Genomic DNA, 144,179 nt, shown 5'->3' on the forward strand with positions numbered 1-144,179 from the left:
TACCTGATCAGTTCTTTTCCGGTATAGAGCCCCTGTGACGGAACTCTATGCCGGAAAAGAACAACGCAAGTGTGAAAGTAGCCTAACGCAGATTCGCGTTCCGGAGGTGGCAGCGCTGCGCAGAGTCACGCATATACGCGTCATCTCGCGAGATGCGAGATTTCGCTCAAAGCCGGCCCGCGCATGCGCATCGCGGGCCGGCAAAAGTTAAAGGACAAGTTCGTCACCAGCCTGCCAGCAACGATCATTGGCTGGCAGGCTGGCGATTTTCAAAAAATCCAATCACAAGTCATATAACAGATCATATTAGTAAATATGATCTGTTATATGGCTTCTCTGCTCCTCTGCTGATCCTTTTCGTCGGTTGGATCCAGCAGAGGAGCAGACTTTCACAGTGAGTAGCACCAACACTACACCTTAGCCCCAGATCACCCCCCTGCACCCCAATTAACCCTTTGATCACCCCTTTGATCGCCCCTGTCAATCACCTAGTGAAAGGAAAAAAGTGATCAGTGTAAACTGTCACTTTTTTTTTCCACTGGTATTGACTGATAGGTTTTAGGATAGTTTAGGCCCCTTGGTTAGGTAGTTTAGGGATCAGTTAGCGCCCAGCCCACCGCACCGCAGTCACTTATTCGCTGTTTAGCGTATCGCTAATCAGCATTTGTACTTTTATAGTATCTGTAAGTGATCAAAACTGATCATGGTCAGATCTATAATAGTATTAGTGTCACCTTAGCTCGCCCTCCACCCAAAACGCAGTGTTTGCCCGATCAGGCCTGATCGGTCGCCCACACGTGCGTTCACCCACGCCCGCCCCACCGCAGTGACAAAAAATATATATTTTTTGATCACTGCACATTCACTTTACAAGCACTGCAGCGATAAAAAAATCTGTTTTGATATTTTTTATCAACCGCAGCAGCCTCCGGTACTTCGCTAGCCTCCCCTTTGTAAGACAGGCTTGCTTTTTTTCTTGGGTAGTCTCAGGGAATACCCCTAAATTTAGTAGTCCAAAATGTCAAACAGGGGGTATTCTTCTGAAGAGGCCTACAGGATTCTGACCCAGTCGGATGAGGAATGGGAACCCTCATCTGACGAATCTAGCGGGTCAGAATATGAACCTGTAGAAAGCAGTGGCTCTCTGACCCAAAGTTCGGACGAGGAGGTGGAGGTCCCTGATAGCACCAGGCGTACCAGGCCCCGTGTCGCTAGACCACAGGTTGTGCAGGATCCGCTTCAAAAGCAGCAGAGTGGGGCTGGCGCTGCCGGATCACGTGGTAAGGCATACACCAGCAGCGCAGCCCTCCCTAGTACCAGCACTGCCGTACAACATGGTGACGTGGCGAGCACCAGAAGGGTACGGTGGCATGTGCAGTAGTTACCCCGTCGCAGCCACCGCACAGACAGGCCCGTAGACCCCCTAGAGTCCCTGAGGTGCTGGCAAACCCTGATTGGCAGTCACCAACTTCAGCCGCACCATTAGTTCCCCCTTTCACCGCCCAGTCTGGAGTTCGGGTTGAGACGGCTCAGATCGGTTCGGCCCTGGGATTTTTTGAGCTGTTCTTGACTGCGGAGCTCTTGGACTTAGTCGTGGCAGAGACAAACCGGTATGCCACACAATTTATATCCGCCAACCCGGGAAGCTATTATGCCCAGCCTTTCCGGTGGAAACCAGTCCAAGTTTCCGAAATTAAAATTTTTCTGGGCCTTCTCCTCAACATGGGTCTAACTAAAAAGCATGAATTGCGGTCATATTGGTCCACGAACCCAATTCATCACATGCCCATGTTCTCTGCTGCTATGTCCAGGGCACGTTTTGAGACCATCCTGCGTTTCCTGCACTTTAGCGACAACACCACCTCCCGTCCCAGAGGCCACCCAGCTTTTGACCGGCTCCACAAAATTCGGCCCCTCATAGACCATTTCAACCAGAAATTTGCAGATTTGTATACCCCCGAGCAAAACATCTGCGTAGAAGAGTCCCTAATACATTTTACCGGGCGCCTTGGCTTCAAACAATACATCCCAAGCAAGCGTGCCCGGTATGGGGTCAAATTGTATAAGCTCTGTGAAAGGGCCACAGGCTATACCCACAAATTTCGGATCTATGAGGGAAAAGATCAGACCCTGGAGCCGGTCGGTTGCCCTGACTACCTGGGGAGCAGTGGGAAGACAGTCTGGGACTTGGTGTCACCCTTATTCGGCAAGGGGTACCATCTTTATGTGGACAATTTCTACACAAGTGTGGCCCTCTTTAGGCATTTGTTTCTAGAACGGATTTGCGCCTGTGGCACTGCGCGAACTAGTCGCGTGGGCTTCCCCCAACGGCTTGCAACCACCTGTCTTGCAAGGGGGGAGAGGGCTGCCTTGTGTAACGAAGAACTGCTCGCGGTGAAATGGAGAGACAAGCGTGACGTTTACATGCTCTCCTCCATTCACGCAGACACGACAATCCAAATTGAGCGAGCAACCGTGTCATTGAAAAGCCCCTCTCAGTCCACGACTATGATTTGCTCATGGAAGGGGTGGACTTCAATGACCAGATGTTGTCTCCGTATTTAGTTTCCTGACGCACCAGACGCTGGTATAAGAAGGTGTCTGTATATTTAATTCAATTGGCGCTGTACAATAGTTTTGTTCTCTACAGTAAGGCTGGGAGAACAGGATCCTTCCTCAAATTCCAGGAAGAGATCATTGAGAAACTCCTTTATACAGGAGGTTCCGTGGCCCCATCCACCAGTGTAGTTAGTCGTCTACACGAGCGACATTTCCCCAGTGTCGTTCCTGGTACCTCAACCCAACCGTCACCCCGAAAAAGATGTCGTGTCTGTAGCAGGAGTGGAATAAGGCGTGACACCCGCTATTTCTGTCCTGACTGTCCTGACCACCCTGCCCTATGCTTTGGAGAGTGTTTCCGGAAGTACCACACACAGGTACACCTAGCATAGGGATCACATCTCACAGGACAGGCACACAGGGCTATTAGGGACCTTTTACTCACAGCTGCTGCAAACCTCTCCTTTCACCTGGGATAAAGTGCATAACGTACTTCGCCACATCTTTGGGCGCTTTGCGCTTTGTCCCATGGGGAAGGAGAGGTTTGTTCTATAAATGTAAAAAAAACTAAACAAAAAATAAAATACCGGTAAGTATAAAAGTTAACGTTCAGTAAAAAAAGTTAAAAAAAGTTTATATGTTCTGTTCAAAAGTTAATAAAATTATTGTGTTGCGGCCTGGTTTTTTCTTTTTTGTTTTGTTTTTTTTACCTTCCAGGTGGACCAACCGATCGACTAGCTGCAGCACTGATGTGCATTCGGACAGAAGCATTGCGCTGCTGTCAGATTACACGCAAGTCGGTGTATGCGGCGCTGCAAGACGAGATTTCTCCTCTGCAGTAAAAGATACGTTTGCCGAGGCATATGAGCTGAGGAGGTGGCGGTGTTCATATACTTTGGCAAACACTTTGTATATATAAAAAAAATAATCCCGGCAATGATTTATTCATCCACATCGATTGATGTGAATGGAGAAATCTGGTTTGCCAGGGCATACGAGCTAAGTGGGTATGGATGTTGGGCGGAGCTCCTATGTCCTGGCAGACGCCTTTCCCCTCCTTTTTCTTTTTTTGGCAGAGATTTTTTCATCCACATTGATCGATGCGAATGAATAAATCTTTGCCGTTCATTTTTTTCTTTCAGCCCAGAGGCTGAACGGAAAAAGAAAAAATCTCATTACCCGTATGCTCAATATAAGGAGAATAGCAGAAACTCCTAATGCTGGGCATACATGTAATGATTGCGGAGACCCTCAAATGCCAGGGCAGTACAAACACCCCACAAATAACACCATTTTGGAAAGAAGACACCCCAAGGTATTCGCTGAGGGGCATATTGAGTCCATAAAAGATTGAAATTTTTGTCCCAAGTTAGCGGAAAGGGAGACTTTGTGAGAAAAAAATCAAAAAAATCAATTTCTGCTAACTTGTGCCAAAATCTTTTTTTTTATATGAACTCGCCATGCCCCTCATTGAATACCTTGGGGTGTCTTCTTTCCAAAATGGGGTCACATGTGGGGTATTTATACTGCCCTGGCATTTTAGGGGCCCCAAAGCGTGAGAAGAAGTCTGGTATCCAAATGTCTAAAAATGCCCTCCTATAAGGAATTTGGGCCCCTTTGCCCACCTAGGCTGCAAAAAAGTGTCACACATGTGGTATCTCCGTATTCAGGAGAAGTTGGGGAATGTGTTTTGGGGTGTCATTTTGCATATACCCATGCTGGGTGAGATAAATATCTTGGTCAAATGCCAACTTTGTATAAAAAAATGGGAAAAGTTGTCTTTTGCCAAGATATTTCTCTCACCCAGCATGGGTATATGTAAAATGACACCCCAAAGCACATTCCCCAACTTCTCCTGAATACGGAGATACCACATGTGTGACACTTTTTTGCAGCCTAGGTGGGCAAAGGGGCCCACATTCCAAAGAGCACCTTTCGGATTTCACAGGTCATTTACCTACTTACCACACATTTGGGCCCCTGGAAAATGCCAGGGCAGTATAACTACCCCACAAGTGACCCCATTTTGGAAAGAAGACACCCCAAGGTATTCGCTGATGGGCATAGCGAGTTCATAGAATTTTTTATTTTTTGTCACAAGTTAGTGGAAAATGATGATTTTTTTTTTTCTTACAAAGTCTCATATTCCACTAACTTGTGACAAAAAATAAAAACTTCCATGAACTCACTATGCCCATCAGCGAATACCTTGGGGTGTTTTCTTTCCAAAATGGGGTCACTTGTGGGGTAGTTATACTGCCCTGGCATTCTAGGGGCCCAAATGTGTGGTAAGGAGTTTGAAATCAAATTCTGTAAAAAATGGCCTGTGAAATCCGAAAGGTGCTCTTTGGAATGTGGGCCCCTTTGCCCACCTAGGCTGCAAAAAAGTGTCACACATGTGGTATCTCCGTATTCAGGAGAAGTTGGGGAATGTGTTTTGGGGTGTCATTTTACATATACCCATGCTGGGTGAGAGATATATCTTGGCAAAAGACAACTTTTCCCATTTTTTTTATACAAAGTTGGCATTTGACCAAGATATTTATCTCACCCAGCATGGGTATATGTAAAATGACACCCCAAAACACATTCCCCAACTTCTCCTGAATACGGAGATACCAGATGTGTGACACTTTTTTGCAGCCTAGGTGGGCAAAGGGGCCCACATTCCAAAGAGCACCTTTCGGATTTCACCGGCCATTTTTTACATAATTTGATTTCAAACTCCTTACCACACATTTGGGCCCCTAGAATGCCAGGGCAGTATAACTACCCCACAAGTGACCCCATTTTGGAAAGAAGACACCCCAAGGTATTCGCTGATGGGCATAGTGAGTTCATGGAAGTTTTTATTTTTTGTCACAAGTTAGTGGAATATGAGACTTTGTAAGAAAAAAAAAAAATCATCATTTTCCACTAACTTGTGACAAAAAATAAAAAGTTCTATGAACTCACTATGCCCATCAGCGAATACCTTAGGGTGTCTACTTTCCGAAATTGGGTCATTTGTGGGGTGTTTGTACTGTCTGGGCATTGTAGAACCTCAAGAAACAAGACAGGTGCTCAGAAAGTCAGAGCTGCTTCAAAAAGCGGAAATTCACATTTTTGTACCATAGTTTGTAAACGCTATAACTTTTACCCAAACCATTTTTTTTTTTACCCATTTTTTTTTTATCAAAGACATGTAGAACAATAAATTTAGAGCAAAATTTATATATGGATCTAGTTTTTTTTGCAAAATTTTACAACTGAAAGTGAAAAATTTCATTTTTTTGCAAAAAATCGTTAAATTTCGATTAATAACAAAAAAAGTAAAAATGTCAGCAGCAATGAAATACCACCAAATGAAAGCTCTATTAGTGAGAAGAAAAGGAGGTAAAATTTATTTGGGTGGTAAGTTGCATGACCGAGCAATAAACGGTGAAAGTAGTGTAGGTCAGAAGTGTAAAAAGTGGCCTGGTCTTTCAGGGTGTTTAAGCACTGGGGTCTGAGGTGGTTAACATTTTTTTCACATTTTTCGGGTTTAACATGCAAAAGCCGGATCCGGCGTTAATGCAAGTCAATGGGAAAAAGGCTGGATCTGGCGTTCAGTCAAAGTGCTCGGGATTTTTGGCCGGAGGTAAAAATACAACATGCTACGTTTTTCTGAAAAGCCTGATCAGTCAAAAAGACTGAACTGAAGACATCCTGATGCATCCTGAACGGATTACTCTCCATTCAGAATGCATGGGGATATGACGGATCAGTTCTTTTCCGGATTTGAGCCCCTGGGACGGAACTCAGCACCGGAAAAGAAAAAAACGCTAGTGTGAAAGTACCCTAAGGGCCCTTTCACACTTGCGGCAGGACGGATCCGACATGCTGTTCACCATGTCGGATCCGTCCTTCCGCTATTTCGCCGTGCCGCCGCTCCGTCCCCATTGACTATAATGGGGACGGAGGCGGAGCTCCGGCGCAGCACGGCGAAAGCCGCCGGACTAAAAAGTCGGACATGCAGGACTTTTTAGTCCGGCAGCTTTCGCCGTGCACGGCCGTGCTGCGCCGGAGCTCCGCCCCCGTCCCCATTATAGTCAATGGGGACGGAGCGGAGGTTCGGCGGCACGCGAAATAGCGGAAGGACGGATCCGACATGGTGAACAGCATGTCGGATCCGTCCTGCCGCAAGTGTGAAAGAGCCCTTAGGCTGTAGTTCTATGTAACCGCAGTATAAGCAAAACTAAATAAATAATAAAAAATCTGACTAGTAAATATTGTTGCCTCCTAGAGGGGCTACAAAATGGGTAAAAAGTTAAAAAATATATGATATATATATAAATTTAAATCACCCCCCTTTCCCTAGAATAAAAAATAAATACATATACAATAAAAAAAATATACTGGTGAACATCATGGGTATCGCCATGTCTAAAAATGCCCATACTATTAAAATATAAAAATATCTATCCCATATAGTGAACAGCTTAACAGTAAAAAAAAAAAAAAATAATCTAAATTGCCGATTCGCCATTTCTTTCATTGCTTCTCACACACTCCAAAATGGTTTCAATAAAAACGACATATCGTTATGCAAAACATGAGCCCCCACACAGGTCAGCAGACAAAACTATAAAAAAAAAAGTTATCAAAGTCACCTCAGCCGTGTTAGCCCCCCCATATCAAAAATTTTTAACAAAACATATGCAGTTGGTTAGATCAGGTTAGATCAATTGTTGTTTGCGTTAGATCTCACACAGAAGTAGAGATATTAACAGTTATTGGCAGGGGGGCTAACCCGTCATTAGCCCCCCCTTATCAAAAAATTGACCAAACAATTAGCTATTTTGGAAGATATTTGTTAGATCCGGTATGATCAACTAGTTGTTTTGTTAGATCTCACATAATTATTAAAGGACTTCTGTCACCCCATTAAACCGTTTTTTTTTTTTTTTTCTTCTTTACTAATAATCCCTATAGTGCGATCTCATGATACATAAGCAAATTAATCATTTTGATTCAGTAGAATTTGCTAAAAATCGATTTTTAAAATATGCTAATTACCTTGCTACCAGCAAGTAGGGCGGCTACTTGCTGGTAGCAGCCGCATCCTCAGATGGTAATGACGCCCCCTCGGCATGCTGATTGACAGGGCCAGGGAAGGGAATCGTTCTCTGCTGGCGCTGTTAGAATTTGAAATCTCGCGCCTGCGCCGTACCTGGCTTCAATCGGCGCAGGCGCACTGAGAGGCGGCCGCTCGCTCGACCGCTCCATCCTCAATGCGCCTGCGTCGATGACGTCATCGCATACACCCGGAAGAGAAGATGCCGGCATCGCTGGAAGGAGGCGGAGAGTCTGGATGACGGCGCTGGATGCTCGAATCAGGTAAGTATGTACGTAATAAGCATGCTGCCACAAAAACCACCAACGAAATGGTCATAAAAAACAATAAATAATTGTTATCAAAAGTACAATTATTAACACTATACCACCAACGAATATGAATAATAAGCCCTACTCAATATCTGTATATATCTGTCAAATAGTGTATATACACACATATATTTTAGTGTAAGGCCTCTTTCACACTAGCGTTGTTGGGATCCGGCATGCACTTCCGTTGCCGGAGGTGCCCGCCGGATCCGGAAAAACGCAAGTGTACTGAAAGCATTTGAAGACGGAACCGTCTTCCAAATGCTTTCAGTGTTACTATGGCACCCAGGACGCTATTAAAGTCCTGGTTGCCATAGTAGGAGCGGGGGAGCGGTATACTTACAGTCCGTGCGGCTCCCGGGGCGCTCCAGAATGACGTCAGAGCGCCCCATGCGCATGGATCACGTGATCACATGGATCACGTGATCCATGCGCTTGGGGCGCCCTGACGTCACTCTGGAGCGCCCGGGGAGCCGCACAGACGGTAAGTACACTGCTCCCCCGCTCCCCGCTACACTTACCATGGCTGTCAGGACTTTAGCGTCCCGGCAGCCATGGTAACCACTCTGAAAAAGCTAAATGTCGGCTCCGGCAATGCGCCGAAACGACGTTTAGCTTAAGGCCAGATCCGGATCAATGCCTTCCAATGGGCATTAATTCCGGATCCGGCCTTGCGGCAAGTGTTCCGGATTTTTGGCCGGAGCAAAAAGCGCAGCAAAATGGGTCAAAAGAAGGACTTGACAGGCTCAGAAAAGTAAAAAATAGTGAGATATCTTGCAGAGGGATGCAGCACTCTTAAAATTGAAAAGCTTCTGAAGCGTGATCATCGAACAATCAAGCGTTTCATTCAAAATAGTCAACAGGGTCGCAAGAAGCGTGTGGAAAAACCAAGGCGCAAAATAACTGCCCATGAACTGAGAAAAGTCAAGCGTGCAGCTGCCAAGATACCACTTGCCATCAGTTTGGCCATATTTCAGAGCTGCAACATCACTGGAGTGCCCAAAAGCACAAGGTGTGCAATACTCAGAGACATGGCCAAGGTAAGAAAGGCTGAAAGACGACCACCACTGAACAAGACACACAAGCTGAAACGTCAAGACTGGGCCAAGAAATATCTCAAGACTGATTTTTCTAAGGTTTTATGGACTGATGAAATGAGAGTGAGTCTTGATGGGCCAGATGGATGGGCCCGTGGCTGGATTGGTAAAGGGCAGAGAGCTCCAGTCCGACTCAGACGCCAGCAAGGTGGAGGTGGAGTACTGGTTTGGGCTGGTATCATCAAAGATGAGCTTGTGGGGCCTTTTCGGGTTGAGTATGGAGTCAAGCTCAACTCCCAGTCCTACTGCCAGTTTCTGGAAGACACCTTCTTCAAGCAGTGGTACAGGAAGAAGTCTGCATCCTTCAAGAAAAACATGATTTTCATGCAGGACAATGCTCCATCACACGCATCCAAGTACTCCACAGCGTGGCTGGCAAGAAAGGGTATAAAAGAAGAAAATCTAATGACATGGCCTCCTTGTTCACCTGATCTGAACCCCATTGAGAACCTGTGGTCCATCATCAAATGTGAGATTTACAAGGAGGGAAAACAGTACACCTCTCTGAACAGTGTCTGGGAGGCTGTGGTTGCTGCTGCACGCAATGTTGATGGTGAACAGATCAAAACACTGACCGAATCCATGGATGGCAGGCTTTTGAGTGTCCTTGCAAAGAAAGGTGGCTATATTGGTCACTGATTTGTTTTTATTTTGTTTTTGAATGTCAGAAATGTATATTTGTGAATGTTGAGATGTTATATTGGTTTCACTGGTAAAAATAAATAATTGAAATGGGTATATATTTGTTTTTTGTTAAGTTGCCTAATAATTATGCACAGTAATAGTCACCTGCACACACAGATATCCCCATAAAATAGCTAAAACTAAAAACAAACTAAAAACTACTTCCAAAAATATTCAGCTTTGATATTAATGAGTTTTTTGGGTTCATTGAGAACATGGTTGTTGTTCAATAATAAAATTAATCCTCAAAAATACAGCTTGCCTAATAATTCTGCACTCCCTGTATATATATAAATATATTTATGTGTATCTCGATTATCTGTTTCTATGTGTATATATATGCCAGTCCGTGAACATATATTTATATATATATATAGTAATATATACACAAAGAAACATATGATATATATCACTTACACTAAAATATATGTGTATATATACACTATTTGACAGATATATACAGATATTTATATATGTGTCATATATAAGCATCTGTATATTTGAGTAGGGCTTATTATTCATATTCGTTGGTGGTATAGTGTTAATAATTGTACTTTTGATAACAATTATTTATTGTTTTTTATGACCATTTCGTTGGTGGTTTTTGTGGCAGCATGCTTATTACATACATACTTACCTGATTCGAGCATCCAGCGCCGTCATCCAGACTCTCCGCCTCCTTCCAGCGATGCCGGAGTCTTCTCTTCCGGGTGTACTTGATGACGTCATCGGCGCAGACGCATTGAGGATGGAGCGGCCGAGCGAGCATCCTCCTCTCAGTGCGCCTGCGCCGACTGAATACCGTTACGGCGCAGGGGTGAGATCTTGATAGCAGACAGGACCAGCCAGAGGATGATCCCGTCCGTTGGCCCTGTCAATCAACATGCGGAGGCGGCGTCTTTAGGATAGGAGGATGCGGCTGCTACCAGCAAGTAGCCGCCCTACTTGCTGGTAGCAAGGTAATTAGCATATTTTAAAAATCGATTTTTAGCAAATTCTACTGAACAAAAATGATTATTTAACTTATGTATGCAGAGCTCGCAGTGTGGGGATTATTAGTAAAGAAAAAAAAAAAAAAACGGTTTAATGGGGTGACAGAAACCCTTTAAGTGATTAACCACCTCAGCCCCCAGTGCTTAAACACCCTGAAAGACCAGGCCACTTTTTACACTTCTGACCTACACTACTTTCACCGTTTATTGCTCGGTCATGCAACTTACCACCCAAATGAATTTTACCTCCTTTTCTTCTCACTAATAGAGCTTTCATTTGGTGGTATTTCATTGCTGCTGACATTTTTACTTTTTTTGTTATTAATCGAAATTTAACGATTTTTTTGCAAAAAAATGACATTTTTCACTTTCAGTTGTAAAATTTTGCAAAAAAAAACGACATCCATATAGAAATTTTGCTCTAAATTTATAGTTCTACATGTCTTTGATAAAAAAAAAATGTTGGGGTAAAAAAAAAATGGTTTGGGTAAAAGTTATAGCGTTTACAAACTATGGTACAAAAATGTGAATTTACGCTTTTTGAAGCAGCTCTGACTTTCTGAGCACCTGTCATGTTTCCTGAGGTTCTACAATGCCCAGACAGTACAAACACCCCACAAATGACCCCATTTCTGAAAGTACACACCCTAAGGTATTCGCTGATGGGCATAGTGAGTTCATAGAACTTTTTATTTTTTGTCACAAGTTAGCGGAAAATGATGATTTTTTTTTTTTTTTTTTTTTCTTACAAAGTCTCATATTCCACTAACTTGTGACAAAAAATAAAAAGTTCTATGAACTCACTATGCCCATCAGCGAATACCTTGGGGTCTCTTCTTTCCAAAATGGGGTCACTTGTGGGGTAGTTATACTGCCCTGGCATTCTAGGGGCCCAAATGTGTGGTAAGTAGGTAAATGACCTGTGAAATCCGAAAGGTGCTCTTTGGAATGTGGGCCCCTTTGCCCACCTAGGCTGCAAAAAAGTGTCACACATCTGGTATCTCTGTATTCAGGAGAAGTTGAGGAATGTGTTTTGGGGTGTCTTTTTACATATACCCATGCTGGGTGAGATAAATATCTTGGTCAAATGCCAACTTTGTATAAAAAAAATGGGAAAAGTTGTCTTTTGCCAAGATATTTCTCTCACCCAGCATGGGTATATGTAAAATGACACCCCAAAACACATTCCCCAACTTCTCCCGATTACGGAGATACCAGATGTGTGACACTTTTTTGCAGCCTAGGTGGGCAAAGGGGCCCATATTCAAAAGAGCACCTTTCGGATTTCACAGGTCATTTTTTACAGAATTTGATTTCAAACTCCTTACCACACATTTGGGCCCCTAGAATGCCAGGGCAGTATAACTACCCCACAAGTGACCCCATTTTGGAAAGAAGAGACCCCAAGGTATTCGCTGATGGGCATAGTGAGTTCATGGAACTTTTTATTTTTTGTCACAAGTTAGTGGAATATGAGACTTTGTATGAAAAAAAAAAAAAAAAAAAAAATAAGCATTTTCCACTAACTTGTGACAAAAAATAAAAAATTCTAGGAACTCGCCATGCCCCTCACGGAATACCTTGGGGTGTCTTCTTTCCAAAATGGGGTCACTTGTGGGGTAGTTATACTGCCCTGGCATTTTCCAGGGGCCCTAATGTGTGGTAAGTAGGTAAATGACCTATGAAATCCTAAAGGTGCTCTTTGGAATATGGGCCCCTTTGCCCACCTAGGCTGCAAAAAAGTGTCACACATGTGGTATCGCCGTATTCAGGAGAAGTTGGGGAATGTGTTTTGGGGTGTCATTTTACATATACCCATGCTGGGTGAGAGAAATATCTTGGCAAAAGACAACTTTTCCCATTTTTTTATACAAAGTTGGCATTTGACCAAGATATTTCTCTCACCCAGCATGGGTATATGTAAAATGACACCCCAAAACACATTCCCCAACTTCTCCTGAGTACGGCGATACCAGATGTGTGACACTTTTTTGCAGCCTAGATGCGCAAAGGTGCCCAAATTCCTTTTAGGAGGGCATTTTTAGACATTTGGATACCAGACTTCTTCTCACGCTTTGGGGCCCCTAGAATGCCAGGGCAGTATAAATACCCCACATGTGACCCCATTTTGGAAAGAAGACACCCCAAGGTATTCAATGAGGGGCATGGCGAGTTCATAGAAATTTTTTTTTTTTGGCACAAGTTAGCGGAAATTGATATTTTTAATTTTTTTCTCACAAAGTCTCCCGTTCCGCTAACTTGGGACAAAAATTTCAATCTTTCATGGACTCAATATGCCCCTCACGGAATACCTGGGGGTGTCTTCTTTCCGAAATGGGGTCACATGTGGGGTATTTATACTGCCCTGGCATTCTAGGGGCCCTAAAGCGTGAGAAGAAGTCTGGAATATAAATGTCTAAAAAATTTTACGCATTTGGATTCCGTGAGGGGTATGGTGAGTTCATGTGAGATTTTATTTTTTGACACAAGATAGTGGAATATGAGACTTTGTAAGAAAAAAAAAAAAAAATTCCGCTAACTTGGGCCAAAAAAATATCTGAATGGAGCCTTACAGAGGGGTGATCAATGACAGGGGGGTGATCAATGACAGGGGGGTGATCAATGACAGGGGGGTTGATCAATGACAGGGGGGTTGATCAATGACAGGGGGGTTGATCAATGACAGGGGGGGTGATCAATGACAGGGGGGTGATCAATGACAGGGGGGTGATCAATGACAGGGGGGTGATCAGGGAGTCTATATGGGGTGATAACCACAGTCATTGATCACGCCCGTGTAAGGCTTCATTCAGACGTCCGGATGCGTTTTGCGGATCCGATCCATCTATCAGTGCATCCGTAAAAATCATGCGGACATCTGAATGGAGCTTTACAGGGGGGTAATCAATGACAGGGGGGTAATCAATGACAGGGGGGTGATCAGGGAGTCTATATGGGGTGATCACCACAGTCATTGATCATGCCCCTGTAAGGCTTCATTCAGACGTCCGGATGCGTTTTGCGGATCCGATCCATCTATCAGTGCATCCGTAAAAATCATGCGGACGTCTGAATGGAGCTTTACAGGGGGGTAATCAATGACAGGGGGGTGATCAAGGAGTCTATATGGGGTGATCACCACAGTCATTGATCACGCCCCTGTAAGGCTTCATTCAGACGTCCGGATGCGTTTTGCGGATCCGATCCATCTATCAGTGCATCCGTAAAAATCATGCGGACGTCTGAATGGAGCTTTACAGGGGGGTAATCAATGACAGGGGGGTAATCAATGACAGGGGGGTGATCAGGGAGTCTATATGGGGTGATCACCACAGTCATTGATCATGCCCCTGTAAGGCTTCATTCAGACGTCCGGATGCGTTTTGCGGATCCGATCCATCTATCAGTGCATCCGTAAAAATCATGCGGACATCTGAATGGAGCTTTACAGGGGGGTAATCAATGACAGGGGGGTGATCACCACAGTCATTGATCATGCCCCTGTAAGGCTTCATTCAGACGTCCGGATGCGTTTTGCGGATCCGATCCATCTATCAGTGCATCCGTAAAAATCATGCGGACGTCTGAATGGAGCTTTACAGGGGGGTAATCAATGACAGGGGGGTGATCAGGGAGTCTATATGGGGTGATCACCACAGTCATTGATCACGCCCCTGTAAGGCTTCATTCAGACGTCCGGATGCGTTTTGCGGATCCGATCCATCTATCAGTGCATCCGTAAAAATCATGCGGACGTCTGAATGGAGCTTTACAGGGGGGTAATCAATGACAGGGGGGTGATCACCACAGTCATTGATCATGCCCCTGTAAGCCTTCATTCAGACGACCGGATGCGTTTTGCGGATCCGATCCATGTATCAGTGCATCCGTAAAAATCATGCGGACATCTGAATGGAGCTTTACAGGGGGGTGATCAGGGAGTCTATATGGGGTGATCACCACAGTCATTGATCACGCCCCTGTAAGGCTTCATTCAGACGTCCGGATGCGTTTTGTGGATCCGATCCATCTATCAGTGGATCCGTAAAAATCATGCGGACGTCTGAATGGAGCTTTACAGGGGGGTAATCAATGACAGGGGGGTAATCAATGACAGGGGGGTGATCAGGGAGTCTATATGGGGTGATCACCACAGTCATTGATCACGCCCCTGTAAGGCTTCATTCAGACGTCCGGATGCGTTTTGCGGATCCGATCCATCTATCAGTGGATCCGTAAAAATCATGCGGACGTCTGAATGGAGCTTTACAGGGGGTTGATCAATGACAGGGGGGTAATCAATGACAGGGGGGTGATCAGGGAGTCTATATGGGGTGATCAGGGGTGATTAGGGGTGATCAGGGGCTAATAAGGGGTTAATAAGTGACGGGTAGGGGGGGGTGTAGTGTAGTGTAGTGGTGCTTGGTGCTACTTTACTGAGCTACCTGTGTCCTCTGGTGGTCGATCCAAACAATGGGGACCACCAGAGGACCAGGTAGCAGGTATATTAGACGCTGTTATCAAAACAGCGTCTAATATACCTGTTAGGGGTTAAAAAAAACACATCTCCAGCCTGCCAGCGAACGATCGCCGCTGGCAGGCTGGAGATCAACTCTCTTACCTTCCGTTCCTGTGAGCGCGCGCGCCTGTGTGCGCGCGTTCACAGGAAGTCTCGCGAGATGACGCGTATATGCGTGACTGTGCGCAGGGCTGCCACCTCCGGAACGCGATCCTGCGTTAGGCGGTCCGGAGGTGGTTAATGAGGGAGGGCTAGCCCCCCCCCCCCCATGCAATTTTCGGCTAAAATTAGATTCACTCTAATAGGCCTTCGTTAGATCCGGTAAGATCAAGTAGTTTTAACATTAGATCTCATATAATTACAGAGATATTATGGATATTTGGTATTATATAAGGGTTGGGCTAGCCCCCCCACATGCCATTTTGTGGTAAAATTTCATTCAGACTAATAGATCTGCATTAGATCCGGTAAGATCAAGTGGTTTCAATGTTAGATCGCATATAATTACAGAGATATTATGAATATTTGGTATTACATAAAGGGGGCTAGCCCACCGACATATAATTCTCGGGAAAAAATCCATTCAGGCTAATAGTCCTTCTTTAGTTCCGGTAAGATCAAGTGGTTTCAACGTTAGATCGCATATAATTACAGAGATATTTCACATGAAAACACAGATATTAGGTAGTATTAAATAGGGGGGCTAGCCCCCCCTTATATAATACCAAATATCCATAATATCTCTGTAATTATATGAGATCTAAAACCACTTGATCTTACCGGATCTAACGAAGGCCTATTAGAGTGAATCTAATTTTACCAGAAAATTGCATGTGGGGGGCTAGCCCCCCCTCATTAATCACTTAATAAGTCTGTAATTGTGTGAGATCTAACAAAACAACTAGTTGATCATACCGGATCTAACAAATATCTTCCAAAATAGCTAATTGTTTGGTCAATTTTTTGATAAGGGGGGCTGATGACGGGTTAGCCCCCCTGCCAATAACTGTTAATATCTCTACTTCTGTGTGAGATCTAACGCAAACAACAATTGATCTAACCTGATCTAACAAAGATCTAACCAACTGCATATGTTTTGTTCAAAAATTTTGATATGGGGGGGCTAACATGGCTGAGGTATCAAAGTCAGAATACAGGGTTGTAAAAAAATTTTTTTTTCAGAGAATGAAAGGTACACATAGGGACAAAATACATAAAACTGCGGCAGGACTGCGGTTTTTTCGCAGCTTCCCACTACTTTGTATGCCACATTAAATGGTGGCATCAGAAAGTACAACTTGCCCCGCAAAGAACAAGCCCTCATACGGCTATGTGAATGGAAACATAAAAAGTTAAGGAAGGGAAAAAAAACTCCAGTATCCAAGGGGTTAAATCTTATGCACGTTGCTGGTTCTGTAAAAGGCTGTGGATTTGGTGCCCAAAATTCTGCAAAGGCAAATCCCCTCCGTGTTCACCAGGTGTGAAGCTACTGCTAATGACTGGAGTAGTCTCTTAGTATTGTCGCAGCGTCCTGGCTGCTGTGTGTGAACGCTGCCCTGCAGCCCCAGTGCCGGCTTCTTCTTCCTCCTTCTCAGGATCGGCCTGGCAGCCATTCAGCGGCTCTCCCCTCCCTCCCCCGGTGTCTGACGCGTTGCATGCCGGTGCTCGGGGCTCTGGCCGCCCGGGAGATGCTGCTGGACGAGCGGCGGCGCCGAGACCCACACACCCGCTGCAGGTACCCGGAGACTGGGGAGAGGGAGGCGGGAAGTGCGGGAGACGGTACCGGAGGCCGGACTCTGAGAGCAACTCGGGCCTGGCGGGGAGAGGGGCAGGGCGGACACTTTGCTGGGAGAGCTCCCGGCTCCGGGTGAGGCCTACACCAGGATTCAGGTGCGAGTGGCAAAGGGTTACGTTACCTGTAGTGGAGCAATGGCTGCTAGTGACTGCAGTGTGTGTATATATATATCTATCTATCTGTCACTATATACACTGTGCTGTATGCTTCTACTAAACATAGATAATATATACTAGACTTCTACTGTACTATATACGTATAATCTATATATATACTTACATTATACTATATACACACACCTCGTATGCTTACACTGTAATATATATATATTATACTTATACTATATATACACCTTGTATGCTTACACTGTACTATATACTCATACTATATATAATAAGTATAAGGTCCTAGCCACCTGCACGTCCCCGGATATTTCTATCGCCCCCCCATGTACCTCAGACCATAAACCTTCCTGTTGCCACAAGATTCCTGCCAAGTTGTAATAAAAGGCTAGTTTTTTAACGATATCAGTTCCTAGGAGAGCTGGGTGCACACAATATGGCGGCATAGTCCAGACAGAGCGGTCACCGAGCTTTACCAGACCCAATGGTAAATCCCCAACTTGTCATTCAGGGCTCTAGAAAAGCTGGGTGACACCGGTCACGGGGGCCATACTGGTCCGATCAGGATGTGGCAATGTAGATATATTTATCATCTCGAGGACGACGTGGGGGCTGCCGATTACTGGGGATTTTTAGGAGGAAATACTCGGTAACTTGCAAAAATGTTTGAATCAGCCGAGGTTTTCTGCATTGTGTTCAGCGGTGGATCTCGTCTCCCGTGGCCTGTGTGATGGTTGTCAGGTCTGAGGTGTCGTCGACAGACCCTGTGCCTATTTGCTGCATATGGGACCGCACACACATGTCGGCCGTGTGCTTTATAAATCTGGTGCACGGGCTGGCGCCATTTTCTACTCTGTGTTTGGGTATTGCTGTGTTTGCGGCATGTCTAGGGGCCATGTTGGATGTATATACCAGTGTTTTACTCCTGGGATTACAACCACCACTGCTGCGCATGTGTGCCTATGTGCACTCCCACAGTCCTGGCCAGCAGAGGGGTCTGTGCCTTTTTCTATAGTGTGCAAGCACGACCACCAATGATGGACTGCAGGGTGGTCCTAACCCCTGGATATGAACAGTGTATAATGTGATGGAAAAATGAATCCAGCCAGCAAAGGAGGCAATATGGACAATCACAATACATTAGCTTTCTCTGCGTGATAAATGCCATTTCCTGAGGGGAGACAACCCCTTTAAGGAAAACTTCTTGTGGGCACTGGCTTCACCCCAGAAAGCTGGAACTCACCGGCCACGCCTCCAAACCAATAAACCACGCCCGCCTCTGTGAAACCACGCCCCACCTCAGTGAAGCCACATCCCACCGCCGGCCAGGAAAAAAACGGGGGGAGGAGAGGGAAGAAGTTTGTGAAAGGAAGGTGAGCTGGGGGCAGCCTGGGGCTTCTCTTCCCCTCAGTCATCCACAGGGAGCCAATTCTGCGGCTCTAGTGACTGACTGGGGGTGAGAGAAGCCTCAGTCCGTTGCTGCAGCTCACGCTCAGACAGCACAGTGCTGACGTTTATTATTTATTATTATATTATTATTATAATTATTTTATTTTTTTACACTTTCTGCATACGAAAACTTTAGGGGGCATTTAACATTACATTTTGTGTTGTTGTTTTTTCCTGTAGTAGGAGCCTGACATATCGGCCCCAGTTGCATGGGGGGCACAGCCTCCTGGGCCACACTACAGAGTGGATTTGGGTCTGCAAAGACCCAGCAACTCATGCACACATCTGGCCCACCGGCGATTACAAGGACCGCAGCAGGAAACAACATTGTCCCTGCCTGATCTGTATAGACCAGGGATGCCCAACCTGGGCCCTTCAGTTGTTGCAAAACTAAAACTCCCAGCATGCCTGGACAGCCTACAGCAGGGCATGCTGAGAGTTGTAGTTTAACAACAGCTGGAGGACCACAGGTTGAGCATCCCTGGTATAGACCATGCTCATTGAGTGCTGTGTATACAGTGATGGGGAAGGGTAAAATACCGGCCCTGCCTTCTCTATGGGGGGCTAGTGAGCCTAGAAACCTGTTGCCATTTTTTCTGTTGATGCTTATGGAAAGTCTAATACATGGTAACTGGATCCTGGAGCGGGCTGCCAGGTCCTAGGGTCCAAAGTGACTTTTGCTGTAAGGTTATCAAAGTTGTATCGTCACTAGAATATTTCTCTTTTAGGCACCTTTTGATATGATGACAAAGGGAAGAGGAACCCAACGTGGTTTACCACAGGTCTCTGTAGACCACATATTCTGGAGGTGGATCGATAGATGACATAATATTTTTAAAACCTGAAATACCATAGTTTTTGCATTTGAAATCTTACGTTCAAGGCTCCTTTTGATCATCCATTTAGACTAGTTCTCACTGCAAAAATCAGTAGGACCTGCTGAGTAAGCATCAAGAAGTTAACTTTCTTATACACAGTCTAAAGCCCCTTTCACACGAGCGAGTTTTCCGCGTGGGTGCGATGCGTGACGTGAACCCATAGCACTTTTTTTTTTTCCATGCATCATTTCTGCGTTGCGTGAGACCCCGACAGTGCTAGAACGGGGGCGGTGTTATACTGACGCTCCGAGTCCGGAGTCTACAACTCACTCGTGTGAGAGCAGCTTAAGGCCTCTTTCACACGAACGATACGGATTGTGTCAGGATCTGTTTAGGAAAAAACGGATGGTTTTGTATGCTAGTTCAGTCAATTTTGTCTGCAATTGTGTTCGATTTATTTTTATTATTATTTTTTTTCCGAACAAGTGCAATCAGTTTTGATGTGTTTTTCACGCACGTGAAAAAAAAAAACAAGAATAAAAATCTACTGGCAAACATCAGTGAAAGACACACTGCGTCCCGATGTAATGCGTTTTTCACACAGAGAAACTCAGAATATAGAACATGCTGCAGTTTTTCCTGAACGCAGAACTGATGCATTTGCTTCACGCATCACACCTAGACGGAAAACTCGCTTGTGTGAAAGAGGCCTTGGGGCTCATGCACACGACTGTATTTTGCATCCTTGTCCGCTCCGCATTCTTTTTTTGTTGCAGATTGCTCATGCAGCAAATTTCTGAGCCTGCAAAAAAAAAAAGACGTCAGCACACCACACGGATTGCATCCTCATCTGTATGTCCGCTCTGCAAATGATAGAACATGTCCTATTCTTGTCCATATTGCAAACGAGAATAGTTTTCTAGAGATGGGAGGGAGAAAACTGCGGTTTCTACACTTTTCCGACATGCTTGACAAAGGGGCAGGGCCTAACGGGAAATGGCCTTACAGGCACCATCTTTCCATTATACCTCTGAATCAGCTTCACTACTGGTTTAGGCCTCATGCACACGACCATTGGGCGCAAATGGCAAGTCAGCAATCCACGGCCGCCGGCTGTGTGCACCCCGCATCACGGATGCGGACCCATGCACTTGAATGGGTCCACAATTCCGGAGATGTGGAACGGAGTGCTTCTGTGGTGTTTCTTTCCGTGGTTCCACACCGCAAAAAATATGACCTGTCATATTTTTCGCGGTGCGGACATACCACGGACCCATTCAAGTTGAATGGGTCCGGCCCGCTAAACGGATGTTGCTCATGCATTGGGAACTGCAATTGCGGTCCCCAATGTACGGAACGGCCGCACAACGGCCGTGTGCATGAGGCCTTAGGCTCATAATGACTGGTGGAAATAACTGATCAAATAACTGAAGTGTGAACTCAGCCTAAGGCCTCATGATCGTGTGCTGGCCGGCCCCGTGCTGCGGACCGCAAATTGGGCCCCGCATGCGGATCGCGGACCCATTCACTTGAATGGGGTACACAATCTGCATCCAACTGTCCACACTTTTTTTTGCGGTGTGGAGGCATGGATAGAAAATCCACGGAAGCACTCCGTAGTGCTTTTGTGGCCTTCCGATCTGTGCCTCTGTCCACACCACACCGCATCTTCCGAATTGTAGACTATTCAAATGAATGGGTCTGCATTCGTGATGCGGGGTGCACACGGCCAGTGCACGTGTATTGCGGACCCGCTTTATGCAATGTGCCGTGTGCATGAGCCCTTAGGCCCCTTTCACACGAGTGAATTTTCCGCGCAGGTGCGATGCATGACGTGAACGCATAGAACCCGCACTGAATCCTGACCCATTCATTTCAATGGGTCTGTGTACATGAGCTTTTTTTTTCATGCATCAGTTCTGCGTTGCGTTAAAAACGCAGCATGTTGTATATTATGCGTTTTTCATGTAGCCCTGGCCCCATAGAAGTGAATGGGGCCTCAGTGAAAAACGCATTGCATCCGGAAGCAAGTCTGGATGCAATGCGTTTTTCACTGATGGTTGCTAAGAGATGTTGTTTGTAAACCTTTAGTTTTTTATTGTGAAAAACGCATCAAAACGCATTGCACCCGCGCGCAGCTGGACCTAATCCGCCACACTCATGTGAAAGAGGCCTTAGGGTTCATGCACAGTACCGTGGTTTTTGTCTGAATCTGGTCTGCATATTTTGCAGCTCAGATGCGGACCATTCACTTCAATGGGGCCACAAAAGATGCGGACAGCACATCATGTGAGTAAGGCTACAAGCACACGACTATATGTGTTTTGCGGTCCGCAAAAAAAGCGGATGACATCCGTATGCCATCTGTTGTTTTTTTTTTTTTGCGGATCCATTGTAACAATGCCTAAAACGTACAAGAATAGGACATGTTCTATTTTTTTTTTTTTTGCAGGGCTACAAAACGGACATACTGATGCAGACGGCACACTCTGTGCTGTCTGCATTTTTTGCGGACCCATTGAAAATAACGGAACAGACACGGAAACAACAACGTTCGTGTGCATGTAGCCTAAGTCTGTTCCACAGCCCCGCAAAAAAAGATCTCCTCTTCTTGTCCGTTTTGAGGACAAGGGCAGGACATTCCGTTCCGCAAAAGGCATGATCCCTAAATCTGGGCCATTGTATTTTTTATTTATTTATAAAAATTAAAAAAAGTATAACTTTTTTAAATTCCTCTAAATAGAATTCATATGGCCTCCACCTTTGTGGGACTGTTGGACCATCACATCCTGTGGCCAGACTTTGCATTGTGGAACAGCTCAAAGTGGCACCACAACAGCACTGTGAAAATTAGGGCACCTTCACGCCGCGGATATTGTTGCAGAATTTTCCACAACTGAAAATCAGTTCCGTTTGTTTGAATAGAGTGGCGAACACATGGATTTCTGTAAGCCCCATTCAGGTGAATGGATCAGATTTTCAGCTGCTGGAAAATTCTGCAACAAAATCCACAGCATGTGAAGGCAGCTTTAGGGTACTTTCACACTAGCAGCAAGGAACTCCGGCAGGCTGTTCCGGCGGGTGAACAGCCTGTCGGATCCGTTCTGCCACCAGTGCACACGTACCCCTGGACTATCGCTCCGTCCCCATTGACTATAATGGGGGCGGCCCAGAGTTCCGGCGGCAGCACGGCAAACATGCCGAGAGGCAGCCGGAATAAAACTACAACATGTCGTACTTCTAGATTACCACTATACTGCGTTTTAGTTCATGCACACGGATACCGTAATTTTGCGGCATGGAACGTCCTGCCCTCTAGAACTGTTCTATTCTTGTCCGTAGTACAGACAATAATAGGACATGTTTTTTGCATGGCCACGGAACTGAGTGCTGTCTGCATCTTTCGCGGCCCCATTGAAGTGAATGTGTCCGCGTCTGACCCTCAAAAAATCTGGATCAGATGCGGACAAAAAAACGCTGATTGTGTGCAAGAGCTCTGAGTCTCTATGTTTTCCATGATTGATTGGAAAAACAACATAGTACGGCCTCTTGCACACGGCCGTTGTTTGTTTCCATGTCCATTCCATATTTTTTGCGGATAGGATGCGGACCCATTAATTTAAATGGGTCCGCAAAAAATGCGGACAGCACACGGTGTACTGTCCGCATCAGTATGTCCGTTCCGTAGCCCCGCAAAAAAAAATAGAACATGTCCTATTCTTGTCCGTTTTAGGCATTGTTACAATGGATCCGCAAAAAAAAAAGGATGGCATACGGATGTCATCTGTTTTTTTTTTTGCGGATCCACCATTTGCGGACCGCAAAACACATACGTGTGCATGTGAGTAACAGGCAGTAAAAACACAGCGAAGTCACAGGCGGGTCGCATGTTACAAGTGACTACATTAAAGTCATTGGAGTAAAAGTCACGTGCAACCTGCGACACCAAATCCACAGGTCAGAGTTCATTTCTCTGCGGTGTGTGGAGCAGATTTCTAGAATCTCCTACATCCAACTCCCGTAAATGCTGCAGATTTTTTCCACCAAATTCTCATTAATGCCACATGTAGCCATCGCCTTTTGTTTTGTGTGAACAAGCCGAACCCCTTACGACTCACGCTGGCTCCATAATATGTTTTTTCTTTATTCATTTATTATTTTTTGTTTGGTTTTGTTTTTTTGTGTGCTGAATACAGATGCAGCTGGGGGGGAAACTGCCCTGTGTTTTGCTGCAAATTCATGACAAACTGAGTAGATTTTTCCCCAGATCTCACCCTATTCAGAATCTGCAGAATGCCCTAAAATCCAAAGAAAAAAAAATCAGCTACATGTGAATGGAGGTTTGACAGCCCATACCTCTCTCTTGTACTGTATTTGGTTTGGGTAACGTCAATGCAGAATCCACACCAAAAATCTGCAACAAATCTGCCCCATCTGAACATGGCCCGGACGATCTCTTTGTCGGAGCTCTTCGATCAGCATTGCGTTACGGATTTCCTCGTGCCCCTCCTACAGAATTGCTATTTAGATGTTTTTGTAAACCGTGGGAAGTTTTTTGCAGTCCGTCTCCAGCTCTCGTCTGAACCTGTGTCTATTAGGTTGTGTTTGGCCGGAGTGACGATGCTGTATAGAAATAAACATATTTAGAAGCTTTTTTTGTTTATTTTTTTTAGGTCAACGAGGCGTCATTTACCCTCATTCAATAGTGGTGTGAGCAGTAGAGATATAATCTGCATGCGCAGGGCCCCGGGACACGTCTGCCTGGAGATCACACACCTCCGGCAGGCCGCTTGTTTGCTCAGCCTGTGAGCAGGTTACACGTCTTTCTGCTTTTACTTCCTTTATGTTTCTCTTTGACCGAGATATAAGTAAATTGCAGAGTTATTTGCTTGCTAATCCTGCTAAAGCCCATAGATCTTGATTAGGCTGGGTGACCAATGGACGTGACGTCACTGGCCTAGGATGAGGCCTAAGCACTCTCTGAGCGCCCTGATCTCTTTGTACAGCTGAGTTGGACCCCCACCGATCTGATACTGATGGCCAATCCGGAGGACAGGCCGTCAAAATCCCAGAGGGCAGTCATCGCTGAGATGACGCACTTGCCTCCAAAAAATGCCTAGAATGGACCTGTCCTCTCTCCTGACATGTAATCTTATTCTCCATAATATAAAAATTCTGTAGCATCTTTTCCTAGAACTCTGCATTGTACCATTCCTCCACTATTCCTCTTAGAAATTCACCAGTAAGTTGACCACTGGGTGTTACCATTCCCTTTGTCCAAGGGTGTGTTCCTGCACGGTCAGCACTGATTGGACAGAGTTATGTAGGAACCCATCCCCCACCTGGTAACGCCCATTTTTGAATTTATCCATCCATTTCTTGTAGGAATAACAGAAGAACAGCACAATGCAGACTTCTCTTCTATTATGGGGAATACAGTAATTTAGTAAGACAGACATGTCAGGAGAGGTGACGGGTCCTGTAAGCAGCCTCTGGTGTATTCTTCTACGTCTCAGTGACCTCCCCACTAATTCATTAAACATGAAATCACTTAACTTGTTACTTTGCAGATTCTTAAGTGGTATCTTTAATAATTATCCCCGGCTTTTTAACGCTTCTGATAAATCTTTGCATGAACAGCCTAAGCTGCTAATAAGATTATGATAATAATCATTAGTTTATACAGGATCTTGTGGGGCATAATAAAGTGACAGTTAATTAGCAAATTATTGAAAATTGCCTGATTTGCTGTGGCTGTTGTCAAGGGTGAAACCTGTGGCACATCCCATGTGTTAGCGATTCAGCAAAAGCAGTTATTCTTTGTATGCAGAGAAGTTATATATTTTCTATATTATTTGGGGCTGTTTTTCACCAGCGAGTCTCTTGCGGGAATCACGCTCCGTGTGTGAGCGTGAACCTCCGTTCGTTCTGGACTTGCAGGAGCGCACGGCATTATACTGATTTATAATACTGTGTGTCTCTGCATGACCTTTTTGCTACAGAATCATACCGACAGCGTTATGTCAGTATCATCCTGTAGAAGTCGCTGGTTTAAAACAGCCTTAGGGCTTGTTCACATGACCGTGTGAAGCCCGTGCTGTGGACCGCAAATTGCAGTCCGCAATGCACGGGCACTGTCCGTGGGGCATGCGCATGGGGATCCCAGACCCATTGACTTGAATGGATCCGCGATCCTTCCGTTCCACTAAAAAATAGAGCAAGTTCTATCCTTTTGTGGTGCGGAAAGCACTCCGTAGTGTTCCGTTTCGCATCTCCAGATTTGCGGACCCATTGAAATGAATGGGTCTGCATCCGTGATGCGGAATGGCCACGGAACGGTGCCTGTGTATTGCGGTTCCGCAAATGCGGTCCGCAATACGGCAACGGGCAGCACACGTTTGTGTGAACGAGCCCTTACTTGCAGTTTTCAAGATCTCTGTTTGCAGTCATTGAGTAAGAGCCTTCATTGTTCATAGCAGACACTAGAAGTCTTTCCTGGTTATGTGATTGACACAAAGGTGCACAGCTTGTTGCGGTACAGGCGCCTTGGCTGACTTCACATCTGAAAGTAAACAATAGGAGCTCCTATTGAATGACTGCAAGCAGAGATCTTAAGATGCATTTACATGCACAGGTGAACAGCAGAGTTCCTTCCTGACAGTCAGCTGCTGGCTCAACGGAGGTGAAGCGATCGCTCGTCCTCATACCGCAGATCACCGTTTAGAGAGTATGATTTCCTACCCAGAAATTATGGGGCACATTTGTTAAGACCAGCGTTTTAGATGCCGGTCTTAATAAGGCCCTGCACTGGCAGCGGATCTGCTGGAGTCATAACTTCGGCTGATCCACCGCGGCCCAAAGACTTGTATGGAGCCTGTCTCGTGCAGCGAGAAGAGGGAGCGCAATATGCGTGCGCTTCTCTCCCCTCGTTTTAGAGATCGTGATGGTCTCGGCGCTCAGACTCCCACCAATGTAAATGTTTGATATGTCTCTATGACATATCAAAATTTTTTCAAAGTTTTTGTGACGCTTTAAATATTGATGGCCTATCCTCAAGATGGCTGAGCAATATCGATTGGAGGGGGCCCGACTCCTGGCACTCCTGCCAATCAGGGGGCGCAGATTACAGCGCTCCAGCTTCTTAGTCGTCCAAGCGCAGCACTGTACGTTATATGCAGGCTTTTCTTGGTATTGCAGCCCGGCCCCATTCACTTGAATGGGACTGAGCTACGCAGAGGCCATGTGACCGATGGCTGTGATGTCACAGGTCGAGGACATGGCTGCAGTGCTTGCCTGAGCACCAGGACCGCCTCCAGCAGCTGATTGACAGGGGTGCCGGCAGTCGGATCCCAGCAATCAGATATTGAGGACCTGTCCTGAGCTTATATCGGTCAATAGAACAAAGCGGCTAAGCACGCCTCGTACTAATTTTGGCACATCTGGGAATGTCCGTGTGCCAGAGTCTGAAATTCACCCCAGCTATACCAGTTATAATGCCTGGGGTGAAATCCATGACAAAGTCTCATGAAACGGCATCCCTAGTATCTATTCTTATGAATCTGTATCATGCTGTTCCAGTTTATGAATAAATTGACAACTGGTGTATCCTTACAAAATCTGGCACTGGCAGTATTGATTGGACAGTGCCAGGCTGTGTAGGGACGCCCCCCCCAGGTGGCAATATCTAGTTTAGGAGGAATAACAGAGGAACGGCAATTATAAGAAAAAAAATACTCCAGAATTATCTCATGGGGAATGCAATTCTTTATTGAGGGGATGGCTCCTCTTTAGGGCTCATGTACACAATCCTTTTGTGGTCCGCAAAACACGGCCGTGTGCGTTCCGCATTTTGCGGAACATAACGTCCAGGCCTTAATAGAACAGTCCTATCCTTGTCCGGACAACAATAGGAAATGTTCTATATTTTTGCTGATGCCACGGAATAGACATACGGATGCGGACAGCACACATTGTTCTGTCTGCGTGTTTTGCGTCCCTATTGAAGGGAAGTCCGCACCCGGTCCGTTCATGTGGATGAGCCCTTGAGGTGTTTTAATCAGATCGGTTGGTTACTATTTTACTGATGCCTATTAAATGTGTTAGTAAATGGCAGTGACACGTCTGCCAAGTCACCCTGTGGGCCACGTGCTTACGTTTTGTTCTACATTCCCATTTTCAATACACTCATCACTTTAATTAGTTGAGCACATTGCAACATTTCTCCCACTGATTATAACCAATTACAAGGACCGGAATCTTCTCTCCCTGTGTGACAGCTTCCTTGTTAGGCCAAGTTCACACATGACCATACACTTTAGGGAGCAGCCAGCCAAGCATTCCTCCCAACAACCCCATACACATGCATGCCCAGCTCAGCCTGCATATGTTCTCAGTAGGGAGGCTAAGAATAAGCCACTACCAGACCCCTCTGGGGCAAGATTATCTCCCTTGATAACCATAAGATTGGACATGTTGATATCCAGTAGGCCTGACCCTGCTTTTGGGGTTGGGACTTCACCATACACTTTAGATGGGTAGCTGGCTATGTAATGTGCTGGCCACCCGTAGTGTTTATCGTTAAAAGCCATAGAAAGTAAGTGGAGATCCACTTTACATGTCTTCCTGCTCGTCGCTCTCTTGCTGACGTTCTTTAATAGAATCTCATGCTTCCTTGCTTTTGGCCATGTAGCATGGAGACAAGGTTATTGCAGATAGGCTTTTCTGTAGTTACATGTACTCAAATGGTGGTCACCCAGGCAGGAAGTTAGAGGGGTTGTCCCATAAAAGCATTCTACATTTTTCAAACCAGCACCTGGGACCTAAACATTTTTGTAATTTCAGGTAATTGAAGATTTAGTATAGCCGCAGAGTTATTCAATAAAATGTATCTGTGTAGCGCCATCTGCAGCTTGTTTTTTTCCTTCTCTCTCCATCCACCTCACTGAGGTGGTCGCACACGCTCGGTTTAAATCCTCAACTGTCACCAGCCATATCTTCTGATAAAAGCTATCGCAGTTAGGCCTCATGCACACGACCATTTGCGGAACGGAACGGGCAGCCCATTGTAGAAATGCCTATTCTTGTCCGCAAAACGTACAAGAATAGGACATGTTTTGCGGGGCCACGGAACGGAGCAACGGAGGCGGACAGCACACTGAGTGCTGTCCGCATCTTTTGCGGCCCAATTGAAGTGAATGGGTCTTCACCCGAGCCGCAAAAACTGCGGCTCGGATGCGGACCAGAACTACGAGAGAGCTACAGCAGAAAGGACACTCCCCACTGAGCTGTGATAGGGAGAGAGCTACAGCAGAAAGGACACTCCCCACTGAGCTGTGATAGGGAGAGAGCTACAGCAGAAAGGGCACTCCCCACTGAGCTGTGATAGGGAGAGAGCTACAGTAGAAAGGACACTCCCCACTGAGCTGTGATAGGGAGAGAGCTACAGTAGAAAGGACACTCCCCACTGAGCTGTGATAGGGAGAGAGCTACAGCAGAAAGGACACTCCCCACTGAGCTGTGATAGGGAGAGAGCTACAGCAGAAAGGACACTCCCCACTGAGCTGTGATAGGGAGAGAGCTACAGCAGAAAGGACACTCCCCACTGAGCTGTGATAGGGAGAGAGCTACAGCAGAAAGGACACGCCCCTGAGTCTGAACTAAATCTAGCGGGCTCTCGAGTGGTTGGCGCAATTAATGGAGCAATCGCTGGCTCCATGGGAGGTACAGGGCTGGTTCTAGCTTTGTTGGAGATTGTCATGTACTATATGATGTTAGATTTTCATTTTTTTTACATCAATCATGGGATAACCCCTTTAACAGAGTATTGGCATCTTCAGTAATAACATATCCTCAAGATATACCATTAATACCTGATTCACCCAGACCCTAGTTAGGCCTCCTGAGCACGATCGTATTTTGTATCCGTGTCCGATCTGCATTTTTTTGTGGATTGCACACAAATGTGTTCATTTCAATGGGTCAGCGAAAAAACTAAACGGGACTACAATTGTATGTCATCCGCATGATGTCTGCATCCGTGTGTCCGTTATGCCAAAAGATAAAACCTGTCCTCTTCTTGGCCACCAAATGCGGACCATGAACCCATTGAAGTCAATGGGTCTACAAAAAAAATGGATGCAACATGGACGTCATCTGTGTTTTGTGCACTGCAAAACGGATACAGTGAGAGGCCTTGGGGAGAGCAGCGTGATCTGATTTACATCTTGCTGTTACTAAGAAGTGACCTGTATGACTGATTTGTGAGGACACCAGCTCCTACTGGTGTTGTCTGGGATCGGAGAATAAATAGGGCTGAGCTGTAATACCAGACCCAGCCCTTGTGCAAGAGTGGCGCTGAGAGTGGCCCCTGCTCTCCAGTGTCTGACAGCCCCCTAGAGGACATGAGATGTATTCACAGGGTACGCTATAAATGTCTGCTATGTTTGGGTCCCAGAAGTAAGACCCTCACCAATGTAAAAATCTGAGTTCCCCTGACCCCTGAGCAGGGGTTATATATTGATGACCTATCCTCAGGGGGGCTCCTGGCACCTCTGCTGATCAGCTGATCAGCGCTCATGTGAGTGCTGCTTCCTGTTCAGACCTACACTGTGCATAGTCACTCTAGTCTCGGTGCACATACAGGGCTCGTCCCATTCAAATCAATAGGATGAGTACTTGTGATCACACCGCGCTGTCAGCGAGACACTGCGCAGTGTAATCTTGAAGAGGAAGCAGCACTCACATGAGCGCATCTCCTCTTAAACAGCTGATCGGTCATCAATATAAAACCCCTGCACAACTCCTTTAACATTTTCGATATTCCAGCTGTCCCCACAGTCATACAGGCCACGTCTGCGTTATTATCATATGTATATTGGATCATTTTCTGCTCCAGAGTAATTTTCTGTACACAGAAGGACCTTTGTATTCATCTCTGCGATTTCTGACCTTTCTGCTGTCATTGGCTCTGACATTTCAGACTTTTGCAGATATTCACTTTAAAGGGAACCTGTCACCGGTTTTTAACCATAAGAATCATCGGCATCCTGAGATAGTTCTCCCCCACCCTAAACAGCCTAGGGGTTAATTTTATAATTTTTTTTTAAACACCTCCAAGTTCTTCTTTTAAAGTCCATTTTCGCTTTTTTCAAGTTATGTAAATGAAATGCTTACCTCATCACTTCCCATTCCTAACCCCACCACCCATTATAAGAGTGACAGAATCTAAAGATCATACCCTCCTCCCTCCGAACTCACGTCCCAAATCCCACGCATGTGCAGAACCAGTCATCTCACTCACTGATGGAAAAAAAAATCTAGAATATTCGCGATTACAAAGATATAGCACTATATTCTAGATCTTTGCGAATTCTCGAAGTGCTGATATTCACGATAAAAATTTGCGGTTAGAATATTCGCGATCAACACCACTACTGATCATATAATGTATACTGCGCAGCTGCGAGACTTGGCAGAGAAGGGGTGGAGACGAGCAATCGTAGAGGGTGTGTCTTATCCGTTTGTGGGCGTGGCTGCACTCATCTCTGAAGCATGGAGGAGACAGGACTCATCTAAGGCGCATTTACATATATGGCGGGAACATTTATTTTAGGTTTTTCTCTGAACTGATTGTTCAGAATTGATTTTAACCACCTCCGGACCGCCTAACGCAGGATCGCGTTCCGGAGGTGGCAGCCCTGCGCAGAGTCACGCATATATGCGTCATCTCGCGATGGCCGAGACTTCCTGTGAACGCGCGCACACAGGCGCGCGCGCGCTCACAGGAACGGAGGGTAAGAGAGTTGATCTCCAGCCTGCCAGCGGCGATCGTTCGCTGGCAGGCTGGAGATGTGTTTTTTTTAACCCCTAACAGGTATATTAGACGCTGTTTTGATAACAGCGTCTAATATACCTGCTACCTGGTCCTCTGGTGGTGGTCCCCTTTGTTTGGATCGACCACCAGAGGACACAGGTAGCTCAGTAAAGTAGCACCAAGCACCACTACACTACACTACACCCCCCCCCCCCGTCACTTATTAACCCCTTATTAGCCCCTGATCACCCCATATAGACTCCCTGATCACCCCCCTGTCATTGATTACCCCCCTGTCATTGATCACCCCCCTGTAAAGCTCCATTCAGATGTCCGCATGATTTTTACGGATCCACTGATAGATGGATCGGATCCGCAAAACGCATCCGGACGTCTGAATGAAGCCTTACAGGGGCATGATCAATGACTGTGGTGATCACCCCATATAGACTCCCTGATCACCCCCCTGTAAAGCTCCATTCAGATGTCTGCATGATTTTTACGGATGCACTGATAGATGGATCGGATCCGCAAAACGCATCCGGACGTCTGAATGAAGCCTTACAGGGGCATGATCAATGACTGTGGTGATCACCCCCCTGTCATTGATCAACCCCCTGTAAAGCTCCATTCAGATGTCCGCATGATTTTTACGGATGCACTGATAGATGGATCGCATCCGCAAAACGCATCCGGACGTCTGAATGAAGCCTTACAGGGGCGTGATCAATGACTGTGGTGATCACCCCATATAGACTCCCTGATCACCCCCCTGTCATTAATTACCCCCCTGTAAAGCTCCATTCAGATGTCCGCATGATTTTTACGGATGCACTGATAGATGGATCGGATCCGCAAAACGCATACGGACGTCTGAATGAAGCCTTACACGGGCGTGATCAATGACTGTGGTTATCACCCCATATAGACTCCCTGATCACCCCCCTGTCATTGATCACCCCCCCTGTCATTGATCACCCCCCCCCTGTCATTGATCACCCCCCCCCCTGTCATTGATCACCCCCCCCCCTGTCATTGATCACCCCCCCCCCCTGTCATTGATCACCCCCCCCCCTGTCATTGATCACCCCCCCCCCCCTGTCATTGATCACCCCTCTGTAAGGCTCCATTCAGACATTTTTTTGGCCCAAGTTAGCGGAATTTTTTTTTTTTTTTCTTACAAAGTCTCATATTCCACTAACTTGTGTCAAAAAATAAAATCTCACATGAACTCACCATACCCCTCACGGAATCCAAATGCGTAAAATTTTTTAGACATTTATATTCCAGACTTCTTCTCACGCTTTAGGGCCCCTAGAATGCCAGGGCAGTATAAATACCCCACATGTGACCCCATTTCGGAAAGAAGACACCCCCAGGTATTCCCAGAGGGGCATATTGAGTCCATGAAAGATTGAAATTTTTGTCCCAAGTTAGCGGAACGGGAGACTTTGTGAGAAAAAAATTAAAAATATCAATTTCCGCTAACTTGTGCAAAAAAAAAAAAATTTCGATGAACTCGCCATGCCCCTCATTGAATACCTTGGGGTGTCTTCTTTCCAAAATGGGGTCACATGTGGGGTATTTATACTGCCCTGGCATTCTAGGGGCCCCAAAGCGTGAGAAGAAGTCTGGTATCCAAATGTCTAAAAATGCCCTCCTAAAAGGAATTTGGGCACCTTTGCGCATCTAGGCTGCAAAAAAGTGTCACAGATCTGGTATCTCCGTACTCAGGAGAAGTTGGGGAATGTGTTTTGGGGTGTCTTTTTACATATACCCATGCTGGGTGAGAGAAATATCTTGGCAAAAGACAACTTTTCCCATTTTTTTTATACAAAGTTGGCATTTGACCAAGATATTTATCTCACCCAGCATGGGTATATGTAAAATGACACCCCAAAACACATTCCCCACCTTCTCCTGAGTACGGAGATACCAGATGTGTGACACTTTTTTGCAGCCTAGGTGGGCAAAGGGGCCCATATTCCAAAGAGCACCTTTCGGATTTCACAGGTCATTTTTTACAGAATTTGATTTCAAACTCCTTAATACACATTTGGGCCCCTAGAATGCCAGGGCAGTATAACTACCCCACAAGTGACCCCATTTTGGAAAGAAGAGACCCCAAGGTATTCGCTGATGGGCATAGTGAGTTCATGGAAGTTTTTATTTTTTGTCACAAGTTAGTGGAATATGAGACTTTGTATGGAAAAAAAAAAAAAAAAAAATCATCATTTTCCACTAACTTGTGACAAAAAAAAAAAAATTCTAGGAACTTGCCATGCCCCTCACGGAATACCTTGGGGTGTCTTCTTTCCAAAATGGGGTCACTTGTGGGGTAGTTATACTGCCCTGGCATTCTAGGGGCCCAAATGTGTGGTAAGGAGTTTGAAATCAAATTCTGTAAAAAATGACCTGTGAAATCCGAAAGGTGCTCTTTGGAATATGGGCCCCTTTGCCCACCTAGGCTGCAAAAAAAGTGTCACACATCTGGTATTGCCGTACTCAGGAGAAGGTGGGGAATGTGTTTTGGGGTGTCATTTTACATATACCCATGCTGGGTGAGAGAAATATCTTGGCAAAAGACAACTTTTCCCATTTTTTTATACAAAGTTGGCATTTGACCAAGATATTTATCTCACCCAGCATGGGTATATGTAAAAAGACACCCCAAAACACATTCCTCAACTTCTCCTGAATACAGAGATACCAGATGTGTGACACTTTTTTGCAGCCTAGGTGGGCAAAGGGGCCCATATTCCAAAGAGAACCTTTCGGATTTCACTCGTCATTTTTTACAGAATTTGATTACAAACTCCTTACCACACATTTGGGCCCCTAGAATGCCAGGGCAGTATAACTACCCCACAAGTGACCCCATTTTGGAAAGAAGAGACCCCAAGGTATTTCGTGATGGGCATAGTGAGTTCATAGAAGTTTTTATTTTTTGTCACAAGTTAGTGGAATATGAGACTTTGTAAGAAAAAAAAAAAAAAAAAATCATCATTTTCCGCTAACTTGTGACAAAAAATAAAAAGTTCTATGAACTCACTATGCCCATCAGCGAATACCTTAGGGTGTGTACTTTCCGAAATGGGGTCATTTGTGGGGTGTTTGTACTGTCTGGCCATTGTAAAACCTCAGGAAACATGACAGGTGCTCAGAAAGTCAGAGCTGCTTCAAAAAGCGGAAATTCACATTTTTGTACCATAGTTTGCAAACGCTATAACTTTTACCCAAAGCATTTTTTTTTTACCCAAACATTTTTTTTTTATCAAAGACATGTAGAACAATAAATTTAGAGCAAAATTTCTATATGGATCTCGTTTTTTTTGCAAAATTTTACAACTGAAAGTGAAAAATGTCATTTTTTTTGCAAAAAAATCGTTAAATTTCGATTAATAACAAAAAAAGTAAAAATGTCAGCAGCAATGAAATACCACCAAATGAAAGCTCTATTAGTGAGAAGAAAAGAAGGTAAAATTCATTTGGGTGGTAAGTTGCATGACCGATCAATAAATGGTGAAAGTAGTGTAGGTCAGAAGTGTAAAAAGTGGCCTGGTCTTTCAGGGTGTTTAAGCACTGGGGGCTGAAGTGGTTAATATCATTATTATTATTATTATTATAGAAAAGTGAGTGGATAAATAGGCTTAGAAAGTGATGACAGGTTTCCTTTTAAAGACTTTTTTTTTGCTTTAACGTTTTAAGGAAATCATACAGACATTGGTATTGAAGGGGTTCTCTGGGGTTAGCCATTGATGTCCTGTCCTGTATCGGAGCAGAGAGGGTCCAACACGTGTCACTCCACCAGTCAGCTGTTTCTGGAGCTAGAACTGCACAGGTTGACTCAGTTGGTTGCTGCCACATTACTCCCATGGTCCCATCCCAGACGTTAATGGCATATCGCTAGGATGTTCTATTAATGTCAGATAGGTGCGGATTCCCAAAGTGAAGGAGAGCGTACCACATAAGTGTGGCCACCCTCTATTCATCACTATGACAGATCTGGAAATAGTTGGGTGTGCTCGCTCAGCTATTTTTTGCCTCTCCTACAGCAGGCATGCTTAACCTGCGGCCCTCCAGCTGTTGCAAAACTACAACTCCCAGCATGTCCGAACAGCCTACAGCAGGGCATTGTGGGAGTTGTAGTTTTACAACAGCTGGAGGGCCGCAGGTTGAGCATCCCTGTCCTACAGCAGTGAATGGAGAGCACACTACACATGTGCAGTGCCCTCTCCTTCACTTCAGAAGCCCCGTTCTGGAGATAGATGCTGGTTACCTCTCTGGGACCTGCTCCTATCTGATATTTTTAGAGTATTCTAGCAACATGCCAAGATTGGTAGCCGCGCTGCATTTCCCAGCTCCATCCACTATACAGCACGGTAGGTGGAGCTGTGTAGTTCTGGTGCCGTAACTACTGCAAAACAGATCTGGTTGTGTGTGTGTGGGCATCTGTCATTATATTTTCTACCTAGGACACTGGCTGACCTGTTACATGTGCGCTTGGCAGCTGAACGACATCTGTGTTGGTCCCATGTTCATATGTGCCTCCATTGCTGAGAAAAATGATGTTTTAATATATGCAAATGAGCCTCTAGGAGCAACGGGGGCGTTGCTGTTACACCTAAAGGTTAGCTCTCTTTGCAACTGCCGTGTCCTCTGCACTTTGACAGGGCCAGGCACCTGGCCTTGTCAATCAAAGTGCAGAGAGAGCAGAGCCTTTGTGTGTAAAGGTAACGCCCCCATTGCTCCCAGAGGTTCATTTGCATATATTAAAGCATAATTTTTCTCAGCAATGTGGACACATATGTACATTGAACCAACACAGATGTCGTTCAGCTGCCAAGTGCACATGTAACTGGTCAGCCAGTGCCATAGGTACAAATCTGCTGACAGATGCCCTTTTTAAAGAGGTTGTTTGGGCTTTTAATATTGATGACCTATCCTCAGGATAGGTCATCAATATCAGATCGGCGGTGGTCTGACACCTAGCATCCCTGGCGATCAACTGCATCAGGATACGGCGCACGCAGTGCGCACGTACGGTCTCCTTTCTCTCTTCCTGTCCACTGCTGCTGTCTTTGATCTTTGCCATATACAGCAGCGGTAAACAGGAAGAGAGAAGGGAGACGGCAGTGATCCTAAACACACCTCAAAATCCACAATAGACTACCTCAAAAGGCACAAGCTAAAGGTTTTACCAAGGCCCTGCCAGTCCCCTGATCTGAACATGTATGAAAATCTGTGGATAGACCTCATAAGAGCAGTGCGTGCAAGACGGCCCAGGAATCTCACAGAACTGGAAGACTTTTGCAAGGAAAAATGGATGAAAATCGCTCAAACGAGAATTGAAAGGCTGGCTACAAAAAGCGTTTACAAACTGTGATACTTGCCAAAGGTGGTGCTACTAGGTACTTACCATGCAGGGTGCCCAAAGTTTTGCTTCAGGCCCTTTCCCTTTTTTTTTTTTTTTTAATGTAAAAGATGAAAATAAAAAAATATTTAAAGGGATGGTGTCATCTTTATGGCTTTTGGAGATAAATTCATCTTCAACTTGCTAACCAGTTCACAGTAGCAGTAATTTTGACATGGGGTGCCCAAACTTTTGCATGCCACTGTGTGTGTGTGTGTGTGTGTGTGTGTGTGTGTGTGTGTATGTATGTATATATATATATATATATTACACACACTGTTCAAAGCCCGTGCCTGCTTTCTGTGAGTGGAAAATAAAGCTTCCTTGGTGTGTTCTGTGGCCCTGGCACATGAATTATTCAGCTCCTGGTGTACAGTTACATGCTGCCTTAGTGATGACTTCATTGTCCATTGCATTAGGCTACATATAATATAAATGCATTCTCTCCAGGAGCCATGCCTATGTACAGTCCTTTATAGAACACTTAGCATTTACAATTTGAAGGCTCAGATGATATGCGTAACACTGATGTTGCAAATGTATATAGCTTTTGCCTGATGGAATCACAGATGCACAGAGGTCTCTCTGAACCAATTTAGCTCTAAATAGTCATATGTTGAACCCAGTCCAAATCTATTTTTTTTTGTTTGCACAGCTCCTCTAGATGTATACAATGGCATCCAGCCACAGCTCTTCGATAGTGCCTCAGTCAAACAGCAGCAAACCTTTGTATAGAAAAGGACTGGATCCTTCACAGCAGTTAGGACTGGTACGCTCACTTCCTGATGTTTGCCCCAAAGAGCCTACAGGTAAGTGTCCTAAGTGACAAATCGTTTTCATTTTTTTCACTGCTTTATATTGTAAGGATAAATACTGTGTTTAGTGTTGAGCGAATCGACGTATCCGAAACTGAATTTGATCCGAAGTTCAGGAAAAATTTAATTAGCTGGGAAGCTGAATTTCGTTGTGCTTCGGGGTAACGAATCAATTTTTCCTAAAATAGTGGCTGAAAATAAAAAATAAAAAATATACTTGCCTCATCCACTTGATCGTGGAGAGGCCATCCGCTTCTACTGGTCCTTTTAGCGGGTTTTCTTCAATCAAGACGGGAGCGGACGGCCTCTCCGTGATCAAGTGGATGAGGAGAATGTAATTTTTTTTTTAACCCCGGATTAATCCCCTGAGCACCTGAATGAGTATCAGATGCCGCGATCAGTGTTGAACGCGGAATCTGAGGGGTTAAATGGGGGGGGGGGGCGGGGGCGACGCGATTGCCGTTACCCGTTATTGCACCCGCTCCACACAGTAAAAAACTATTTGTGACAAATTAATTCAGAATGAATTGAATTCCTTGACGAAGGTCAGCGAAACTGCCAAATCGAGTTTTTGAAAACTTCTCTTATCTCTAACTGTGTTGTACAAAACGTCTCTTCCAAGCCTGTCGCTCAGTGTACAGGAAGCCTATAAATTCCTAGTGGTAACTAACAGTGTAGCTGTGAATCCAGTGCTGGGGTGAGATAGAAAATTTAGTAGAAGCAGCAACTTGGGGCCTCTTCCTCTCTCTAAGGCCTCTTTCACACGAAAGTATTTTCATTCCGTGACCGTCCCGTTTTTTTGGGGGTTTTTTTTGCGCACCGTATACGGAACCATTTATTTCAATGGGTCCGCAAAAATAACGGAAGGTACTCCGTATGCATTCAGTTTCCGTATTTCCGTTCCGCAAAAAAATACTGTCCTATTATTTTCTGCATTACGGACAAGGATAGGACAGTTCTATTAGGGGCCAGCTGTTCTGGACCGCAAAACACATATGGTCATGTGCAAGAGGCCTTACTCAGTAACTCGCACCTCCTACACACGTACTACTGTGGATAGCAAGGAAAGAGAAGTGGCTCATAAGTGGAGAAAGAGACATTTTTTTCCTTAGGTTCCTTATAATTCCCTGGCACTTTTATGCAGAGTTGGTTGAGAGTGCACTGTCTATTTAAAGGGCTTCTGTCACCCCCAAAACCCCCTTTTTTTTTTTTTGGGCTTGTTAACCCCTTAAGGACCTAGGACGTACCGGTACGCCCTATTTCCCGAGTCCTTAAGGACCTAGGACGTACCGGTACGCCCTATTTCCCGAGTCCTTAAGGACCGAGGACGTACCGGTACGTCCTGACTTAAAATCGGAACTCCGGCGCCGCAGGGGTTAATCGGAACGGGATTTCGGCTGAAATCATTCAGCCGGCATCCCGTAACAATGCAGGGGGGGGTCATTTGACCCCCCCGTATCGGCGATCGCAGAAAACCGCAGGTCAATTCAGACCTGCGGTTTTCTGCGTTTCCGGTCCATTCGGGTGTCCTGTGACCCGATGAACCGGAAAAAGACTGCGATCGGTGGCGTAATTATACACCACCTATCGCAGTCCGAGGATTTGGAGAGGCGGTGCTGGCCCTGGTGCTGAATGCCGCTGTCCAGGGTGCTGATTGGTGCAGGGGAGAGAGGCGCGAGATTCAAACTTCCTGCGCTCCTCTCTCCCCTCCTCTTCCTGTCCAGCACCCTGACCGTGCAGCACCGTCCAGAACGAGCTCCTGTGTCCCCCTAATCGGCATCCATCACCCTCCTGCACCCATCGCCACCCAGGTAGGTTAGGGTCAGTGAGGGAGAGGCACCGTTAGGCAGGGAAAGAAGGGAAAAGTAAGTTAGAAAAAAAAAAAAAAAAAGTACTTTTATTCCAAACTTCCAAACTTCCAAACTTCCATCTAACCCTAACCCAGACCCCTCCTGCCACTTGCCCCCCCACCCACCCCCCACCAGCCACTTCCCCCCCCCCCCCCACCCGCCCCCCCCCCCCCACCCACCCCCCACCAGCACCCCCCACCCCCCACTCACCACCACTTTTTTTTTTCTGCGTGCGCTGACTGGCCGGCACTTTTTAGCGTCCGTCCACTGTTAGCGCATCGCCCGCCCCACCACCCCACCGACCGCTGATCAGCGTTGTACCGCTGATCAGCAAGTTTTAACTTTTTTTTTTTCTAACACTTGCCCATTTTTTTGCCTGGACTTTTTAGTACGCGAACACCCGTTGCCCCCACACACACGCACATATAATAAAGTTTGCCACACACGCACACCTACACGCACACACACCCATGGCCCACCGGATGTTCTCGGCCGAGGAGGCATACGCCCAGATTGCCTCCGACTCTGAGAGCCCCAGTGAGGATGAGGATGACCCCACATTCCTTTTGTCATCCGCATCCTCCTCATCATCATCTGATGACGATGAGCCACCAAGGCGGCGGAGACGCCGCCAGGCGGAGCCAGGGGCCCCACATGCTAGGGATCCTGTGGCCCACCCTAGTACGAGCCGCCCTGGGGTTCGTACTGGTTTCCCGGCCCACCGGAGCCCCCTGCCGATGAACTTAGCTGGTGTCCCCCAGTGGACTTTGAGCCTGAGATTCCGGATTTTGCTGGCAATCCTGGAATCCAGATTCCCACAGTGGGGTTTACTGAAATAGACTATTTTAGTTTTTTTTTCAGTAACTCACTGGTGAATCTGATGGTGGAGCAGACGAATCTGTACGCCCAACAGTTCGTCGCTCAAAACCCAGGCTCAGTTTTGGCTAGACCCGGTGGCTGGACGCCGGTCAGTGCAGCCGAAATGAGGACATTTTGGGGCCTCGTGCTGCATATGGGTCTAGTCCAAAAACCCAGTGTCAGGCAATACTGGAGTGGGGACATACTCTACCAGACCCCACTGTACAGTATGGTCATGACACGTCACCGGTTTGAGGCCATCCGGAAATGTCTGCATTATTCCGATAATGCAGCATGTCCCCCCCGAAGTGATCCTGCCTATGACCGGCTGTATAAGATACGGCCGGTCATCGATCACTTTGGGGCCACATTTCAGCAGGCCTACGTACCTGGAAGGGAGGTCGCGGTTGATGAGTCTCTCGTTGCGTTCAAGGGGAGACTCAGTTTCCGCCAATACATTCCCACAAAGCGGGCGAGGTATGGCGTGAAGCTATACAAAATTTGTGAGAGTGCCTCAGGGTACACTTACAAATTTCGTGTGTACGAGGGGCGAGATTCCCGTATTGAACCCCCAGAATGTCCCCCCACTCTGGGTGTTAGCGGGAAACTCGTGTGGGACCTTATGTACCCACTGCTGGATAATGGTTACCACTTGTACGTGGATAACTTTTATACCAGCATTCCCTTGTTCAGGTCCCTTGCCGCCAGATCCACGTTCGCTTGTGGGACCGTGCGGAAAAATCAACGCGGCCTCCCTGCCTACCCCCTCCAGGTACCTATCCCCAGGGGTGAGACCCGTGCCCTTACCAGTGGAAACCTGTTGCTGGTCAGGTATAAGGACAAGAGGGATGTCCTTATGCTGTCCACAATCCACGGTAACGGCACCACCCCTGTCCCTGTGCGAGGTACCGCGGCAACGGTCCTCAAGCCCGATTGTATCGTCGACTACAATCGGTATATGGGAGGAGTTGATCTCTCTGATCAAGTCCTCACGCCATATAACGCCATGCGCAAAACCCGGGCATGGTACAAAAAAGTTGCGGTCTACTTGGTACAGGTTGCCATGTACAACTCTTTTGTACTATCCCGAAGCGCTGGCAGCACAGGGACATTCCTCCAGTTCTATGAGGCAGTCCTCAAAGACCTGATCTTTTCGGACCGGGAAAGAGCAGGCCGGAGTACCTCGGGAATTGGAGGCGCCCGGATCGTCCCTGGCCAACACTTTCCAGGTGTGGTCCCCCATACTGGAAAGAAGGGACGAACCCAAAAAAAGTGCAGAGTGTGTCACAAGAGGGGGATACGGAAGGACACCACTACTCAATGTGACACTTGCCCCGATCATCCGGGCCTCTGCATTATCAATTGCTTCAGGGAGTATCACACTTCCATGGAGTACTAAATTTTTATAATCCTCAACAGTCCACTAGAGAACATAAAACACTATGGCTCTCAGACTTTGGAGACACGGAAACAATTTTTCTTTCCCCAAAAAATATTAGTTTTAGAGCAGGCATCCTCAAACTGCGGCCCTCCAGATGTTGTAAAACTATAACTCCCAGCATGCCCAGACAACCTACAGCCATCAGCAGGGCATGGTGGGAATTGTAGTTTTACAATATCTGGAGGGCCGCAGTTTTAGGATGCCTGCTTAGTGTCTCCAAAGTCTGAGAGCCATACATATTGGGCATCGTCGCGTGCGTAAAAGTCGTCGCTATAAAAATAACTTTTGACCAAACGCCTCGGATGAACGGTGTTAAAAATATAAAATAAAAACTGTGCCAAAACACCAATTTTTGGGCAAAATTTCAATTTGAATCCATTTTGCCGGTAATAAAGCAAGGGTTAACAGCCAAACAAAACTAAATATTTATTGCCCCGATTCTGTAGTTTGCAGAAACACCCCATATGTGGTCGTAAATGGCTATATAGCCGCACGGCAGGGCATAGAACGAAGGGAACTCCATATGGTTTCTGGAAGGCAGATTTTGATGGACAGTTTTTTTTTTGACACCATGTCCCATTAGAAGCCCCCCCTGATGTAGCCTAGACTAGAAACTCCAAAAAAGTGACCCCATCTAAGAAACTACACCCCTCAAGGTATTCAAAAGTTACTTTACAAACTATGTTAACCCTTTAGGTGTTCCACAAAACCAAATAGTGAATGTAGAAACAATTTTAGAATTACATTTTTTTGTTACATTGCCTCAAAAAAGACTAATATAGAGCAACCAAAAATCAAATTTACCCCAAAAATAGTCCCAAAACAACAACCACCTTATCCCGTAGTTTCCTAGATGGGGTCACTTTTATGGAGTTTCTACTCTAGGGGTGCATCAGGGGGCTTGAAAGGGTACATGGTGTCAATAAACCAGTCCAGCAAAATCTGCCTTCCAAAAATGACGTTCCCCTTCTTCTATGTCCTGCCGTTTAGCCAAATAGTAGTTTACGACCACATATGGGGTGTTTTTGCAAACTACAGAATCAGGGCAACCCATTTTGAGTGTTGTTTGGCAGTTAACCCTTGTTTTACTCCTGGAAAAAATTGATTATATTGGAAAATTTTCCAAAAAATAGAAATTTCAAAATTGTTTCTCCATCTGCCATTAACTCTTGTGGAACACCTAAAGGGTTAACAAAGTTTGTAAACCCAGTTTTGAATACCTTGAGGGGTGTACTTTCTTAGATGGAGTCACTTTTTTGAAATTTCTATTCTAGGGGTGCAACAGGGGGCTTCAAATGGGACATGGTATAAACAAAACCAGTCCTGCCAAATCTGCCTTCCAAAACCCATATGGTGTTCCCCTCCTTCTATGTGCTACCGTTCGGCCAAACAGTAGTTTACGACCACATATGGGGTGTTTTTGCAAACTACAGAATCAGGGCAACCCATTTTGAGTGTTGTTTGGCAGTTAACCCTTGTTTTACTCCTGGAAAAAATTGATTATATTGGAAAATTTTCCAAAAAATAGAAATTTCAAAATTGTTTCTCCATCTGCCATTAACTCTTGTGGAACACCTAAAGGGTTAACAAAGTTTGTAAACCCAGTTTTGAATACCTTGAGGGGTGTACTTTCTTAGATGGAGTCACTTTTTTGAAATTTCTATTCTAGGGGTGCAACAGGGGGCTTCAAATGGGACATGGTATAAACAAAACCAGTCCTGCCAAATCTGCCTTCCAAAACCCATATGGTGTTCCCCTCCTTCTATGTGCTACCGTTCGGCCAAACAGTAGTTTACGACCACATATGGGGTGTTTTTGCAAACTACAGAATCAGGGCAACCCATTTTGAGTGTTGTTTGGCAGTTAACCCTTGTTTTACTCCTGGAAAAAATTGATTATATTGGAAAATTTTCCAAAAAATAGAAATTTCAAAATTGTTTCTCCATCTGCCATTAACTCTTGTGGAACACCTAAAGGGTTAACAAAGTTTGTAAACCCAGTTTTGAATACCTTGAGGGGTGTACTTTCTTAGATGGAGTCACTTTTTTGAAATTTCTATTCTAGGGGTGCAACAGGGGGCTTCAAATGGGACATGGTATAAACAAAACCAGTCCTGCCAAATCTGCCTTCCAAAACCCATATGGTGTTCCCCTCCTTCTATGTGCTACCGTTCGGCCAAACAGTAGTTTACGACCACATATGGGGTGTTTTTGCAAACTACAGAATCAGGGCAACCCATTTTGAGTGTTGTTTGGCAGTTAACCCTTGTTTTACTCCTGGAAAAAATTGATTATATTGGAAAATTTTCCAAAAAATAGAAATTTCAAAATTGTTTCTCCATCTGCCATTAACTCTTGTGGAACACCTAAAGGGTTAACAAAGTTTGTAAACCCAGTTTTGAATACCTTGAGGGGTGTACTTTCTTAGATGGAGTCACTTTTTTGAAATTTCTATTCTAGGGGTGCAACAGGGGGCTTCAAATGGGACATGGTATAAACAAAACCAGTCCTGCCAAATCTGCCTTCCAAAACCCATATGGTGTTCCCCTCCTTCTATGTGCTACCGTTCGGCCAAACAGTAGTTTACGACCACATATGGGGTGTTTTTGCAAACTACAGAATCAGGGCAACCCATTTTGAGTGTTGTTTGGCAGTTAACCCTTGTTTTACTCCTGGAAAAAATTGATTATATTGGAAAATTTTCCAAAAAATATAAATTTCAAAATTGTTTCTCCATCTGCCATTAACTCTTGTGGAACACCTAAAGGGTTAACAAAGTTTGAAAAAACAGTTTTGAATACCTTGAGGGGTGTAGTTTCTAGAATGGGGTCATTTTTGGGAGGTTTCTATTATCTAAGCCTCACAATATGACTTCAAACCTGAACTGGTCCATAAAAAGTGGGATTTTGAAGATTTCTGAAAATTTCAAAATTTGCTTCTAAACTTCTAAGCCTTGTAACATCCCCAAAAAATAAAATATCATTCCCAAAACAATTCAAGCATGAAGTAGACATATGGGGAATGTAAAGTCATCACAATTTTTGGGGGTATTACTATGTATTACAGAGGTAGAGAAACTGAAAATTTGAAATTTGCTAATTTTTCAAAATTTACGGTAAAAATTGTATTTTTTTATGCAAAAAAATTAACTTTTTTGACCCAATTTTAGCAGTGTCATGAAGTACAATATGTGACGAAAAAACAATCTCAGAACGGCCTGGGTAAGTCAAAGCGTTTTAAAGTTATGAGCACTTAAAGTGACACTGGTCAGATTTGCAAAAAATGGCCTGGTCCTTAAGGTGAAAATGAGCCTGGTCCTTAAGGTGAAAATGAGCCCGGTCCTTAAGGGGTTAAAATCCTTTTATAACAACTATTCCCTACATAGGGCTCTTACCTTTTGGCTGTGGCATCTTTTTCTTAAAAAAAGATCTTTTAAAATATGCAAATCACTTCACTATCAGCAAGTAGGGTGTCTACTTGCTGGTAGCCGCCGCAAAAAAACCGCCCCCTCGTCCTGTTGATTGACAGGGCCAGCGAGTGCTCTCCTCCTCTGGCTGGCCCTGTCAGCATTTCAAATCCCGCGCCTGTCTTCATTCGGCGCAGGCACTCTGAGAGAAGGAGGCTCGCCTCCTCAGTACTCCCTCAGTGCGCCTGCGCCGATGAAGTCACGGAAAGAGAAGACGTCATCGGCACAGGCGCACCAGGGAGTGCTGAGGAGGCGAGCCTCCTTTTCTCAGAGCGCCTGCGCCGAATGAAGACAGGCGCGGGATTTGAAATGCTGACAGGGCCAGCCGGAGGAGACGAGCGTTCGCTGGCCCTGTCAATCAACAGGACGAGGGGGCGTTTTTTTGCGGCGGCTACTAGCAAGTATACGCCCTACTTGCTGGTAGTGAAGTGATTTGCATATTTTAAAAGATCTTTTTTTAAGGAAAAGATGCCACAGCCAAAGGTAAGAGCCCTATGTAGGAAATAGTCGTTATAAAAGGATTTTAACAAGCCCAAAAAAAAGGGGGTTTTGGGGGTGACAGAAGCCCTTTAACAACAGGATTTAGAGCCTGACTTCCAGTATATATTATTGTAGGTTTATATTTGCAACTCCAAGTAACATGTTAATTATTCAAAATGCACACATTTTAAAGGGACTCTTCAGGCTTAAATAATGTCCTGTCCCAGCACCCCTGCCGATCAGCTGTTTAAAGGGACTGCAGCACTGGGATGATTGATGGTGCCTTTTCCTTGGCCTGTGACGTCACGTCCATCAGCCTCATTGCCTCAGATGTATTCAAGTGAGTCAAGCACATCAGCTATATAATGTGTGGGGCGGTGTTTGGTATACTATGCAGAGGCACCTTCAAACAGTTGATTGATGGGGTGCTGAGAGTCAGACCCCCACCTGTCTGAGAGTAGGTCAGCATTAATATTTAATTCCCAGAATACTAGAGCTACACTATGTGTCTTAGCCAGCTGTCTCTCCTGCTTCCTTCATGCCATTAATTAAAAACGACAACTGCATTCTTCTTGGGGTGCATTTACATGACCGTATCCATTTTTGCAGACCACAAATTGCAGATCCACAAGACATGGAAACATGCCGTCTGCATTACGCATTTTGTGGATCAGAACGTCCTGCCATTTGATAGAATTGCCTATTCTTGTCCACCAAACGAACATGTTCTATCTTTTTTGTGGGGCCGCGGAACTGACATGCAGATGTGCACACCATGTGCGCTGTCCGCAACTTTTGTGGCCCCATTGAAAGGAATGGGTCGCAACACGGTCGTGTGAATGGACCCTTACATGTACTATTTCACACTAGACAGATTTTAATGGTGACAGGACATAACTGAACATACACTGAGAACCTGCAGGCTGGAAGAGGGGACCTACAGTCTGCTGGAAGATGTCACCTTCCTCTGATGAGAGATATTTAAAGATTTTAGGAATTCACATGTATTACTGATTTATTCAGGCACGAGTATGATATATAAGATTTGTAAAAAAAAAAAAAAAAAAGGCATTGAATTACTATAGTAATGAACCATAAATATGCTTTATCTATTCTACATTGAATATAAAGTGTGCAGCGGTTCGTTGTCATTTACTGGAGGAACGTGTTGTAGGTAACGTGACTTACTTCATCCTTCTTCTCTTTCATGTAGGTGATTCTAACAGTTTGAGTAATGAGCCGTCTGTGGTCGCCGATCAGCACAAATGGACTATTTATCATTCCAAAGTGAACCTCCCAGCAGCATTAAATGACCCCCGGCTCGCAAAGCGGGAATCGGACTTCTTTACGAAGACATGGGGTCAGGACTTTGTGGAAATGGATGTCTTGCCCTCACCCTACCTCCCACCTATCAATAAGGAACACTTTTCGTCTTATATCCAGCAAACCAGCCTAGTAAGACAAACCATCTCTTCTAAGGTTTTCAGAAGCAGGCCATACACTAGAGATTTCAGGCGGCCATCTTCTGTTGCTGTTCATGGTACACCTGTAAACGTCATGCTGGATGACAGTCAAAATCACAAATAGCCAGTCGATCTCTACTTTGATCTGCCACCTGAACTGGGCTCGTTTTAAATGGCTTCTGTCACCAGTTTCCTAGCATTGGAAGAGGCTGACCTTAGACCTGTGCGCTGGTCAGCAGAATTGATCTGTCTTGGTCCCATCCCGATACGTGGTCGCATTTTGGTGAAAAAAAACTAAAACCGTTTTAATATATGCAAATGAGCCTCTAGGTGCAATGGGGGCGTTGCGGTTACTTCTAGAGGCCCAGTTCTCCCTCCTTCTGCGACCCCTGTATTTTGATTGACTGGGCCGAGCATTGTGAATGTCATCACATCTGGTCGTGACCTCAAAGTCTCCTGCTGATCCGTGTGGTTCAGCAACTGACGCAGGCATAGTATAGAAAAGAGGCTCGCTGGCAGTTCTCTTCTGTAGTGCACCTGCATTGGTTACTGAACCACACGGAGCAGATGAAAGACTTTGAGAAGTCAGGACCAGGTGCTATGACGTTCACAATGCCTGGCCCTGTCAATCAAAGTGCAGTGCAGCCACATATCGGGCACTCCCATAGAAATGAATGCACAGCAGCTGTGCATGCATGGTGCGCCCTCCTTCAGTTTGCGCGCTCCGTTGCACACCTATCGGACATTGAGGGCATATCCTAGCAACATTCCACCAATGTATGAGATGGGACAACCCCTTTAACATAATGCTACAAAACATTTTTGGCCTCTCCACAACACCCAGAGATGCTTAATGAATATGTTTCCTGCTCAATTTTTTCTTCAGAGAGAAAAAAATCACGAACGGTGGAAGTCGATATGTCCTCCAAAAGATGACTGTAGTAGGATAGCATTTTCACATGGTATGTCCTTATTGAGAACGTTGGACTGGTTATTATATACGCCTCTATATTCGTATTACGCATTCCTTTCATTCATTTTTTTAACTGTGATATTTGTCAGCAGATCCTGGTGATTTGGGGTGGGGGAGCGATTCCACAAGTTGTACTTTTGGTTTTTCAGTAGTTTTTCCACCATAGGGGACTTAGTCTCTCATCTTTTGCATCCCTATAGAATTAAACGGTTATTCCCATATCACTAGGGTTTGCCATTACATCGCCTGGGGGGTCCAACCTCTTTGACCATACCATCTCTGATGGCTTTAACGCTGCACCCTCTCCTATGTTTTCCCTGCACAGCGGAGCTCCCATCCAGTTGTACAGGGAACTGCTACCAGCCCTATGCAGAGAAGGCAGCTCTAAATCTGCGCTGTCAGGATCAGTGGTGGGTCCAGAGATCAGAGCCTCACCGCTCATCATCAAATGATGGCATATCCTTACAATATGCCATGATGAGAATACCCCTTTAATACGCTCAGCATAAGTAAACATGCATTGCTGTGAAAGACTTGGATCCATTTGTGTAACGTACTGCTACGCCTTGTTACTTAGTTATGTAAGGCCTCATAGCTGCATACTCCTGCTCATGGAGGTGTACAGTCAGACATTTCTTACAGATTGTACAATGTTATGCTTTATTTTTCTCCTTTTAAGTTCTGAAAGGATTTTGCTTCATAGATTTCAGTTTCTAGTTCAGTCATTTAGTGGTTCAGTTCTGCGTAGTGCAGGAAGTGAAACGCTTGAGGGCAGATGTTTTGTGCTCGTAACAATGACCCGGAGACCTCACAGTTAATAAGATTTAATCTCTTTTTCATATATATTTTTTTTTCTTCTCTTTTTGAACTTTTTTTTAAAATTTACTGTAAAAGGCCAACAGAATGCAGCGTAGATCCACCTATAATACGAGAAGATATGATGGTTACAAAAGCTTCTTAACAAAGACAGTCATCACATTTTGGGTGCTGCAGTCACACGATGCAAGCTTTTCAAACCTGGGGTTATTTAAAGGGAACCTGTCATCAACTTTATGCTGACTGTACTGAGGACAGTATAAAGTAGTGACAGAAATGCTGATCTCAGCGGTGTGTCGCTCATCAGCTACAAGTAAGTAGTTGCCGAGAACCAGCATCATAATCATTGCAGCCTGGGCCTGGAAAAGAGTCAAATCTATCTGAGAAGAGTCCTGGTTATTCATGAATTCCCGCCCACCTGCTGATGACTGACAGTCTTCTACCTAGTTTTCTCCCTTTCTCTCTAGTAGAGAACTGCCAATCATCAGCAGATGGGTGAGAGAGCAGGAGATTATGAATAACCAGGACTCTTCTCAGGTAGATTTGACTCTTTTCAAGGCCTGGGTTGCAATGATTATGATGCTGGTTCTCGGCAACCACTTACTATTAGCTCATGAGTGACACACCGCTGAAATCAGCATTTCTGTCACTACTTTATACTGCCCTCAGTGAGATCAGCATAAAGTTGATGTCTGGTTCCCTTTAAGCTCCCATAGTATTTAGCCCTGATGCATATGGTGGTTCATACTGTCCAGTAATAATAATAAATTTCCCCCCTCCCCATTTAGGGTCTATTCACACGTTCGCAAGTGTTTTGTGGTTCCCAAATTGCAGAGCCGCAAAACACGGACACTGGCCATGTGCGTTCCGCATTTTGCGGACCACACATGGCCGGCCCTGTGATAGAAATGCCTATTCTTGTCCATGGCTGCGGACAAGAATAGGACATGCTTTATCTTTTTTGCGGTCCACATCTTTTGCGGCCCCAATTGCGGACAAGAATAGGACATGTTCTATTTTTTTCGGGAACGGAAATGCGGACCTGGAAGTGCGGGTGCCCATTTCCGGAGCCGGGCCGCACATCGTGTGGCCCCATAGGAATGAATGGGTTCGCAATTCCGTTCTGCAAAATGTGGAACGAAATTGCGGACGTGTGAATGGGGCCTTAGAGTGGCAAGGTGCTCCAAGGGCTCCAGCTGGCCCCCTGGTGCTCAAACTTGCTCATTTGCACATACATAAAAGCACAGATATTTCTGCAGCTGTTTAACATACAGACAAAAGAAAGACCTCATTTGAATCAGCATGATCAACCCTGTCAGTCAGTATGCTTGCTTTAGGGCTGATCATGCTGACAGAGTCTCTTTAAATCTGGAGGAGCAGAAGGTTGAAGTGAGATAATCAATTATTTCACTAAAAATGAGGGTATCATATTTTTGGCAGCACTTTCCCTGGCATTTCAGTAATATCCTGTTTACTGTTGTATAACATCTGTTCTCGGTGGTAAAATCCTGCAGTGGCACTACATGAAGTGTGAACTTGGCTTTAACGTAGATCTTACACAAGAAGTGACAGCAGTCAGCGATCCTTGAGAACGTGCTTGTTGTTGATATGTACTGAATTGCTTTGTCTTCTCACCAAATTCTCTGAATTTTTCTTATATATTTCTAGGTAGTAAATCAAGGGCAGATCTGGATCAAGTACCTAAGGTAAATCAAGTGATGTTAGCGAAAATGAAATGTCTGCACATTTAGGCCTCATTCACATTTCCGTGTCCATGATGAGATCCTTGACAAGCTGGTGTTTCGTCCGTGAAGATGACCATGTGTCTATTTTTTGCCCTCCGTGTTTCCTCCATATTCCACATGCACCGCTAGGCTGACAATTGGTTTCCAGAACATCTCCTACCAATGGTTTGAGAAAAATTACTGGTTGAACATGGATGTCATCCGGTTTCTGTGTTTTTTCACAGACCCATAGACTTCAATAGCCTGTTCACATGTTGCAGTAGTGTCTGACTCACATCAGTGGAAAACCACTAAAGTGTGAATAAAACACTTAAAAAACAACAACAAACAATGGAGCTGTGTGATGTCCATGGAGAATACGGACAACACACGTCTGTGTTTCACTGAAGTGTGAACCAGGCCTCCTGTCGGTTTATCTTACTAGACAAGTCTTTTTTTTATTTTTATTTCCACTTTTTTAAAATATATAACAGTATATACCAATAATGTTGAGGTGTCCTGAAGTTACTTTTACAAGACTGCAGCTTTTTGTTTGTATCTGGCGGCTTCATTTTTTTTGTATTTAATGTAAATCCTTTCCACCTTTTTAAGGCTTATTTCACATGAGCGTGTTCGGCCTGGGAAACAGCTCTGTTTGACAGCCTCATTTAACAATGACTTTTGATACTGCAAGTTCCTGCCTGGCCGTGGACCTACTGTACCAGATATGCAGCATTATTCGAGTACAGTACAGCAGACCTGCGATCATGTAGGCGCTCACAGCATCATACACTGCCTGTCCAAAAATGGGGGGTTAAGGTCTGGACTCTGTGGTGGCCAATCCATGTGTAAAAATGAGGTCTCATGCTCCCTGAACCACTCTCTCACAATTTGAGCCCGATGAATCCTGGCATTGTCATCTTGGAATATGCCTGTGCCATCAGGGAAGAAAAAATCCATTAATGGATTAACCTGGTCCTTCAGTATGTTCAGGTAGTCCGCTGACCTCATTCTTGGAGCACATAGTGTTACTGAACCTAGACCTGACCAACTGCAGCAACCCCAGATCATAGCACTGCCCCCACAGGCTTGTACAGTAGGCACTAGGCATGAAGGGTCATCACTTCATCTGCCTCTCTTCTTACCCTGATGCGCCCATCACTCTGGAACAGGGTAAATCTGGACTTATCTGACCACATGACCTTCTTCCATTGCTCCACAGTCCAATCTTTATGCTCCCGAGCAAATTGAAACCTTTTTTCCTGGTTTGCCTCACACTGATTAGTGGTTTTCTTACTTTGCATTGTGTGTGTGGAAATGCTCTTACTTTCACTAATAAACATAGCCCTGAGTTCTAGTGTTGTTTTTCTTTGATTTGATTTCACCAAACGTTTAAGTGATCGCCGATCACGATCATTCAGGATTTTTTTTTTTGGACAGGCAGTGTAAAATCATTATGCTTCTGTGAGTTCAGGTCTGAAGAGCAGTATTCGGTCTGGGAAATGCGGCCGTCACACAGAGCTTGTTTCTGGGGCTGCATATACTTGTGTGCAATTAGCCAAAATCAGATGCTGATTCAGGACTATGGGAAAATTAGTTTAATAAGAAATAATATTTATATAGAAATATAGCATTTAGTTTGATTTCTGTTGCATTACACTGCTGCCGGACTTTTTGAGAGATACCCATGGGACAACATATGCCCATATGCTCTATTAGGACAGTAACCTAGTTTGTCTGAAAAAGGACATACAACCATCTAGTTTAGACTATTATCTGGCAAAGTTGGTTCAGAGGAAAGCATGAGGATGTAACTGTAACCATATTGTTCACTTGCGGTGGAAAACAGTCTCTCAACGGTCACAAAAATTAGCAGATGGTCGGATACACACACACAATGGTGGAACTTCTAGCAATGAAATGTTGGCTAAAGTGGGAGTGTGTTGCATAAGGAAAAGGAGTCAGAATTACATGAAAAAATTAAATTCTTATTACTTTCCAGATCTTCATGAAACCAGACTTTGCTTTGGATGACTCCTTAACATTTAATGCAGTTTTACCATGGTCCCATTTCAGTAGTGCAAGTGGTAAAGTGAGCAGAGATGCTGCATCGGCCAAACTGCTGCAGGAAAAGGTAACTTATATATATATAACAGCTGTGCTTCTTATTTACAGCAGTTTCCCACTGAATGCCATAATATAAAAAAAAGCATTCCTTGAAAATAATTTCTCGCCCAGTTTCCTTGGGGGACACAGAAGACCTTGGGGTATAGCTCATCTCCCTAGGAGGCGTGACACTAAGTGAAGACTGTTAAGCCCCTCCTCCACAGCTATACCCTCAGCCTGGAGAGAGAGACTGCCAGTTTTTGCTTAGTGTCCAAGGAGGCAAGACACTCCCTGCTCTGCAGGGCTGCTTTCTCCTTGTTTCAATTTTAGTTTTTTACTTTTTTATTTTATTTTTGTTCCAGATCATCAGGGATAACAGAGACGCACTAGACCTCTCTGTTCTCCCGGGGTTGAGCTGCGCCAGTGCCGGTCACCCGCACTGCTGCCTCCCCCACAGAAGGCAAGGTGGATCAGGGCAGCCTCGCTCCCCTACATCCCGCCAGCGCAAGGGTCGCCCGCACGCCAAGTCCCTCTCCCAGCGTCCTGCCACTACGGTGCCAGTAGCTGAAGGGGCGACCCTGCTGGAACGGACCGAGGGTGAAGACGACTATGGTGAGAGAGAGGCTTCTCCAGCCCTACGTCCCCCGTCCCCCCCCCGGTCTCCTGCGTGCCTGACCCTATACTGGGCCTATGGACCCTTCTGCCCATGCTAGACCTAGGCTGGCTCCTGGGCTGTCGCAGGGCGACATTCTGCTCCCTCTCTCCTGGCCTCCAGGACATTGGCACCCTTCTCCCTACAAGAAGAATGCCTAGGGAGCTGCGGAGGTCCGCAACTAGCTGCCCCTGATGGAGGGGTTATGCAGGCGTCCACCCTCACAGACCCGGTCTCAGGGTCCCCCTCCCTCTTACCGGCCACTACTTCAGGGCCAGAGGGCCCGCGCCTTGCTGCCACTGACCCTCCCTACTCTCACGGACACCGTTCCAGGGGAAAGGAGGTTGTAGCTGCCGGCCATATGGAGCGCTGTTCTAGGCAGGTGCCCGCTCCAGGGGTGAAATGGCTGCCGGGTGCAGGGTCCTCACTTCCGGACAGCTGGGTGGGCACCGTGGCCTGCAAAATGAGCGCTTCAACAGCCCCGGCCGACCGTCGGAACAAAACTTGTGTTCCACTTCAAGGCCGCGATCCCGCTCTATCCGGGTCCCCGGCTCGCGGGGTGGGCACCCGCGGCCGGTATGTGCCGCTCCGTAGGCCCGGCTGGTACTTTAAGTACTGTGCGGCCCCGGTCATCCGGGCGCCGCTAAAAATTTAGGCCCCGGCTCTTACGGCCCGCGGGGTGGGCACCCGCGGCCGGTATGTGCCGCTCCGTAGGCCGGCCGGTACTTTAAATACTGTGCGGCCCCGGTCAGCCGGGCGCCGCTAAAAATTTAGGCCCCAGCTTCACGCTACTAGGCCGCAAATTCAGGCCTCTGTTGGAGGGGGCTGGAACTTCTCCAGGCGCGAATTCTTCCCGCCTGGAGGTTCCCCCGCCCCCAGAGGATCGCAGTGCCGCCCCCCAGGCCGGATCCCTGTTAACCCTTTGGGTACAGGCCGGCTTCCGATGAGCCTGTATGGGTGGATCTGTGCCCTGTAGGTGGCCCCCCCCCCTTTTATTTTATTTTTTTCTGCCTCAGTGAGGCTGTGTGTTAAAAAAAAAAAAAAAAAAAAGAAAGTTTTTATTATATATATGACTTGTGGGCTGCGCAGGACGCTGCAGCCTCATCTCAGAGTGCTGCCTGTATACATGCCCCCCTTCCATAGGCGGCATGGTGTCGCGCTCCCCGGCTGCGGCGCTGCCAGGGTCTTTTTTCCCCTTCTAGGTGGTTTTCTTGCCCTTTCCGCGCTACGGCGCTGGTCAAGTGCATGCCTTTTCTGTAGGCAACATTCGTCACCCTCTCCAGTTATGGTGCCTGCCATGTGCAGGACCCCCCTCCTGGGCGGGATACTGCACTCTCCCTAACTGCGGGTTGGCCTTGTGCATGATCCCCCTTTCATTGGCGGCCTACTGCAGTTTCTCCGGATACAATGCTGGCCATGTGCACGACCCCCTTCCATAGGTGGAACACGGCACTCTCACTGGGTTCGCTGCTGGCCATGTGCGTGCCCCCCTTCCATAGGTGGAACACGGCACTCTCACTGGATTCGCTGCCTGCCATAGGCATGACTCCCTTCTGTGGACGGCATTCGGCACTCTCACTGGATTCACTGTCAGCCATGTGCATGACCACCTTACATAGGCGGTATGATGTACTCTCATTGGATTCACTGCCGGCCTTGGGTATGCCTCCTTCCCGGGTGGCGGCATACATACACTCCCTCGGTCGGTGGTTGTTCTCTCGCCGGTACATTGTTGGCCATGTGCATGACCCCTATACATAGCGGGGTGCTTGCACTCTCTCTGGATCCGCGGCCGGCCATATGCATGACCCCTCTTCTGTGGGCGGTGTACGCACTCTCACTGGATTCGCTGCCGGCCATGGGCATGCCTCCTTCGGTGGCATACACACTTTCTCACCGACTGCTCGCATTCTCCCTGGATGCGATGCTGGACATGTGCATGAACCCCCCCCCCTTCCTTTTCTGGGCGGCATACTACACTCTCACCAGATACGTTGCTGGCCTTGAGCATGGCCTCTAACATGGGTGGAACGCTTGCGCTTCCATTGGATACGGTGCTGGCCTTGTGCGTGACCACCCCTCATTCCATGGGTGGAATTTTGCACGCTCACAAGATTCAAGGCTGTCCTTGTATGTGCTGTACTGGACTTGCACATGTTCCCCTTCATTGGCGGAGTAGTTACACTCTCACGAAATTTCGGGTTGGGTGAATTGTTGCACACTCACTTAATGCTAAGATAGCCCTGTGCATGCCCCCCTTTTTCACTAGGTGGACCTCCTGCGTTCCTGCTGGATACTGTGTGGCCATGTGCATGGCGCCTTTCTGGGCGAAGTATGGTATGCCCTACTTCTCTGACGTAGGTACGGCCTTGGGCATCACCCCCTTTTTGGGGCAGGCCTTTGCATTCTTGCCCACTGCAGTTTGCCAGGTACATTTCCCCCCTTTTTCGGGGCGGTCAGTTTGCGTTCCATCGCATACCATACTAGTCTTGTGCATAACTCCTTTCAGTTTGCACTCCCGTAGATACTGTGGCACTCTGTGGCTGGCCCTCTTCGCTGAGTGATATATTTTTGCAGTGAGCGGACGTTCTTGTGCGTTGTTTCCTTCTCGTCCCGTAGGTGGGTTGGCCTTCTCACTGCTTACGGGGCTACTCGTACGTATGCCTCCTTTCCTCCTGCGACATACTTTTTCTCTTGGGATACGATGATTGCCGCAAGCCTTGCACTATTCTCTAAGGAGATCATTCTGTCCATCTGTGTAAGCCTAAGGTGTTGTCCAATAAACAACAAATGAATACCTTATATTTAAGTAGACGGGCTCTACTGTTCGCTACTGCACAGAGCTGGGTGGTACTCATTCATTTCGTTGGCCCATTTGTCCTTCCGCGGCATTGTTTCCCTGTGCTAGTGGTCACATGGTCGAGAGCGCTGTCTGCAGCGCCCTTCGCATTTTATGTTGGCTCTGGCGGGACTACGGTCCCCTCGCCTAATACCATTTCCTCCTCTTCGGGTGCAGTGTGGTATGATTCTTTCCGGATTGGCGCCCTCGGTGCTTCAGTCTGATCTGCTACCAGGTTCGGGCCGCTATTCTTGGGAAGGTCACCCAACTTCTCTTGGGTGCTCGCTTATACAGGTCTGGGGGACCTCCACCTTGGGTTCTTCAGGGTATTCGCCTTCTGCGAGGCGGTGAACCGGGCGTCTCTGTGTAGCGGTGTTCTGCTTTTGAGCTGTCCTATGGCCTCTCTGTTGCCCACTCCCCCTTTCGGTTGGAGGTTGTTATACCGGCCTCTGTCTCGCCTGCCTTTTCTCGCCGGCTCTGTTTGGCTCCCACTCGGTACAGATCATTCCGATGTGGCGTCTGTTCCGGCCACGCTTCAGAGGCTGTTCCTTCACTGCCCTTCCCTCTGGGGAAAGCATGGTTGTTCATGTGGATGGTTCTGGTGTTCCTTTTGAGTCTCCCTTGTCCACACTGGCTGTACTAGCTGTGTGCCTAGTTACCGGGTCTACCGTTTTCTGTCCTCCCGCTGGGTGCAGATTGCGTTTTTTCCATTTTAGGCAATGTTTCTGCTTTGGATTCACCTTCTCGGTAACTTGGGAGGACTACCATTTGGTCAGGATTGTCTTTTAAATCTCCCACACCGGAACTGTAGTCCGTCTTCCTGTGGTGGCTACATTGGCTTCGGCTTTAGCCTGTCTTGTCCTGGCGGTTGCTGGGCGGACCCTTCGGTTCCTGTCCGTTTGTCCTTCTGCTTCCCCACTCTGGGGGGATACGGGACAACCTTGCTCGGGGGCCGACGGGACCAGTTCTACCGACTGTTCTACCCGTGTTACGGGTCTGCGCCTGATCATTGGGTTTTCACCCGCTTGCCCAGGCAACTCTAGTGGGCTCGCTAGTGTTCGCTTCTAGCCGAGTTTTTCGTCCAGGATCTGTGGTAGGACTTAGGGTTTTACCTGGGGTTCTGTGGGAAGCTGGGCGTTCCCCCACTCTGCCTTTCTCCATGGTTCTGTCTTTCTCCAGTCCGGCCTGGACCTGGGGCTGGGACTCTGTTGCTTGAAGTATCAAGTGTCATTCCTGTCCTTCCTCTTTCAGCGTTCCCAGGCCCTCTGGGCCTGTCAGGAACTTCTTCCATGGAGCGGCTCTTGGGTTCCTTTGTACTGTCCTCCGGTACCGTCCTGGGAACTACATACTAGGCTCTTGGCGCTCCAATTTTTCCTTGGAGCCGTTACAGAAGTTCCCTCTACTAACAGTTGGGTTTCTGTAGCCATCGTGTCTCTGATGGGTGCCTGAGTGGCGGCCCTTCTTGTTCCGAGCCTTCTGTCTTCCCCCAGGACAGGGCTGTTCTCCATTCCGTCTCTTCCTTCCTTCTGAAGATGGTGTTTGTCTTTCATTTCATTGAGGCAGTCGTCCTCCCCTTCCCACCCCAGGGAACGTTGGAGATCTCCGACTCTTGTCGACATTCGGTCTCTTGTGTTTCCAGGAGGTCCGTGCAAAGGGTTGACGGCCTCCAGGGTGGCTTTCCTCCGCTTTCTCAGAGTGGCTCTTGTTGTGGTTGCCGCACCAAGGGCAGGGTTCTGCTTTTGGTGTCACCATTCATTTGGCCAGAGTTGTCGGTTTTTTCCTGGGCCGGAGGCATTAGGCTTCGGCCATGCATTTGTGCAAGGCGGTCACTGGTCTTCCTTGCACACCTTACCGAGTTCTACAGGGTGCATACTCGGGCTTCGGCGTATGCTGTTTCGGGCCGCCTGGTCTGCAGGCGGCGGGTTTTTTGATGCCTTCGGGTGCTTCGCCTTGGTGCTGTGGTCCCTCCCCCTTTGGACTGCTTTTGAACGTCCCAAGGTCTTCTGTGTCCCCCAAGGAAACTGGGCGAGAAAACGAGATTTTTGTATAACTTACCAGTAAAATCTCTTTCTCGCTCTTTCCTTGGGGGACACAGCACCCACCCATTCTTTGTTCTTCTCTGACTGTTTCCGAGTTTGTTTACCCTTTGGGTAGTTGGCTTGTTGGTTCCAATTTTTGGACTTTGCCTTTTCTCACTACTTGGACACGCAACTGGCAGTCTCTCTCTCCAGGCTGAGGGTATAGCTGTGGAGGAGGGGCTTAACAGTCTTCACTTAGTGTCACGCCTCCTAGGGAGATGAGCTATACCCCAAGGTCTTCTGTGTCCCCCAAGGAAAGAGCGAGAAAGAGATTTTACTGGTAAGTTATACAAAAATCTCGTTTTTGTCTAAATACCTGTTGTAAGGCCCAGACGGTCCTTGTTACTTCTTCTACCTGGCAGTTAAGGGCTCTTTCACACTTGCGTTGTCCGGATCCGGCGTGTACTCCATTTGCCGGAATTACACGCCGGATCCGGAAAAACGCAAGTGAACTGAAAGCATTTGAAGACGGATCCGTCTTCCAAATGCGTTCAGTGTTACTATGGCACCCAGGACGCTATTAAAGTCCTGGCTGCCATAGTAGTAGTGGGGAGTGGGGGAGCAGTATACTTACAGTCCGTGCGGCTCCCGGGGCGCTCCAGAATGACGTCAGAGCGCCCTATGGGCATGGATGACGTGATCCATGCGACACGTCATCCATGAGCGTGGGGCGCCCTGACGTCAATCTGGAGCGCCCGGGGAGCCGCACGGACGGTAAGTATACTGCTCCCCCGCTCCCCACTACACTTTACCATGGCTGACAGGACTTTAGCGTTTTGGCAGCCATGGTAACCATTCAGAAAAAGCTAAACGTCGGATCCGGCAATGCGCCGAAACGACGTTTAGCTTAAGGCCGGATCCGGATTAATGCCTTTCAATGGGCATTAATTCTGGATCCGGCCTTGCGGCAAGTGTTCAGGATTTTTGGCCGGAGCAAAAAGCGCAGCATGCTGCGGTATTTTCTCCAGCCAAAAAACGTTCCGTTCCGGAACTGAAGGCATCCTGATGCATCCTGAACGGATTTCTCTCCATTCAGAATGCATGTGGATAATCCTGATCAGGATTCTTCCGGCATAGAGCCCCGACGACGGAACTCTATGCCGGAAGAAAAGAACGCAAGTGTGAAAGAGCCCTAAATTGGGTGAGTTCTTACACACATAACCGACAGCAGCAGCCGCCCTACTACAAGCTCCAGGCTACTTGACTGCTTCTCGCTCAGTTGCATGGCTCTCGGGGAATGAACTTCACTATCTGCAGCCTTAGAGTACCGCCACACCTACCATAAAAGGTGCGGGATTGCGTGTGCTAAATCTGCAGATATTACTGTAGCAGCAAAGCAGATGAGATTGTTTGAAATCCCATCCACATGCTGCAGTCATTTTGTCAATAATGCAGTCTGCACATAACTTGATGCAGGGTCTGGATTTTAAGTACAAAGCATGTCAATTTATGTTGCAGATGCTATACAAAGTGTAAATATGCAGCAAATCTACAGAATTTTAGCAGTAAAAACTGCATTATTTGTTGCGGGTTTTGCAGCTGTGGATTTTGGCCAGATATGATATGGATTTTCCACTGCAGAAAATCCATAGCCGATCCACCATATGTTGCCATACCCTTACTTTCTGCTTGACCGTGCACAAGACATATGGCAGACCTGTACAAGGATTCTACGTTCTGTACATGCATGAAAAAAATGTGCACTCAGACTCCATTCATATCAAGAGAAAGCAGGGCTACATGTGTATTCATCATAAGTAGGAGTTTATCATATAAACCATTAAGAAGTTTCAATTCTATATTGTATAGTTTTTAGATTTCCATTGTCTAACATATGAGAAGGTATTTTTTCTGAGGGCTTTCGGGTCCATGCTGGATATTGCGGATCTCGGACCCATTCAAATCAATGGGTACGCACACAGAGTTCACACAGCCAGTGCCCATGCATTGCAGACCGCTATTTGGGGTCCGCAGCATGGGGGCCTTACGCTCATGGGCATGAGCACTAACTTTATGATTGTGGGAAGAAAGCCGAGGATTTGGGGTTCTTTAAATTCCCTGCAAATGACCTGCATGTGGTAGATAACAAATACCATACACCAGTGATGGCTAACCTTGGCACTCCAGCTGTGGTAAAACTACAACTCCCAAGATGCCCCCCTTGCTTGGCTGCTCTCAGAACTCTGTAGAAATAAATGGAGCATGCTGGGAGTCGTAGTTTCACCACAGCTGGAGTGCCAAGGTTAGCCATCACTGCCCTACACTGTGGTGTCCAGCAATATTTTCAGGGTCTTCTGGCTGTTTTTGTGTATCCCTCCAAAAGCAAAAATCAGATTGGTCCACTTATCACTCAGTGGATATCTACATGGATGTTAGCTGTAGGTCCGCACTGTTCTAGATGGTCACCACCTGCACATTTTTCTCTCTTGTTCCAGCTGAGCCACTATTTGGACATTATCGAGGTGAACATCGCCCATCAGATTTCCTTACGCTCTGAAGCCTTTTTTCACGCAATGACCTCCCAGCACGAGCTGCAGGACTACCTCAGGAAGACTTCCCAGGCTGTAAAGATGCTGCGGGACAAGATCTCTCAGATAGACAGAGTAATGTGTGAGGGATCTCTACGAATCCTACGGCAGGCCCTGACGAGAAATAACTGTATTAAAGTGTACAATAAGCTGAAATTAATGGCTACAGTGCACCAGACTCAGCCTACAGTTCAGCTCCTGCTTTCCACCTCTGAATATGTTGGGGCCCTGGACCTAATAGCAACAACTCAAGAAGTTTTGCAGCAGGAACTTCAGGGCATTCACAGTTTTCGGTAAGTGACTTATAATAACACTATTTGTTCTGTTTTACAAGGCACTCCTCTTGATAGTTACAGTGATGACCAGTGTCCCTCCTGTCTGCCTGACTACTACTAAGGCCACATTCACATAAGGCAGCGGTGATACAGCAGAGTCGCGCCATTACATCACCACGACCTTAACATATAGGTGGTCATTTATCAAACACGCCTAAATTAGCCGTATTTCTGGAGCAGATTTCGGCGCAAAGGTCCTTTTGTGCTGCAATCTGTGACTTCTCCCCACTCACGCCAGAGCTAAAAAAAGTGAGGGAGGTGTGAGAGGGGAAGGGGACCGGCCGGTAGGCCCGTCTAATTTACAATTTTCTACACCTGTTTTAGGCTTAGAAAATGGTCTAAATGTAAGACAGCTCAGAAGCTGTCTTACATTTAGAAGTGGTGGAGGATCCACTAAATTTATGTAGAACCTGGGCCCTGGGCTGTCTGACCATATTTCCTGTTATTAGGGCATTGTGATGACCCTAATAACTGCCTGTATACCATTAGTATATAGGTTAAGTCTACTTTCACAGGATCCTGATCAGTCAGAAAAATGCATTGAAATGCCAGATCCGTCTTTCCGGTGTCATCCGGCAAAACGGATCTGGCATTTATTTTTTATCACCTTTTTTTTCGCAGACCGGAAGGACAGATCCGGCATTTCAGTATTTTGAATGCCGTATCCGGCACTAATACATTCCTATGGAAAAAATTGCCTTCAAGACATCCTGATTCCTCTCCATTCAGAATGCATGGGGATAAAACTGATCAGTTCTTTTCCGGCATTGAGCCCTTTTGATGGAACTCAGTGCCGGAAAAGAAAACGCAAGTGTGAAAGTACCCTAAATAGACATTAAATATAAGTGGCAGTAGATTAAAAAAACAATTACTTGTATTACACCTTCATGAACATAACGACCTGTACAATAAATAGGATGGTCAGTGTATGCTGTTGTTAAATAATAAAGGCTGCGGCAGAAGGGGCTTTTTCTGCGCATTTGCAAATTATTAAAAGGAATAGAGAATACAGAGGCAGTAACGCCGCCCCTGGGCACTTGCCGAAGCTCATTAGCATAAGTTTAAAAAGTCGTTTTTTTTTTTTTTTTTTAAGATCTCGGCGAAGGACAGCACCAATAAATGTACCATTGTAATGAGGGCAAAGGAGTCTATAACCTGATCTGAGCGGTCTAAAAGGCTCAGATTAGGTGACCGACTTCCATTAATTAAGAGGACCTGTCACCACTTCTGTTCTACTAAAACAAGGATGCTCCACCTGCGGCCCTCCAGCTGTTGTAATTCCCATCATGCCCTGCTGTAGGCTGATAGCTGTAGGATGTCCGGGCATGCTGGGAGTTGTAGTTTTGCAACAGCGGGGGGGGCCTCAGGTTGGGCATCCCTGTAATAAACCATTTTATTTCCCGTTAGAGGTGAACAAATCATTTCATATCAGTCTAATTCATTGAGTTGAATTTGCAAGGAGCTGCTCCACTGCTCAAGAGACTCCCCCTTGATTCATAGGGACAGACATCTTGCCCAGCCTCTAGCTGCTTAGGAAATCTGACTTTTGAACTAATTTGATTCGTATAAATTGATTCGCTCATTTCTTTTCCCCATTTACGGTAATAGTCATTCTGGGTCATCTATTCTTCTGGACGTTGTTCTGTTCCTCAGTTATTGCTTCTGAAAGTTTATGAATAAAGGTAAAACTGGGTGTTACTAGTTGGGGGTGGGTGTCCCTGTACAGTCTGACTCTGGCAGTACTGATTGGTTAGTGCAGGGACATACCCCCAACTGGTAACTCCCAGTTGTACCTGTATTAATAAACTTCAAGTAGCAATAACTGAGGAATGGAACAACTTGCAGTTATAAGAAAAGATGATGACAGGTCCTCTTTGAAGTGTGTGTGTGTATGGCATTGAACAGGCTATATATTTTCTTCAGCGATGGCCGGAGCTTGCCTTACAGTCTGAAACCCACTTCTAAGCTGCTGCATTTCACTTTGGGAGACAAAAAGGCAAAAGTCACAAACTAGTTGAAAAAGTAGACTTTTGTTTGTGATAGAGATGTGAGCCGGAGGTCTGTCATCGTGCTGTCGGTGTGAAAAGCGATCTTGATCAGTGTACAACTTGGATGACCTGCTGTAATATCCGTATGTACCGCAGCCCTCCATTGCTACTAATGCAGTGTTACAGACTGATGTGTAGTCTCTTTTACCCTCGCTCTGTGAAGAAGCAGCGTTCCTTATTATTCCCTACAAGTAACATCACTTCTTGTTAAGAGCTGCTCTTCGGTAATCCGCAGATCTTGAATATCGAGGCGCGCACATAAATCCCAGCAGACGTTGGAGTACGTGATTTATGTGAAAGCTTCCTCTTGCTCTCATCGTGTCTGCTGCCTGTAATTTCAGTACATTGAAGAGTATTTTGAGAGAATAGGACAGGAATATTCAGAATGTGTGTCTCGAGTGTACAATAAGACCGCTACATTGTGATTATCTTGCCGTCTTCTACCTGCTGTTATTACTGTGGCTGCCAGCGGTACAGTCTCTTCTGTGAAAGAGGTTTTCCTATCGCAAAAAGTGAAGGCGGCATATCCCTACAATAGGTGGGAAGCTGACTGCCAGGACCCTGATCCTGCATCGGCAATGCCTAGTACTAAGAAAAGATGCTCCAGAGTCATTTTATGAGGTATCTAAGTATTTACTAAAACAGACATGTCAAGAAAGGTAACAGGGTTCTTTAAAGATGGTTGGCAATACTGGCAAGGAGGCACAATAGGGATATATTAAAAAAATATTATGAAAAATAGTCACGTCACTATTGTGAATCCTGATTTCATGGTGGACTTTGAAAGATGATGGTTTTCTTATTTCATTTGTTTTGTTTTGTCTCCACAGACATCTTGGGTCCCAACTTTGTGAACTGGAAAAGCTCATTGATAAAATGATCATTGCAGAGTTCACATCCTATGCTCGCACTGACCTGAACAGATCTTTGGAGGAGGAATGGCAAGTGATAGAGGAGGTGTGGGAATAGCTTTGTATACAGTACGAGACAAGTTTTAGTTCAATGTCCGTTATGTTTCTGCAGTTTTCCTGATAACTCCTCAATTTTTTTTTTGTCCGCAGGAGAGATTGGTGTCGTTGGTTTTTGGGTTATTAAAGCAGAGGAAGCTGGACTTTTTTGAAATCTACGCAGATGAAATGATGGCAACTGCAAAAAACATCATTAAGCAGGTACTGACCACTGATTCCTGTGGCTGGGCCCGTCAGATACTGGTGATCTGATCCCTATACTGAGAATCTTAGGGGGCAATTTTTTAAACCCTACACTCTGAAATTCTGGCATCAAAAAGTTGCAAAATATGGCTTTGCGACTTTTTGGGCTTATTTGCTGTACCTAAACCTTCAAATACACTCTATTAAAATCTATTCTAAAAGTGAGGGAAATTACATAACTGTGGCAGAGGTCTGCTCCTGTTTTTGACAGTTCTCTTTGATCTCCCTTTCCTTTCTTTTACCCTAAGTTCACACTTGCGCCTTTTACAGCGCGTTCGAACGCGCTGTAAAACGCATAACCGATGCAAACCAATGCTTTCCTATGGGACTGGTTCACATTTTTGCGTTTTACAGCGCGTTCGAACGCGCTGAAAAACGCCCGACGCATAAACAAGTTCTTGAGCTTCTTTGGGGCGTTTTGTCGCGCGTTTGCGGCCATAGGACACTGCTGTCAATCACACAAACGCGCGTAATACGCGCGTTGACTATGGACAAAAACGCGCACAAAAACGCGAGACTTAAACGCGCATATCAAATACGCTCAGGTCTGAACCCAGTGTTAGTGGTAGAGACAGCAGCAGGAGGCTGTACACAGCAGATCAGAGTGTGGAGAGGGAGGAAAGCGCACACGAGGGAGTCTGCAGGCTGTGCACAAGTGTAGAGAGAAAGCTGGGGAACCCAAACTCTGCAGGAGGAGGGAAATCACACTCTTCATCACCAGTGACTCTGTCAGCACAGAGACAACAGATCCCTCATGAGCTATTCAAGGGGAAATCGGTTCAGGAATGCGTGTACATAAGGGCTAGTGAAGGCTTCAGCATCCTAAAAACCCATACCTCACGTCCAGCATGTATTACTGGGAGGGACACATACACATGAACCAAGTCTGAAACTAGGCATAGGTTGCAAGTTAAATATCAGGGGGTCTGAAAATAAATGAGCTTGCATCCCTAAATGTAGTGCAACCTTTCAACTGAAGATAACCACTAACATGTGTGAAGCTCTTTTTTGCTTTGTCAAAGGTTTTTATAGTCTAGTCAAATTTTTGCTTTTGTTTGTGGGATTGACCATTTATGGGCAGCGCTTACATAAAAGCCACCTACGGTATGTTTGGCCTGGTACAGCCCAAATTTGCAGGGACTGTCTCTCAAAATTAAGGACAGTCTGTGCAAATTCGGGAGTGTTGCGCAATAAATCTCTCCCATGTCCATAGTTGCCAAGTGCACCAGAATAATGGAGTACATGCTTTGTGGCAAATATGTGTTTTGGGCACTCTGTTACCCCTATCTTGACAGTTTAAAAAAAGTATAAAATGTAAAACGGGTGGCTCTCCTAATACTATATGGAAAGGGTGCACTGACCTCTGTGATTCACCCTGCCACAAAATACAAAAATTGAAAAATATAGATTAAAAAGGGGGTCGGCACTCCTATTTCAGAATCACTCCAAGAATCTATTTATTTATGCTGAATACATCAATTAATTAAATATAAAAACAATTAAAATATGAAAGAGTATATCAATACAGTTAATAAAACGAAAATACGGGTGAACAGCACTCCTTAGTGATGATGCTGCGGGTGCTCGTCTCCAGGGGGGTGGTAAAAAACCCCCCAAAGAAACAACTCACGAATGTCGAGAAAAATAAAAAAATGGAGACAGCACATCCAAAAGGTGGAATTTTATTCCAGATGCAACGTTGTGATAGCCTTTTTCAAGCAAGTATTTTTCTTGACATTCTACAGTTAATAAAAATCAGTACTATACCATATGTAGTGTTATAACCATAAAATAGTCAGAACAATACTGTTTGCATGACTTCATCCAAATTACATAACGTCCACATTATATTTTATATATCTCTTTATACAGCACGGACTGGAGTTTTACAGCAATTTAAAATGACCTAATGTCACCTATTATAATAAATGTCCAGCATATAAATCGGTGGCTACAGAAAGCAGTTAGTGATGTAGTTGCTGAAGAAAAAGATGTTAGTAATATATTTTCTATTGCGACAGTATTAGAGTTGAGCGAACACCTGGATGTTCGGGTTCGAGAAGTTCGGCCGAACTTCCCGGAAATGTTCGGGTTCGGGATCCGAACCCGACCCCCATTGAAGTCAATGGGGACCCGAACTTTTGGGCACTAAAAAGGCTGTAAAACAGCCCAGGAAAGAGCTAGAGGGCTGCAAAAGGCAGCAACATGTAGGTAAATCCCCTGCAAACAAATGTGGATAGGGAAATGAATTAAAATAAAAATAAAAAAAATAAAAATGAACCAATATCAATTGGACAGAGGTCCCATAGCAGAGAATCTGGCTTCACGTCAGCAGAGAATCAGTCTCTTCATACCATAGCAAAGAATCTGGCTTCATGTCAGCAGAGAATCAGTCTCTTCATGCCATAGCAGAGAATCTGGCTTCATGTCACCCACCACTGGAACAGGCCACTGTCACATATTTAGGCCCCGGCACCCAGATAGAGGAGAGAGGTCCCGTAACAGAGAATCTGGCCTTATGTCAGCACAGAATCAGTCTTCATGTCATAGCAGAGAATCAGGCTTCACGTCACCCACCACTGGAACAGGCCACTGTCACATATTTAGGCCCCGGCACCCAGACAGAGGAGAGAGGTCCCGTAACAGAGAATCTGGTCTTATGTCAGCACAGAATCAGTCTTCATGTCATAGCAGAGAATCAGGCTTCACGTCACCCACCACTGGAACAGGCCACTGTCACACATTTAGGCCCCGGCATCCAGACAGAGGAGAGGTTCATTCAACTTTGGGTTGCCCCGCAATATAATGGTAAAATGAAATTAAAAATAGTATTGAATGAGGAAGTGCCCTGGAGTACAATAATATATGGTTAAGGGAGGTAGTTAATATCTAATCTGCACAAGGGATGGACAGGTCCTGTGGGATCCATGCCTGGTTCATTTTTATGAACGTCAGCTTGTCCACATTGGCTGTAGACAGGCGGCTGCGTTTGTCTGTAATGACGCCCCCTGCCGTGCTGAATACACGTTCAGACAAAACGCTGGCCGCCGGGCAGGCCAGCACCTCCAAGGCATAAAAGGCTAGCTCTGGCCACGTGGACAATTTGGAGACCCAGAAGTTGAATGGGGCCGAACCATCAGTCAGTACGTGGAGGGGTGTGCACAGGTACTGTTCCACCATGTTAGTGAAATGTTGCCTCCTGCTAACACGTTCCGTATCAGGTGGTGGTGCAGTTAGCTGTGGCGTGGTGACAAAAATTTTCCACATCTCTGCCATGCTAACCCTGCCCTCAGAGGAGCTGGCCGTGACACAGCTGCGTTGGCGACCTCTTGCTCCTCCTCTGCCTTCGCCTTGGGCTTCCACTGGTTCCCCTGTGACATTTGGGAATGCTCTCAGTAGCGCGTCTACCAACGCGCGCTTGTACTCGCGCATCTTCCTATCACACTCCAGTGTAGGAAGTAAGGTGGGCACATTGTCTTTGTACCGGGGATCCAGCAGGGTGGCAACCCAGTAGTCCTCACACGTTAAAATGTGGGCAACTCTGCTGTCGTTGCGCAGGCACTGCAGCATGTAGTCGCTCATGTGTGCCAGGCTGCCCAGAGGTAAGGACAAGCTATCCTCTGTGGGAGGCGTATCGTCATCGTCCTGTGTTTCCCCCCAGCCACGCACCAGTGATGGGCCCGAGCTGCTTTGGGTGCCACCCCGCTGTGAACATGCTTCATCCTCATCCTCCTCCACCTCCTCCTCATCCTCGTCCTCCTCGTCCTCCAGTAGTGGGCCCTGTCTGGCCACATTTGTACCTGGCCTCTGGTGTTGCAAAAAACCTCCCTCTGAGTCACTTCCAAGAGACTGGCCTGAAAGTGATAAAAATGACCCCTCTTCCTCCTGGGCCACCTCCTCCTCCATCATCGCCCTAAGTGTTTTCTCAAGGAGACATAGAAGTGGTATTGTAACGCTGATAACGGCGTCATCGCCACTGGCCATGTTGGTGGAGTACTCGAAACAACGCAACAGGGCACACAGGTCTCGCATGGAGGCCCAGTCATTGGTGGTGAAGTGGTGCTGTTCCGCAGTGCGACTGACCCGTGCGTGCTGCAGCTGAAACTCCACTATGGCCTGCTGCTGCTCGCACAGTCTGTCCAGCATATGCAAGGTGGAGTTCCACCTGGTGGGTACGTCGCATATGAGGCGGTGAGCGGGAAGGCCGAAGTTACGCTGTAGCGCAGACAGGCGAGCAGCGGCAGGGTGTGAACGCCGGAAGCGCGAACAGACGGCCCGCACTTTATGCAGCAGCTCTGACATGTCGGGGTAGTTGTGAATGAACTTCTGCACCACCAAATTCAGCACATGCGCCAGGCAAGGGATGTGCGTCAAAACGGCTAGTCCCAGAGCTGCAACGAGATTTCGCCCATTATCGCACACCACCAGGCCGGGCTTGAGGCTCACCGCCAGCAACCACTCGTCGGTCTGTTGTTCTATACCCCGCCACAACTCCTGTGCGGTGTGGGGCCTGTCCCCCAAACATATGAGTTTCAGAATGGCCTGCTGACGTTTACCCCGGGCTGTGCTGAAGTTGGTGGTGAAGGTGTGTGGCTGACTGGATGAGCAGGTGGAAGAAGAGGAGGAGGAAGCTGAGTAGGAGGAGGAGGAGACAGGAGGCAAAGAATGTTGCTCTGCGATCCTTGGCGGCGTAAGGACGTGCGCCAAACAGCTCTCCGCCTGGGGCCCAGCCGCCACTACATTTACCCAGTGTGCAGTTAGGGAGATATAGTGTCCCTGGCCGTGCTTACTGGTCCACGTATCTGTGGTTAGGTGGACCTTGCCACAGATGGCGTTGCGCAGTGCACACTTGATTTTATCGGACACTTGTTTGTGCAGGGAAGGCACGGCTCTCTTGGAGAAGTAGTGGCGGCTGGGAACAACATACTGTGGGACAGCAAGCGACATGAGCTGTTTGAAGCTGTGTGTGTCCACCAGCCTAAATGACAGCATTTCATAGGCCAGTAGTTTAGAAATGCTGGCATTCAGGGCCAGGGATCGAGGGTGGCTAGGTGGGAATTTACGCTTTCTCTCAAATGTTTGTGAGATGGAGAGCTGAACGCTGCCGTGTGACATGGTTGAGATGCTTGGTGACGCAGGTGGTGGTGTTGGTGGTACATCCCATGTTTGCTGGGCGGCAGGTGCCAACGTTCCTCCAGAGGCGGAGGAAGAGGCCGAGGCGGCGGCAGCAGCAGCAGAAGAGGCCGAGGCGGCAGCAGCAGAAGAGGTAGCAGGGGGAGCCTGAGTGACTTCCTTGTTTTTAAGGTGTTTACTCCACTGCAGTTCATGCTTTGCATGCAGGTGCCTGGTCATGCAGGTTGTTCTAAGGTTCAGAACGTTAATGCCTCGCTTCAGGCTCTGATGGCACAGCGTGGAAACCACTCGGGTCTTGTCGTCAGCACATTGTTTGAAGAAGTGCCATGCCAGGGAACTCCTTGAAGCTGCCTTTGGGGTGCTCGGTCCCAGATGGCGGCGGTCAGTAGCAGGCGGAGTCTCTTGGCGGCGGGTGTTCTGATTTTGCCCACTGCTCCCTCTTTTGCTACGCTGTTGGCTCGGTCTCACCACTGCCTCTTCCTCCGAACTCTGAAAGTCAGTGGCACGACCTTCATTCCATGTGGGGTCCCCCTGCATCGTCTTCCACCCAGTCTTGATCCCTGACCTCCTGTTCAGTCTGCACACTGCAGAAAGACGCAGCAGTTGGCACCTGTGTTTCGTCATCATCAGAGACGTGCTGAGGTGGTATTCCCATGTCCTCATCATCAGGAAAAATAAGTGGTTGTGCGTTAGTGCATTCTATCTCTTCCACCCCTAGGGAAGGGCTAGGTGGATGCCCTTGGGAAACCCTGGCAGCAGAGTCTTCAAACAGCATAAGAGACTGCTGCATAACTTGAGGCTCAGACAGTTTCCCTGATATGCATGGGGGTGATGTGACAGACTGATGGGCTTGGTTTTCATGCGCCATCTGTGCGCTTTCTGCAGAAGACTGGGTGGGAGATAATGTGAACGTGCTGGATCCACTGTCGGCCACCCAATTGACTAATGCCTGTACCTGCTCAGGCCTTACCATCCTTAGAACGGCATTGGGCCCCACCAAATATCCCTGTAAATTCTGCTGGCTACTGGGACCTGAGGTAGTTGGTTCACTAGGACGTGTGGCTGTGGCAGAACTGCCACGTCCTCTCCCAGCACCAGAGGGTCCACTAACACCACCACGACCATGTCCACGTCCGCGTCCCTTATTAGATGTTTTCCTCATTGTTCCCGTTCACCACAATTTTGAGAATGGCAAATTTGGGAATAGTTTTTCAACCCAGAACAAAAAATGTGCTTTTACGGTCACTACAAATAACTTGACCAGCTAAAACAGTACAAATTTGGTTGAATAGAAATGTCAGGTCTATTTTTTAGGCGCTGGGTGACAGGCTCAACTTGCCCCTGATGTAGTATATGGCCAAAAAATAACCACACTATTGATGGTTAAATGCACTTCGGTGACACAGGCTCAGCCTGCAGCTGATGTAGGATATAGCACAAAATAACCACACTATTGATGGTTAAATACACTTGGTGATAGCTTGTGCTGGCGCACCACAAGTCACAGAATGGCCGCCGATCACCCCAGAAAAAAGTGATCTAAAAACGCTCTGGGCAGCCTCAAAAAAGTGAGCAAGTCGATATTAGCACTTCAATGATCCACAGCTGCAGATCGATCACAGAATGAAGTGTTTTGGAGGAGTTAATCTGCCTAATCTCGCCCTAACGTCGCAGCAGCAACCTCTCCCTACACTTGTATCAGCAGAGTGACGTGCAGCGCTACGTGACCCAAGCTTATATAGAGGCTGGGTCACATGGTGCACTGGCCAATCACAGCCATGCCAATAGTAGGCAAGGCTGTGATGGCCTCTTGGGGCAAGTAGTATGACGCTTGTTGATTGGCTGCTTTGCAGCCTTTCAAAAAGCGCCAAGAAAGCGCCGAACACCGAACCCGGACTTTTACGAAAATGTTCGGGTCCGTGTCACGGAGACCCCAAAATTCGGTACGAACCCTAACTATACAGTTCGGGTTCGCTCATCCCTAGACAGTATCATACTTCCACGGAGTTTAAAAGCCACTTGTCGTATTTTTCAGGCATCCTTCCCATATATAATCCCATTTGTATTGTTCGAAAATGTCAGCCAGAAAAAAGGTAATAAATATTGCACTTGTTGGAGATGCTTGTACTAAGCTGTGTTGGTCAATTATTAGTACCTCCACACATTCATGTCTGAGTTAGTTTGGTCAGCTTACTCACGGTTATGTAGAACGGGAATCGGCGTCTGTGTGCCTGGCGTGGCGTCCCACGTGGTTATAGGCACTCCTGTCTTACCTCCGATGCTTCCTCCTGCTTGTAAGTCTCTCCGCTCCGGTGCTGCTCTTGCGCATGGACGGCTTTTGGTTTAGTCCAGCGAAGCTGTGGGCCTGTCACGTGGGAAAATCAGCTGACCGCTTTTCACTTTAGACAAAGTATGATACTGGAGCAGTCCTTTAAAAAAAGTTAAAGCTGGTGGTCCATTTTAAAGTTCATGCATATGGGGTAGTGGTACAACAGACACGTTTCGGAACATATACACTGTTCCTTCCTCAGTGGTTAAAATTTTAGAACAATACAAATGGGATTATATATGGGAAGGATGCCTGAAAAATATGACAAGTGGCTTTTAAACTCCGTGGAAGTATGATACTGTCGCAATAGAAAATATATTACTAACATCTTTTTCTTCAGCAACTACATCACTAACTGCTTTCTGTAGCCACTGATTTATATGCTGGACATTTATTATAATAGGTGACATTAGGTCATTTTAAATTGCCGTAAAACTCCAGTCCGTGCTGTATAAAGAGATATATAACATATAATGTGGATGTTATGGAAATTGGATGAAGTCATGCAAACAGTATTGTTCTGACTATTTTATGGTTATAACACTACATATGGTATAGTACTGATTTGTATTAACTGTATTGATATACTCTTTCATGTTTTTATTGTTTTTATATTTAATTGATGTCTTCAGCATAAATAAATAGATTCTTGGAGTGATTCTGAAATAGGAGTGCTGACCCCCTTTTTAATCTATAGTTTTTAAAAAGTGTCTAGAAAAAGAGACCTGCATAAGGTTACTAGTGAAATGCTTAAATTACTTTAATATTACTGTATTTTAATATTGCATAAGATGTAGTGGGAAGTTGGAAAAAATTCCAAAAGGGGTGGAATTGAAAAAAAAACAAAACACAATTCCGACACAGTTTTATAGGTTTACCTTTTATGGCATTCCCTATGCAGTAAAATTGACCAGTTCCCTTCATTCTCCGAGTGATCACGATGGGCAAAAGAAACGGAAATCGTTTGCATCTTAAGCTGGCCATACACATTAGATAAATGTCAACCATATGTATGAAGGCCTAAAAACTCACCCCCAGTGGTAGATGTTGGGGAGATAACGATTAGGTTGTTGGATTTCTACATGTTCAATTATTATATTTTCAGGCAAGCCATGCCCATTGATAGCAGCCATTGCCCCCATGATTGTGCCATAAAATTGAGCACCTGTTGGCAACCATAGGTGGTCATGGCTCGATTGTGTACTGCCAGCCACACAGTTTGCTCTCACCCTTAGATACTAGATGTTACTATTTATCCTACAGTACTTGTTCCCCTAAGTGTTTTAGACATAACTGAAGAAATCGGCTTATCCACGGCAAAACCAACCTGTTTTAAAGAGGAGCCTGTCACCTCTCCAGACATGTCTCTTTTAGTAATTGCTTGCATCCCCCATGCAATAACCATTCTGGAGCATCGATTCTTATGACTCTTATGTTGTGTCCCTCCTATATTATTCCTGCTAGAAGTTATGAATAAATTGCTAGCAGTTTGCAATGAAAGTCCAGATGGGTGTTACCATTTGGGGTGTGTCCCTGCACAATCTGACACTGTCCAATCAGTGCTGCCAGGGTCCGACTGTGCAGAGAGACACCCGTCCAACTGGTAACACCCAGCTGGACCTTCACTGCAGACTGCTAGCAATTCATTCATAACTTCTAGTAGGAATAATAAAGAAATGCAACAACATAGAGTCCTAAGAATAGATGCTCCAGAATTGTCATTACATGGGGAATGCAAGTAGTGGCTAAAACAGGAGTGGTGAAAGGTCCTCTTTGTAATTTTGTCACAAATTTTACCCTTCGAATTGCAACCTGCCCTCAAATTTGCTGCAGACAAATCTGTAAACGTGTAAATAAGACTTTGAAAACCCCATTCACGTCATGTACTGTACACTGTTTCCTCGCCTGAACGTCGCCTATCTGTTCTCATTTACGTATTACGCATATGTCAAGCATTATGAGTCCTTCACGTCTGTCTGATCTGCTTGGCTCCTTGTGTCGCTCAATTTATAATTTTCTATTCTCTTTTTTTTTGTTTTCTTCTCAGTGTGTGGTCAGCACAGTCTCCCAAATTGACGAGATAGACGCTGAGCTTGTCACTAAGTAAGTATGTGTTACCAGTGCTAGCAGACACCGCAGGTATATCCTACTGAGGAATTATAGCTGCTGTATACTGTTCCTTCCAGCATTTATCCCTGTGTATTGTTATTTGTAGACTAAGTTTGACCAGAGGTCCTGAGGAGCAGGCTGTTCTGCAGTCGCAGATTTCTTGCTGCAATTAAGTTAGTGAGTTTCTGGTAAGGGCTTGGAATAAGAAGAAAAACGGCCAGACCGCCGCAGTCCTTTATTATTATTATTATTATTATTATTATTATTATTATTATTATTTCTTCTAACTGTACTGTAGATCAGCAATGGCAACGTGAACATTAATTCACTGCGCCTTGTAGGGACAGAGTGTACAAAAACACTTGACATGCACAGTATGACACTGAAGAACTGTAGGGGCCGGTGCCACCATGACGTTCTCATGACTTCATTATGCAATCTTTCCAGTGAATATTGGTAATGGTCAGCCTGAAGATTTTTTAAACATGCTACTGTGTAATAATGGGGTAAATCAGTGGCTGCTGTATATCTTTGGCACAGCTTATCCAGGTGTTTACAATAGCATTACACAGGAAAAATGAAGGTACACATAATTCATAATTGGGACCTTTACCTGACTTTAAAGTGCAACTGAGTTTTAGAGTTTCTCACAAGTTAACTTCTGCCGTTGCTGGGGGCAGTGTAAGGATCCATTTCAGCTTCCCCCAGTGCTCTGGTCTGCTGCTTCATATTGACTTCTAGCTGCCCCAATGTGCTGCCCCTGCATCCAGCAGTTCTTCTCAAGCCTAGTAAGGGACCTTGCAAACGACCTTATGCCCTCCGAAACATACGGTCCGCGAGCGGGCCATATGTCCCGGAGCGGCATTGATCGTGCGCACAAGAGCACACAGCATCATAGATTACAGTGATGCTGTGCACATCAGGCCGCCCGCGGGGCTATTGTCCCACACTCAGAAGATCATATGAGTGCAGGACAATAGTCCCGCGGGTGACCCGAAGTGCACAGTAACATATGATGCTGTGCGCTCCCCTGCACACGATCAATGCCGCTCTGGGATATATGGTCCTGTGCAAGGGCCCTAAAAGTGAGAGGACAGCAAAACTGCTAGAAGGGAGACCCCTAGTGGCAGAGATTTCTGAATCAAAATGATGTGTAATTAAAATGATTTACAGATATGTTCAGGTTCACTTAAAGTAAACTTTGGGAAGAAGTTGTTTGAACAATTAGGGTACATTCACACGACCGTATTATTTTTTCCGCGTCCGATCCACATCCGTTCCACATTTTGCGGAATAGAAGCGGACCCATTCATTCCTATGAGTTAATAAAATGTGCAGACAACATTCAGTATGTTGTCCGCATTTCTATTCCGCAAAAATATGAAGCCTTTTCTACTATTGTCCGTACAGATCGGTCCGCAGCACCATTCAAGTCGATAGATCTGCAAATTGCAGATGATATATGGAATGGTTTCCGTATGTCATCCATTTTTTGCGGATCCGTTTCCGTTTTATTTATTTTTTTCTTCTCTTTTTTTTTTTTTTCCAGTTTTTTGCGGATCGTAAAAAACGGAAGACATACGGAAGTCATTTGTTGTTTGCGGACCGCAAATCGGAAAGGATTACACAGTCGTGTGAATGTACCCTTAGTGCCAAGGAAAAAGTCTATTATCCTAGAGTTTTTAAGACGTTCAGATAATTCTCTGCTCGCCTTCTCATGTACACTACCCAGTGATTATTGTCCACTTTGCCTTCTCATCAAATAAGGAAGAAAACTATATTGTGCCATCTCCAGGTAGGTAGTACAGAGATTGGCAATCTCCATAAGTCCGATAGACTTTGACTGGAGCGTTCGCAGGCATGCATTACCACCACTCTATTCAAACCCTTCCAGAACTTCGGGCTCTGGACCCTTCTTTTAGGGATCAGTGGGGACAGTCATACATTGGTCACCTATCTACGGGTACTTTCACACAAGCGTTAAAGGGTTCCGGCAGGCAATTCCGTTGCCGAAACTGCCTTCCGGATACGGAAATCCGTTTGCAAACAGATAGCATTTATTTCCGAATGCGGAGCCGGCTTACAAATGCATTGAAAGACCGTCATGCGCAGACCATGAAACCGGATCCGGTTTTCCGGAACACTTGGTACCGGATCCGGCTTTAACGCTAGTGTGAAAGTACCCTAAGGCCTCATGCACACAACTTTATTTTCAGGCAGAGTCTGAATTTTTTGCATAATCGCACGCGGAGCCATTCATTTCCATAGGGCCACAAAAAATGCAGACAGCACATGAATGTCATCTGTGTGCTGTCCACGTCCATGCAGCCGCTTCACAAATGATCAAACCTATCCTATTCTTGCAGGAATAAAGAGATGAATCCAGCATCGAAGTTAAACAACGTTGTAGGTTCCTTTATTCAAAATAGCACAGATCCATACAGTGACAGCATCACCTCAGTGTTCCAAAATATTGGCTACGCGTTTCAAACAAACATGTTCTTAATCATATCCTTTTCTTGTCTGTTTTGGGGACAAGAATAGACCTTTCTACAAAGAAGTTACAGCATGCACATGGTCGGTATCCATATTTTGCAGATCAGTGGTTTGCGGACCACAAAATGCATATGGTTATGTGCATGTAGCCTTAATAGATGTGTGATACGTTTGTCACAGGATAACCCTTATACAGTGGGGCAAAAAAGTGTTTAGTCAGCCACCAATTGTGCAAGTTCTCCCACTTAAAAAGATGAGAGGCCTGTAATTTCCATTATAGGTACACCTCAACTATGAGAGATTAATAATGAGAGAGAAAAATCCAGAAAATCACATTGTCTGATTTATTTATTTTTTTAAAGAGTTTATTTGCAAATTATGGTGGAAAATAAGAATTTGGTCAATAACAAAAGTTAATGTCAATACTTTGTTATATACCCTTTGTTGGCAATGACAGAGGTCAAGCGTTTTCTGTAAGCCTTCACAAGGTTTTCACACACTGTTGCTGGTATTTTGGCCCATTCCTCCATGCAGATCTCCTCTAGAGCAGTGATGTTTTGGGGCTGCCGCTGGGCAACACAGACTTTCAACTCCCTCCAAAGGTTTTCTATGGGGTTGAGATCTGGAGACTGGCTAGGCCACTCCAGGACCTTGAAATGCTTCTTACAAAGCCGCTCCTTCGTTGCCCGGGTGGTGTGTTTGTCATGCTGAAAGACCCAGCCACGTTTCATCTTCAATGCCCTTGCTGATGGAAGGAGGTTTTCACCCAAAATCTCACGATACATGGCCCCATTCATTCTTTCCTTTACACGGATCAGTCGTCCTGGTCCCTTTGCAGAAAAACAGCCCCAAAGCATGATGTTTCCACCCCCATGCTTCACAGTAGGTATGGTGTTCTTTGGATGCAACTCAGCATTCTTTCTCCTCCAAACACGACGAGTTGAGTTTTTGCCAAAAAGTTCTACTTTGGTTTCATCTGACCATATGACATTCCCAATCCTCTTCTGGATCATCCAAATGCTCTCTAGCAAACTTCAGACGGGCCCGGACATGTACTGGCTTAAGCAGGGGACACGTCTGGCACTGCAGGATTTGAGTCCCTGGCGGCGTAGTGTGTTACTGATGGTAGCCTTTGTTACTTTGGCCCCAGCTCTCTGCAGGTCATTCACTAGGTCCCCCCGTGTGGTTCTGGGATTTTTGCTCACCGTTCTTGTGATCATTTTGACCCCACGGGGTGAGATCTTGCGTGGAGCCCCAGATCGAGGTAGATTATCAGTGGTCTTGTATGTCTTCCATTTTCTAATAATTGCTCCCACCGTTGATTTCTTCACACCAAGCTGCTTGCCTATTGCAGATTCAGTCTTCCCAGCCTGGTGCAGGTCTACAATTTTGTTTCTGGTGTCCTCCGACAGCTCTTTGGTCTTGGCCATAGTGGAGTTTGGAGTGTGACTGTTTGAGGTTGTGGACAGGTGTCTTTTATACTGATAACAAGTTTAAACAGACGCCATTAATACAGGTAACGAGTGGAGGACAGAGGAGCCTCTTAAAGAAGAAGTTACAGGTCTGTGAGAGCCAGAAATCTTGCTTGTTTGCAGGTGACCAAATACTTATTTTACCGAGGAATTTGCCAATTAATTCGTTAGAAATCCTACAATGTGATTTCCTGTATTCTTTCCCCCCATTTTGTCTCTCATAGTTGAGGTATACCTATGATGAAAATTACAGGCCTCTCTCATCTTTTTAAGTGGGAGAACTTTCACAGTTGGTGGCTGACTAAATACTTTTTTGCCCCACTGTAGCTGCTGTAAACTGTAAGTACTTCTCCATAGAATATATCCAATGGAGATCCGTTTGGTGTTTTGCAATACTTCCATATTGCCAGTGTAACTCCTGCAGTGATACTGATTTCTGCATAGGACATTTCTTAAGAGCGTACTTTGGTAATGTGTGCAGACTATAATAGTGATGATATTTAGCCATGCACTTGTGAAGATGTTGGTAACGTATGCTGTTCTCCATAATACTGGGGCTACACAGTGATGCGGCATCAGCCAAATGTCAAAGTACCATTTTACTATAGTCTCTCTGTATCCCTAGCATTAAAGGGGTTGTCCGGGTTTAGGAGGACACTGAGCCACACATGGGATTTTCCTGCAAAAAAGAATTAAGCGTTTCTTACCTGACAGATCATATGCCGCCGTTCTGGTTTTCCCGGCCTTTGTTTACCTGGCTGCAGCAGTGACGTCATGTTGACAACACGTGACCGCTGCTGCCAATTATTGGCCTCCCTACCCAGTGGGACCTGTTGAGAAATCCATACTCATGTGGTCCCTGTAGCTGGATTGTGACTCCCTGACTGTCTTCGCTGGTCTTCACCTGACCCAACAGTGATGTGCCACTTGGGTACACGTCACCGCTGAGGCCAGTCATTGGCTGCAGTGACTCAGGTGACCCTGCTCATGTGGACGTTGACAGACCAGGACAGGAAGTTCAGTGAAGGCAGCCCAGGAGCCTGAACCAAGCACGAGAGACCAGATAAGTAGGGATGGATGAGACAACATTGCAAAATTTTCACTAAAGCAGATCTATCATTACAATATGATGTCCTAACATGACATGATGTTACACCAAATGGAAAAAAATATTGTGCCTTTTGAATAACAGTTGATAAGAAAGAATATGGCAGACTCGTAGTTATGAACCCAGTGCTCACCTGACGTGTACAGTCATATACAGTGGGACTGCGCTTATTTGTGGAGCAGTATGCAAAATCTGTTCAGTTGTACCCTGCAAGCAACACTGTAGATCTCCGCCTTTCAGACCTGATTTTTCTGGTTTTGGGTAACTTTATTATTGTGCATAGTAAATGATATTTCCAATAACCGTACCCTTATTTATTTAGCTGCTGGAATATCTGTATTGTGGGATGCATATTAATTGAAGTTTTGCTGCTCTAGGCTTGCTGATCAGATGCGGATGATGAATTTTTCCCACTGGTTCGATTTGCTGCAAAACATTTTTTCCAAGTTTACAGTTTTCCTTCAGAGAGTCAAGGTGAGAAGTCTGAATGAACAGTGTCCTTGGATTTTTAATAAAAATTCTTTGAAATATGGGGAACAGTGCAGTTAGGCGAGGTAAATACTGAGATATATTGATGTCATCTGGGTAAGGTTCTTATCAGATTCATCACTTCCAATGTGAAAGCTGTCTGTATGCCAGTACAGATAATTCATTAATAGTGTGATCATGAATACATGACGAGCCAGTAAAAAGAAATGAAAAGCCTCCTGGTTCTTTTATAACCATGGAATATTACCACTATTAGATAGAGAATATAATAAAGCAGGAAATGGCATTCTCCACTATACTCCGAATGAAGTCAGTGGCACAGTGCTTTCCAAGTTCTGCTGCCAATTCATTCTAGTGATCAGCAGGGGTCACAGTAGCCAAATCCTCACCAATGTCCTATCCCATGTCAGCACTCAGACTAGCAAGGGTTGTCTCACAAAAGCAATTCCTCATCAGCCTTTAAAGGGGTTATCCAGGACTATAAAAAGCTCCCCCATACGCCGGGCCCCTCACAATGAATATACTTACCTGGCTCCACGTTCCCTGAGCTGCTCCTGGTCCCCACACTGCTGCTGCTTCTCCCCGTGTGCGGATGAAAACATCTGTGTTGGGGGGGGGGGGGGGGAGCCAATGGCAGGCGATGACTGGGACCAGCCTCCCTAGCATCGCGGGTGAAGCTAGGAAGGCTCGTCCCTGCCTCCCATTGGCTGCTCCCCCCGGCACCAGATGTTTTCATCCGTGCTTGGGGAGAAGCTGCAGCGGCGGTGCCGGGACCAAGAGCGTCGTGCAGCAAGGTAAGTATATTTATTGTGAGGTGCCCTGCATATGGCGGAGCTTTTTAGAGTTTTGGATAACACCTTTAAAAGTATACTGTAGATTTGTGTGTTACTGAGTGTCCTTTCGATATGCTTTGGGTTTAAAGCGTACCGGATTTTTCCAAAAAAAGTTTGCATAATATCTGTGCTTCTTTGTACAATTATAACTGTGAAGGGGCAGTTCTTTATTGGGCTTCCATAATGTTTTTTTTTGTTATATTAATCTGTGTTTCAGCTGCACAGCTAGATGCAGTTCACTCAGAAGCAGGAGGTGTATCCCTCTGTAAAATCTGCCAGCACTGTACTTGTTGTGACGTCATTTACCTTACTTCCGACTGTTTTTTTCAGCTCTGGAGCTCACAGAACAGATAAGGAGTGGGAAATCACACTTGCAGAAAGGCAGTGTAGAAGCAGTTGGTTTATCAGGCTCAGGAGCTCGGCTTGCTCTGACACGCCCCCACTTCCTCTCTGCCATCTTCTGAATCTCTGTTACCAGAGATGGATCTTGCCTGACAATAGGCAGTAGAATGCAACTTAGGTGGAAGTGAGATTCGTAGTGGCCATAACGTTTATCTTTTAAATGAAATGATTTTTAAATTTGCAAGTTACACCATTCTCTATTAAATGAAATGAAATTGTGTTAAAGTGCAGTGACTCTTTAACTGTATTGGAAAGCTCAAGACTCTGTGCTTTCCTGTTTCTGGAAATCTATTATGCAGACCTAACTATACTTTATTTTTCATTCTATTTCCACGTAGGCCACAATAAACGTTATCCGCAGTGTTGTGCTCATGGTCTTGGATAAAAACCAGCGGATCAGAGAACTGGAGGTAATGGCAGCTCAGAAAGGCCTGACCAGAGAAAGCAAAGTGGAGAACGATCTGGCTTACTTGACTCACGAAGGCTTGTTTATAAGTGATGCATTCAGCGAAGGTGAGCACCCTCCTGCTGCTACCAACACTAACTTTCAGAGGAATGCATCACCCAGCGGTAGTGACCCGTCTGTCAGCGATTCTGTATCTGATCCTGAATGCACTACTGACTCATCCTCCAGCAAAGATCACACACTGCCTTCAGTTACCCCAGGGGGAGTAGAAATAATGTGAGTAAAATTAGACTTTGTAGAAATTTGCCTTGTGAAACCAGAATTGATGATCATGAGCATGTCGTTCAAAATGGCTGACCTGTGTTTGTATGCTGCCGGTCATCTAAGGCGTCATCTAAGGCTACTTTCACATTTGCGTTTTGTGCAGATCCGTCATGGCCGGATCCGTTCAGATAATACGACCGTCTGCATCCGTTCAGAACGGATCAGTTTGTATTATCTTTAACATAGCCAAGACGGATCCGTCTTGAACACCATTGAAAGTCAATGGAGGACGGATCCGTTTTCTATTGTGTCAGTGAAAATGGATCCATCCCCATTGACTTACATTGTGTGTCAGAACGGATCAGTTTGGCTCAGTTTCGTCAGACGGACACCAAAACGCTGCAAGCAGCGTTTTGGTGTCTGTCTCCAAAGCGGAATGGAGACTGAACTGATACATTCTTTTCCATTCAGAATGCATTAGAATGCAAACTGATCCGTTTTGGACCGCTTGTGGAGCCCTGAACTAATCTCGCAAACGGAAAGCCAAAACGCGAGTGTGAAAGTGGACTAAGGCTGACGTGGCAGATATAACATCTTCACCGTAATACATAAGTGTGTATTGCATTGTGCTGTAGAACCTCTCATGTATTTGCTGAAAGCTCATTGCATTTTTTAAATTTGATTTCCTTAAAGGTTTATTATGCTTTCTGCCAATAAAGCATACTCGTTGTTAAATTGAAAAGTTATTCAGCTTTCCAATATACCTTATAGCGATTTGCGGGCAGTCTCACTCAAGCCTATGGACAATGATTTGTCGTGTGATGGCTAGGATCACACCACAGAATGTTTAGATCTAGCCCTAGCATTAGCTTTTGATATAAACTGCACAGATCTAAAATTCTCCTTTGGCGTGTAGCAATAAGGCTAGGACTACATTGCAACTAATGATAGTGAATGTGGTCACATTGCAACCCACAAGTTAACGTGGCCATGATACGACATTGGGCAGAAGTCCAAATCTGCTGGGGGTCAGCGTGACCACATTCACTATAGTTAGCTGCAGTTCCAGCAGAATCTCCCTGAGGCTACTTTCACACTAGCGTTCAGAGCGGATCCGTCTGCTGTCTGCTGTCTGCACAGACGGATCCGCTCCTATAATGCAGACGCTTGGATCCGTTCAGAACGGATCCGTCTGCATTATAGTTTATAGAAAAAATTCTAAGTGTGAAAGTAGTTCAGACGGATCCGTCCAGACTTTACATTGAAAGTCAATGGGGACAGATCCGTTTGAAGATTGAGCCATATTGTGTCATCTTCAAACGGATCCGTCCCCATTGACTTACATTGTAAGTCTGGACGGATCCGTTTGCCTCCGCGCAGCCAGGCGGACACCCGAACGCTGCAAGTGTCCGCTTGCTGAGCGGAGGCTGAACGCTGCCAGACTGATGCATTCTGAGCGGATCCGCATCCACTCAGAATGCATTGGGGCAGTACGGATGCGTTCGGGGCCACTTGTGAGAGCCTTCAAACGGAGCTCGCAAGCGGAGCCCCGAACGCTAGTGTGAAAGTAGCCTGAGCTGGACCAACCTCTCTGGCTCTTGCACATGGCTATTTTGCAGCTCCAGTTTGTATGGAGCTGTGATTTGTCTGCTATAAAGGCACAGAGAGCCTTCATATGCTTCTAATACCGTACAGAGTACAAAGCGAACAGAAAATAAGTCGTGGCATGCTCCGTCAGACTCCATATGTAAGAAGCAGAGACCGTGCACAGCAAGGCTTTTTTTCGACAGAGTAGGCAAAACTTTAATGACCATTTTTTTCAAGAGATTTCCAAACGACATCCCATCAAGTGGTGATTAAAAAAATCTCAGAGAAATGACTTGACTGGAGCGATTTTGAAAGCATTTTCAGTCAATCCAATACTTTCATGTAGTATTCTGCCATCTTGAGGCCTGAAGGTGGAATTACATCATTTCCATGAAATTGGGTCCTGCATGAGCAACAAAACTGAACATTGCAATGTTAACGACGATGCTAGAATATCGCTCCTATTTCTTGTGGTTATTAGACAAAGAAAATATTAAAGCCTGCTGGTATGTGAGTGACTTTCTGATGGCACTGGTTAGTTTTATAATACAGCCACATGGTTGTACTGTATATTATACACTCAATGCAACCTGATAGAAATGACGGATTGCTGCAAAATGTGGCATGCATTTGTGTGTCGGGCAGATATGTAAAAAATTACAGGTCTGGTCTGATTAGGCACTATCAGATATACGTCAGTTTTCTGGCCTATATCTGTGGCAGGTTATTTGCGCTGCAATCTGCGACTTTTCCCCGCTCATGCCAGGTCTAAAAAACAGGGAGTGGTGTGGGCGGAGAAAGGGATGGGACGGTAGGCCCGTCTCATTTATCATTTTTTTACGCCTGTTTTAGGCATAGAAAGTGGTCTAAATTTAAGCCAGCAAGGAAGCTGGCTCAAATTTAGACCGCTGGAGGGTGCTCCGAACCTCTTCATAACTCTTCAGCACCTCTTCATAACTTTGTTGGATTCACCGCCAGAGCACAGGGTTTTAAGACCAGCGTCTAAAACACTGGGCTTGATAAATGACCCTCTGGTGCTTTTTCCACAAGAGGATGTAAAAAAAAAGCTCTCAGAGGCTACTTTTGGGTGGTGTACATCTTGGTGAGTGGGGGTGCATCATTAGACTGTGAGAAGCAGGGTGGTCTTTTCAACAAATTCCCCGCATGCTAACCCGTTTTGACCTAGCTGTTAGGAGGTGTTGGGAGCAGTGGTTATGTAGGGGTACACACACACAGCAAACAGGCTCTGGACGGTCCAGACAGGCCTACAGTAGAGAGGATCATTTGAGCAGCATCTACAGTTTCATTGTCCACCATCCACATACAGGTGGCACCTTCATTACACACCGTTGTCTCTGTCTGGACTATTTCCAGGTGCTTAGCAGGAGGAAATTTGTCATAGTGCCCATTACGTGTTCTGCCATTAAACAGCCAGCCACCATCGTCTTCATTTACCGCGTTGTCATGAACGAGAAACCTGGACTGCTACAGACTGCAACCGTATTGTCTTTAGTGACAAATCCGGCTTCTGGTCGGGATTCAATGATAGTCAGGTCTGAGTATGGAGGCCTGGTGGTGAGTGCTTCAGTCCTGCCTTTGCTGTGGAGCAACACACTGCTCCAGCTACTGGTGTGAAGATCTGGGGAGCCATCACATACGACAGTCGGTCACCCCTAGTAGTGAAACGAGGGACACTAACAGCATCCCCCGACCATGTGTGTTCCTCTCATGGTAGGGCTTCCAAATGGGGTTTTCCGTAGGATAATGCTCACCCACACACAGCAAGGGTTTCCCAGGAATGTCTCCACCAGATTACAGCACTTCCTTGTCTGCCCGGTCACCAGATCTATAGCAGCATTTGTAGGACCAGCTGGGACGCCAGCTTCAGCAACATACAAGTGTGCAGGATCTACAGGCCCAGCTATAACATCTCTGGGCAAATGTGCTGCAGAATAACATTCAGAACCTCCATGCCAACCATATCTCATCTAGAGGGGTCCTAGAGCCTCACAATTGTACAGTTTTCCCGATTAAATGCTCTAATATTGTAATCACTTCCATATATCTTCATTACATTCACACACATTCAGTTCCTACAGCTCCTCGTTGTTGTCAGCGAGTGTATATTCAGCCTAGCCACCACTCCTTAGGTCAGTGTGCAGATCTGCGCTATTCCTGCTCTGGGTGGATCCGGCTGTAGCAGTCCTCCTCATTTACCGCTGTGTCTTCTTGTAAACCATCGCTCCTCCGTTTCATACCAAAAACCTTACACAGCAGGCATCTGTTTTCCAGAATGACCCTTACATTGTACACGGCGCATCGATTCAGAATGAGTAAATCATTAATGGGGTCATTTCTAACTGCACTAAATGTCTATCCCCCTGCTGTTTTCTGCACAGTATCGTGCTCATTTATTATTAAAGATGGTTGCGTTGATGCCATTGTGTAATATTGTGACTTTTACCTCTCCTCGGCTGTAAAGGCCGAGAACTGAATTAATCCTTGTCTATTTTTTATTTTTTTTTAAAGAATGACCGAGGATATAAAATTAACAGACCTGGAACTTGGTAAAATTGCAAACAATATTCAGGAGCTTCTCTACAACGCCTCTGACATGTGTCACGACCGCTGCGTCAAGTTCCTGCTTTCAAGAGCCAAGGTACATGACATATTTCCAGTTGGTATGTGAATGACCTTGTATTAAGATAACGGCATAGATGTATCTAAATTACAGCGTACAGACTTGTTTCTATGGCTGCAATCCAGTCTGCTAAAAATCCAATCTCATTATTTCTCAGAGAGTTTCTGATGGCCCATAACTGCATATGTGTAAGCGAGCCCTGAGGATAAACTGTATTCGGACTTTGAAATTTCACATACACATAAGATCAGTGATGGTGGATCTTTTTTGACATGTGATGTGTATGAAGCAGATGCCAGTGGAAATGAGGATTGAATGTTTTAGACATCAACACAACCGAAGCTATGAAATACCCATCGAGACATAGACTCCACAAGACCTCTCAAAGGTGTCCTATAGTACCTGCCACCAAGACATGAGCTTTAGATCCTCTAAGACCTCTAAGGCCTCTTTCACACTTGCGTTGTCCGGATCCGGCGTGTACTCCACTTGCCGGAATTACACGCCGGATCCGGAAAAACGCAAGTGTACTGAAAGCATTTGAAGACGGAACCGTCTTCCAAATGCGTTCAGTGTTACTATGGCACCCAGGACGCTATTAAAGTCCTGGTTGCCATAGTAGGAGCGGGGAGCGGTATACTTACAGTCCGTGCGGCTCCCGGGGCGCTCCAGAACGACGTCAGAGCGCCCCATGCGCATGGATGACGTGATCCATGTGATCACATGATCCATGCGCTTGGGGCGCCCTGACGTCACTCTGGAGCGCCCGGGGAGCCGCACGGACGGTAAGTATACTGCTCCCCCGCTCCCCGCTACACTTTACCATGGCTGCCAGGACTTTAGCGTCCCGGCAGCCATGGTAACCACTCTGAAAAAGCTAAATGTCGGCTCCGGCAATGCGCCGAAACGACGTTTAGCTTAAGGCCGGATCCGGATCAATGCCTTTCAATGGGCATTAATTCCGGATCCGGCCTTGCGGCAAGTGTTCCGGATTTTTGGCCGGAGCAAAAAGCGCAGCATGCTGCGGTATTTTCTCCGGCCAAAAAACGTTCCGTTCCGGAACTGAAGACATCCTGATGCATCCTGAACGGATTTCTCTCCATTCAGAATGCATTAGGATAATCCTGATCAGGATTCTTCCGGCATAGAGCCCCGACGACGGAACTCTATGCCAGAAGACAAGAACGCAAATGTGAAAGAGCCCTAAGTAGTTAGGTGGGACCTCTAGGAATCAGTCTGTTTCCTGCACATCTCTAAGAAGCTCCATTAAATTGGAATCTAGAGAACTTAGAGGCAAAGTCAACACCTTGAACTCAGGTTTTTTCAAACCATTCCTGGGCAATTTTTGCAGTGTTACGGGAAGCATTGTCTAGCTGAAAGAGGACACTGCCATTGTGTTTAGGCAAAGTAACATCCACTCTTCTCATAGTCCATCCTGGTGGCATCTATTTTCCAGGTAATTGATGCACACACCGACCATTCACATGATTCCTTCTTCCATTGCCTCATGGTCCAGTTCTGGTACTCACATGATTGACGTAGATGACCATGGGATCCCTGACCGGTCTGTAGCTACAAAATTCCATAGACGGCAAACAATGATGGACTGGGTCTTTCAACACCCTTCTATCATTACTAGCAGTAACTTTTTGAGTAGTTTGTGCTACAGTAGCTCTTTTGTAGGATCACACCGGGCAGACTATCCTTCGTTCCCTACATGTATCAGTGATCCTTGGGAACCCATAACCCTGTCTTCTGTTCACTGGTTTTCCTTCCATGGACCACTTTTGGTAGGTGTTAACCACTACTTACCAGGAACACCACTCAAGACCTGTCATTTTGGAGATGCTCTGACCCAGTCATCTAGCCATTGCAATTTGTCTGTCAGACTTGTCCACATTCAAGTGCGTGCCTATTTTTCCTGCTTCCAACACATGAACTTCAAGAACTGACTGTTCACTTGCTGCCTGATATATCCCATGCCTCTAGAGATGCCATTCTTAGAAAATAATCAATGTTAATCGCTTCATCTGTCATCGGTGTCAGGCGAGGTTTCCATCCTCAGGTTTTTTGATGCGTTTTTTTTAAGCCAAATCCAGGAATGGATCATAAATGAAGGACACATTTAAAGTAAAGACAAAGGGGAACATATATTAAGGTTTCTGACACGTTCACCACTTCTGTAAAAAGTGGGCATGGGGTGGTAAGAGTTGGCTGGCCACCTGCATGCAGTCCGGATTTTGTGTCTCCGTTATTTGCATAGGCATAAATGGACAAGGATGTGTGCATGAGCCCTTATGTGTATGGTTGACATTTCTAATTAATAAGTCTAGAGAGCCTTTGCTTTGAATGGTGGCAATATTACAGTACATTAGTCCATTTCATTCTGTGTATGAAGGAGTTAAAGTAAAAGTGGTACTGAGGAAGGCGTTTGCCCATCTAAGCTCACGTGGAGCAGTCAGAGCTGCTGCTGTGCGACTTGTGGGCACTGCTCAGGAACAACCCGCGGTGTAACCAGTGTCTGACTCACTTGTGATTTGTCAGTCACTTTAAACCATTATTGCATTCTCCAGCAGCTTTCCATGTCAGTGTGTAGGATGTAAGCACAGCAGTACCAGAAATTGCTCTATCCCTGGGGCAGATTTAACATATTTTTAAGCAAATAGGTCCAAAATTTTGTGCTAATACATTTTATGATATACAGTATTTTTTGTTTTATAAGACGCACAGATTTTAGAGGAGGAAAATAAGAAAAAAATATTTTTCATCAGACTTTATATCAGATCAGACCCCCATAAATATCAGGACTTCACATCAGACCCCTATATCAGCCCTTCATGTCAGACCCCCAACAGACCTCAGAACATCCCTTTTTTTTTAGACCCCCATCAGACCTCAGATCAGCCCTTTTCTTTCAGACCCCCATCAGACTAAACTAAAAAACTTCCTTACCTCTCCTGCGCCGCAGCTCCACTACGGGACCGGCGTCACACTACCCTGTCTTCTCCGGCCCGCGCTACACTGTCACCTGACTGCGTGCAGTGTCAGGTCATAGTGTGCGCGCTACGTCCTGTCGCTGTACGGGGTCAGGACAGTGGAGGTTCGGGCCCTAGCAGGAAGACCAGAGAGGGTGAGTGCCGGAAGCGCTTGCAGTGCTTCTTCCCCGCTCCCAGCACCTAATGCATACTAGTGAGCTCTTCCATAATGGGAAGCGCTCACTAGTATTTGCTTTATAAGACGCACAGCCATTTACCCCTACTTTTAGGCTACTTTCACACTCGCGTTTTGGGCGGATCCGTCATTTATCTGCAGAAACGGATCTGTTACAATAATACAACCGCATGCATCTGTCATGAACGGATCCATTTGTATTATCTGTAACATAGCCAAGACGGATCCGTCATGAACTCCATTGAAAGTCTATGGGAGACGGATCCGTTTTCTATTGTGCCATATTGTGTCAGAGAAAACTGATCCATCCCCATTGACTTACATTGTGTCCCAGGACGGATCCGTTTGGCTCAGTTTCGTCAAGCGGACAGCAAAACGCTGCAGGCAGAGTTTTGGTGTTCACCTCCAAAGCGGAATGGAGACGGAACGGAGGCAAACTGATGCATTCTGAGCGGATCCTTATCCATTCAGAACGTATTAGGGCAAAACTGGTTCGTTTTGGACCGCTTGTGAGAACCCTGAACGAAGCTCACAAGCGGAAAGCCAAAACGTGAGTGTGAAAGTAGCCTTATAAAGTGAAAAATACGGTATCTTTTAAATTGACTGTTGTTTTCTGATACAGCGCAAGAGGTAATGATGTCTGCCTGCAGCTGCTGCTATGGGGGGGCTCATTCATATCTCTGAATTATTATAATTTTTTGGGCAAGATCTGTGACTTCTGATGTTAAACAAAACAGATAAGGGTTCTTAGCGTTGGGATGTAATGTCTTTAGGTTACCATGTGTCAGGCCAACTGCTCTGTAGATGAATGTGATTTCAGAATGAGAACATTTCTTTTCGGCAGCAGCGTAGGTAAACCATCTATTTTTTTTATTTTTTATAATTTATATTGTGTTTCTTCTTCCTTTTTTCTAGGACAACTTTCTGGAGAAACTAAACTCTTCAGAGTTTGTGTCCTTGTCCCGATCAGTTGAGGTGTTTGTCCAGGATACTGAGAAAATCTGTGGTAGAAAAAGCATGTCTCTCCGAGGGGCTCTCCAGAGCCAGGCCAATAAGTTTGTAAACCGCTTCCATGATGAAAGGAAAACTAAGCTCAGGTACAGGATAACATCTGTGGGATGCTGATGTCACCTCTCCTGATGTATCTACTTTAGTAATTACTTGCATTCCTCATGTAATAACAATTCTGGAGCATGTGTTCACATGACTCTATGATGTGCCATTCCTGTATTATTCCTGCTAGAAGTTATGAATCAGTTACTAGCAGTTTGCAGTGAATATCCACATGGGTGTTACCAGTCAGGGGAGTGTCCCTGCACAGCCTGACACTATCCAGTCATTGCTGCCAGTGTCTGACTGTGCAGGGCCACATGCCCAACTGGTAACACCCATCTGGACCTTCATTGAAAACTGCTAGTAATTAATTCATAAGCTCTACCAGGAATAATAAAGAAATGGCAATCATAGAGTCATAAGAAAAGATGCTCCAGAATTGTTATTACATGGGCAATGCAAGTAGTTACTAAAACAGACCTGTCAGGAGGGGTAAGGGGTCCTCTTTAAGGTGCTCCCTGACCTTTTGAAGTCCACAGACAACTTATAACAGAAGCCATAACACAGTGCCCAATCCTCCACATATTGGTCAGCACCACATATGTGAACATAGTCTTCAATATTGGCAGATTAATGTATTTAGAAAATAGAATGATAATTGCACCCGTCCCTTATACTCAGTGTTCACCTCTGGGAACCATAAATTTCAGCATACACTCGTTGACAAAAAAAACATAACGCATCAAGAAGGATTGAATGAAACTTTGTGTGAATGTAATGATGAGATATGTAAGCAATTATAATATTAGATGGAAAAGAGCAGTTTATTCAGAAAAACTGTAAAATATAAGGAGGCTCTAGGACCCTGTAGGACCACCTCTAGCCTGGATGTAAGATGAGATACGGTTAAACATGGAGGCATACAGGTTCTGTATGGTGTCCTGCGGCACATTTGTCCACAGATGTTACAGCTGGACCTGTAGATCCTCGTTGGTTGCTGAAGCTGGCGTCCCAGCTGGTCCCATAAATGCTCGATTGGAGATAAATCTGGTGACCGGGCAGCCAAGGAAGTGTTGTAATCTGGTGGAGACATTCCTGGGAAACCATTGCTGTGTGTGGCCGAGCATTATCCTGCTGAAAGATGCCAGTTAGAAACTCTGCTATAAGAGGAGCACATATGGCTGCAGGACGTCCTGCACATATCACTGAGCTGTTACTGTCCCCAGTATCACTACTAGAGGTGACGACTGTCATATGTGATGGCTCCCCAGATCATCACACCAGCAGTTGGGGCAGTGCGTCATGCTACAGCAAAGGCAGGATTGCAGTGCTCACCACCAGGCCTCCTTATTTAGACCCAGAAGAACCTGGATTCTTCACTAAAGATGATACAGTTCCAGTCCGTAGCAGTCCAGGTTTCTCGTTCACGACACCACTGCAAATGAAGGCACCGGTGGTGTGCTGTCAATGGACGCTGTAACACAAAATTTCCTTCCGCTAAGTGCCTGGAAATGGTCCAGACATAGATGGGTGTATAATGAAGGTGCTGATTGTATATGGATAGTGGACGAAGAAACTGTGGGAGATGTTCATGCTTGGCGGCGAATCCTCACGACTGGTGGTCTGTCCTGCCCATCTGGAGCCTGTTTGCCATGTGTGCATGCCCTCACATAACCTTCTAACAACCAGGTCAGAATGGCCAAGATGGCGTGCATTTCATTGATAACCATTCTGCGTCCAAAGTCTGTCAACTGGGCCCTCTAGTGCCAAGACTGTAATCATTTACATCTCTGCCTGAGACATAACTGCATGCCGAGTTTTGCAGCAATCAGAGATTAATATCTGGGTGCGTTATTTTTTATTATTTTTTTTTGTCAGTGAGTGTAAGTTTTAGACTGTGCGCACACTGCATTTGATCTTTTCTTGGCGGTACACTTAAAGGGTTTCTGTCACCAGAATTAACCCTCTTAAACTGTCTGTCTGACAGCGATGTGCTAATGTCAGCAGAATATAACTCTGCTATTTTTATGTTTATTGATGCCCCCCTTACGGCACAATTCTTACTTTTGTAATATGCAAATTATCCTCTAGGACAGGGATGTCCAACCTGCGGCTCTCCAGCTGTTGCAAAACTACAACTCCCAGCATGCCCACACAGCCTACAACTATTAGCTGTGAAAGCAAAAACTCCACCAATGAAGTGTTAAACTTGTTGAGTTTTATTAAGGAACGCAGCTGTACAGATCAAGTGTGGCGTTTCGGCCACATACGGCCTTTTTCAAACTGGTGCGGATGGAGGAAGGTAGAAGGACGTGCGCAACAGGAGAGGTGCAATCGCACTGTAGGGAAAGCGCTATTAGCCTACAGCAGGGCATGGTGGGAATTGTAGTTTTACAACAGCTGGAGAGCTGCAGGTTGGCCTTCCCTGCTCTAGGGGGGGGGGGGGGGGGGGGGGGGTTCGGCGTTGCTCATGCTCCTAGAGGCTCCGTTCTCCCACCTCATTCCACGCCCTGCCGTCCTTGATTGACAGGCCAGTGTTTGTCTTCTTCTGGCGGCCCTGTGTGCTGGTTAAACAGCACTGCGCAGGCGCAAGACTTACCCAGCACAAAGGGCCGGCAGAAGAAGACAAACACTGGCCTGTCAATCAAGGACGGCAGGGCGTGGAATGAGGTGGGAGAACGGAGCCTCTAGGAGCAACGCCCCCCCCCCCCTGCTCCTAGAGGCTAATTAGCATATTACAAAAGTAAGAATTGTGCCGTAAGGGGGGCATCAGTAAACCTAAAAATAACAGAGTTGGATTCTGCTGACATTAGCACATTGCTAATGTCAGACAGTTTAAGAGGGTTAATTCTGGTGACAGAAACCCTTTAAGTGAAGATTTCCTAACTTATGCCTTATACAAAAGTATACCACGTGGTATACATTTACCTTTGCGGTGGCAAAAGTAAATGTATGTCGACACCAACCAAAAGGACACACTCTCTTGGCCCCCGCCGGTTGAGTGGAGGTCTATTCTTACATTTGGCCTATGTGCCCAGAGCTGCTCCCAGTGTATATGCCAAACTTAGGGCTGTACATTGCCATATTAGATGCTGTATGTGGAAGCCATTTGGTTATTTTACGTCACACTGTTGTATCAGAGGGAAATGACATTGTATTGCTGATGGAGCGCACACAGTTGGATTGGTGAGTAGTCCACCGGATAACACCTCCTGAAATCCATTTTCTTCTCTGCAGCCTTCTGCTAGATAATGAGCGCTGGAAGCAAGCCGATGTCCCAGCTGAATTTCAGGACTTGGTTGATTCCATAACAGATGGCAAAATCATTTTACCTGAGAGGAAGTCTGGATGTGAGTTGGTATTCAATAATTCAGCGTGTGTCATACAATTAGCGTCCGAGCTGTTAATATTTGTTTAGGAGCAGCTGCGGCAGGGCGTAGATTACCGGTATTTAGAGGAGATTTGTAATTAGCTCTTTGGGCTTATTTCCCATATCTATAGACTATCATCAGACACCATGTTGCATTAAACCAGAGTTTCTAAATCTCTGGAAAATGTGTAGGTTGTGCTTTTGCTTTAAGTGAACTTTTATCCTTGAATGCCATATTTTTATTTTATTTTTTGTCTGAATAGTTCCAAATTTCAGTGCAAATTAATCTTATATTAGTTTTTTTTTATCAAAGTTCTGTTAAAGGGGTGGTCTCACTTCAGCAAATGGCATTTATCATGTAGAGAAAGTTAATACAAGGCTCTTACTAATGTATTGTGATTGTCCATATTGCCTCCTTTGCTGGCTTGATACATGTTTACATCACATTGTACACTGCTTGTTTCCATGGTTACGACCACCCCACAATCCTTCAGTGGTGGTCGTGCTTGCACACTGTAGGAAAAAAGCCTCGGCCTCTCTGGAGGCCAGAACCGTGGGCGTGCACATAGGTTAGTGATTTTTTTTTTTCTATTGCGTGCAAGTACGCCCACCGCGGCAGGATTGCAGGGTGGTCGTAACCATGGAAACAACTAGTGTATAATGTGATGGAAAAATGAATCAAGCCAGCAATATGGGCAATCACAATACATTAGGAAGTGCTTTGTATTAACGCTCTCTGCATGATAAATGCCATTTGCTGACGTGAGACAACCCCTTTAAAGGGAGTCTGTCCCCAGAAAATTCACTGATAAACCAGGTGCAGTGCCTTGTAGGACTAGCTCATCTGAATGTATTGATGCCTTTTACTTAGAGATGTGTAGCATCTTCCTGGAGAAAAAGTACTTTTAATCCATATGCAAATGACCACTTAAGTGCAACGAGGCCGAGCTCAAGTCACTCTGTGCACCCTTACTCCTGCTGCTTCCTCTGTCGGTATAGTCTCCAGTAAAAAAAAAAACTCCAAACTTTGCTTTTTTGACTGCAAGTTCGCCCTGTTGGAGGCGGCCAGGCAGCTCAGTCCTTCTTGGACTGATAGTATCTGCCGGGTGGATATCTAATCCTGCAGAGAGAAGGGAAAACTGAGGCTTGGAAACAGTGAACCTTAGATATTGATGAGCAACTTGTGTGTCAGGAGGGTATGAAACACATAAGATGATAGGAGAGACATCGGGATATTCCAATATAGGAGTCCACTTGGCCTTCATAGAGTCCATATAGGTCTTTGAGCCGCCACGATGCTGGATGCTTATTTTTTAGGGGAGGAAAATTTGCATCATTTGTTTAAAATTCTCTTATTTCATTTTCAGGTGTAGAAGAGCGGAAACCCTCTGACTTCCTCACAGTTGACGGCCAGAAGTATGCTGTAGTTGGGTAAGCTGCTTATTCCATTCATCTTTATGAGATTTTTTGATATTTTACATATCTTCATAAACTCTTGTTTTTTTACAGCACTGTGCTGATTTTAATCCGAATAATTCTGGAATATTGCAGTTGTGTGGACGACATCCCTTCCATAACCACAGACATGCTCACTCGTCTGTCTGAGCTATTGAAGGTAGTTATCTCATACCATTTGTGTGTGTATTATTTATATATATATATATAATATATCAAACGAATGATGAGGCAGCACTTCCAGTATAAGGTGAACGGGTGAGGACCCCAAACTTTATTCAAGCGACGTTTCGGCCTGCTCAATGAGGCCTTTCTCAAGCTACATAACAGTGCATATACACCCCCCAATCAATACAAATCAATTACAATCAGTGGTTAGGCGTGACTACAAACCAGTCACGTGATCATTAACCATTAAAACACATGACATAAGTGTATAGTAAACATTCTCATGTTGCGAGCATACAAACATTTCATAAGTGATCAGGATATCAAAAAATAATAATATATAGAGATAGATCTCTGTGTATCCATTACATTTAAATAGAATATACATCTCTCTCTATTTAATGCATGATTACCCATACCGGACACTGTGCAAAACGTGTTGGGTGCATACAGGGTTAAAAACATATGTTGCTGGTACAGCCGTACCTTATCACAAGTTAAAAACATCAGGACGGAGCTCACCACACTTGAGTTCTTGGAACCGGCCGGCATTGGCGTCCCCTCGCCAGTAATGCGCATGCGCCGAGCCCGACGTCATAGGCCACGCCCCCCCCGATACAGCCGCGCTCTCACGTGACAGCTCCATGGACCGCAGCGTCATCCCCTGGAGCGCACCGCAAGAAAAACAGCTGAAAGGGGAGGGAGGCCAAGACATGTGACTCAGCGTCAGACGCACAGCACGTGGGGGTGTGTTTTAGTGACCATGGTGATGTAAACAGTACGGAGACATGCGGGCATACGCACCATAACTAGGACGCAAATATATGCACATAATCCAGGTCACAGTACACCTATAGGTACATATAGTCGGCCCAGCGAGTAGGCGATCTAACTCTGCCAGCGCACCCAGAGCGACCGCCTAATTCACACTGGCCATCCCCAATGTACCCTATTAATGTGTGGTTACGATGGGACACACCTCCCATCTACCTACACCTATAGCACTGATGTGTGTAAAAAAACTCCACCAGCTCTCAATGTGTGGCTAGTGAAATCACACACTCCATCAGTACCAATAAAGGAACTATCAGATATCAATAGATAAAGTGTGCTTCATGCCGACAATCCAGGTCATCAGTCGCAGTCCCGCAAGTCTCCACACAATGGTCACTATCACGCTCTGGTATCCAAGGTCATTAGGCGGCTCCATCCAGTACATAGACAAAGGCTCATCAAGATCATCAAAAGTCATCTAGGATAAATGAAAAATGCATCAATATACATCGTTTATCTAATCAGACACATTAGCACTGTTATATGTCTCCCACACCAGACAGAGTGGTCAAGGACCCCCACGTCAGCGAGCGCTGCACCTATCCATCACCCACATAATTCCCATCTACATTCCGCATTAAGGCCGTCTGGCTTCAGTGTCCGTAGCCTATGTATCCACATAATCTCACGTTGCTTAAGTAATCTTTCCCTGTTACCTCCCCGTTTGAGTGGGGATATATGATCTATCACCCTGAACTTGAGATCTTTCCCACCGTGACCTGCCTCAATAAAGTGCTTAGGCACGGGAAGATCTCTCCTTTTTTGCCTAATCGAGTACCTGTGATAGTTTATTCTAGTCTTGACCTCACAAATGGTCTCCCCTACATAAAAGAGATTGCAGGGGCAAGACAAAAGATAAATCACGAATGAACTATCACAGGTCAAGAAATGCTGTATTTCAAATTCCTTCTTCAGTATCGGGTGTGTGAATTTCTCACCTTTTAGCATATAGCTGCAGTTTACGCAACCTAAACATGGGTAGCATCCGTATTTCTTGCGACCTATATAGGTCTGGATTGGGGTTTTACCCCCTGTCACCTCAGCTTTGACTAGCTTATCTCTCAGACTCGGTGCTCGCCTATAGGACATCAGGGGAGGTACGGAGAATTCTTTAACCTTTTTAAAGTTGCTGTACAGTATTGGCCAGTGCTTTTTGATAGCGTCTGCTACCTGATAGCTACCCTCCGTAAAATTAGAGATGAATGGCACTCTAATCTGTTTATTAATGTCTTTAGGGGTCCTAGATTCCAGTTCATCCAGTTGTCTATGAACTAGTCTTCTAGGATATCCCCTATTGACAAACTTGTCCGCCATTTGCGACAATCTCGTGTCTCGTGTCTTGGGATCTTTAACTATACGTTGCACGCGGAGAAACTGGCTCCGTGGTAAGGTTTTGACCATGGACCGTGGGCAGGGCCGCTGATAGAAATCATGGGGCCCCGTACAGCATACATGACGGGGCCCCCTTCAGCTCCACCCCCTGATCCCTCCTTCAGCCACACCCCTGGCCCCGCCCTTGGCCCCTCCCCAGACGCCACCTTGAAACAACATGCAGATTTGTCTACAAGTGATATTTATGGCGCTGGGGGGTCGTCTGTGAATGGCGCTGTTATGGAGGGGATCTGTGAATGGCACTGTTATGGAGGGGATCTGTGAATGGCACTTTTATGGAGGGGATCTGTGGATGGCACTGTTATGGAGGGGATCTGTGGATGGCACTGTTATGGAGAGGATCTGTGGATGGCACTGTTATGGGGGGATCTGTGGATGGCACTGTTATGGGGGGATCTGTGGATGGCACTGTTATAGAGGGGGATCTGTGGATGACACATACCGTATATAGCATCTTATGCTATGTGTCATCCACAGATACCCCTCCATAACAGTGCCATTCACAGATACCCTCCATAACAGTGCCATCCACAGATCCCCCCCATAACAGTCATCCACAGATCCCCCCCATAACAGTCATCCACAGATCCCCCCATAACAGTGTCATCCACAGATCCCCCCCATAACAGTGTCATCCACAGATCCCCCTCCATAATGGTGCCATCCACAGATTTCCCCCATAAGTGTCGTGAAATTTTTTTTCAGACAGCACATGGTGTGCTGGACTGACCCATCAACCGGCTATATACGGACGGACTGGTAATATCGTATATAGCCGATGTATGGGTCAGTCCAGCATTATTGCACACAAGGCTCACAGACACTGCCTACCCCAGGGCCAGTGCCCGTGCCTGGCGCACACACTGCTTGCCTGTGGCCTGCCCCCTGGCACACACACACTGTCATTAATTTAAGTGCCCAGCGCCAGTCAGCAACAGACAGTCACAGTGGGCATCACGTTGGGGGCCTGGGCCGCTGCCTGCAGCCTGCCCCTGGCAGGCTGGCACAGTGGCATGCACCCACACTTGCTTGCAGTGCACTGCCCCTGCCTGGTGCAGGCCCACACACTGCCTGCCTGCGGCCTGAGTCTGACCCTTGGGCCTGGCACACACTCCACACACACAGTAAGTAGTGTGCCCACTGCCCAGTAACCACTTCAGCCACAGAATTCAGAGTCCCAGTCCCACCACTCACTCCATGATCCCAACTTCCCAAGACCGTCCCAATCCCATTCCATTGCCAATCAATCCCATTCCCCATCATCAAGCTGGCCTGGGCCCTGCGCTGCCGCCGCCTGCCATGCTGCTTCAGTCAGAGACAGACAGTAGAGAGTGAGTGACACTGACACTGTAGTCAGTACTAGAGACTGCGCTGCCGCCGCCTGCCATGCTGCCACTCAGTCAGAGAGTGACACTGTACAGTTACAGTACTAGAGAGTGAGACACTGACAGTCTCAAAACTCACCTCGCCGCCAGCCACCGCACGTCCGCACTGCCACTGCCGCCTGCTTCTGAGTGTGACTTGTCTGACTGGGAGCCGGAGATGCGCGGTAACCAAGCCTCCGTCCGGCTCCTCCTCACTTAGTCAGACCCGACATAGACAGACAGCGCTGCGCCGTGCGCACTGCCCCCAGGGCGGGCCCTTAGCCGGGATTTTGAATAGGTGGCGGTGGGGGGGCAATTGCGACCGCTGCGACCCCTGTAGCTACGCCACTGCCGGGCCCCCCTGCCAGCCGGGCCCGGTACAACTGGGCCAGCTGTACTGGCCTATCAGCGGCCCTGACCGTGGGTGACAGCTCTCAAACTTCAACAGCTTGTTGCAGTCCGTCGGCTTGGTGTATAAGTCGGTCACAAGTACCATACCTTGTTTGATCACCATGGTATCCAAAAATTGGACCTGCTCGGTGGAGTACGTTAGAGTAAACTGTATTTCTGGGTCTATTACATTCAAAAAACTGTGGAAATCTGCCAACTCACTTTCAGTGCCGTCCCAGATGACAAAAACATCGTCTATGTATCTCCACCACCCCCGCACAAGGCTGAAGTGGTGGGACACATAGACGTGTTCAGCCTCCAGGCCCGACATGAAAATGTTGGCGTAAGTCGGCGCCATATTCGAACCCATTGCGGTTCCCCGCTGTTGTAAAAAATAACCATCCTGAAAAGCAAAATAATTGTACCTTAAAACTACACCGAGCAGGTCCAATATGAACTCGGTGTAGTTTTAAGGTACAATTATTTTGCTTTTCAGGATGGTTATTTTTTACAACAGCGGGGAACCGCAATGGGTTCGAATATGGCGCCGACTTACGCCAACATTTTCATGTCGGGCCTGGAGGCTGAACACGTCTATGTGTCCCACCACTTCAGCCTTGTGCGGGGGTGGTGGAGATACATAGACGATGTTTTTGTCATCTGGGACGGCACTGAAAGTGAGTTGGCAGATTTCCACAGTTTTTTGAATGTAATAGACCCAGAGATACAGTTTACTCTAACGTACTCCACCGAGCAGGTCCAATTTTTGGATACCATGGTGATCAAACAAGGTATGGTACTTGTGACCGACTTATACACCTAGCCGACGGACTGCAACAAGCTGTTGAAGTTTGAGAGCTGTCACCCACGGTCCATGGTCAAAACCTTACCACGGAGCCAGTTTCTCTGCGTGCAACGTATAGTTAAAGATCCCAAGACACGTGACACGAGATTGTCGCAAATGGCGGACAAGTTTGTCAATAGGGGATATCCTAGAAGACTAGTTCATAGACAACTGGATGAACTGGAATCTAGGACCCCTAAAGACATTAATAAACAGATTAGAGTGCCATTCATCTCTACTTTTACGGAGGGTAGCTATCAGGTAGCAGACGCTATCAAAAAGCACTGGCCAATACTGTACAGCAACTTTAAAAAGGTTAAAGAATTGTCCGTACCTCCCCTGATGTCCTATAGGCGAGCACCGAGTCTGAGAGATAAGCTAGTCAAAGCTGAGGTGACAGGGGGTAAAACCCCAATCCAGACCTATATAGGTCGCAAGAAATACGGATGCTACCCATGTTTAGGTTGCGTAAACTGCAGCTATATGCTAAAAGGTGAGAAATTCACACACCCGATACTGAAGAAGGAATTTGAAATACGGCATTTCTTGACCTGTGATAGTTCATTCGTGATTTATCTTTTGTCTTGCCCCTGCAATCTCTTTTATGTAGGGGAGACCATTTGTGAGGTTAAGACTAGAATAAACTATCACAGGTACTCGATTAGGCAAAAAAGGAGAGATCTTCCCGTGCCTAAGCACTTTATTGAGGCAGGTCACGGTGGGAAAGATCTCAAGTTCAGGGTGATAGATCATATTCCCCCACTCAAACGGGGAGGTAACAGGGAAAGATTACTTAAGCAACGTGAGATTATGTGGATACATAGGCTACGGACACTGAAGCCAGACGGCCTTAATGCGGAATGTAGATGGGAATTATGTGGGTGATGGATAGGTGCAGCGCTCGCCGACGTGGGGGTCCTTGACCACTCTGTCTGGTGTGGGAGACATATAACAGTGCTAATGTGTCTGATTAGATAAACAATGTATATTGATGCATTTTTCATTTATCCTAGATGACTTTTGATGATCTTGATGAGCCTTTGTCTATGTACTGGATGGAGCCGCCTAATGACCTTGGATACCAGAGCGTGATAGTGACCATTGTGTGGAGACTTGCGGGACTGTGACTGATGACTTGGATTGTCGGCAATGAAGCACACTTTATATATTGATATCTGATAGTTCCTTTATTGGTACTGATGGAGTGTGTGATTTCACTAGCCACACATTGAGAGCTGGTGGAGTTTTTTTACACACATCAGTGCTATAGGTGTAGGTAGATGGGAGGTGTGTCCCATCGTAACCACACATTAATAGGGTACATTGGGGATGGCCAGTGTGAATTAGGCGGTCGCTCTGTGTGCGCTGGCAGAGTTAGATCGCCTACTCGCTGGGCCGACTATATGTACCTATAGGTGTACTGTGACCTGGATTATGTGCATATATTTGCGTCCTAGTTATGGTGCGTATGCCCGCATGTCTCCGTACTGTTTACATCACCATGGTCACTAAAACACACCCCCAACGTGCTGTGCGTCTGACGCTGAGTCACATGTCTTGGCCTCCCTCCCCTTTCAGCTGTTTTTCTTGCGGTGCGCTCCAGGGGATGACGCTGCGGTCCATGGAGCTGTCACGTGAGAGCGCGGCTGTATCGGGGGGCGTGGCCTATGACGTCTGGCTCGGCGCAAGCGCATTACCGGCGAGGGGACGCCAATGCCGGCCGGTTCCAAGAACTCAAGTGTGGTGAGCTCCGTCCTGATGTTTTTAACTTGTGATATATGTTGCTGGTACAGCCGTACCTTGTTTTTAACCCTGTATGCACCCAACACGTTTTGCACAGTGTCCGGTATGGGTAATCATGCATTAAATAGAGAGAGATGTATATTCTATTTAAATGTAATGGATACACAGAGATCTCTCGATATATTATTATTTTTTGATATCACTGATCACTTATGAAATGTTTGTATGCTCGCAACATGAGAATGTTTACTATACACTTATGTCATGTGTTTTAATGGTTAATGATCACGTGACTGGTTTGTAGTCACGCCTAACCACTGATTGTAATTGATTTGTATTGATTGGGGGGTGTATATATACCCTGTCATATGCACTGTTATGTAGCATGAGAAAGGCCTCATTGAGCAGGCCGAAACGTCGCTTGAATAAAGTTTGGGGTCCTCACCCGTTCACCTTATACTGGAAGTGCTGCCTCATCATTCGTTTGATATATTTCGTGGAGGAAGAGCCGACCTCTGTGGGGAGTTTGCACCCGGTACATCTCATCTGACTGTGCTGCTGCACTATTTGTATTTTTATATATATATAAAAAATAATATGCTGCCTCTCCAAGTAAAACCTGTCACCACTGAACCTATCATACCATGTACCTTTTATGAAAAAAAACATAGCCGATTATACAGGTATTATTACAAATATTGGAAAGATCTGAGCATCAGTCCCAAAATTTTGACACCATGCGAGTGAGTTTAAAGGGTAAACTGAAAAGGAAAAAAAAATATTCTAAATTGTCAAACTTCAGGGTGTCTATAGCGCTTTAGAATCTGTACTCCATTAAACCGCTGACATGTGCCAGGTTTAGTGGGAGGGCACAGACGAGGGCTGTGATGTGTGCTCCTGCCAGTTCAGCGCTCACTGCGGCCCTTGTAGTTCAAGTAAATAGGAGCAGTGCTGCAGTAACAAGCCTGGTTCCGGTGCCGCACAGCTGATTGGTGGGGGTGCCCGGGGGTCTGACCTCTACCAATCTTATATTGATGACTTATTGTAAAGATGAGTCATCATTGTTTACATGACATAATGACATGATGGTCATTATTATTGACGTAATAGTACGTCACAGCAGGAAGTGACTTCGCCCAAATGGACGTACTATTACATCATGATGATCGGGGAGGGCCCAGGAGCTGTGTGGCCCCGATCAGTGTATCGCCGACATTGCTGTAAATGCCGATGCCGGCGGATTAACCCTTTTATATGTAACGATCAACGCTGATTGCGGCATATGAGAGGATCGACCCCCTCCCCACCCCTCACACTGACAGGGGGCCAATGGCTGCCATGGCAACCCAAACCCTTGGAAAGGCCACGGGTTCTGCCATTTATGGAAGCCTGTGAGGCACAGAGGCACACTGTCAGTGTATTACAATACAGCATGTATTGTACTACATTGAAACAGGGATAAGACCCTGAAATGTTGTAGTCCCTGTACTGGGACAAAAAAATTAAAGTTTACAGTAAAAAAAAAAAAAAAGGTGCCCCCTTTCCTTCATCGAGCGTTTTTTTTTTTTTTAAATTAAAACAATTAATAAAAATAGACATAATAGATATAGCCGCATCCGTAACAAGCAGCTGTATAAAAATATCACATGAACTACCCCCTCAGGTGAACGCCGTAAAAAATATAAAATAACTGTGCCAAAACCGCCATTTTTTTTGTCACATTGCCACAAAAAAGTATAATATCGAACGATTAAAAAGCCTTATGTACCCAAGAATGGTACCAATAAAAACATCAAATCTTCCTGCAAAAAAAAGGGCCCCTACACAAGACTATCAGAAAAATAAAACGTATGGTTTTCAGAAAATGGAGACTCAATAACATTATTTAAAAAAAAAAAATGCTTTATTATGTAAAACTGAATCCAAAAAAATAAAAATAGACTTATTTGGTATCAGCACGTCAGTAACAACCTGCTCTATAAAAACAAGATGAGCTATCCTGTCAGGGGAATGGTGTAAAAATATAAAAATGGTGCCAGAACAGCCATCTTTTTATTTACCTTGCCTCACAGAAAGCGTAATATCGAGCGATCAAAAATCATATGAACCCCAAAATAGCATCAATAAAAGAGTCTTCAAACTTAATGGCAGCTTAAAATTATCCCAGTGAAATCTGCCCTCCAAAATCCAAATGTTGCTCCTTCCCTTCTGCCCCCTGCCATTTCCCCATTCAGGGGTGTTTCTGTAAACTGCAGAATCAGGGTAATAAACGATGAGTTTTGTTTTGCTGTTAACCCTTGCTGCCTTACAGGAAAAAATTTATTCAAATAGAAAATCTGCAAAAAGAAGTGACATTTTTAAATTCCTCCTCTATTTTCCTTTAATTCTTCTGGAACACGTAAAGGGTTAACAATGTTTGTAAAATCATATTTGAATGACTTGAGGGGTGCAGTTTCCACAAGGGGTGGTTTCTATTATGTAAGTCCCACAAAGTGACTTCATAACTGATTTGGTCCTTTAACCTCTTAAGGACATAGGGCGTACAGGTACGCCCTTGTGCCCTGGTTCTTAAGGACACAGGGCGTACATGTACGCCCTGTGTATTTTCGATCACTGCCGTGCGGCTGGCAGTGATCGGAACCCGGTGCCTGCTCAAATCATTGAGCAGGCACCTAGGCTAAATGCGCGGGGGGGTCCCGTGACCCCCCCATGTCGGCGATCGCGGCAAAACGCAGGTCAATTCAGACCTGCGGTTTGCTGCGATTTCTGCATTTTCTGATCCGCGGGGATCAGAAACATTATATGCCTAAAATATAGTTTTATTCACCCCCCCCCCCGCACCCCAGAATGATTTTATGGTGGCGGGAGGTGCAGGTGGAGGGTTGCGGGCGGTGCGGCAGGCAGGATCGCGATCCCCCGCCCGCCTCCCCTTGAATAATCGTTGGCTTCTAGTGGGTATACCACATTGCTGGCACCCTGGTATAAACGGCTGACATCTGCGATGCGATGTCAGCCGTTTAACCCTTTCCATACAGTGGTCCGTACGGACCGCTGTATGGAAAAGGTTAACAGCTCAGGGAGCTCCCTCCCTCTCCCATCGGGGGGCTGCCCCCAGACAGCCCCCCTACAGATCCCCTCCTTACCCTTCCCCGTGAAAATAAAGTAAAAATAAAAAAACACATTTATCACTGATTAAAAATGAAAAAAATAAAATTCCCTACACGTTTGGTATCGCCGCGTCCGTAACGACCTGATCTATAAAACGGTCATGTTACTTTACCCGAACGGTGAACGCCATAAAAATAAAAAATAAAAAACTATGATGAAATTGAAATTTTGCCCACCTTACTTTCCAAAAAAGGTAATAAAAGTGATCAAAAAAGTCGCATGTACGCCAAAATTGTAACAATCAAACGTCATCTCATTCAGTAAAAATCATACCCTACCCAAGATAATCGCCCAAAAACTGAAAAAACTATGGCTCTTAGACTATGGAAACACTAAAACATGATTTTTTTTGTTTCAAAAATGAAATCATTGTGTAAAACTTACATAAATAAAAAAAGTATACATATTAGGTATCGCCGCGTCCGTATCGACCGGCTCTATAAAAATATCACATGATCTAACCCCTCAGATGACCACCGTAAAAAAATAAAAACGGTGTAAAAAAAGCCATTTTTTGTCATCTTACGTCACAAAAAGTGTAATAGCAAGCGATCAAAAAGTCATATGCACCCCAAAATAGATGCCAATCAAACCGTCATCTCATCCCGCAAAAAATGAGACCCTATTTAAGATAATCGCCCAAAAACAGGCTCTTAGACTATGGAGACACTAAAACATTTTTTTTTGTTTTAAAAATGAAATCATTGTGTAAAACTTACATAAATAAAAAAAATTGTATACATATTAGGTATCGCCGCGTTCGTGACAACCTGCTCTATAAAATTACCACATGATCTAACCTGTCAGATGAATGTTGTAAATAAGAAAAAAAAAAAAAACGGTGCCAAAAAAGCTATTTCTTGTTACCTTGCCGCACAAAAAGTGTAATATAGAGCAACCAAAAATCATATGTACCCTAAACTCGTACCAACAAAACTGCCAACCTATCCCGTAGTTTCTAAAATGGGGTCACTTTTTTGGAGTTTCTACTCTAGGGGTGCATCAGGGGGGCTTCAAATGGGACATGGTGTAAAAAAAAACTGTCCAGCAAAACCTGCCTTCCAAAAACCGTATGGCATTCCTTTCCTTCTGCGCCCTGCCGTGTGCCCGTACAGCGGTTTACAACCACATATGGGGTGTTTCTGTAAACTACAGAATCAGGGCCATAAATAATGAGTTTTGTTTGGCTGTTAACCCTTGCTTTGTAACTGGAAAAAAAATATTAAAATGGAAAATCTGCCAAAAAAGTGAAATTTTGAAATTGTATCTCTATTTTCCATTAAATCTTGTGCAACACCTAAAGGGTTAACAAAGTTTGTAAAATCAGTTTTGAATACCTTGAGGGGTGTAGTTTCTTAGATGGGGTCACTTTTATGGAGTTTATGATCTAGGGGTGCATCAGGGGGGCTTCAAATGGGACATGGTGTCAAAAAAACAGTCCAGCAAAATCAGCCCTCCAAAAACCAAACGGCGCACCTTTCACTCTACGCCCCCGCTGTGTGGCCGTACAGTAGTTTACGGCCACATATGGGGTGTTTCTGTAAACAGCAGAGTCAGGGCAATAAAGATAGTCTTGTTTGGCTGTTAACCCTTGCTTTGTTAGTGGAAAAAATGGGTTAAAATGGAAAATTAGGCAAAAAAATGAAATTCTCAAATTTCATCGCCATTTGCCAATAACTCTTGTGCAACACCTAAAGGGTTAACGATGTATGTAAAATCAGTTTTGAATACCTTGAGGGGTGTAGTTTCTTAGATGGGGTCACTTTTAGGGAGTTTCTACTCTAGGGGTGCATCAGGGGGCTTCAAATAGGACATGGTGTAAATAAACCAGTCCATAAAAATCAGCCTTCCAAAAACTAAATGGCGCACCTTTCACTCTACGCCCCGCTGTGTCGCCGTACAGTAGTTTACGGCCACATATTGGGTGTTTCTGTAAATGGCAGAGTCAGGGCAATAAAGATACAGTCTTGTTTGGCTGTTAACCCTTGCTTTGTTAGTGGGAAAAAATGGGTTAAAATGAAAAATTAGACAAAAAAAATGAAATTCTCAAATTTCCTCCCCATTTGCCAATAACTCTTGTGCAACACCTAAAGGGTTAACAACGTATGCAAAATCAGTTTTGAATACCTTGAGGGGTGTAGTTTCTTAGATGGGGTCATTTTTGGGTGGTTTCTATTATGTAAGCCTCGCAAAGTGACTTGAGACCTGAACTGGTCCCTAAAAATTGAGTTTTTGTAAATTTCTGAAAAATTTCAAGATTTGCTTCTAAACTTCTAAGCCTTATAACATCCCCAAAAAAATAAAATATCATTCCCAAAATAATTCAAACATGAAGTAGACATATGGGGAATGTAAAGTCATCACAATTTTTGGGGGTATTACTATGTATTACAGAAGTAGAGAAACTGAAACTTTGAAATTTGCTAATTTTTCCAAATTTTTGTTAAATTAGGTATTTTTTGGTGCAAAAAAAAAATTTTTTTTACTTCATTTTACCAGTGTCATGAAGTACAATATGTGACGAAAAACCAATCTCAGAACGGCCTGGATAAGTCAAAGCGTTTTAAAGTTATCAGCACTTAAAGTGACTCTGGTCAGATTTGCAGAAAATGGTCCTAAGGTGTAAAAAGGCTGTGTCCTTAAGGGGTTAAAAAGCGGGTTTTGGAAAATGTAAAAAAAAATTATATATGTACTTCATGACAATGGTAAATTTTAGTTGATTATATATATAATGTGTCATGAGAAAACTATCTCAGAATAGCTTGGATAAGTAAAAGTGTTCCACATAAAGTGACATGTCAGAGTTCCAAAATTTGGCCTGGTCCTTAAAGGGTTTCTATCACTTCGTATGCCATAATTAGCTCTCAGACACTAGCGATCCGCTAGTGTCTGCTCTGGCCAACCATCCTAATATAAGAGCTTTTTGGGCAGCCGTTTTGCTAAAAAAAGAACTTTTATAAATATGCTAATGAGCCTCTAGGTGCTATGTGGGCGTCATTAGCACCTAGAGGCTCCGTCTACCTTCATACACAGCCGCCGCCCAGCGCGTCCCTCCAGCCCGCCCATCTCCTGATGAATGCGATCCTCCGTGTGACGCAACGGACGAATTCTCGCGCATGCGCCGTGCGCGGCTGTATTCGGCACATGCGCAGAGAATGTCTGACCGCTTCCCTGCTCAGACATCTCCACTGCGCCTGTTCCTTGGAGCACTATGACGTCATCGGCGCAGGCGCAGTGGAGATGTCTGAGCAGGGAAGCGGTCAGACATTCTCTGCGCATGTGCCGAATACAGCCGCGCACGGCGCATGCGCGAGAATTCGTCCGTTGCGTCACACGGAGGATCGCATTCATCAGGAGATGGGCGGGCTGGAGGGACGCGCTGGGCGGCGGCTGTGTATGAAGGTAGACGGAGCCTCTAGGTGCTAATGACGCCCACATAGCACCTAGAGGCTCATTAGCATATTTATAAAAGTTATTTTTTTAGCAAAACGGCTGCCCCAAAAGCTCTTATATTAGGATGGTTGGCCAGAGCAGACACTAGCGGATCGCTAGTGTCTGAGAGCTAATTATGGCATACGAAGTGATAGAAACCCTTTAAGGTGAAAAATGGCTTGGTCCTGAAGTGGTTAATGTAACCAGTCAACCTTTTAACCTCTGTGACCCTTTTGTGTGGGTTATTTTTGCGTGTTTCTTATATTGAATTCCGAAAAAAAGCTAATAATCTTCAAGGGTTGATGTTCCTGGAGGGAAATGCCAAATGGAAAAGGATTTAGGAAAACTAGAAGAATGGTCAGAACTCTGGCAACTGAAATTTAATGTGGATAAGTGCAAGATAATGCACCTGGGGCGTAAAAACCCAAGGGCAGAATATAGAATATTTGACACAGTCCTGACCTCAGTATCTGAGGAAAGGGATTTAGGAGTAATTATTTCAGAAGACTTAAAGGTGGGAAGACAATTTAATAGGGCAGCACGAAATGCCAGCAGAATGCTTGGATGTATAGGGAGAGGTATAAGCAGTAGAAAGAGTGAAGTGCTTATGCCGCTGTACAGAACACTGGTGAGACCTCACTTGGAGTATTGTGCGCAGTACTGGAGGCCATATCTCCAGAAGGATATAGATACTCTAGAGAGAGTTCAGAGAAGAGCTACTGAACTAGTACATGGATTGCAGGATAAAACTTACCAGGAAAGGTTAAAGGACCTTAACATGTATAGCTTGGAAGAAGGAAGAGACAGAGGGGATATGATAGAAACTTTTAAATACATAAAGGGAATCAACTCGGTAAAGGAGGAGAGCATATTTAAAAGAAGAAAAACTACCACAAAAGGACACAGTTTTAAATTAGAGGGGCAAAGGTTTAAAAGTAATATAAGGAAGTATTACTTTACTGAGAGAGTAGTGGATGCATGGAATAGCCTTCCTGCAGAAGTGGCAGCTGCAAATACAGTGAAGGGGTTTAAGCGTGCATGGGATAGGCATATGGCTATCCTTCATATAAGATAGGGCCAGGGGCTATCCATAGTATTCAGATATATTGGGCAGACTAGATGGGCCAAATGGTTCTTATCTGCCGACACATTCTATGTTTCTATAAGATCTTGCCTGTGTCTATGATGATGACTGTTGAGCTGATGATCTTTTGATTTATTTTTATTTTATTTTTTTAGTACTTCAACTCCCGTAGTTGTCAACTGGTTCTGGGAGCTGGGGCTTTACAAGTTGTTGGATTGAAGACAATAACCACAAAAAACCTTGGTAAGTTGTTATTGAATTCCAATGTAGACAGTCAAGTCACATTATTATGACCAGCAGCTAATATCCAGAGTAACCGCCATGTGCAGCACAGACAGCTGCTAGACGGGCTTGGAGTGTTTCAGTAAGGTCCTGGTAGGTTGTCCTGGTAGGATCTGCAAGGATGGATTCATACCCTAATCGGTTGAGAGTGCCTTCCACATGGATGAGTAGGCCCAGAGAATGCTACGAAAAACATTCCCCAGACCTCCAACAATGGTTTCTCACATGACACGCCAACGTCCATCCATTCAATGAAGCAGAAAACGTGACTCATCGGAGAGGGCAACCCTTTGCCAATCAGTAAAGGTATAATTATGAAACTGCCGCAGAAATTGAAGCCTTTGCAGCTTAGTTATCAGAGGTGCAATGACCAGCCGTCTGCTTCGGAGCAGCATACACAGTAGGGTTTACTGAACTGTTGTTTTAGACACACGTCTGGTAGCCCCCTGGTTCATTTTGGCGTTGAGCTGCTCCACTGTTGCGTGTTGGTCCGCCCTTTGCTTACCTTCATAGCTGACATTCACCTCTCACATAGATGGCACATGGTGCACATTGTGATGACCAGCAGGTGAGAACCCACTGACCCACTTGACCAGCTCCCTCTGAGGACAATGTCTGAGCACACCTCTCGTTCTTCACACAATACCTCTGATGGTGAGGAGAGACTTTCTCGAGGAGAGTACCAGGTGCAACCTCAGAAGGGAATTGGAACACGAGGGAATTGGGACCAGAGTGTGAACCCACTGGACTGACCTCCAGGTGACACAATACATCCAGTGGTTGCTGGGAGGCCAGAGGCTGATCAGATGAAAGCGTAGTTAGGGTACAAAGACAGAAGTTGGGGCAGGCGGCAATGAGGCAAAGTCCGGTACACAGAATAACTACACTGCGTGCAGAATTATTAGGCAAATGAGTTTTTTGACCACATCATCCTCTTTATGCATGTTGTCTTACTCCAAGCTGTATAGGCTCGAAAGCCTACTACCAATTAAGCATATTAGGTGATGTGCATCTCTGTAATTAGAAGGGGTGTGGTCTAATGACATCAACACCCTAAATTAGGTGTGCATAATTATTAGGCAACTTCCTTTCCTTTGGCAAAATGGGTCAATAGAAGGACTTGACAGGCTCAGAAAAGTCAAAAATAGTGAGATATCTTGCAGAGGGATGCAGCACTCTTAAAATTGCAAAGCTTCTGAAGCGTGATCATCGAACAATCAAGCGTTTCATTCAAAATAGTCAACAGGGTCGCAAGAAGCGTGTGGAAAAACCAAGGCGCAAAATAACTGCCCATGAACTGAGAAAAGTCAAGCGTGCAGCTGCCAAGATGCCACTTGCCACCAGTTTGGCCATATTTCAGAGCTGCAACATCACTGGAGTGCCCAAAAGCACAAGGTGTGCAATACTCAGAGACATGGCCAAGGTAAGAAAGGCTGAAAGACGACCACCACTGAACAAGACACACAAGCTGAAACGTCAAGACTGGGCCAAGAAATATCTCAAGACTGATTTTTCTAAGGTTTTATGGACTGATGAAATGAGAGTGAGTCTTGATGGGCCAGATGGATGGGCCCGTGGCTGGATTGGTAAAGGGCAGAGAGCTCCAGTCCGACTCAGACGCCAGCAAGGTGGAGGTGGAGTACTGGTTTGGGCTGGTATCATCAAAGATGAGCTTGTGGGGCCTTTTCGGGTTGAGGATGGAGTCAAGCTCAACTCCCAGTCCTACTGCCAGTTTCTGGAAGACACCTTCTTCAAGCAGTGGTACAGGAAGAAGTCTGCATCCTTCAAGAAAAAGATGATTTTCATGCAGGACAATGCTCCATCACACGCGTCCAAGTACTCCACAGCGTGGCTGGCAAGAAAGGGTATAAAAGAAGAAAATCTAATGACATGGCCTCCTTGTTCACCTGATCTGAACCCCATTGAGAACCTGTGGTCCATCATCAAACGTGAGATTTACAAGGAGGGAAAACAGTACACCTCTCTGAACAGTGTCTGGGAGGCTGTGGTTGCTGCTGCACGCAATGTTGATGGTGAACAGATCAAAACACTGACAGAATCCATGGATGGCAGGCTTTTGAGTGTCCTTGCAAAGAAAGGTGGCTATATTGGTCACTGATATGTTTTTGTTTTGTTTTTGAATGTCAGAAATGTATATTTGTGAATGTTGAGATGTTATATTGGTTTCACTGGTAAAAATAAATAATTGAAATGGGTATATATTTGTTTTTTGTTAAGTTGCCTAATAATTATGCACAGTAATAGTCACCTGCACACACAGATATCCCCCTAAAATAGCTAAAACTAAAAACAAACTAAAAACTACTTCCAAAAATATTCAGCTTTGATATTAATGAGTTTTTTGGGTTCATTGAGAACATGGTTGTTGTTCAATAATAAAATTAATCCTCAAAAATACAACTTGCCTAATAATTCTGCACTCCCTGTAGAACCAACAGAACATCTTAGCACAAACCGGAAACTAGACTAGCTAGGAACCTAAGCTGCTCAGGTGCCTTCCTGTAGAAGGAGATGCCTTTAAATACCTCCTGCAGACCAGCTATAGGCAGGGATAAATAGAGGGCATGCACAGGCTGCCTCACAAAGGTAGGAGAGACACACCCGCACACATCCTAAATACACACAAAGAACTCTGAGCCAGAATGCAAGCTCTGCTCAGAGCCAGGAGGGAAACACTGGTGGCAGGAATGCAGACCACGACCAAGAACCCCGCTGCCCGCGCCTGTCAGCGCGGCGTGCAGCAGTGGCGAGGAGTGAAGAAGCCCGGGACAGAATCGCAGGTACGGGGAGCTGGGCTAACACACGTTGCTTATTTGAGGTGGTGCGATACTTTGACCACAGCAGCACAGGAACATTTCACAAACTGCACCCTTTCAGAAGTACTGCCACTCTTGGGCAAAAAGCCAGTAATCATCTTTTTTCCAATGTGATAAATTGCCCCTTTTACCCAAGACAGCAATATCGAAGGTAGGAAGTGGTCATTTTAATGTGACTCGACTGTGTGTAAATACAATATGCTGGCTTGCAGATGCAGGAGAACCTAGTGCTTTTTGTATTATAGAACCCTGCAATATTCAAATATGTACCTACTGTGGTTTTACATGGGGCTGCAGATAAACCTATTGCATTATCTTCCATGTTAAATAATATGTTTAGCACTGGTACCTCTGTAGTTCTTTGATCAGTCTTTGATTCAGAAGACTAAGTGTAAATTGTAGATTTTATTGATGTAAAAGTGAATTTTCAGATCACGTTTGAGCTCTGTATTTGAATTTTATAGTGGGAAAATTCCCAGCACACACACACCTAGGGGAAATTTATCATGAGGGTTATATCTGAAGTCAGTTTTGCTTTAGTCTGCGTTAGAGTACTTTTCAGTATGTTGTTTGTTAAATTTGCTGCAAAGTAAAGCCTTACTTTAGTCTAGAAATGCTACTTCAGTTTTCCTATTCCACTAAGCTACTGGAGTGAGTTTGTCACTTTTTTGAAACTTAAAGTCTCAGTTGAGAAATCTGGGAGAAATCTGAAACTAACGTGAACACCTTCTATGGTTGAACTTGATGGACATGTAACATCTAAACAACTGTAGCTCATTGGGATCCCTCCTATCCTAGAAGATATTGCCCATGTTCAATAAAAAGACACACTGCTCACTTAAAGTATAACTGTCGTATTTTTATTTTTTGGAGTATTGGATTGTGGGGATTAATATAACCTTGCTGGCCCTATTTAAATCTTTCCTGTGTATTCAATTACCCCTTAATTCCACAGTTTTGTTCCCTGTACTGCCTACTTTTACCTGTGCTTAAAATAAGGTTGCTAGGCATGGTCCGTCTATCTTTTGAAGGACGGAGGATGCAGTAGCACGCAGCGTGCAGGGTCACATTACTGACAGCCAGGGACTGTAAGTAAATGATTAAAGCCAGGTCCTCCCCAGCAGCTGATAACAGTGCCTGGGCTGTGTGCACTTCTCCCTGTCCCTGCGCTTGGCAGACGCTCCCTCACTCAGCAGAGCTGGAGAATGCAGAGTTGGAGCAGCGCACAACAGGGAAGGGAGATCTGCCGTCTGCTCAGTGTATAACTGAAAGCAACATGTGGTAAGAGGACCCCTTTGTGCTGCAGGAGATTAACCCTTTAGGGGGGAGGGCTCTGGTTACTGACAATTTTGGGGGGCTATTGTTACTGGCTATATGAGGGCAGGCGGGATTAGCCTCAGGGTGAGGGCAGTGGCGGCCATCTTAACTGAATAGTGAAATTGCAGTTTTATGCAGACTGGTTGCTAAGGGCTGAATCTTATTAAATATGGGGTAAGTCAGTCTAATAGTAACTGATCCTGGAATATCATGTTATTAGTAACTACATATATGAAAATTAAAATTGGGGTCTAAGTGTGATAGTTATCCTTTAAATAAAAGTAGGAGTTGCATGGGTGGGACCTCCTGCGGCAAGGCTAATTATACATTTTTGTCAGTTTTTCACATAAATTAAAATTCAAATATAAACCCACTGAGAGCCGGTGCATAGATGGCCAGAGATGGACTTGCTCCCCTTAGTAAATTAGGCAATCTCACTTCATTGTGGATAGATATGCCAATTTTGATAAATTCCCTCTTCTCCCCCCCCCCCCCCCCCCCCATTGTCTTAATTTACTTTACTTCTACACCACTCACTCCAATTTTGAAAAGTGTAGGGCTGTGCGTGTGTATAATGTCTGCATTGCAGAGCTGTGTGTGGGCACTGTACAGCTGTGTATGTATATCATGATCATAGAGAGTTAAAAAAAAAAATAATGAAGTGACCACATATGTGCCATTGCGATTTGCTACAATGGTCAGCAGATGGCACACTAAGGTTAACCACCAGGGAAGGTTAAATAAGTAGATTTGATCCAAGATGGCAGCAAACCCATAAGCCATTACCCAAAAGCAGTGATGGTCCGTTCGCAGTGTTTGCCAGCGAACACATGCGGGCTGCCATCTTTAGTAAGGTAGACTCACCCGTCCGGCGATGCACAGGTAAGCCCTTACCTGTGCCTGTGTCGGGAGCCGGTCTGAAATCAAACGCAGTCACAGGGAGCAGGCAGTTCCGAGATCAGCCGCCAGGGGCCTTCATCGGGCTGTTCTTGGAACTGCCTGCTCCCGGTGACTGCGTTTTGATTTCAAACCAGCTCCCGACACAGGCACAGGTAAGGGCTTACCTGTGCATCGCCGGACGGGTGAGTCTACCTGACTAAAAATGGCAGCCCACATGTGTTTGCTGGCGAACACTGCGAACTGACCATCACTGCCCAAGAGCTCTAAAACAGGAAAAAGGTATTTTCTGACTCCACATAGTGCTGAAACTGGATCAACTTATGTGTTGTATATATATACCAGTTACTCGCTTGACCCTTTAGCAATGTGTGAGCTTTATAATGTACTACTTTTTATGTAGAATGGAAGCAAGCATTGATAACTACAATAATTTTCTATTTGTTTTACAGCATTATCCTCCCGGTGCCTGCAGCTCATTGTACACTACATTCCTGTAATAAGGGCACATTTTGAGGCTCGAATGCAGCCTAAGCAGTACAGCATGCTTCGGCAGTTTGACCACATCACTAAGGTAATTGTTACCAGATACAGTCCACAGAAAAGTTGCTCGATAGCTATAGTCCCTTCTTCTAACAGCATGTAGATCCCTATTTTCTTGTCTGTAAATCTATGAACCTTCCTTGTCTCAAAAAACCTTATTATGGTAAATAGTTGACAGGGAGGAGGGGGATGCAACTGCAGTTTCTCTGTCTGTCTCTGAGAGTGTGTGCTGTGAGAGGGGAATACAAGTGGGGAGACATCTGATTGGCTCATAGTGGTCAGAGCTGTAGCAGGAAGCAGAAAAAAAGAACAAGGTAAACTCAGGTTAGCACCCAGTATCTGGCCACACGATATCCAGTAAATATCTGCTGCTGCTGCCTAAGGAGGGATTGTGATTTTTAGTAAACATATTACCAACCTGCAACATGTACAGATATGTATCTTTTTCTTTAACAGGACTATAATGATCACATAGCGGAAATTTCTGCCAAACTGGTTTCCATAATGGATTCTTTATTTGAGAAACTTCTGTCAAAGGTACCTGAAGATGATAAAAAGAACCATCTGTTTGGAAGCTTTTTCACCACACACCACCCATAACCGCTCAGGGAACCCATGGCCTTCTTCTCCGTCAGAGTGGGTCAGGAAATGCTGTTGGCACTAGTGTTATCTGCACTTCCACAAAACAGACAATGACCACACTGGATCTGCGCAATACTCTGCAGAACCAGAGTGGTCACCTTTGCAGGTTCTTTTTTTAAATCAAATTGTTTTTATTGTTTTTATGATATAATCATTTTCTGTAGACACTTATACATTTTACCATGGAACATACAAAAATAAAATACAAAATACAATAATAAATTGCATCTTCAGGCAAAATTCCAACTACAGCAGTGAGGAATAATCAATCATGGGTACCTGAAAATGTATACAATATACAGCATCAATACAAGATATATACCCAAACACTTTTTATGGCACAAAGCATATCCAATTAACGCTCCCCCCCCCCCCCCATGAAAAGGAGTAAGAAAACTTCTGTCATAATTTATAACACAATATGAGTATGAGACATCCAATCATTCCACAATTTCTCAAACTTCTGAGGACAACCTCTTTTAGCAAACACACTTTTTTCCATAATCAACATGTCATTTACCCTCCTTTCAAACTCTTCGATCGTTGGCGGACTCCCCTGGATCCACCTCTGCGCCACCAGTTTCCTGGCCACATATAAAAGTCTTCCCACCGACCTTTGCAGGTTCTTAGGTTGTCTCATAAACTATTTGCCTAGCTATGCCAGCATTTGCTGACTATGTTGATTGTTCACCATGGGAAACATGGTTTTCATAGTATGGAGGGAGGGGCATTGTTTTACTTGAAGGCTCGTATTATGGCTGAAAATCATTGTTATGATCGGGTTTAGTTAACTTTGCACCATTTGGCGTCTGCAACTTCTTTGTATCACTGTACATAGCAGGCTGCAGAATCACTTTCACAGTGAAATCCTGAGAGCTTGTTTGATGGTTCTCAACTTCGATCTTCTGAAATCTATCAGCTTAGTTGTCTGATGGGTTTCACTGTGAATGGCATCATGCAGCCTGCTATGTACTGTGATGCACCATTTTGCTTTTGAAGCATGTAACGTTTATAATTAAACCCTATTGCAAAAATGCTTTTCATCAAATACATGTATTTAAGTAAAAAATCCCTCAGGTGTCTGTAGTCATTAAAGCAGTTGTATAGTTTAACTTACTCCAGACTCTTCCAATACTGGAAACTTTCAGTTTCACATTCTAGACTTTCAGCCTAGTGCAGCAAGGAGCCTTTACAACTCTTGTCTCAGGGGCGTTTGATTATGGACATTCCCAAATGATACCAAAGCTAGAGAGCTCTGTTGCTCCTTTTTTGCCTAACGAGTTGGGATACAAGCCCTCCATTGTGACTTTTTAGCATAACACACCATAAGATACATAAAGATGAATTTGACATTTTCAGAAGAGGCAAAACAAGTCATCCCAAAGGCCCACTTTCAGAGTCTGGCTACTTGAAGGGATAGTCTCTCAAGGAATATGCAAAACATGAAATTTTTTTAGAGTAACTAAAATTACAGCTCCTGTGTCTAGATACTGCTGTTACATACTTGTTATGGTGCCCCCTGCTGTTCTTTTAATTATCTTCTCAAAATGTCTACCTCGTGTGTCCAGTGCTGGTAGGAAGGAGTTACTTCCCGTGCACTGTTTCTTATTGGCAGGAATCACTGACAACTTTTAAAGGGGGTTTCTAGCTCTTTAAAATTTATAGGCTATCCGTAGGATATGAATTTATTAGGTGGCGGTCCTTCTCTGCGCCCCTCATGCCAGTCAGCTGATTAATGTGACCGTAGTGCTCCAGCGAGTGTTGCGTCTCCCCATTCTTCACCAATGTGATCATTTGTATTCTAGTACGTGCTGCTTTGCGTATAATGTTTTGACATTTGTTTCTTTCTTGCAGTATGAGGTCAAAGCCCCCGTCCCTTCAATGTGCTTTAGAAATATCTGCAAACAAATGGCTAAAATGCATGAAGCTATTTATGATCTTCTCCCTGAGGAACAAACACAAGTAGGTTTTTTGAGCTTTCCCAATCCCATAAGTAGTAATAAAAAAAATATGGATGCTTTATTACTCCCGTATTATGGACCAAACACCTGAACCTCCTGCAGTTTATCAGAAAATGAGTTCATGCGCTGTAAATCTGGTTTTGATTAACGTAGTGAAGGTCTGGGTGTTGGATGCATCATATGGGCACAAAAAAGCATCTGAATACTTCTTTTTTTATAGGGACAGTGTAAAATGTAAACTTATTTGATACCTGTGTGTTTGGTGCAACTTATTTGGCGATATGTGATCTGGACGCTAGTAAATGTCATGATGTCAATAAATGGCCAAATTAAGTGCAAAGAGAGGAAGAGATGACTGGTCACCTTCACACTCCATTTCTGGGGGAAAAAGACTCTTGTATGTTAGTCAGAGAGCATGATATGGGAAAAGGGGGATTATTGCTATAAGAATTAACACGACGCGTTACAAACTGGTACAGAAGGAGAGAGGGCCCTGCCCGCCAGGGCTTACAACAGTTCAGTTAAAGCACTTAGAAATAGGGTCGAGAGTGAGAGCTGCAAGTATATGCAGCTTTCAATGAGACCCCCTTCTAAGGGCTGTAACTCGCGAATTCTCATGACTAGTGTCGCGATCCTGGTCTTGTTTCAAAACTTTAATTATCAGCTTTAACACAAGACCTGGCTTGAATCTCTAGTCGTTAAACAGTCTCAGATCCAACTTTCAGTAGCAAGGACGTATGAGATGCATCCTTGGCTACTGAATGGCACTATGTAATGGTGTATGAGATCGTCCTGAGCAGGAAAAGGGTTGATTGACTTTGGTTGGTTGAACAATCTGCATGAAAACCAGAAGGCAAACGTTTATTCCAAGATGAGTAGAGCGCAATAATAATTTTAAAAAAATCCACAAAGTTGTCCAAAACCCTTAAAGGGAAAAGATCTGCTTGGTTATTATGGGCAGCAGCTCTAGTTTCCCTTCACAGTTCATTGCGGATTCGTTCATTTACCCCATATATTTATTATGCTACCATGTTTAGTTTAAGTTTTATCTGAGCAGTTTCTAATTAAGGATCTAATGTAATAATTAAAAGTTTTCGAAAATGCTCTTGCTTGTTCTAATCTGCTCATTTAGTCTCTTCAGCAGGATATTGATGATGTTATTTTGTTGCTTTTATGCAGAGTCTTTTCCTCCGAATAAATACAAGCTGCAGACGTCACCTAAAAAGTCAGCTGTGTCTCCTAAATGTCATAAATGACGGAGGCCCACAGCATGGGTGAGTATTCTCTCTGTAATGCACACGAGCACTAATATATATATATATATTACAGTACAAAGTTATGAGACATCTGACATTTTTATCATAACACTCTCACTTATTAAGGAGGGAGTTCTATTAATATTATATTAATATAACTTCTGTTCTGGTGGGTGTACAGCCTGACATTGAATTGCTTTCTCTCTGCAGAATGGTGGCGGCAGATATTGCTTTTTACACTGGAAATGTCCAAGCTCTAAAGGGTCTTAAAGATTTGGACCTAAATATGGGTGAAATTTGGGAGCAGAAAAGGTGATGCCAAACCAAAGGAGAGAAAAAAGACTCTGATCTCCTGAGTAACTTATATGTGTACGACTGGAAGTTAAATGTTAAATTCCTAAGTGCAAGTCAGGGGCCCAGGGGTGTTGGTTTCCGGTAACTGGATCCAGCCTGGCTGTCAGGGATTACCCCAAACAACTGATGAACTCTTCACAAGAAAACTTATTTTTTTTCTTTTTCATTGGAAGTGGCCTCCAGGTTTTTTTTCGTTTTGTTTTTGGGACCAAATCCAAACAAGCGCATGGCTGTAACTCAGCTTCCCTGCATTAATAAGAAACAGGATCCCCTTTCTGCAGAAGACTTTCCGATTCTTTTCTTGTCATGTATAATAATGGTACAGATTCCCTGTCACAAATTCAGAACACTATGAATCGAAAGAGCAGTCACTGTAATTTATGGTTTCTCTATTTAATACCACGTTGGCCGTGTATATAGAAAAGCTGAGCATTTTAGCAGTGAAGAAATCAGATGGAATAAGCTTTAATGGTGTTTGGCTGCGGGAGTAGGTGAAAGTCCTTTCTTCACCTTGGTTCATTATTTGTCCTCGAACTGGATACTGCGTTTCCTATTTCAGAGACCCTATTACATGCCTGCTAAGCACAATGGAGTAATTGATCCCAGATGCACAGGGCAGGCTTCTCTGTGCAAGACTCTTGATCAAGCTCAAGAAAGAGGGATGGCGTGGAGCTGAGGAGCCACGGGTTGCCAGATCTCCCCGATATCTTGCACTGCTCCAGTAAAATAACTCCGTAGCAATGGTGCTTTGATTAGCCGGTAACCTTTGGATAGCTTGGGGGACAATGCTATAAATTGCTGGTATTTTCAATCAGTATTTTTGTACAATATTTTTTTTTTTTTAAATTAAGGTATTTTTGCTCTTCCCTTACTTGGTGAGGGGCGAAAGTATTTATTTGCAGTATCTGCTATTGATGTGGATATTTTCTGATTGCATTTTTAAGTAAATTTCAATCAATTAAGAATTATGCTCGTTTTTTGTTCTTGTTTTTGTTCTTGTTAAGATAGGCAGAACAGGAGTGTGTATTCAGAGTTATGTTCACCAGTAAATATTACACATGCGAGCCCTGAGAGTCTTATATAAAACTTCAACATGCCTATCTGCCAGGTAAAAGTATTGTTGGACTTTATGTTGTTTTAAACAGTACACGTAGTCCTATGTTCAGAATATGATTTTAGCATTGATGCTAGGGCTTATTTACAGTGGATATAAAAAAAAAAAGTCTACACACCCCTGTTAAAATGTCAGGTTTCTGTGGAAAAAAATATGAGACAAAGATAAATCCTTTCAGAACTTTTTCCACCTTTAATGTGACCTATAAACTGTACAACTCCACTGAAAAACAAACTGAAATCTTTTAGGTAGAGGGAAGAAAAAAATATAAAAATAAAATTAATATGGTTGCATAAGTGTGCACACCCTTAAACTAATACTTTGTTGAAGCACCTTTTGATTTTATTACAGCACTCAGACTCATACCCAAAAAGACTATCAGCATGGCACATTTTGACTTGGCAAGATTTGCCCACTCTTCTTTGCAAAAACACTCCAAATCTGTCAGATTGCGAGGGCATCTCCTGTGCACAGCCCTCTTCAGATCATCCCACAGATTTTCAATAGGATTCAGGTCTGGGCTCTGGCTGGGCCATTCCAAAACTTTCATCTTCTTCTGGTGAAGCCATTTCTTTGTTGATTTGGATGTATGCTTTGGGTCGTTGTCATGCTGAAAGATGAAGTTCCTCTTCATGTTCAGCTTTCTAGCAGAAGCCTGAAGGTTTTGTGCCAATATTGACTGGTATTTGGAACTGTTCATAATTCCCTCTAGCTCAACTAAGGCCCCAGTTCCAGCTGAAGAAAAACCGTCCCGAAGCATGATGCTGCCACCACCATGCTTCACTGTGGGTATGGTGTTCTTTTGGTGATGTGCAGTGTTGTTTTTGCGGCAAACATATCTTTTGAAATTATGGCCAAAAAGTTAAACCTTGGTTTCATCAGACCATAACACCTTTTCCCACATGCTTTTGAGAGACTTCGGATGTGTTTTTGCAAAATGTAGCCTGGCTTGGATGTTTTTTTTCGTAAGAAAAGGCTTTAGTCTTGCCACTCTACCCCATAGCCCAGACATATGAAGAATACGGGAGATTGTTGTCACATGTACCACACAGCCAGTACTTGCCAGATATTCCTGCAGCTCCTTTAATGTTGCTGTAGGCCTCTTGGTAGCCTCCCAGACCAGTTTTCTTTTCATCAATTTTGGAGGGACGTCCAGTTCTTGGTAATGTCACTGTGGTGCCATATTTTCTCCACTTGATGATGACTGTCTTCACTGTGTTCCATGGTATATCTAATGCCTTGGAAATTCTTTTGTACCCTTCTCCTGACTGATACCATTTAACAATGAGATCCCTCTGATGCTTTGGAAGCTCTCTGTGGACCATGGCTTTTGCTGTGGGATGTGACTAAGAAAATTTCAGGAAAGACCAACTAGAGCAGCTGAACTTTATTTGGGGTTAATCAGAGACACTTTAAAGAGGACCTTTCACTAGAATAGAAAATCTAAACTAACTATACAGACATGGAGAGCGGCGCCCAGGGATCTCCCTGCACTTACTGTTATACCTGGGCGCCGCTCCGTTCTCCCGGTATAGGCTCCGGTATCTTCATATGTTCGGCTCCACCCAGTTGAGCCTGCCGGCGTCTCCTTCTCCCATGCTGTAGCGCTGGTTAATCGCAGCGCTCAGCTCATAGCCTGAGAGTTGTTTTTTTTCTCTCAGGCTATGAGCTGAGCGCTGCGATTGGCCAGCGCTACAGCCTGGGAGAAAGAGACGCCGGCAGGCGTACCGGAGCCTATACCGGGAGAACGGAGCGGCGCCCAGGTATAACAGTAAGTGCAGGGGGATCCCTGGGCGCCGCTCTCCATGTCTGTATGCCTAGTTTAGATTTTCTATTCTAGTGAAAGGTCCTCTTTAAATGATGGCAGGTGTATGCTGACTCCTATTTAACATGATTTTGAATGTGATTGCTTAATTCTGAACACAGCTACATCCCCAGTTAGAAGAGGGTGTGTATACTTATGCAACCACATTATTTTATTTTTATTTTTTTCTTCCCTCCACCTAAAAGATTTCAGTTTGTTTTTCAATTGAGTGGTACAGTTTATAGGTCACATTAAAGGTGGAAAAAGTTCTGAAATGATTTATCTTTGTCTCTTTTTTTACAGCACAGAAACCTGACATTTTAACAGGGGTGTGTAGACTTTTTATATCCACTGTATATGAGGACACTGGCGTTGTATTAGCACTCCTACATTTAACTCTTTCCCTGCCTAGGATATATCTCATAAATCCTCGGTGGATGTACGAGATTCATCCTATCTACTAATGGCTCTAGCTCAGCCTGTATAGCAGCTAGAGATATGAGATAAGGAGAGGTCATTAAAATCTACCTATATCCCAGAAAATTGGATATTGGGTAATCCTTTTTTTTTATTAGGAGTGTCCTCTGGCTATCACCCGATCACAGAGATTTCTGCTACTGGGAGCCCCAGTCATCAGCTGTAATCTTTGTGGGAACCAGGTGACAAGTGTTCCATTTCTCTGCAGGACCACCACATGGAAAATGATGCATTAAAAAAGTTCCCATTAAAATGCGTATGCTATGTAATGTACAGCCGTGGCTAATCTATGAGGATACTGAACAGGAGACACCCCCCACAGAACCAGACAACTCATTTAAGTGCCTGAATGTGATTCTTCACCAGACAAAGTTATATGAGTGCCTACTCTTCTGTCTTAAATGGGGTCTTTAGTAATTCGGCAGGGAACACCCCAAGTCTCAATAATGTTTATATGTAGTGCCTGTGTATAGTACATAGGGTCTTATAAGTGTTTGTTCATAAGATATATTGACATAGTCAAACAATAAGAAATAAAGGATGTAAAAAAATATTAGGGGGCTGAAACTACAGCAGAAAATTTTGCTGCATTTTTTCCACTGTTCCGCTGCAAAGACCTCAACAAAAACCACATGTATAATATGCTCCATTGCAAAGGGTGAAATCCACGGGGCAGATCCACCACGGGTCAGTTGGCGCTGCATTTTTTGTACGCAGCATGTGAAGATTTCTTAAAATCTCAGCCATTTTGCTGATGCTGTACGACGCACAGATTTGCCACATGAAAATCCATGATAGCAAATCTGCAGCTGTTCAGTCAAATGAGGACGTAGCTTAACCTCTTCACTACCGAGCCACTTTTCACCTTAAATCCTAGGCCGATTTTTGCAAATCTAACATGTCACTTTATGTGGTAACAACACTTTTACTTATCCAGGGCATTCTGAGATTGTTTTCTCGTCACATATTGTACTACAGTGGTAAAATTGAGTCAAGAAATTTCATTTTTATTTATAAAAAATACCAAATATACCAAAAATTTAGAAAAAATTCCATTTCTCTACTTTTATAATAGATAGCAATAACTCCAAAAATAGTTATTACTTTACATTCCCCATTATGTCTACATTTTATGAATGCCGTTTTATTTTTTGGGGAGCTTTTTAAGGACCAGTTCAGGTCTGAAGTCACTTTGTGAGGCTTACATAATAGAAACCACCCAAAAATGACCCCATTTTAGAAACTACACCCTCAAGGTATTCAAAACTGATTTTACAAACTTTAACCCTTTGTGTTCCACAAGAATTAATGGAAAATGGAGAGGAAATTTCAGAATTTCACTTTTTTGGCAGATTTTCCATTTCAATACTTTTTGCCCTGATTCTGTTGTTTTCAGAAACACCCCGTATGTGGTCATAAACTGCTGTATGGGCACACGGCAGGGGCGCAGAAGGAAAGGAACCGCCATATGGTTTTTGGAAGGCAGATTTTCCTGGACTGGTTTTTTTACACAGTGTCCCATTTGAAGACCCCCTGATGCACCCCTCGAGTAGAAACTCCAAAAAAAAGACCCCATTTTGGAAACAACAGGATAAGGTGGCAGTTTTCTTGGTATTATTTTAGGGTACATATGATTTTTGGTTGCTCTATATTACACTTTTTGTGAGGCAAGGTAACAAAAATAGCTGATTTGGCACCGTTTTTATTTTTTGTTATTTACAGTGTTCATCTGACAGGTTACATAATGTGGTATTTTTATAGAGCAGGTTGTTATGGACGCGACAATACCAAATCTGACTTGTTTGTTTCAGTTTTACATAATAAAGCATTTTTGAAAAAAAATAAATTGTTGTCTCCATATTCTGAAAGCCATATTTTTTTATTTCTTTTTTGAGTGACTCTCTTATATAGGGGCTCTTTTTTTTTCCGTATGAGATGACTGTTTGGTACTATTTTAGGGTGCATATGACTTTTTGATCACTTGGTATTACACTTTGTTATGTAAGGTACCAAAAAATGGCTTTTTTGACACTATTATTATTATTTTTTTATGGTGTTCACCTGAGTGGTTAGGTAATGTGATATTTTTATAGAGCAGGTTATTACGGACGCGGTAATACCTAATATGTATACTTTTTTTAAATGTATTTATTTATTTCACTTTAGCACAATAATAGCAGTTTTGAAGCAAAAAAATAATCATATTTTTTAAAAAAATTTTTTTTTTTTGACCGATTTGTCTTAAGTACGGTCTTATTTTTTTGCGGGATAAGGTGATGGTTTGATTTGTACTGTTTTGGGGGGCATACGCCTTTTTGATCGCTTGGTGTTGCAATTTTTGTGATGTAAGGTTACAAAAAATTGCTTTTTTGGCACAGTTTTTTTTATTTTTTATGGTGTTCATCTGAGGGGTTAGGTCATGTGATATTTTTATAGAGCAGGTTGTTACGGACATGGCGATACCTAATATAAATACTTTTTTTTTAAATTTAATTAAGTTTTTTACACATCATTTAAAAATAAAATAAAAACATGTTTTAGTGTCTCCATAGTCTGAGAGCCATAGTTTATTTTTATTTTTTGGGCGATTGTCTTAGGTAGGGTATAATTTTTGCGGGATGACATGACTGTTTGGTACTATTTTGGGGTGCATATTACTTTCTGATCGCTTGCTATTGCACTTTTTGTGATGTAAGGTGTCAAAAAATGACTTTTACACCATTTTTTTTACGGTTTTCACCTGAGGGGTTAGGTCATGTTATATTTTTATATAAAAATAATCAGCAGGCACTCACCATCTGTATTTCACACATATATAACACATTTATTATTATTTAAAATATTAAAATAAATAAAAAAAGAGAAAATAGATAACAATATACCTTAATATACCTTAATTGTGCACACAGTATAGAAAGTTAATAACCATATGTTAATATATAATATAGAATGGATAAATGTGGTAGAGTCAATTTATTAAAAAATCGATTAAATATTCCAATAAAAAAGATAGATTATATAGTCAGATAAAAAAAATCGGATAAGTGGTCGAATAAATAGCAGAGAAGTGTCTTTAGATTATTTCATATAAAATTTTCGGATATTATATGAATATAATTTTGAAAATTCGCTAAGTAAACTTGTCTTCTTATTCTTATGAGTAATCCAACATATTACAGTGTTAAATTAGTTGCAGAATGTTCATAATATATTATAAGTTGATCAATTTTCATACATTTCCTTAATTTATACCATGGAAGATCTGATATTCACAATAGAGCACTGCAGCTATATAGTTTATCAGTGGGTGATTTTCGAATTAATAGTTTAGTATAGATAGTCTTGTTATAAAATTCGATTGTGCTTGCTGTGGAGGCGTCCCTCTCACAGTTAAGCTTACTCACCCAGGTCTAGAGCGCTTGTCTATGTGATGTGTTGATTTCGTTCAGCTGTCAGCATCTCACATGGCATTGAATGGAAAAAAGATGAAGTTGTTGGAAATCTTGTATGATCCTTACTTTTTCGATTCTTTGATCTTTAATCCTGCAGGATGATTTGGTCTGTAGTTTGGTTCCTTTAATCCGCCAGACGCGTTTCGAGGTGACCTCACCTCTTCCTCAGTGGCTTAAGCAATTTAAGTATACTATATTTTTATAGAGCTGGTTGTTATGGACACGGCGATACTTAATATTTCTACTTTTTAAATTTTTCTTTACATTTAACACCATAAAAGCATATTTGAAACAAAAAAAATAATGTTTTAGTGTCGCCATAGTCTGAGAGCCATAGTTTTTTTATTTTTTGGGCAATTGTCTTAAGTAGGGACTCATTTTTTGCGGGATGAGGTGACTGTTAGATTGGTTCTATTTTGGGGGGCATCCCCCTTTTTGATCGCTTGGTGTTGCACTTTGTGATGTAAGGTGACAAAAAAATGTTTTGTTTTGTTTTTTACAGTTTTTATTTTTTATTTTTTGACGGTGTTCACCTGAGGGGTTAGGTCATGATATTTTTATAGAGCCGGTGGATACGGATGCGGCAATACCCAATATGTCTACTTTTCTTTTTTTCCCTATTTTTTCACAATTTATTTTACTTCATTTTTCTTAAAATATTTTATTTTTGAGGGGAAAACCTTAATTTTTTTAAAACTTTTTTTTTTCACTTTCTTTTTTGTTCCACTCTGGGACTTCAAATTTTGGGCGTCTGATCCCCTTTACAATGCATTACAATACTTCTGTACTGTAATGCATTGGCTGTAAGTGTATTACCACTGTAATACACTTACAGCATGCTTGCCTGTGAGATCCAGGGGGCTGGATCTCACAGGCTTTCCCGGAAGGCAGCCACTATGCCTAAGGAAGGCATTGGGCTGCCTTCCTTGCCATGGAGTCCCTGACACCGTAGCGCAGGGACCCTATGGACACCGGCACCCGTGAGGATACTGCACGTGCTGCGGTCAGCGCTGACAGCGACCGTGCAAGGGTTAATGCGCCATCAGTGATTTCACCAATGCCGGCGCATACAACAGGGGTCCGGCTATCAGTGACAGCCGGACCTCTGATCGGGCGGGCACAGCTCCTGCACCCGCCCGATCAGTGCGCCGTTCCTGTACTGCGCTGGGATTTCTGTCCCGCATTACTGCGCCATACATGTATGGCGCTGGTATCCTAAGGATTGAAGGTTGCTCTGAAAGTTGTTTTTTTTTTTGTTTTGTTTTTTATTATCCTTTCATAGTCCAAATCGGGTCTGTGTACAGAACCATGGGGTACAATTCAGCAAAGTTCCTAATGTAGATCCCATTCTTTTAATGTCTGAGTTTCAAAGAAACGTCATGGCCATTGTTCTGGTATTATATGTACTGTATCAGGGTATCATGGCCAATCCATGTAAAATGAAACTAAATACTAATACTGCCGTAATGTAAATCTAATAAAACCCACCCAGCATGCTTTTTTATTTATTTTTTATTTATTTTTTCATACCAATAGGGGCTTTTTGTTATGTAAATGGATAGACAACCCTTTTTAATTATCCACTGATCTGTTCCTTTTTTGACTAGGGATGAACTCAGGGGCCTAAAGGGGTTATCCAAGACCTATAATATCCCCCATATGCCCGGGCCTCTTACACAGATTGTACTTACATTGCTTCTAATGCCCACACGGCCACCGCTGCATCCCGCCCCTCGAAACCGGATGTTTTCATCAGGGTGATGAGGAGAAGCAAAGCGGGTGCCCGGGAGTTAGGCAAGTGCAACCTCTGTGAGAGGCCTGGGCATATGGGTGGCATTATAGGCCATGGATAACCCCTTTAACAGTTATTGTGTACCACTGCATAGAGGAGAGGCTCATGCTGCAGCCAGTTGTCTTACAGCGAGACACAAGATAATGCGGAGACGGGACACACAGAGAAGATTTCTTTATATGGTTTCTCAGTTTTAATTGTGATATGAGACTAACTAGGATCAAAAGGAATTAGGAGGACATAAAGGGAGAAGCACTGAATACTTTTATTTTTTGGTGCATTTTCAGTTTTTAGTGTTTTTTAATGACACACAAATAATGCATCCTCCTGGGTGTAGACAGCCAATAAAATATCAGCAAAGGTTTGTTCAGAGTTCAAGATGTGTAAAAACCCATCTAAAGGGAAATCTGTCATAGTTTGACCGTGCCGTATCTGTGAACAGCATAAACTGGTGATCAAGACCCTTGATGAAAACGCTGGGTCACTCTTATATTTACCCAGTCATTTTCTTAAAGTTCCTAGCTGAGCATCTCCAGAGCTCAAAAAAGTACACAAACTCAGGAGTCCTGATAATTATTGTCACAGATTTGTTACAGATTTTCCCCATTGAGGTCAATGGGGAAGTCAAAAAACAACAACATTTCTTGTGGATTTTACGTAATTACCACACCAGAATCCACAGGTGAAAATGGTTTACAAAGGAATCCGCCATTTACTGGTACTGGGCTCTAACTGAATACCCATCCCCCAACAAGTTTGGGAGAACAGTGCAGTGGATATGGCCGGGAGTCTTCTGAAAACCCCCCAAAAAAATATCTGAAAATTGTTTACAACAGAAAGAGGTAGGAAAAGGTAACGTATTGAATTCCAGGTTGTATTGTAACCCTAAGCCTTATATATGCTCACATTAAGGTTTTTTTTAGCTCAGGAAGTTTGTTATGCAATTGGAGAATGACGATCTGTTTATCAGTACCATATACTAGAAGATATATACAGTATGGCGTCTCATGAGCAATGCAATAGAGCAGACTGTAGTAAATAAGTTGTGCCCTTCAAGACCGGTGCCACCATTTGTAAGACCTTAGTGGTACCCTCTCACTTATTACCAATTCATGATTATTCATTTGTATTTGATCATCTTGAATTAGACTGACTCGAGATGTTTGAAGTCACCACGTGGTAAGGTCTGATCTGTCTCAAATAATTGAAACTCTAAATCAGTGCACACTACATTGTAATAAAGGGCGAGGAGATGTTTTCAGTTTGTTTACTGTTCCTTTACATCCAGATAATAAAAGTTAAGGTTAATTGTAACACTGATTTCTACCTTATCGTTCTTTCAAGGGACACTAAACTTTAAAGTGAATATCAACATATGAATCCATTTGTAATTATATCTAAATAATTCTGTGCTGATTATTTGATTAATATATATTTATCCAGTGGTCCCTCAGAATACAATAGTTTGAACATACAATGGTCTTTCCTGGGCCATTGTAAGTTAAATCTAGACTCAACATACAATGCCATAGACTCAGACCCAACCAATCAACATGGTCATTTCTCTGGTAAAGCACCTGTATTGGCTGTCTAGTGGCGCCTCTTTACAGTACAGTGCGGTACTACATGTCCTGTATCCTCTACTGCAGTGGTCCAAAATCTTTTTCGCACCAAGGACCAGTTTCATGCCATGCAAGATAATTTTCCATATTGGGGGGGGGGGGGGGGGCGAGGGGGGGGGGTTTTTTCACATACTGTAACAAAACACAAAGTGCATATTAAAAATTAAAATATATAACACTATAATTTTTACATTTGAAATGTATTGTAAAGGCTTGTTTCACGCTACCGGCATACAGTAGTTCTGTCAAACTGTTCTAGGAGAGAACAGACTGCTGGAGCTTTTTAGATCCAACTTGGTGTTTTCCTGAAAAACTTGAATAAAAAACTATTGATTTAAAAAAATACCTCCCAGGTTTCAAGGAAAGAGACAACCGGGGGATAGAGATCAGTTTCCCAGACCAAGGGGGTCAGGCGGTAGAGGCTTCATGTTTGGAAGTTCCTCCTCCTCCCAGAAGGACAAGCTGTCGAAAAAATGACGCCAGACTACAGGTAGGAGGGAGACTAAAATTCTTTCCCTCCGCCTGGAGAGAAATTGCAGGAAAATGGGTGACTGGAATCGTAACAGAGGGTTTAAAACTGCAGTTCAGAGGACATTGTCCTCAAAGATTTGTGGTTACAAAAAAATCCAGAAAATTGTCAAAGGAGGTGGATCAGCTGATAGAGAAACAAGTGTTAGTACCGGTACCAAGGGCAGAACACGGGGAGGGCTTCTACTCTACTCTGTTCTTAGTCAAAAAACCAGACTGCTCCTACCGAACAATTATAAATTTAAAACAACTAAACAAAAATCTGGTGATAAAAAGATTCAAGATGGAAACCATAAAGTCTGCAATTCATTTAGTTTTTCAGGGATGTTTCATGGCGGTGTTAGATTTGAAAGATGCATATCTACATATCCCGATGCATCCCCGCTTCCAGAAATTTCTGAGGGTAGTGATTGTAGAAAACAAGGGAACCAGACACCTACAGTTTCAGGACCTGCCCTTTGGCCTATCAACGGCTCCGAAAACCTTTACCAAGGTGATGGCAGAGGTGGCATCCTTTATTCGGAAGGAAGATATTCTGTTTCTACCCTATCTAGACGACTTCTTGATTATAGCAAAAACACGAGAAAAATGTCGGAATTCTGTTCAGACGGTAATTCAGATCCTAGAGCATCTGGGCTGGATAATCAACTTAAAGAAATCCAAGTTAGAGCCCAGCACAAGCCAGACATTCTTGGGATTACAGCTGGACTCTGTGCAACAAAGGACGCTTCTTCCTTCAGAAAAGATAGCCAGAATCCAGAACGAGGCCCGGAGAGCTCAGGAGAATCAGAGTATGTCAGTCCGAAAGGCAATGTCCCTACTAGGATTAATGACTGCCTGCATCCCAGCAGTACGATGGGCACAGTTTCATTCGAGAGTATTACAGGGGGAAATATTGAATACAACAAGACTAAGGGAAATAACCCTGGACTCCCAGATGTATCTCAGCCAGAAAACCCTTATCTCCCTCAACTGGTGGTTGGATGTCGAAAACTTAGACCAGGGTATCCCATGGAATTACCCCGATCCAGTAGTGATTACAACAGACGCCAGCCCATGGGGGTGGGGCGCACATTTCCGGGGTCAGTTGAGGCAGGGAATCTGGTCCCCGTTACAGAAGCAGTTCTCTTCCAACAGGAAAGAATTGAGAGCAGTATTAGCCTTAAGGACGGCTCTTCCAGAATTGCAGCACCAGCATGTCAGGATCATGTCGGACAACAGAACGGTGGTGTCATACCTAAACCGTCAGGGAGGTACCAAATCCCGATCTTTGATGAGGGAAACAGAGATGATATTCTCAGTGATAGAAGGGGATTTAGCTCACATATCCGCTCTGCATATAAAAGGTAAGGAGAATGTCCAGGCCGACATTTTAAGCCGTCATCGTTTGAAACAGGGAGAATGGTCCCTGGACCCATCAGTGTTTGTAAAAATCTTGGATCTATGGGGGGTACCAGAAATAGATCTTTTTGCCACCAGGGAGAACAGACAGGTAGCAAGGTTTTGCTCCCTCAACCCTTACGAATCCCCATTTGGGGTGGATGCCTTCCTCCTAGAATGGAAATTTCATCTGGGATATGCCTTTCCCCCTCTTCAACTCCTTCCCAGAGTCCTCAAAAAAATAAGGGAAGAAAAATCGGACATGATAGTGATCGCCCCCTTTTGGCCAAGGAGGGCATGGTTCTCTCTTCTCAGGTCCATGTCGGTAGCAGAACCATGGGTTCTGCCCGAGATTCCGAATCTCCTGAGGCAGGGCCCAGTAATGCACCCAGAGGTAGAATCCTTACATCTTACGGCATGGAGATTGAGAGGGCACACTTAATTAAGGAGGGATTCTCAGAAGCACTAATTTCTACTATTCTTAGAAGCAGGAAAAAAGTGACTAACACTATTTATGCCAGAATATGGAAGAGATTCCTATCCTTTGCAGGTCTTGACACCAGTATTTGGCCAGAGAGGATTTTGACCAGACAGGTCTTAGAATTTTTACAGAGAGGGCTATCTGTAGGATTAGCAAAAAGTACCCTGAAGGTTCAGGTTTCGGCCCTCTCAGGTTTAAGCGGTAGGAGCCTGGCCATGGATCCCTGGATAGTCAGGTTCTTCAAGGCAGTGGATAGGGTTGCACCAGTCAAGGGACCCAGATTTCCCCCCTGGGACTTGAACTTGGTTTTAAAAGCTTTGACCACTAGTCCTTTTGAGCCCATGGAAGATTGCTCGATTAAAAATCTCACATTAAAGTTGGTTATGTTGATAGCTCTTATTTCAGGACGTAGAGTTAGCGAGATTCAGGCCCTATCTATTAATCCCCCGTTTATGACAATACGCGAGGATAGGGTGATACTTAGACCAGATCCAAAGTTTATTCCTAAAGTACCTTCTAAAACAGGTTGCAGGAGATAGTTCTCAGAGTCTTTTTTCCAGAGCCAAAATCTGAGGATGAAGAAAGATGGCACTTATTAGACGTACGAAGGTGCCTGATCCAGTACCTAGGGAGATCTAAGGACTGGAGAAAATCCTCGTCCTTGTTAGTCTTGTACGCTGGGGCTAGAAAAGTACCATCGCCCGGTGGATTCGGGAGCTAATTTCTTTAGCCTACTCCTGTTCTGGTCTTTTTCTCCTCCACTATCTTTGAAGGCTCACTCTACAAGGGCGGTGTCTACCTCCTGGGCAGAAAGGTCTAGCGTTTCTATTGACCAAATCTGCAGGGCGGCCACGTGGGCTTCTCCCTCTACCTTCTATAAACACTATAGACTTCAACTTGACTCCATCTCTGACCTACTTTTTGGTATTAAGGTATTAGAGGTTGTCACCCACCCTTGAATTCTACGTAATCTCTCTCAGTGGTGCTTTCGTGGGGGAGGGGAAAAATGATGATTACACTTACCGGTAATCGGATTTTCCTGACCCCACGACAGCACCCGTCTAATTCCCTCCCTAAGGTGGTGGTTGGTGTTAAATTTCACATGGTGAGATGCAAAAAAATAAATAAAAAAAAGATATAGATATTGTATTAACCAAAAGGGGAGTCCCTCTCATACTCTGTAAACCCACTGAGGTGGGAGAGTGGCTCCACCTTTTTTTATGCTACAGGTTTCCTGTCCATGGAGGCGGAGCCATCTCTCAGTGGTGCTGTCGTGGGGTCAGGAAAATCTGATTACCGGTAAGTGTAATCATCATTTTCTCTTGTATTTGGATGACATTTGGGACTTTGGAACCAGTTTACAGTTTTCCATTATGGTCTCACGTTACAATGGTTTCAACATACTAAGGTTGTCTCAGAACCAATTGATATTGTAACCTGAGGGACCACTGTTGTGCTCCAAACTCTAATTTTCTAATACACAGAGCCTTAAATCTCCTGCATGTTTTAACACAAAATGCTAACTCACGCCAATGTTCTGGAAATATCTTTTATTACATCCTAGCTCAGTTGCATCTATGTTTTGAACTGTTTCATTATGGGTACCTGGACTACCAGTCCAGAGCATGCTCTCCTGTGTGACTGACGTCCTATGAACTACAGGATTATATCAAACCCCTCCTGGCAGCTCTCTGACCCTTACCCTATTAGGAGGGCAGTGAAATAATAGGGGAGTCCATACAATGACTAGCTGGAGAGTTAGAAATCGTTCCTGACTCACTGTGTCATTGAGCCATCACTGGCTGCCCTTAATGTCATGAGTCTCCTTCCCTCTCTCTCTGCAAGCTATAGGCATCATGGAAATGTAGCCTGATAAAGGGAATCATTAAGCGAAAGAAAGAATCAAGATAGCAGACAATCCATACAAGGCACCTCTAAAACAGGTATACATATGGCATAAGCAAGGACCTCCTCATCATTCTTTAACCGCCTCCGGACCGCCTAACGCAGGATCGCGTTCCGGAGGCGGCAGCCCTGCGCAGAGTCACGCATATATGCGTCATCTTGCGAGACGCGAGATTTCCTGTGAACGCGCGCACACAGGATCGGAAGGTAAGCGAGTGGATCTCCAGCCTGCCAGCAGCGGCTGGAGATGCAATTTTTTTAACCCCTAACAGGTATATTAGACGCTGTTTTGACAACAGCGTCTAATATACCTGCTACCTGGTCCTCTGGTGGTCCCTTTTGTTTGGATCGACCATCAGAGGACACAGGCATCTCAGTAATATGTAGCACCAAGCACTACACTACACCGCCACTGTCACTTATTAACCCCTTATTAACCCCTGATCACCCCATATAGACTCCCTGATCACCCCCCTGTCATTGATTACCCCCCTGTCATTGATCACCCTTCTGTAAGGCTGCATTCAGATGTCCGTATGTTTTTTACGGATCCACGGATACATGGATCGGATCCGCAAAACACATACGGACATCTGAATGGAGCCTTATAGGGGGGTGATCAATGACAGGGGGGTGATCACCCCATATAGACTCCCTGATCACCCCCCTGTCATTGATCACCCCCCTCTAAGGCTCCATTCAGACATTTTTTGGGCCCAAGTTAGCAGAATTTTTTTTTTTTTTTTTCTTACAAAGTCTCATATTCCACTAACTTGTGTCAAAAAATAAAATCTCACATGAACTCACCATACTCCTCACGGAATCCAAATGCGTAAAAATTTTTAGACATTTATATTCCAGACTTCTTCTCACGCTTTAGGGCCCCTAGAATGCCAGGGCAGTATAAATACCCCACATGTGACCCCATTTCGGAAAGAAGACACCCCAAGGTATTCGCTGAGGGGCATATTGAGTCCATGAAAGATTGAAATTTTTGTCCCAAGTTAGCGGAAAGGTAGACTTTGTGAGAAAAAAAATATATATATCAATTTCCGCTAACTTGTGCCAAAAAAAAATATTCTATGAACTCTCCATGCCCCTCATTGAATACCTTGGGGTGTCTTCTTTCTAAAATGGGGTCACATGTGGGGTATTTATACTTCCCTGGCATTTTAGGGGCCCTAAAGCGTGAGAAGAAGTCTGGGATCCAAATGTCTAAAAATGCCCTCATAAAAGGAATGTGGGCCCCTTTGCGCATCTAGGCTGTTCCGTGAGGGGCATGGCGAGTTCCTACAAATTTATTTTTTTTTGTCACAAATTAGCGGAAAATGATGATGATGATATATATTTTTTTTTTTTTCTTACAAAGTCTCATATTCCACTAACTTGTGACAAAAAATAAAAACTTTCATGAACTCACTATGCCCATCACGAAATACCTGGGGGTGTCTTCTTTCCAAAATGAGGTCACTTGTGGGGTAGTTATACTGCCCTGGCATTTTAGGGGCCCGAATGCGTGAGAAGTGGTTTAAAATCAAAATCTGTAAAAAAATGGCCGGGGAAATCCAAAAGGTGCTCTTTGGAATGTGGGCCCCTTCGCCCACCTAGACTGCAAAAAAGTGTCACACATCTGGTATCACCGTACTCAGGAGAAGTTGGGCAATGTGTTTTGTGGTGTCATTTTACATATACCCATGCTGGGTGAGATAAATATCTTGGTCAAATACCAACTTTGTATAAAAAAATGGGAAAAGTTGTCTTTTGCCAACATATTTCTCTCACCCAGCATGGGTATATGTAAAATGACACCCCAAAACACATTGCCCAACTTCTCCTGAGTACGGTGATACCAGATGTGTGACACTTTTTTGCAGCCTAGGTGGGCAAAGGGGCCCACATTCCAAAGAGCACCTTTCGGATTTCACCGGCCATTTTTTACACATTTTGATTTCAAACTACTTCGCACGCATTTGGGCCCCTAAAATGCCAGGGCAGTATAACTACCCCACAAGTGACCCCATTTTGGAAAGAAGACACCCCCAGGTATTTCGTGATGGGCATAGTGAGTTCATGAAAGTTTTTATTTTTTGTCACAAGTTAGTGGAATATGAGACTTTGTAAGAAAAAAAAAAGAAAAAATCATTTTCCGCTAACTTGTGACAAAAAATAAAAAGTTCTATGAACTCACTATGCCCATCAGCCAATACCTTAGGGTGTCTACTTTCCGAAATGGGGTCATTTGTGGGGTTTTTCTACTGTCTGGGCATTGTAGAACCTCAAGAAACATGACAGGTGCTCAGAAAGTCAGAGCTGCTTCAAAAATCGGAAATTCACATTTTTGTACCATAGTTTGTAAACGCTATAACTTTTACCCAAACCATTTTTTTTTTTTACCCAAACATTTTTTTTTTATCAAAGACATGTAGAACAATAAATTTAGAGAAAAATTTATATATGGATTTCGTTTTTTTTGCAAAATTTTACAACTGAAAGTGAAAAATGTCATTTTTTTGCAAAGAAATCGTTAAATTTCGATTAATAACAAAAAAAGTTAAAATGTCAGCAGCAATGAAATACCACCAAATAAAAGCTCTATTAGTGAGAAGAAAAGGAGGTAAAATTCATTTGGGTGGTAAGTTGCATGACCGAGCAATAAACGGTGAAAGTAGTGTAGGTCAGAAGTGTAAAAAGTGGCCTGGTCATTAAGGGTGTTTTAAGCTAGGGGGGCTAAAGTGGTTAATAGCAGCCTTTGCTACACTATATAGGCAAAAGAAATAGCTGACGTGCTTCTTTAATCGATTGAACGCTGACTGCCTGCAGCTACCACTAGAGGGGGCTTTGTAGCTTACTGCTAGGCCTGATGGATTTGACCTTCGGATCATAGATTTGAAGTTGAATCGTTCAAAGACATACTATAAAAATGTCCCCCAGATACCGGGTGAATATACTTACCCTGCTCCCTGCGTCGCTCCTGGTCCCTGCACAGCCTCTGCTGCTTCTCCCCGTGTGTGGATGAAAACATCCGGTGGCGGGAAGGGGGGGTCTGGCAGCCAATGGCAGACTGGGACGAACCTCCCTAGCATCGCAGGTGACGCTAGGGTGGCTCGTCCCCATAAGTCCCTGCCATTGGCTGCTCCACCCAGGGAGAAGCAACAGCGGCAATGCGGGGACCAGGAGCGGCGCCGGGGTAAGTATATTCACTGTGAGGGGCCTGGCATATGGGTGGCATTTTTATAGTATTGGATAACCCCTTTAATGCTGTTTCTGTACAGCATTAAAATGTATTGGCTACATGGAGACAAACTTCATCTCACAAGACTTTAGTGAATTGCAACGGCATTCCTATCTGCGCATTTAAAAACATTTTAAATAGGAATCCGAAGTCTGGTTTGGTAGCGAGGTGCCAGCCAGTACCAAACCCGAATTCCTATTTTAAAATGTTTTTAAATACGCAGGTATGAATACAGTAGTAATTCACCAAAGTCTTGCGTGACTTTGGGTGATACGAAGTTTGGCTCCACGGAGCCATTGCATTTCAATGCTACAATCCAACGGTCGATTCGCTCAAGACTACTACTGCATACTGCTTATACAGCCAACTCAATAATAAAACGGTGTGTAGTAAGCTCTCTCTAGTGACAGTTGCAGGTAGTCAGCAAGATATTTTTAAAGGGGTGGCCAACACTGGAATTTTTTTTTTTTAAATACCACTTTCACCCTGCCAGACCTGTAAATGGTAAAATACTTACCTGCTCCCTACTGCTTGGTTCCAACTCCATGGGTCCATTTCTGTCTTCACTGCACTTTGGTTCCTGCATGGAAACTTCCAGCATGGACTGGGTCACGTGTCACTGCAGCCAGTGACTGGCCTCAGCGGTGACTTTTCCCCAAGTGGCACAAAACTGCTGGGTCACATACCACTATAGGACCCCAACAATCACCAGAACAGTTGTCCCTGTTTAAATGTATCGGTGGTGACACGTGGGGCTGATAGCAGGGCTGACCACCCTGCTAACCACTGAGCCACCTTCAATACATATGTCTAATGAGATTAGAAGCTGTTTGTTCTTATCAGGTGTATGCTTTAAGGCCCCTTTACACTGACAGATGAGGCTGATGATTGTAGCCTGCTCGTCAATGGAGGAGACCAGCAGATTTTACCAATGAATTCTTCCCCACTTCCGAGCAATAATTTAGGAAGTAAAAAAACATGAATGACTTAAACCAAAAGAGGAACAGCGGCTCATCCTCTTGTTGCTCTGGATATGATGCTCTTGTCAATTTGACTCACCCCGTCAAAATATTCAATTAACTAAATATACCTAAGACAGGCACTATACATCTGAAACCATTCAGAGGGATTATATCCTAAATAAATAATAATTCCCCACTACATTCATAAATAAAACCAGTTCATAAACACAATTAAAACATCAATGGTTAAAGTATATATAAGATGCTTGAATAAGTATTACAGCAGTTCACCCTCTTGTCAGTTTGGCAATGGTGCTCTGTCAAGTTGACTCACCGCTTCCAATATGGCAATTAGCTATATATAGCTGGGGCAAAGGCTCTGCATTTGAAACCAACCAATAAAGGGTATCTTTATGTGTTATGTGGGGGTATTGTTACCTTACTCACGGTGGGGTTTTTATTACAGCCTCTGTAGCTGATGCGATGCTTGGCGTCCCAAGGTTGCCCGCTTCTTTTCAAGTTAAGAGACGGTATCTGTGGATTGCTCCACGACTCTTTTGATGAAACAGTATATATTTTTTTACATATCCATAGATATTTAGTAGGTGGATGCTGGATCCTAAGTGTATGCCAATTCACGCCAGACCTGTTTTGGAGTTTAGACTAACTCCTTCCTCAGTGGCAACGAGAAACACAGAGGCGGAGGTGAGTTTGTAAACCACCACGTGAGATACCACGGGGGGCATACATCAGCCGCTAACAGTGAGTATCCATTACCTACCACTGTTGGAGACATTGATATAAATAATTAGCGCTAGTACAGGCCAAATGGAACTATAAATGAAAGGTTGAAACAATATAAATAAGACACATTTGAATGTATCGCTTTACTATTTTTGCTGCATTGAACAAACCAATAGACTTATTATAGTAACAGCCTTACTAAGTGCAAGTAGTGCGGACTAGTCCTCTTTAAAAACAGAATTCCTGCACATTGTTTAAAAACAGAATCTTCGCTTGCTTATATGAACAAACGGAAAGAAACAAAGCTACCATTTATACCTTACTGTAGCAATATGCAAATGTGAGATTCGTCATGGGATGCAACTGTGGCTGTACGTGCAATAGATGCTAATCACATATGTATTAGACGGCTGCTGTATGAATTTCTGCTGCTCAATTAATGATCAGTAGATCTATTGCACACACAACCTATTGCAGGGTATTGCCATTGATTGTGCTCATTTTCATTTGTTTTTAATTTTTCCTCCCTTTTCTATTTTTATGGCTTTTTATTTTTATGTTTTTTAATATATTTTCTCTGAAGAGATTTTATGCAAATAGAAAATGAAATTGTGTCATAATAAATGTCTATATAAAGAGAGATACCCTTTATTGGTTGGTTTCACATTCAGAGCGTTTGCCCCAGCTATATATAGCTAATTGCCATATTGGAAGCGGTGAGTCACCTTGACAGAGCACCATTGCCAAACTGACAAGAGGGTGAACTGCTGTTATACCTATTCAACCATCTCATATGTACTTTAACCATTGATGTTTTAATTTTATTATGAATGTAGTGGGGAATTATTATTTATTTAGGATATAATCCCTTCTGAATGGTTTCAGATGTAGAGTGCCTGTCTTAGGTATATTTAGTTAATTTAAAAAAACATGAAGCCGAACTTCAGTAACAGAGCAATGTGTCACTGATGTAATAGATACAACATACCGTACAACAAGATTTCAGTAGTTTCTCTGTGTGACGCCATCGTGTTGATTGCTGCTTTAGTATTCCTATCTGAAATACTGGAAAACCAAGAAGAAAAAGACAGATATTTTCAAGGGAATGTACAACCTGATTTATAAAACTCTGTAATAAAACATTTTTATTTTTCTAACCTGCTTTTAATTTCTGATTTTATATTATTTTTTGTTCTTTTCGTGATTATGGCGGTGACAGTCTTGCCTGAGCTCTTTAATAGTAGTTTCAGAGATTTGCTTTACTGCCGCCATCTGACCACGGTCAGAAAATTACCCATTGACTTCTATGAGAGGCCTGCTCAGTGACATGTGTGAAAGTCAGTGAGGACAGAGATGAGCTACCCCCATTGTCTTTTATCATCAATGTGATTCTACGTTATCTGTCTCTAGCTTTATAAAAGGGGCATTTTATTGTAAACCTTCCTGTGATAATAATGATGTGACTGCTGAGAAGGGATCTCTACAGAACAGGAAGTGTCTGCCCATTCAGAGGCTCAGTGACCAGAGTGAAAACTGCAGAATTTCATATAGATATTGACATGGAAAATGTAACAAATCACTAAATTATATTAACTATATTTTATATAAACAGTTGATTGAAACGTTAAATTTCTGACAATCATTTCCCTGCACTCAATAAAAAAATAAAAAAAATGTAGTTGTCTTCCAGAAGGAGAAAAATGGCTCATTTTGTAGGTCAATATTTCACTCTAAAGTAACCTTGGGACATGACTGTATCTCCAGTTACATAATACAGGAGTCAAGTCCTAAAATTCCTTCTTGAGTGATACTTTACACTGATTTAAAGTGGTTGTCGAGGATTTTGATATTCATGGCCTATTCTTAGGATAAACCATCAATATCAAATAGTCAGGGGTCTGACACCCCACACCACCACCGATCGGCTGTTTTTTTTTTTTTACGCCAAAACTGCACAGCTCTGTCCATTGTGTAGTGGAAGGATCTCGTACCTGCAGTGCTCCTCCCATTCATGTGACTTCGAGCAATGCTGCACTTGCAAGTTCTGTCCACTGCACAGTGGATGGCGCTGTTTTGTGGCAGCTCTGACTAACTGTACTGGAGCAACTCTAAAACATCTGATGTGTGTGTAGGACCCCCGTTGATGATAAATTATGACCTATCCTGAGCAATGTTAAAGGCCATCTGTCAGCAGATTTGTACCTATGAAACTGGCTGACCTGTTACATGTGCGCTTGGCAGCAGAAGGCATCTGTGTTGGTCCCATGTTCATATGTGTCCGCATTGCTGAGACAAATGATGTTTTAATATATGCAAATGAGCCTCTAGGAGCAACGGGGGTGTTGCCGTTACTCCCTCTGTACTGCGCCTGTGCCACATACTGAAGCACATGGGGCAGAAGTGAGAGTTTAGGAGTAGTCACGACCAGGAGTGATCACTTTTACCCCTGCAAGTTGCAGAAAGTGCACAGAGTCTCTAGGTATTAAGTTAGAACCAACTCTGTACCTCACATGGGTCCAGAGATCTCCACATTCTCCGCTCCAATTGCTCTGCTAGATTATCTTCAGCCTGGTAGCTCAGTGGGCACGTCCTTTCTGCTGCAGCTAAGGAAAACAACATACAACAGGTGGTGCTATACAGATACATTTTACTGGCTATACTACATTTTTTATTACATGCGATTACAAAAGTATTCAGATCGAGGTGCTGGTTTGAAAAATGTAGAATATGTTTCGTGACACAACCCCTTTAAAGAGTCTGTTCTGAGGAGCTATTTACAGATTCCTAGATATAAAATTAGACACTTTGTGGGTGTTTCGGAGGGCAATGAAGCAGAGCACTCATTCATTCTTCAAATAAGTGGTATTTTCTCAAGTTGGTTTAGTTGCTAACTTGTGTTTAAGGTATTTGACTTTAATTTTCTAACTTGATTTGTTACCTACATTAAAATGCTGCCTATGAATGATGCCAATCTTACATTATGGCTGCACGATCATAGGTGATCTTTTGAACCTCGGACAACTAGGAGGTGTTTATATGAATATCATAGTTAATTCTTGCATTAAAGGGATTCTGTCACCAAGTTTTTGGTTATAGAGATGCGGACATGCACGGCTAGATCGCCGCTAGCATGTCCGCAATGTACCTGTCCTATAGGGCTGTGTGCTTTTATTTTCCTTAAAAAAGGATTTTAGAGATATGTAAATTAGTCTTGTAGGTGCCCAAGGGGCTGTACTAACCTTCCTGGTGCCCAGCCACGCCCGCCTGCGAAGGAGCCCAGCACCGCCTATGTCCTCCTGAATCTCCTCCTATACCGGCACTGCGCATGCGCGAGCTCGTGAATCGCGAGATTACGGCAATCTATCGGTGATGAAAGGAGGAGATTCGGAGGACATAGGCGGTGCTGGGCTCCTTCGCAGGCGGGCGTGGGTGGGCACCAGGAAGGTTAGTACAGCCCCTTGGGCATCTATAAGACTAATTTACATATCTCTAAAATCCTTTTTTAAAGTAAATAAAAGCACACAGCCCTATAGGACAGGTATATTGCGGACATGCTAGCGGCGATCTAGCCGTGCATGTCCGCATCTCTATAGCCCAAAACTTGGTGACAGAATCCCTTTAAAAGATTTAGAATTAAGTGGATAATTTCTTAAGACCAACTTTTTAGACACCAGTCTTAATAAGCCCATGCACTGGCGATGGATCTGCCAAAGTTATGTGTAGGTGCTGGCCTCTCCATAACTTTGGCGTATCCAGCGTCGATCTAAATGCTAGGAAGCTGGCTTACATTTACACCATTTTCTATGCCTAAAACCTGCTGGCCCATCCCCTTTCCCACCCACACCTCGCCCTCTTTTTTTTGACCTGGTATGAGTGTCAAAAAGTTGCAGAGGCCTAAGGCTACTTTCACATCAGCGTTTTTCCTTTACGGTATTAAGATCAGTCATAGAATCTCAATACCGGTGAAAAACGCTTCACTGTCAATGGGGACAAAACTGAACTGAATGCACCAGAATGCATTCCGTTCCGTTCCCATAATGGGGCATGGGATGCGGAGCAAGATCCGGCATGAAACACAATGTTAAGTCAATGGTGCTGGATCTATTTTCTCGGAATCTAAGAAAAAGGGATCCAGCGCCCATTCTCTTACAATGGTTTTAGAGACTGATCCGTCATGGCCATTTTTGAGATAACACAACCGGATTCGTTCATAACGGATGCAGCCAGTTGTATTACAAACTGCAAATTGGCGTGGTATTAAAAAGCAGGAAGTGCTCAACCCCATATGCAGTGGTGCATCTATACCGGGGGGCAGATTCTGCACTTGTGGTCCGCTGCTAATGGCAATCCCCAGAAAAAATGCATACAATGGAGGATGCCTGCAGCGGACCACAAGTACCACAATGGACATCCTACACAGTATCGAAAATGTGTGGATGTGATAAACAGTATATATAATATAACAAAGACAGGAGCACTCTGTGGTCTTACTAAGCCCTCAAACTGGTGTTAAAATTGAGAGATTAGCCAACATATCCTGCTTGGAGGACATGTCTGAGCCCGAGCACCGCGCCAAGGTTTCTCAAGTAGCTTGGGACCTAACGTTAAACCTACCTGGGCCATATGGGCAATACCAGGAGCCAGTGGGCGAACTACAGGAGCGCAAGGTCCAACTCGAAGCAATCTCCCAGTAACCTCCAGCATGTGACCATGTGTACAGTGGGAGGAGGGAGAGAGCTCTGAGCCCCACCCAAGACTCGTCCTCATGTAGGACATGTTGGCTAATCTCTAAATTTTAACACCAGTTTGAGGGTTTAGTAAGACCGCAGAGTGCACCTGTCCTTGTTTTTGTTATATTACCATCACTGTATTAGTCTAAGGCCTCATGCACACGGCCGTTGTTTGGGTCCCCATTCGAGCTGCCGTTTTGGCTCTTCAGATGTGGACCCATTCACTTCAATGGGGCCGCAAAAGATGCGGACAGCACTCTGTGTGCTGTCCGCATCCGTGGCTCCGTTCCGCGGCCCCATTAAAAAAATATAACATGTCCTATTCTTACAAACGGAAAATGCAAATGTGATCGCACACTACATCCAGCACTCTGCCCTCCATGCTGGATGAGACATTGGTGTACATTTTGGCCAAAGCGTATTAAGCCACTCACCGCGTCAAGGTCGTCTCATTTGAGTGGTCCCTAACTCTTGTTCATACCTGTTTATGGGCCATGACAGCCACATAAAGTCCAGGGAATGCAGGTCAGCATGCAAGCCAAGTACACTCTGCTTTTAACCCCGTCCGGTGCCATTACAGCTTTCATCGGATCCAGGGATGCAAGTACCAACATGCACGCTGAGCCCACCATATACTTCTCCTGGAGCCAAATGGCTAATGGTAGGTTCTTTATAAGCAGACTCAGTTTTATACTGACTTTAAAACCAGCCTCCAGGACAGATTGACTGGTCAGGTGTGCTTGACTCAAAGGAGATCGCCACGCCTCCAATATATGCTACAA

At 44.7% G+C, this 144,179-nt stretch overlaps 1 protein-coding gene across 2 annotated transcripts; it reads left to right on the plus strand.

The window, feature by feature from the left end:
- Positions 1-16,641: 16,641 nt before the first annotated feature.
- Positions 16,642-120,091, plus strand: VPS54 (VPS54 subunit of GARP complex). Of its 2 annotated transcripts, none has more exons than XM_040430122.1 (23): positions 16,642-16,992; positions 37,322-37,475; positions 46,789-47,030; positions 47,925-48,000; positions 50,496-50,533; positions 52,554-52,685; positions 60,662-61,047; positions 63,968-64,094; positions 64,199-64,306; positions 73,858-73,913; positions 79,373-79,469; positions 81,058-81,401; positions 85,506-85,635; positions 89,704-89,885; positions 93,079-93,191; positions 94,579-94,642; positions 94,721-94,826; positions 109,241-109,328; positions 114,871-114,992; positions 115,418-115,498; positions 117,458-117,565; positions 118,744-118,838; positions 119,031-120,091. In XM_040430122.1, the coding sequence occupies exons 2-23, from the start codon at positions 37,331-37,333 to the stop codon at positions 119,134-119,136; spliced, it is 2,946 nt and encodes a 981-aa protein (XP_040286056.1). In that variant the 5' UTR covers positions 16,642-16,992; positions 37,322-37,330; the 3' UTR covers positions 119,137-120,091. The 2 variants fall into 2 exon arrangements, with proteins under 2 accessions (XP_040286056.1, XP_040286057.1); XM_040430123.1 differs by lacking the exon at positions 16,642-16,992 and adding an exon at positions 17,010-17,207.
- The last annotated feature ends 24,088 nt before the right edge of the window (positions 120,092-144,179 follow it).

The sequence above is a fragment of the Bufo bufo genome, chromosome 4 (assembly GCF_905171765.1).
Source record: "Bufo bufo chromosome 4, aBufBuf1.1, whole genome shotgun sequence".
Classification (NCBI taxonomy): Eukaryota; Metazoa; Chordata; class Amphibia; order Anura; family Bufonidae; genus Bufo; species Bufo bufo.

Coding starts and splice junctions, on each gene's coding strand:
- VPS54 (XM_040430122.1), top strand. CDS start 37,331: ATGTATACAATGGCATCCAGCCACAGCTCTTCGATAGTGCCTCAGTCA. Junction 93,192..94,578: donor ACCTGAGAGGAAGTCTGGAT/GTGAGTTGGTAT, acceptor TTTCATTTTCAG/GTGTAGAAGAGCGGAAACCC. Junction 115,499..117,457: donor TTGAGAAACTTCTGTCAAAG/GTACCTGAAGAT, acceptor TCTTTCTTGCAG/TATGAGGTCAAAGCCCCCGT.